A 144179-nucleotide genomic window follows, 5' to 3' on the forward strand; every position below is an offset into this window, starting at 1 on the left:
AGTCATAGCAGCGGAGCTATGGCAAAATTTTTATAAAAATTACGCATAAAATAATCATTCAAAGCATAAAAAGAGGACTTCCTACCATATTCTAAGAATTATCATCCTAGATTAATTGAAAGAATTTCATTATAATCATAGAGAAATTAAATTTTTATATTATGCATAAAGAATAAGTTTTTATATCAAAAGTGTTACTTTTACCATTTTTATTTTCATGCATAGAAGTATGCATAATGGATAAATTTTTATATCAAAAGTGTTACTTTTATTATTTTTATTTTCATGCATAGAAATATGCATAATGGATAAATTTTTATATCAAAAGTGTTACTTTTATCACAATCGAAATTCATGCATAGAAGTATGCATAAAAGTTGATTATTTTATTATAAAAGTGTTACTTTTATCATATTTGAATTTCATGCATAGAGGTATGCATAAAAGTTGATTATTTTATTATAAAAGTGTTACTTTTATCATATTTGAATTTCATGCATAGAGGTATGCATAAAAGATGATTATTTTATCATAAAAGTGTTACTCTTATCATATTTGAATTTCATGCATAGAGGTATGCATAAAAGTTGATTATTTTATCATAAAAGTGTTACTTCTATCATATTTGAATTTCATGCAGAGAGGTATGCATAAAAGTTGATTATTTTATTATAAAAGTGTTACTTTTATCACAATTGAATTTCATGCATAGAAGTATGCATAAAAGTTGATTATTTTATTATAAAAGTGTTACTTTTATCATATTTGGATTTCATTCATAGAGGTATGCATAAAAGATATTCTTTTTATACTAAAAGTGTGATTTTCATCATAAATGGATTTTATGCATAACTTAGATGCATAAGAGAAATTCTTTTATTCTAAAAGTGTAATTCCTACCAAATTGAATTTATGCATAAGAAGATGCATAAAAGATTGATTTTTAATTCAAAAGTGTCATTCTCATCTAAATTGAATTTATGCATAGGAAGATGCATAAAAGATTGAATTTTAATTCAAAAGTGTCATTTTCATTTAAAATGAATTTATGCATAGGAAGATGCATAAAAGATTGATTTTTACTTTGAAAGTATTAATCTCCTTAAATAGAATTTATGCATAAATAAATGTGTAAAGAAATCTTATATCAAATATAAGAAGTCTCTTGTATTCTATAAATAGATATGAGATGTGATAGGATGTGATAAGAGGTGTATAAGATGTGATAAGAGGTGATAAGATGCTTATGAAATAAGTTAGGAGGTGATAAGATGAATTTAGATGTGATAAGATGTGTATGGGATGAGGTAAGAAGTGTATGTGATAGGATAAGATGTATATGGGTTGTGATAGGGCGAGAATGGATGTGATGTAAAAGATTAGATGTGAAGGCATATGGGGTTATATGAATGGGAATGTGGAAATGGATGTATGTATGTGGATGTGTGGATGTGAAGATGGGAGTGTGGATGTATGAATGTGAAAATGGATGTATGCATGAAGATATATATGCATAGATGTGAATGTGGATGTAGATGTGGATGTATAGATGTGAATGGAAATATGGATGTGGATGTATGTGAATGTGGATGTAGATGTGGATGTATAGATATGAATGTGGAATGTGGATGTGGATGTATGTATGTATGTGGATGTAGATGTGGATATAGAGATGTGAATGGGAATGTGGATGTAGAGATGTGAATGGGAATGTGGATGTGGATGTATGTGAATGTGGATGTAGATGTGGATGTATAGATGTGAATGTGGAATGTGGATGTGGATGTATGTATGTATGTGGATGTAGATGTGGATGCATAGATGTGAATGGGAATGTGGATGTGGATGTATGTATGTATGTGGATGTGGATGTATGAATGAGGACGTGATAGTGGATGTATGCATGTGGATGTGGATGTATAGATGTGGATATGAATGTGTATGTATGAATGTGGATATGGGATGTGGATGTATAAATGAGGATGTGAAAATGGAGTATGCATGTAGATGTGGATGTATGGATGTGAATGTGGATGTGGATGTGGATGTATGGATGTGTATGTATGAATGTGGATATGGGATGTGGATGTATAAATGAGGATGTAAAAATGGATGTATGCATGTAGATGTGGATGTATGGATGTGAATGTGAATGTGTATGTGAATTAATGTGTCCTCGATATGAGGAAATGGATGAGAATGAGTACACATATAAATGGAATATGGAATAAGTAATGTGGATTGATGAGGGATAATGTGGAAAAATGAGAGTTAATATAGAAACTGTATTTGTAAACTGTTTGTAAATGGCTGTTTTATGTCAAGAATGCTGGGGAAGCATTTTGACCGTCTTGTGATTAAGTCGTGGAGACCTAACTGATAAAGTTGCAACTGCTGACGGAGAGTCAATGGAGGACGTCTCGCGTAGCAAAGTCGGCCGAGGTCTTGACCAACCTCGGTTCGATTAAAATGGTGAGCTTCCGGTACGGTGGATGAGGGACCAAGGAAGCGGCCTATGAGTAAAGCGCTAGGTCACCTGCGAAGGATCCTAGAGGGTGCTGACCATACGGTGCTCAGGCTCTGGGTCGCCTAGGATACCCACACGTGCGTCGAGGAAGATATTGGAACAAGGAGTAAGAGTTGTTTTCTGAAACCGGGCATGGATCTGGTTGATTGACTTTGCTGGTCTTCAATGGATGAGTCCATGGCTCTTTATATGGATCTGTTGGTTAATCTTGCTGATCTTCAACGAGAGTCCATCTTGATTTTTATAAGTAATTATATTGCCGAGTATTATGGGCTAGGAACTATTGAAAAGGCCCCTGAGTGGACAGGTGGTGAGCGTTCTGGTTGCCAATGATGCCATAGATACTCTGATGAAGGAATGATGGGAAATTAAGAATCAACCGGATAATTTGGAAGATTGTGATCAGTGATACTATGGTTGCATTAAAGGATTGTTTTAAAACTGGTTGAATCTATGAAAAAGGCAATTTCATATTGGGTGTGTAAGTGGTGTGACTAGTTTTATTTTTGCATGAACATCCGGCTAGGGGGCCTGGGAACTCTTTTCCCTGGTACCCGGGACAAAGATCAAATTCTAAATTGGATCACATCACTACAGTGGTTGAGCGGTTGGCTAACCCATGGGATCGGATGGGGTTAGGCTGGACTGATGGATCCGTAAATCGAGATTTAATTTCTATTATCACGATAGATGAAGTAAATCCCGGATAGTAATTGTTCTATGGATAGGAATCAATGGATGTGCCTCTTGATGGGGAAAAAAGCGTTGATCCCAATGATCCAAGTGCAAGTTTCTTCCTTGATCTGACCAAGTACCGTTAGAGGTGCAGTCAAATCAGTTTGATCAGTAATGATCTTGACTACGTTAGAGTACAGAGTTATCCTGGTGGAATCGCCCGTGCTTTCCGGTTAAAGGAAGTTTTTCCGGTTTCGGTTTTGGACAAACCGACGGATTAGTCTCTTGTCCGGATATCCGTGGGCGAGGCCCCGAGTGTGAGACCCCTACCCGCGCACGATGTGCTACTTCCGCTGCTAGTATCCTGAATCCGTTGCACGGTGGAGACCGGGATCTCACAGAAGATATATATGAAGTACAAGAAGTGAGTCATATAGACTCTTATTGAACTGCTCTATGTTGAAGTAGCCACTTGTTGGTGAGGATTGAAAGAATTGCAATCGACTTGTGAGACTAATATAGATATCTTCATTAAGGATTGGAGATCATTGATTTGTGAAGATGGTAGCATTGTTTGGAGAGGTTTGTAATTTGAAGAAAAATTCCAAGCGATGGGTTGTACCATTGACTAGGCTTTCGCCCACCATGGCCCCCCATCTAGAGATGTACCTAGAAAGTTATTGATGGTGAGGCTTTGGTGCAAATGTCCTCCTCCAGTGCATGAGTATGGATATGTACTCATGGAGCAGCTGCTACATTAACTTAGTCAAAAGAATAGTAAGCTATAAGCTTAACAAAATATAATGGCTATTGAAGATCTTTGGGAGTTGCTTATGATATTCTACCACTTCTAGGTAGGCCATATGTGTAACTCCCTTATGTTTATATATATATATTTTTTGACTACCACCTTGTGAGCAATAGGTTCTTGTGGCTATTCTCCTTTTTGAGAGAATAAGTTCTTATGTCTGCCACGTAGCTTCTGCACTTATGCTTCACATCCAAAGAGGGGTGAAAAGAGCATTGTGAATTTGTCTTTGATGTGCTCATAAGTCTCCATTACAGACTTGGGAATTGATTCTTGAATTTTTGGCTCGAATGTTGTCGAGGTGGGTAAGACTACTGGTTGGTTACCATTGGGGTTGCTTGAACACACAAAGGCTCTTGTGTAGGTGTTGAATGTATGAGAGTGGTTGAGTGGCTTGCTTGGTGTTGCTTGGATTTCCATTCTTGAAGTTGTTGGGATTGAAGTCGCTGGTAAGGCTTTCTTCATGTTTTTCAATTTTGGCAACCATATGATCATATTATCTTCATAATATCCTTTTTTTTGAAGCATGTGCATAGGCACCCATCTTTCATGAACATTATAAATTGGTGTCTGATGCTTTTTGGTGCTGAGGCTTCCTTCTTCGTGCAAGCTTATTAGGGGACTTTGTGATGGGCTTGGAAATCCAAGCGTTGGTATTTCCTTGGTAGTACCCTTGTGCTTGCAGTAATATTTGAGTACCCACACTTGTTGAGATGTTAGAGTTCGCTGAGGAACTTGCATAGGCTTTTGTGGACGGTGTTGTGGAGTACTTTTCTTTTTCTATGGCCTCTGAGTGCTACATTGAGAAAGAGGCTTTGATATTAAGGCACCCAAATTCGATTGGCACCATCATAGTAGCCTTAAGCTACAAGTAGCTGCTTCTCCACCCACACTCACTATCTCCACCAAAGGGCACTCAAACCTCAAAATGACTTGCTCATTTAAGAATTTAGTAGTGGTATAAGCATCGACCTTCTTGGTAGTCCTGGCTTTTCTACCCACTTCATGAAATAATTCATTCCTACTATATCATCTTTGCCTAACTTATATAATTATCCCACTATCAATTGATATGGTGTAGCTAGCTTGATAAGTTGTCACATCTTATCTTTGTTCAATGGTCAATCTTGTAAAAAATCATATGCATGGTATCGAGATACTTCATCACTCCAATAAAATGCCATTTCTATCTTGAATAAGCACACCTTGCTCCATAGCTCAAATTACACGATGGTTTTTCATATCATGTGGCTCATCATAATAGTCATGATTTAGTTCATACTCTTGAGGATATTCAATTTCTTTGAGTAGGTCCTCATAATAGTCGTGATTCAATTCATACTTATGAGGATATTCACTTCAATCTTCTAGCAACTCTTATTGATCAAGGTGCTCTTTGGTGGAGGTGGTTGTACTAGTAGGATAAGTGGTGGTAAGCACACATCGAGCACCCTATACCTTGTGTTGTCACATGATGTAGGTCCAATGGTACCATCATGGGAGGTTGGTGGCACTAGTTAAGCTAGGGTTGATCTAGCTATCGATATTTATGCCAGCGGATAAGCACCTTCATGGATGCTTCATTGTTTCTAAGCATATACAATGTGTGTAATAAAGTAATGGTGTGGGGGGGTCACAGATGTGGCCATTTCAATGCTTATATGGTTTTTTCTACATATTGAACTTACTAAACTAGCTCTCTTCTTACGTATAAGTGTGCATTGTTGGGAGGATTCCTTACCTCCATTAGCTTAGCCTTTTCAAGGATAGCCGTGGTCAATTCATCGAAATTAATATTTTTTACTTGCCTTTACCTAGTGTTTTAGTCATGACTGAAGACAATGAAGCCAAGGATAGGGTCTCATTTTCCTTAGGCTGGGGTAACTTTAACATGTTATCCTCAAATTCAATGGCCAATTTGTGACATGCCCCCAATGTGGATGGTTTTGACAAAAATAAATAGTCATGCATTCTATGGTCTTGTAGTACATGAACACCTGAGGGAAACAGCCCAAGCGAAAAGATCAGTGGATTGATAGACAGGAGACATCTATGACAAGTAGCAAAACAAAGAAGTCGCAGGATCCTCCAGGGCTGCCAAAGTAATATTTACTTCATTTGAGAATGATGTGAATGACAAGGAAGAATGGCCAAAAAATCGCTCAAAAAGCCAACAAAAAGAGGAAGAACAGGGTGAATGAAGAGACTTTGCTTGACCTGGAATAGGCCAAGAAGAAGAGGACATAAGAAGAAAGGAAAAGGGAAGCGAAAAATAAAAAGGAGGAAGAAGAAAAGAAAAGGAAGGAGGAATAAGAGAAGAATAAGAGAGAAGGGGAACAACAGGATCATACCAGCAGAATTGTAGCCTTGGGTGGAAGCACTCGCGCAGAAGGAACAAGAAGGTCCAATTCACAAAGACAAGTTACCTGAAAAACTAGAGGTGGAACTTTCCACCCAACAGGTGCACATGGACAAAGCACTAATAACTTGGCCCAAAAAATTCTCTCACACTCTCTCTTCAAAAAAGAACCACCTACACCGATAAGGTATACATCTCGGATCATATCCCCCCAGAGATGTTCATAAAATTCAAGAAAAGATTCGTCCAAGGGAACCAGTTCAAGAGAGCAGAATCTCAAACACTGGCGTGCCAGGTGTTGTGCTTGACAGTGCAGTAGCGATGAAAGGATCAATAGCAGGCAGAGCAGAACCCATGATGCACGATGTGAGCACCACCTCGGTAGCACACGTGTGAAGGTGGTGGACTATAACCGCCGTAGAGCCATTGCCAAGATCAAGAAGGCACTGTTTAAAAAGGGTGACCAACTACTGCAAAGATGATGATGTCGAGAGTAGAGGAATGCTGAGTAGTGTGTGCTTAACTTACTGTCGGTGTGATGTCTGATGAAGTATAGTTTTGTAAACCCTCCTTGTTAGTTGATGGTTATTTCATGAAGCTTGTAGCATGTAGAATCTAGCAAGTGTTCATCTATACTAGGTACTAGTTTTGTGTCACTCTGTAATCCATCTCTGAAATGAAATCAAGAATACTCTTGAAATTTCTTCTCTTTTCTGAGTCACATGTTATTCAGGGATGTTTGAGTGTGTTGTGTTTCTGTGATGTGTAATAGAGAAAGTATGAGTGCGACATGCAGAGGTGTGATGCAGAATAAGAGTTGGGAAACACTGTGCATAAGCCTGTCCAGTTGAGTGGAGTCTGTAATGTTCCTCATGACCACGTAAGGGTTGGTGCTTTGAATCCAAAATTTTTGGCGGGAGTCTACGCATCTCCCACGGCATTCCCTGACTAATACACCAGACTGCATTCCGCTATTAGGAAAATAGTGAGAAATAGCATCCCATTGCTCATGTTGATAAAGTTCCATTGTCTATACAGGATGGCAAAATAATGTAATTGCTGTATGTACTTAATGTTCCAAATATTACAAAGAACCTGGTTTTTGTTAGATAGATGGTTGACCAAGGTCTACAAGTGAGGTTTAATCCTCAAGGATGTTTTGTGGAAGACTTCAAAAATCAGTGTCGCTTGGTTGTAAAGGGTAACAGAAATGGCCGGATGTTTACTTTGGATGTGAACATGCCTAAAGTAAAGACAGCCATGTTTGCGTATGAAACAAGTCTCATTGTAGATATTGACGTATGGCACAAGCGTATTGGTCATGTGAATGTACACCAAATGAAGTCTATGCAGGCTGAAAATATTGTTGTAGGTTTGCCAAAGTTTAAGGTTGATGGTATGCACAAAGTATGTGAAGCATGCCATCTTGGTAAGCAGGCCAAACATGCTTTCCGACATGAAAAGCATGTGAGTGAAAGACCATTAGATGTCATACATTCAGATGTATGGAGACCGACCAAGACTGCAACAGTTACAAGTTGCAGGTATTATGTTACATTCATTGATGAGACCACACTAGGAAAGTATGGGTTTACTTCATGAAGGAAAAAAGTTAGGTGTTTGCTCACTTTCAGAGATTTAAAGCCTTGGTTGAGAAAGAAAAAGGCATGCAAATAAAATTCCTGAGATTAGATGGTGGGGGAGAATATTTCTCCAATGAGTTTAGCAATTTCCTAAGGAAGCAGGGAATCAAGAGATAGTTTAGACGTAGGTACACATGTATCATGCAGAAGGAAGGAAAAGGTAGATCAAACTTTTGTGCCTGATCTATCAACAGGTCACTCATATGTAGATGGTGACTCTATCGACTCTGAGTAGAGCCTTGATGAGGAGCTTAGTATTCTATCTATGGTTACTCCTAGTGTAAGGAGAACGAGGGCTATTTTGAGGACATTGGGTAGTGATCTAAGTTTATGCAAGTGTATGAGGGTTAGGTAACTTATTGACAGGTTGAGATATGATGGATATACAGCCCATCATTATGCTTACATGGTTAAAGCAACATAAGAATTGGAGTGCACTTATTTTGAACAAGCAGTTGGAAATAAGAATTGGAAAAATGCCATGAATGAGGAGATGGCAGTAACATTGGATTCAAATGCAACATGGGAGTTAGTGCCTTTGCCTAGGCAATTGGATGTAAGTGTGGGTGTATAAAGTCAAGCATAACTCTAATGGTTCAGAGTGAGCATGTATAAGGCAAGATTGGTGCCAAAGGCTATGCGCAAACTTATGGCATTGACTATGAAGAGATATTTAGCCCGGTTGCAAGAATGGCAACCGTGAGAGATGTCATTGCTATGGCTGCAGCGAAGGGTTGGTCTTTACATGAAATGGATGTAAAGAATGCCTTCTTGCATGGTGATTTTCAAGAAGAAGTTTACATGATGTAGCCACCAGGTTATGAGAGTGATGCACACCCAGATTTTGTGTGTAGGTTATGCAAAGCCTTGTATGGCTTGAAGCAGGCACCCAGAGCATGTTCAAACAAGATCGGGGAGTATCTTATACCATTGGATTTTAGATATCCAAGTTGTCCAAGTATGGTATGCTAGGTTGTAAGCCTATTTCAGTGCCATTAGAGTAGAACGCAAAGCTTTCTGTAGATACAAGTCAGCACTACATACCCTTTCCACTAGATCATATGTTGGGATGCTCCACTATCAATAATCCACAAACCATTGGATGTTGAGGAATTTTTTGCTAAATAATATAAATTTCTTCTATTACCATAAATAATTCCAATTCTTCTTGATGATGAGCACTTCTCCCAAACTCCTTCTTCCAAACCTTCAAACTACCATTCTTCTCTCATCGGCTTCCTTTAGTCTACATGTTTTGACCACATCACCATGCTTATCGTAGTAGAAACACTTTCCCTTAGATTTTCTTCTTCTTTTTAGAAGCATTGGAGTTACCAGAGCCCTTTCCTTTGACTTTCTTTGCATTTGTAGAGATTTCGATATAGCGACCATCTCTGGCTTTGAAACGCATCTCCTCCTCCACACCAGCATTGCATCGAACTCCTCAAAATTAAGAGGGGGGTTGTGAATATGCATGTTCAATGAGGTCACCAAACTATCTTACTTTGGGGGTAACACTCTGATGCACCTACGTGCTAGCTCTTTTCTAGTCTTAGTGATCCCCATTGCCTATCATCTAGCCTTGTTGATTCTTTATCTGTGTATGAACTAACTACTCTACTATGCATCCATCATAGTACATTTCTACTATAAGCTTATTCTCAAGGTTTTAAATCCTTGTCTAATTTCTCTTCTCATACTCGTTCTTTAAAACTTGCCATGCTTTAGAAGCTATTGTAGTATATTAAATTAGGGTCATCTTCGAATTAGCGATGTTGGTGACAATTGCATATAGCATATCTTCATTCCTTCACCTCCACACCAAAGTGAGAGCAAGAAGGCTGGTGGTATACTCTATAGTGGATATGTTGGATTTGTAGTAAGACTTGACTTTGCATCAACCCCCATTGTGATTTTCCACAACGCATATGAGTCAAGAATAAACCTAATATTAAACTTCTAAAGAGTGTAATTTATCCCATCCAACTTTCTATCACCAAAAGAGAGGCTACATTATTTGCAAGTTGGGCCATCTCTGTGCAAAAACAATCTTTGCCTAGAGCCTATACTCTATTACATGGTCTAGTTGCACCACTACCAACCCACATAACCCACCCACACACATGATGCTATCCTCACAATAAATAAATTTATCTTTGTAAGATTCTATATGGGAAAATTAACATGCATGCCATGTATTATATGTATATGCATATGTGTGTTTTTTACCTAATAAAATCCAATGGCCTCTTCAAAACTTATTAGAACATTCGGAGGTCATTTGGAGTGCCTTTTAGAAGAGAGAAAATATCCGCCCAACCAATGAGCAAGCAGGCAACGTAACGTTGAAAATTAGCTATATTCATTTAAAAAATCTTAAAAAGTTTCTATGTATATTCCAAAAACAATCGTATTCTTAAATAAATAACTTTTTGGAGAATCTGACAGAAATTGCATTGAAGACGCCTGTCCAAGTACAGATGGAGAATTTTTCATCCTCGATATCTTGTCTTTTCTTGTCGAGGAGGGAAATTTTAAAGTGAACTACCTTTGTATGTATTCTTCTTCTCGTTTTGCTCTCTTCATTCTCCTAGCTATGCACTGCTTTCCTTCATCCTTCTACTCTAATCTTTTAGTTTTGTTATATTTTTTAAATAATGGCTTCAAACCATTAGTTCATATCATGTCGGTCATACCCTGCATCGGAGGACATTAACAAAACACTTCAAAGGCCAAAGAGACCTAGATCATCGGTGTTTTCTGTACTTATCTCCAACACAGTCAATGAATAGAACCAATGGACACAAGTTTAAATAACCAAGGGAACCTGGGTGCTTATGCAACCAAGAAGGCAAAAACATACAAGCAGTAAGAACATTTTCATAACGTCATGGAAGGGTAGAGTCAAAGACTTCAAGATAGAGAGCGGAAGGACAACTATATAGGAGGTGCTTGTGCAACATGTCTACATGCACAACGAGCTTGTACTTAGCAGAGAGAATCAATCATCCTTGCAACCACATAAAATAAATTATAATCCTCTAAACCTCAAAGCAATTCATTATTGTTATCAGTATTAATACCATTAATCATTGAATTATTATTCTCATTATTGGGTTCAATTGTTTGTGTATGCAGATGTGTATCCCTCATCATATGAAGGGTGGCAACCAATTGAGTGCATCATTGGGATCATGATTGTGGTACATGCACACATTGGGCAGCTCTAGTATGAGGGGAGGAGTAAAAGAAGCCTTGCAAATGTAGGTTTTTTTTTGACCACTTTTACTATTTTGCTGGACAAAGAAAATACCCATGGACGCTTGGAAAAGCTGCCTCTCCAAGGAGATTGGAACCACATAGATTGGCCAATTCCTGATTCATGCATTATAGAATCTATTAAGAGTAAGATTTACAAAGACGTGCAGCGATGAGGGAGTAGCCCCACACACGGATAGTGAAAATTTTGCTCTACCTACCAATAACTGTTTTTTTGGAGCTTTTAAATGTCTATCAGGTTAAAATTGCAAAGACTATGCTCATTTGCAAAAATCTAGATTCTACGTTCTTGGCAACTTTACTTGACAAGAGCTAGGGGACAGGAAAGTGCATGAAGAGATCCATTGCCAGATTGCATCAAAGACAGTGATTGTTAAAAGTACATGATAGCAACACAAACATTCATCATGTCATATTGGTACAAACAGTCTCATTACATCAAAGGGGAGCTAGTTCCAATGGATCAGGAAGCGGTCAGTTTAGAGGGCAACAATGTGGTAGATATTGAAGTATATGATGTAGACTCAACCTTGCTCATAGTCATTTCAATGTGGGAGAGCCTACAACATTTGAGGAAAGATATCATAGACGAATGCATACATGAGATGCCATCAGAGTTTTCTTTCTTTCACAATGGAAGAAAGGTACTGCAGAGAGAAGAGAAAAGATAATTATTTTGCAAAGATTTGCAGAACAAAGTAATTATCATTGCTATGTAACTTCAATTACCCATGTACTTTTGATCCAAGACAATGTACTTTTTTATATTATCAACACTTTTGATTGCAAGACAATGTACATCTTTTTTATATTATGAGTACTTTTTTATATCAGCAACAATGAAAGAAAGCTTGTAATGTATATGAGTCATCACTTTGATTTATAAGAAATTACTTCAATTAAATGGAATGTCAACTTCTCCATGGCCTTTGCATTCTTCTGCTTTGTGAGATCCCTATCCCCACCGCGCAATGGATTCAGATGCTAGCAGCGGAAGTAGCACATCTTGCGAGGGACAGGGTCCCACACTCAGGGCCTCGCCCACGGATATTCGGACAAGAGACTAATCCGTCGGTTTATCCAAAACCAAAACCGAAAAAACTTCCTTTACCGGGAAAGCACGGGCGATTCCACCAGGATAACTTTTACTCTAACGTAGTCAAGACCATTTCTAATCAAGCTGATCCAGCTGTATCTATAAAGATACTTGGTCAGATCAAGGAAGAAACTTGCACTTGGATCATTGGGATCAACTCTTTTTTCCCCATCAAGAGGCACAGCCGTTGATTCCTATCCATAGAACAATTACTATCCGGGATTTACTTTATCGATTTACGGATCCATCAATCCAGCCTAACCTCATCCAGTCCCATGGATTAGCCAACCGCCCAACCACTGTAGTGATGGGATCCAATTTAGAATTTGATTTTTGTCCGGGGTACCAGGGAAAAGTGTTCGCAGGCCCCCTAGCCGGATGTTCATTCAAAAATAAAACTAGTCACACCACTTACACACCCAATATGAAATTGCCTTTTTCACAGATTCAACCAGTTTTAAAACAATCCTTTAATGAACCATAGTATCACTGATCACAATCTTCCAAATCATCCGGTTGATTCTTAACTTTCCATCATTCCTTCATCAGAGTATCTATGGCATCATTGGCTACCAGAACGCTCACCACCTGTCCACTCAGGGGCCTTTTCAATAGTTCCTAGCCCATAATACTCGGCAATATAATCACTTATCAAGATGGACTCTCCGTTGAAGATCAGCAAGATCAACCAACAGATCCATATAAAGAGCCATGGACTCATCCATTGAAGACCAGCAAGGTCAATCAATCAGATCCATGCCCGGTTTCAGAAAACAACTCTTACTCCTTGTTTCAATATCTTCCTCGACGCACGTGTGGGTATCCTAGGCGACCCAGAGCCCGAGCACCATATGTTCAGCACCCTCTAGGATCCTTCGCAGGGTGACCTAGCGCTTCACTCATAGGCCGCTTCCTTGGTCCCTCATCCACCGTACCGGAAGCTCACCATTTAAATCGAACCGAGGCTGGTCAAGACCTCGGTCGATCTTGCTACGCGAGACGTCCTCCATTGACTCTCCGTCAGCAGTTGCAACTTTAACAGTTAGGTCTTCATGACCTTAATCCACAAGACGGTCAAAATGCTTCCCCAGCATTCTTGACATAAAACAGTCATTTACAAACAGTCACAAAATACAGTTTCTAAATCGAACTCTCGTCTTTCCACATTATCCCTCCTTAGTCCACATTACTTATTCCACATTCCATTCAATGTGTACTCATTCTCATCCATTTCCTCATATCGACGACACATTAATTCACATACACATTCACATTCACATCCATACATCCACATCTACATGCATACATCCATTTTCCACATCCACATCCATATTCACATTCACATCCATATATCCACATCTACATGTATACATCCATTATCACGTCCTCATTCATATATCCACATCTACATACATACATACATTCCACATCCACATTCCCATTCACATCTATACATTCACATCCGCATTCCCATTCACATCTATACATTCACATCTACATCCACATACATACATACATCCACATCCGCATTCCCATTCACATCTATACATCCACACACATACATACATGATCCACATCTACATCCACATCCACATTCACATCTACGCATATACATCTTCATGCATACATCCATTTTTACATTCATACATCCACACTCCCATCTCCACATTCACACATCCACATACATACATCCATTTCCACATTCCCATTCATATATCCCCATATTCCTTCACATCTAATCTTTTACATCACATCCATTCTTGTCCTATCACGACCCATATACATCTTATCCTATCACATACACTTCTTACCTCATCTCATACACATCTTAATTCATCTTATCACCTGCTAACTTATTTCATAAGCATCTTATCACCTCTTATCACATCTTATACACCTCTTATCACATCCTATCACATCTCATATCTATTTATAGAATACAAGAGAATTTTTATATTTGATATAAGATTTCTTTACACATTTATTTAAGCATAAATTCCATTTAAGAAGGAGATTAATACTTTCGAAGTAAAAATCAATCTTTTATGCATCTTCCTATGCATAATTTCATTTTAAATGAAAATGATACTTTTGAATTAAAATTCAATCTTTTATGCATCTTCCTATGCATAAATTCAATTTGGATGAGAATTGATATTTTTGAATTAAAAATCCATCTTTTATGCATCTTCCTATGCATAAATTCAATTTGGATGAGAATAACGCTTTTGAATTGAAATTTTATTCTTTTATGCATCTTCCTATGCATAAATTTAATTTAGATGAGAATGACACTTTGAATTAAAAATCAAACTTTTATGCATCTTCTTATGCATAAATTCAATTTGGTAGGAATTACACTTTTAGAATAAAAGAATTTCTCTTATGCATCTAAGTTATGCATAAAATCCATTTATGATGAAAATCACACTTTTAGTATAAAAAGAATATCTTTTATGCATACCTCTATGCATGAAATCCAATATGATAAAAGTAACACTTTTACAATAAAATAATCAACTTTTATGCATACATCTATGCATGAAATTCAATTATGATAAAAGTCACACTCTTATAATAAAATAATCAATTTTTATGCATACCTTTATGTATGAAATTCAATTATAATAAAAGTCATACTTTTATAATAAAATAATCAATTTTTATGCATACCTTTATGCATGAAATTCAATTATGATAAAAGTCACACTTTTATAATAAAATAATTAACTTTTATGCATACCTTTATGTATGAAATTCAATTATGATAAAAGACACACTTTTATAATAAAATAATCAACTTTTATGCATACCTTTATGCATGAATTTCAAATATGATAAAAGTAACACTTTTGATATAAAAATTTATCCTTTATGCATACTTCTATGCATGAAAATAAAAATTGATAAAAGTAACACTTTTGATATAAAATTTATCCTTTATGCATAATATAAAAATTCAATTTCTCTATGACTACAATGAATTTATTTCAATTAATCTAGGATGATAATTCCTAGAATATGGTAGGAAGTCCTCTTTTCATGCTTTAATGAATGAAATTATTTTATGTACAAATTTTTACAAAATTTTACCATAGCTCCGCTGCTATGAGTGATAAATCTCAATTATTTTAAAAGATAAAGCTTATCTTTAAGGGAATGATTAGAATGATCCCTAATTGGATCATTAACCCATAATGGATTGAATAAAAAATAATCATGAAATACATAAACTAAAAGCATAGAAAAAAAACCATTAATTTGGTCTCAAGCATAGATTAATCTTGGATTAAGGAAAAGCTTTATGAAAAGCTTGGATTGAGAATGGGTCATGAGTATGACCATTTCTTGAGTGAGAGAGAGAAATTACATAGAAACCATTAGAATTAAGCATAAATGAAAATTTATGTAATTCTTTACTATCATTAATCAATTAACTTCAATAGCATTCATCAAATTATGTAACTCTTCACTACTATTCATTATTCAATTAAGCTTCTCAAGCTTAAGAAGGGTTGAGAAGAGAGAAACATTAAGAAATTATAGAAAAGATCAAAATTCACCATTTATCTTACAAATTGCTTGATTCTTTGTTCACGGTAGAGGCCCCCAACCAATCAATTGGTTTAGTATGTTGATAGAGCCACCAATGGGGATTGAAGAAAGAGGGAAGTGTCAAAAACTACTGAATTATTAATGAATTCACAGTTCTTGGCTTAGGTGGAGTAGAGTAACAATGCATTAAACATTTTTGAGTTTCAACAAAGGGGAAGGCCTCTATTTATAGGAAAAAGTGAGCTCCTAACCAAACAAACTGATTCTAGAATTTTCCAACTCAGTTTGGTCAATTTTTGACCATTTTTAGGTCAGTTGAGGTAACTTTTTGCAACTAGACTTGAATTAGGAGAGAGGAGAGATGAAATATCTCAATTTTTATGAGTTTAAAACTCATTCAAGCATGTGAAATATGCACCTCCTTTAATGGACTCCCCTTCCTTACATATGTGTCAAAATGGAATCATTATACCCAAAATATCTCATATTTTTAATATTGCTCATAGTTTTTTACTAATAAACCTTGTACATTTTCAACTCTTCATCTTATGTGAGCATTTACTCATTTTTGGATATCCAAAATATCTCATATTTTTAATATTACTCATAGTTTTTTACTAATAAACCTTGTACATATTCAACTCTTCATCTTATGTGAGCCTTTACTCATTTTTGGGTATCTTCTTTTACAAAATAGGATTTATCTCCTCCCTACACATGGATTGATGCTATTGGCCCATAGGAACCTTAATTGGACCATAATCCAAAATTTTTGAAAATCTAGACCCTTAGGCTAAGGTCCTTTATACCCATTTCCAATTAATTCCAATTGCACATTGGAAAATTCTTTTTGAATTTCTGTTTCAGGGGAACTTATTTTAATAAGATGAAAAAAAAATTTATCTAAAAATATTCAAAATCTGAATATTCTCTCTCTAGAATATTTTCTCTCTCTAGGTTAAAACAGTTAGAAATAAGATCTTTTATATTTTTGAAGAGGGGATTGATTACAGGGAAAGATGCTAGACATCAAAAAGGGGTTGGGGGAGGAATATTACATGCTTCAATGCTTCCTACTGTAACCTGGCCTCCTGTTCAGCCCTGGCTCTTATATTAACTTCGTATGTCACCTCGGTGATCTTTATGTCATCGCTCTACTTCCTAACAGGGGGTATCAAAAGAATATCTCTCATTTTATGATCAATTATTTCGGCAAGAAATAGAAGCTTCTCAAATCTCCACCTAACTCTCTTCAGAGTCTCAAAATCATTAACCATGATGGTGATTCTATGTGCGTGTGTAGCAACTTTACACATATCATTGAAATATTCTAGAATAAAATCTTCAGCTGCCTCTTGAAGACAAAGCAAGGATGTTCTCTTCCACCTCATCTAAAGAGACCATTGCTCACAAACTGACCTCATTAACCTCTGGAAAGGAGCCTTAGGAATACAGAGCTCAATACATTTTCGAGCTTTCCTAATCTCTCTTAAAATCGTTACCCTTTGAGAGAATCTTCTACGCCTGGCCTGTTTCAAAATGTGCATAGGCTTTCCCTTTCTCCTCTATTTAGCAACAGCCTTCATACCGACCTCGAGACCCTTGCCCTGCCTAGTTTTCTTAGTCCTCGCCACCATACAAAAAACTGCACATTTCAAAACATATCCATAAGCATCTCTCTCTCTCTCTCTCTCTCTCTCTCTATATATATATATATATATATATATATATATATATATATATATGTTTATATATATACATGTATATATATATATATATATATATATATATATGTTTATATATATACATGTATATATATATATATATATACACACATGTATATATATATACATGTATATATATACATGTATATATATATATATATATATATATATATATATATATATATATATATAGCTATTTTGTAATCTATTTTTATAAATTAATCCAATATTTGTTTCTTATAATGCAGGGTTGAAGGGATTCAAAAGAAAGTATTTTGAATTGGATGCAAAGTATAGCATTAGAGGACGGAAAGATGTACTGGATAAGCACCCTGGATAAGCACCCAAGGGAATCAAAGATTTCGAAGAAGAGGTCAATCGATTTTTCTTTAGGTTTAGTGGTTTCTACAACAAGCAATGCTCCTCTTCTAGTGCCGAGTGAAGTACATGAATCTACTCAACCAATTCGAGCAATGTCTTCCGTATTTGTTGATTTGGGCATGTCAAGAGTTCTGCAAGTCTTGTATTTTATACTGAGGCTGCAAAATTTAGCAAGTCTTCCAGTGTTGTTCCTCCAGAGATTTGTGCCTTTAAAGTAGAGGATCCCGATTTCAAGGAACAAATTAAGGCCAGCATGGATTATGACAGTAGTGCCGACAGCTTAGATTCTGTGGTAGAAGCTAATAAGGATATGCCAAACTTGTCCTTGATACTTGTCGTGCCAAGGAAGTCAGTAAAAAGGGATGTTGATTTCTCTATAGGAACTCGTAAAGAACAGGAGGTTGTAACAGGAATTTTGCAAGATCAATTCACTATCATTTGATGAGAAATTTTTTGATTTCGTCTACGCTTCTGGGGCTAGTGAGCAACAGTATCATATATTGACTGATATTTTCAATAGGCCACTTGACATTTCGTTAATTTTGGAGCAGCAGATTTTCTAACAAAGGAGAGGTATGATTTTGAAGCTTCTCTCAGGAATGGGAGAGTCTCTATTTGTGGGATAGCTTATGTACATTTAATGGATTGCTCTCCAAGTTCCAAGTACTGGAATCTTCTCCAAAAAAGGTATCTACAACTTCCATCTGCAAAGTGGCGTGCTCCATCCACCCCAATCACTGTAGGATGCTGGAGGAATCGATCGGATTCCTATGCTTCCTTCACTGTCTATACACTATTATCCCTTCATTAGGGGAAGAGGTGTTCTACGAGGAGACTGTTGATATGAGGATGTGCCTGCAGATGAGACCAGCCAGCCTAATGTGACGAGGACGAGGTTGTTAATGAGGTCCACCAGCTTGAACGAGGTGTTCGACGAGGAGACTGTTGATATGAGGATGTGCCTGCAGATGAGACCAGCCAGCCTAATGACGAAGAGAAAGAGGTTGTTAATGAGGTCTAGCTTGAACGAGAGGCAGAAGATCCTAGACCTGGTAGGACTCAGGAGTCAAGGTTTGAAGATGCCAGATGATCTATAGGAGTTCAATGTAGAAGACAGCGAGCTGATCCTGCCTGTACTCCTCTCGGAGTTCGATATTGGTGGGGGAAGGTGTATCTCCTTTTGAGTGATATACAAAATACATTTAGGATACGTGAAGACTATGCTCTATCTGCCATAGCCAGTTTTTATGATGGAGAGGAGGGATTTGTTTCAAAGGACTCTAGTGAAGATGAGGCCCTCAAGTTGAATTTTGATGGCAAAGACTGTCTAAGGAAGTGTTTCAATAAGGCAAGGCAGTATAGGGAGGATGGATTAGTCCTGGACGATCAGTCTTTCAAAAAGTTTCAGGAGGATCATGATTTTGATAAGCTGGAGGACTCTACACGAGAGACTACTGGGTGGACAAGAGGACGCTGGCAAAAGAGAGCTCAATAGATCTATGGATCAACAACGCGTTTGTATAGCAGATGAAAGCACTCAGGTACTAGAATCTCTCTCTCTCTCTCTCTCTCTCTCTCTCTCTCTCTCTCTCTCTCTCTCTCTCTCTCTCTCTCATATTTTTGTGGTATTCAAATTTCTTGCAGGCCTTTATGGAAGAGCCAAATCAATTTTTACAGAGGCACAATCAGAGCTACCGTGGTAGAGATGCTGCAGTATCTTACTACCTGAAGAGATTATCAACTGCAAAGATTTTGATCTACCATAATTCTATGAGCCAACAGGGTGTCTTAGCAAATTTCTTGTTCAAGACACTCTCTCGCTTTCGTGGCAGTACAATAATACCCAAAACATACGATAAGATAATTCTTGTAGAGAAAGTAAGTGCAGTAGATATTTTTGGATACTACCCTGGCTTAATAAGAGCTTCTAGGAGAGCTCACTGCTGCCAATGCTCTATCCTTAGGTATAGAGAATCCTGAGGAGTTAGATGAGTATGGAAAACATTTTCTACTTAGATTCAAGCAACCAGCCACACCATGTTAGCAATAAATTACTCAGGGATAGAGAATCCTAAGATTGTATTCAAAAATTTCTTGTATCATTACATTCTATTAATCCAGCAGTGATTTACATAAATCTTTTTTTCTCTCCATTTGTTTTGTGCTTGGATAGCACTTGAGTTTTTAAAAGCTTCAGATCTTTTCTGTTTTCTCTTTTCTATATCTCTAAGTGTCTGAAGCATCTTACACAACTTTAAGGTTTCTTTCCTGTGTAGTTGTTGGAGTATTCTACGGTAGAACCGTTGGAATACTTCATGCATGTTGTTTGCTTTTCTCCTTCCTCCACCATGTTGTGTATGCCTGAAATATGCATTTCTTGCCATATAGTGTGACTTTTCCATCCCCCTTGAGTGTTCCAAATACTAGGATTTCCATATTTTTGAATAACAAATGGCATATGGTTATAGAGAATATGCTGCATATCAACAAAGAGAGAATCAGTTGTTCATCAATCGTTTGTGCATATCAACTAAAAGAACATAATCATGAACCTTACCATGTAGTGTGTTATGTTGGAATCTGTCCAAGCTATCTTCATGACTCTTTTGAAAGTTTGCAAGTTGTCTTGAAAGCTCTTTTTATCTTGTTGTGTCCAGTTAACTTTGTCACACATTCTGAAAAGAACATCAATTGATCGCCAAACCTCTGCCTTGGCATGCCTTGATTCACTTTCTTGATCTTTCACTGCATTATGGAGATTTTTCCATTGTTCATACTTGATTTTGCTAATGTAGTTAGATTTATATACTTTTCCCATCTTGGTCCTTTTGTGTTTCTGGCTGTGGAGGGGTTTTGATAGAAATCTTCTTGCTTTAACACCTCCAATTGATGGTGACCTTGCGGAATCCATGCAATAAAGATAGGGTGACCTTGCGTTAGCTCCCTTGCTGCAATTGAATAAGAACTTGAGAGTCTTGAGGTCACTTGCAAGATGCCACTGAACTTGGAAGTCTCCCTTGTTGTCGACGCTAATGATTATGTTTCCCTTCATCTGTTCGCTCATCAATTTAGGAATGGGTGTATGATGAAACACCCAAAACAATGTTTCATGATCTTCTTTCTTGACTTGTTATTACAGATAAATAGATGATGTCAACTTTCTTCCCAAAACAAGAGAAAAACAAGTCTGTAGATAAATGCAATATGATTTACCTCAAATAATCCTAGCCACCATATATTTGTTTCAGATTGCAAGCTGAAATATTACGGATTATTATCCTTCATGCATTTATTGAGTGTTCTATTCATTAGTGTTATTGTCACTCTTTCTACCTTTTTCTCTTTGATAATCTCACATTCATCAAGCTTGATGACAAATTGAAGCACACCCCTTGTCTCCTCGGTAATAAGTGATGTCATAGAACTCTACCATTCTCTTTTGCAAAAGCTCCATATCTAGGAATATATTGTTGAATTAACTATATTGAATGCTGCCACTTTCTCCATTGAACTCCTCTTCAATGTGGTAGGGTTTATCGATGTATTGCAATACCTCTACATTCAGCTTATCCCGAAATCCCCAGACATCAGTAGGAGTTGGAAGTAGTTTCCCTTTGATTCCCTTGGCATCATGAAGATAGTGACTTCTGAATAGCATTGTAACCTCTTCGACTGACTCCATTACTGTCCATAGCTTCCTGTATTTCTATTGTGAAGACTACATTACTACTAACAAATTGTTCTATTATATCTCTCTTAACCACCTTGAACTTCTTTTCCTGCAACATTTCCTTTGCCATTCTTGATGTAAGCAAAGGATTAAATTTCTTTGCTAGATGGATATTCGGATTAATATTTTCCTTGTCAGGACACGCAGTACAACCCTGTAGTTACAACAATGATAATTTTTGACATTAAGAACATAGTCAATGATAATTTCTAACATAGTGATACCTTATTGCTTGGATTCTTTTCTTTAAGCCACCTAATGATAAGTTCTAACATCAAGAACACAAAATAAACAAAGCTTTAAATACATCTCTTACCTTATTGCTTGGATTCTTTTCTTTAGCCCACCCGAGCCAGGCTTCAGGCTCTCAAAGTTCTTGATTTCTCTTCCTTTGTCGTAGTCCAACGCTTGTTTCCTTTTGCCTGAACTATTTCCGTAGTCTTGCAAGTTCAATATCATTTTCCTCCATTCTCAATTTTAGTGCCTTGCATTCTTCTGTTGAACGAAGAAGTTGAGCTGCTTAGTATTGAGAGTATTGCCTTTCACTATTTGCATAGGCAGGAATGGATTGACAGTATCCTAGCAATCCATTGACTCCATCTCCTGTAAAACGTAATAGAGTTGTGGGATTAGAGAAGGGAGGATGGGAAGCAGTTGTAGGGTTGATAGGATAGATTGATCCATCACACCAAAGATCTATGTGCTGCAAACCAGACTCTCTCATGTTTGCCTTATCACTTGATGAGAGCGTTGCAGATTTTTTTTGCGCTTTTGAACGGGCTCATACTCACTATCAAGATCAATGTGGAGATAATATTTTCTCTTATTATCTACTTCGTTAAGCTCATTAGTAGAATGGTGCTTGCATTGTTGCTCTCCATGGACTACGTGTAAGGGTGAAGAGAGGGTGATAATATCTTGCTTATACTGAATTCTAGAATTTTCCAAATTTAGTTTGGTTGAATTTGGACTAGATTTGGACCTAGTTTGGTTACTTTTTGATTCGGTTTGGTTACTTTTTGATTCAGTTTGGTTCCCTTTTGATTTGGTTTGGTTCAAGAGAGAGGAGAGATAAAAATATCACATTATTTTTGAGTTTAAAACTCATTCAAGCATGTGAAATATGCACCTCCTTTAAAGAACTCCCCTTCCTTACATATGTGTCAAAATGGAATCATTATACCCAAAATATCTCATATTTTTAATATTGCTCATAGTTTTTTACTAATAAACACTTGTACATTTTCAACTCTTCATCTTATGTGAGCATTTACTCATTTTTGGATACTCAATTTATCTCATTTTTTTGATATTACTCATAGTTTTTTATTAATAAACCTTGTACATTTTCAACTCTTCATCTTATGTGAGCATTTACTCATTTTTGGGTATCTTCTTTTACAAATAGGATTTATCTCCTCCCTACACATGGATTGATGCTATTGGCCCATAGGAACCTTAATTGCATCAAATTCTATGTGCGAAATGCTTCATTAAAGAGCCTTATCTTGGTGTATAAGATTCAAAAATAACTACTTTATGACAAGCTAACAAGAATTACATTAAAATAATGTTATATGAGGATTCGAATTTATGACAAGCTTGCAGCTATTCATAAATGCAAGAATAGAATAATCACATCTTAAAATTCAATTGTTTTATATTTGTACATTTTTTCTAGAGAGAGAAAATAGGAATTCGTGAATTTCTTAGAAGGCCCTATAAATGATCTCCAAAATGTTCTAATATGGTTATGAGACTAGGAGGAGATAATATGTGGACACTCAAATCTCTCACACTCTCAAACCATGGCCTCTGATTCTAGATCTTGCTGCCAATCCATTTCCTCATGATAATTTCATTAACGTTTCTACCAAATGATTAGATTCCATAGTCAATATATATCCCAAGCACAAAAGCTATTAATCAAATAGAGACAGTAGTAAAGAAGCCAACTTATGTAGAGAAAATGTAGTATGGAAGTGGAATAGTGATCCCAATGCTTAAGAAGTTCATGTCCCTGGAGTGTCCACTTACCATCTCCGCGTAGTCTCATAGAAGCACATATTTGACATTGTTCTCATAACTTTTGAAGAGGCCATTGGATTTTATTAGGTATAAAACACATACATATGCATATACCAATAATACATGACATGCATGATTATTGTCCTGTATAGAACCTTATAAAGATAAATTTATTTATTGTGAGGATAGAATCATTTGTGTTGGCGGGTTATGTGGGATGGTAGTGGTGCAACTAGACCATGTGTGTGTGTGTGTGTGTGTGTGTGCGCGCGCGCGCGCGCGCACGCGTGTGCTTATGTGCATGTGTGTGTGTGTGCACATGCATGCATGCGTGCGTGCGTGCGTGTGTGTGTGTGTGCGTGTGTGTGTGTGTGTGAGAGAGAGAGAGAGAGAGAGAATGAAGTTAATGGTGCCATGCCTCAACTTGCTACAGTGTACATAATATTTCTACTATCCATAGCCCTCAAAATGGACATTACTATTTGTACTTTGGAGAGTACTATTTAATCATTTGTATTTAATCATTTGATATCCTCATAGGCTGATAAAAGTTGTGCCATCCAAAGTCCTCAAAATGCAAATTTCTATTTATACTTTGAGAGTACTATCTAATCATTTGATATCCTCATATGCTCCTATTTTTTTATAGATGTACCTATTTGTGCTCATCTTTACCAACTTGAAAATGGTTAGAAACAAAAACTTAGAAAACTAGTTATAGCAATTGGGGATAGTATAGTATAGAATTCGCCCCAATAGTACATTAAGAGGCATTTAGACTCTAAAGAGGCCCTCTTAATTAACATTTCATTAGGGATGGACCAATAGGAAAAGAGGAATGTGCATATTCTATCCACTTGAAAAGTAGGGGGGCTAGGCTTGTCACGCTAATTACTATTCTTGTCTCCTCCCAACTTTTGGGGACCATCAACTGCTAGCCCCCAAACTACTCTCTTAATAATCTCCCCTTCCATAACCCCTAATCTTCTCCCTTCCCCATCTCTCTCACTCTCTTCCTCTCTTTCTCTCTCTACATCTCCATAGCCACTAGTCTTCTTTCTCCCCAAGCTCTCTTCCACCCTCTCTCTCTCTCTCTCTCTCTCTCTCTCTCTCTCTCTCTCTCTCTCTCTCTCTCTCTCTCTCTCTCTACATTATTTTCCATCTGCAAATCTTTCCTAGCTAATCTTCTATATCCCCTTATCTTGTCTTCCTCATTAAACCTTTTTTTCTCTCTATCTCTTCATCCAGAAGATTATGGATTCATCAAGCACTTTAAGAAGATTTAAGAGCTTCTATTACACAACACAAAGGATGAAATGGGGGGAATGGGTGGAAAGAAGCTTTCGTAAAGGTGCTTGGGTTTTTATGCAACCAACTGCATGTCATCCACACCGTATTTGTGAGGGAGGGGTTTTAGAACATCATTGGAAGGGTAAGTTTTTTGAGTTCAAGCAAAAGAAAGAGAAAGGTTTGGTGGCTATTGTCCAACAAGTGTATGGGCTCGCTCACATCCCTATTCAACCCCAGCATGGAGGAACCAAGTTATCTTGCAATTTAAAGCACCCTGCATTCCTATTTGTCCTAATGTGCTAGCTTTTGTTCCATATTTGGGTTTATCATTTGATGCATTTTTGTGTTTCCACACCGTATTTGTGAGGGAGGGATTTTAGAACATCATTGGAAGGGTAAGTTTTTTGAGTTCAAGCAAAAGAAAGAGAAAGGTTTGGTGCCTATTGTCCAAGTGTATGGACTCGCTGACATCCATATTCAACCCCAGCATGGAGGAACCAAGTTATCTTGCAATTTTAAGCACCCCGCATTCCTATTTGTCCTAATGTGCTAGCTTTTGTTCCATATTTGGAGGAAATAAAGAGAAAAGCTTCAAATTGAAAAGAAGAAAGGTGATTTCCTTCACTTGTTGTGCATTAACTTTGTTGATTGCTCACTCATTTCTAATATTGGGTTCCTTTTCTATTTTTGTAGATTGGAAAGTGGATGGAGCCAACCACTATGATGACTCATGGATTCTTGATGACCTGTAATGGTCTCTGAATTGTAGGACTGCTCCCCATACTATTTGAGTTTAGATATTTTGTTTAGCCTCACAAAGTATATTTTTTATCCTTTTTTTTAGCCCCCAAATTTTGATACAATGATGTAATTTGTTGATGTTGAATAAAAGTTCCATCTTGCTTAGTTTTAGCTTTTTGTGCGCTATTTTGAAATGATGTTACTTGTTGTTAATTAAATTTAATTGCTAATCTTACTTCCCTTTTTAAATTTAATTGCTAATCTTACTTCCCTTTTTAATTGCTTGAGTGTTGAAAGTATTATTGGCGATGTGTGCACCTTCAAAATTGACAGTAGAAACTCCATTATTATCGACAAGTCACTGCTCTCAAGGTCGAGACATTTTTGTTAATAATATTGAAGTAATTTCTTGAAGAGTTGAATTCACTTTGCAAATGTTTGTAACGAAAGTGGGGAATCAAAAAATCCACCATCTTGAACTCAATCATCTTGATTGTAAGTGGGGTCGAATTTGGTGATTCTACTAAAATCAAAAGCTTAAAAGCATGTATTTTCCAATAAAAAAATTTCCAGTAGTCGTGAGCCATTGGAGCATGGAGACAAAGAAATCGTGATGATTTTCCACTCAAAAAATGGTTTTGGAGCCTCCTTCCTTAACTATTCATATCTATGAAGCCTAATTTTGAAGAGGGAAAGAGATCCCCATTTTGGGAAAGCCCCATTTTGGAAAAATCTCTTCTAAGACCATATTAGGGAGTTTGGAAAAATTCCAATTCCCATTTTGGAAGATCAAAAAATGGGGGGTACGATGAACTCTTTTAAGATTTTGTCAAGACCCCCTCATGTGACATATCATTTGAAAGCTCGGTTCTAAATCCACATTCTCTGACAATTGTAAAATTAGTATACTTAATATATACCAAAAATTAGATTAAAAAATAAATTTTCAAAGTAATGGAATGATCCCAAACTCCCTAATATGGTCTTAGAAGAGAAATTGGTTTTTGTGGAGAAAGGTGGTACTTGCAAGCCCTAGTTTCATTTCCTCTTTGGTCTTTGCCTGAATAGACCAAAAACCCTTTAAAAGTCTTCAATTTATTCAACTTGCCTTCGATTTCTTCTACTTGTACTTCTTATCGTCCCAAGCTCTGATACTACTATTAGAAGATAAAATACCCAATAATATTAAATCACAAAATAGGCTTGCAAAAGTATAGAGTAATAAAAACCAATACATCATATCATATCCAATGTGCCCCTACACAAGTGTGAGCACACACTTCCTCTTGATGTATTTTAATTCATATTACCTGAAATAACTTGTGAGGCTCAAAATAGCTTTTGCCACAAAGCTACTCTAGCAATCATTGAACCCATTCCCTATCTTGTTGGTACATACAAAGATGGGCTCTTAACGCAATTCACCTCGGGTAGGCAATTTTAGTCGACGATTCCTATACGATTCCTATCCATCCAAGCTGAGTTCAGCAACATCAACAATCAAGAGGGAATTCATTTAGATATTGGAAGGTAGAAGAGAGAAATCAATAGCCATTATGAAAAAAAGTAAGAAAATTATAAGGAAATTTGAAGGTAGAAAAGAGAAACTAGAATTCTTTTTGAGAAAAAGAACAAATTAAGAAGAAAATTATATGGAAGAAGAAATCAAGGAGCTTGCAAAATCAAATGATGAAAATTTGGAAATATAAATTCCATAAATTACTCCTTATATCCTTGAACCCATTCCCTATCAAATGATGAAAACATGGGAATATAAATTCCATAAATTACTCCTCATAGGAGGTACTCCTAGATGATAGGCAACAAGCTACCTAGCAATCCTTGAACCCATTCCATATCTTGTTGGTGAGTAAGAAGGTGGACTCTTAATCCAATTAACCTCGGATAGGCACTGTTAGTCTTTGATCCCTACACGTACAAGCCGAGTTTAGCAACATCGACATGCTCACAAGTGGCTTACTCCCAATTGAGCTGATCAAAGTTTTTAATATCTTGCCACATTAGTGAGAAAAATCTCACAATCAAGAGGGAATTCATTTAGTTATTAGAATATAGACGACAAAAATTGTATTGCCTTTATGACAAAAATCAAGAAAACAACAAGGAAATTCGAAGGTAGAAAAGAGAAACTAGAATTATTTAAGAGAAAAAAGAACAAATCAAGAAGGAAATTATATGGAAGAAAACAAGGAGCTTGCAAAATCAAAAGAACTTGGATAGCAACTAGATGAAACTAGAGAAAAATTGACAAAAAATTGTGAAATTTGAAAGGAAGAAGAGATAAATTGGAAGAGGAAAGAAGAAGCTTACAATGAAGGGAGAAATTAGCCCATCTTAAGGAGAGAAAAAAGAAGGAAGAAAGAAGAATTAAAGAGGAGCTTGCAACAAAGAGACATATTGGATACTAAATAAGGAGAACTAAGGACATGTCATGTGAGATCCACCGACCCAGTTCATTCACATAATCATAATGACTTCGTCCAAGCTCTTAAACTTCTTAAGCTTCAAATATCATAGACATGCACATAATTTCTCCACTTGACTCCAAGCATGATAACAAGTACTTATTCCTAGAGCTTGACATCAACATCATCTGTAGGAGCTCCTAGAGTTACCAATTACTATACAAAATTACTTCTTTATATTGCTAATATGTCATGATGATGCTTTGTTTGTTTTTTTTGCTAGTATGCCCTACATATGCTTATGCTTTGTAAGTAATTCAATTTTTGGACTAATTCAGTGAAGTGTTTTTTCTCAAATTCCCCAAACATTCTTTTGTCTTAAGTGAGGTATTTATTTGCAATGTATTGAATGAATCTCACTAAGCCCCAATGCTATTGTTGAATATGCATTTCATTGCTCGTTTTTCAAATTTCACATGCATTGGCTGGAAGAGTATAGGAGACTCGTGCATCTGAGCAATTTAGTGCAATTGAATGATGATTTGAGTCCATTTCATCTCGTCGATTCACCTTGGTATTTGATATCAAGATGAAATAATAAGAGATATCCAACGGCTACTAACATTGTGGGATCTCTCTCTCTCTCTCTCTCTCTCTCTCTCTCACACACACACACACACACACACACACACACAACACTTCATCAAGAACCCACAACCCATTTATTAAAACAATAAGCACATGCATGAATATTTGTAAGTTGAGGTGACTAAAACAGTATCTGCAACACGAGTTCATACAAAGCATCTATTGAATGGAAAAAGTTCTTAAGCATCAAGGATGATGAGCCCAATTAGCTATTTGTAGTACTGGTTTATTATTCGAGAATGAGTTACCATAATTATAATTATAATTAATTGCCTAAATTTTTTGCTTTTCAATCAAAATGAAGATGAAGATAAAATCACAGAAAACACACACGTCAATACAAATGGTTGAGCTCCATCCAAGAGTTCATATTTGTAGGAGAAAAACATATTTGGATTCATAGCATAATTATGACCTCTCATGTTTACATGTACATTTCATATTTGTAGGAGAGAAACATATGTATATTCATAGCATAGTTATGACCCCTTATATTTATATGCATAGCAGTGTCTTGACTAGTGGAGCAGGCAACTAAGGAGCAAGATTAGAAGTAGATCGATAAACCACTTAAAAGGTAGCCCACAAAGCAGCAAGCCTTATATAGCACCATGGGGTTGGTCTTTCCTGGAAGGTACTCGATCATACCACCAAATTGCTGGAAGATTTGGCTCCTACATAGAGGAGAAAGCAAGCAATTTGAAAAAGTTTTTCCCCTTGTGAAAGGGGAGCTAAAAGGACTGAATATGAATATGGCCACACAATAAATGAAAGATGAAGTTGGGAATGATAATCAAAGGTAACATAAGTTAAACATCAATATATATTCAGGCATGAAAGCTTGCAAGAACTGAATGATTTTTGTGTAATTAGTCTAATTTCAATCATTTGTCCTGTGGCACCTGTAAAAATCCGTATTGGGTGTATGAGCTGTAAGACCTGTATGTGAATACTCGGGTGCCAAATTATAGCACCAATCCAAACAGAGTTGAGCTGTGTTGTGAAGCGCATGACCACCCCAACTTCAGTTTATACTCGGGACGAAAACGATTATCACGTGAACAAATTGGAAAATTCTCCAAAAAAAAATGTGTGGTTTTGTTTTTGGAATGGTGGGCTGAGGAGAGCTGTTATCCACCCTCACGACACTTTGAGCACTATTTTCATGCACTCGTAGACGAAATAGCTGATAGAAGCAGAAGGTAAGACCTGCACAATACAAATTTACAAGTTAAGAGGTTGATTCTACTTCTTCCCAGTTCCCATAATTCAGAAGAAAAGAACAAATAATCATCTGTGAGACACCAAGGGAGGTGTTCTCACCCTGAACAGTAAGAGAGAGCCATTGGCAGACAGCCAACCAACCCTTGACACTGTGACACTGGTGCAGCTTTGTTTCACACACTTAGACATTAATACCACCTTAATATCGGCCTGCAGTCCATGAGCAAGAGCCGGCTGCCAGTTTTCTCTTAATTAAGGACTGTGCATCATGTGATGGACATAATTAAGAAGGAACAGTGCATCACAATCACAGGGAACGGTCATTTTCGGATTCAGAAACGCCGGGAATGGTAGCTTCTTTCCGTTCCAGTTCCTGTTCCATGTGGCTATATAGTCACAAAGAATGGCAGTTCCTGGCCTTTCCCGTTCCCGTTCCCATGTTGCGTTCCATGTGACTATGGAGTGCATGTATATGTGCATGCATGACCCTACAGCCCGTGCATGTTGTGGGAGTTGCATGCAAGCATATGTATGTGCAACCGATACAATCAAAGGTCATATTAGAATCCTGCTCTTAATCCACAAGTATTCTTTGAAGATTAGTAGCCAGAAAATGTAGCCAGTGGGATGCACATTTCTCCATAACCAACTATCCAAAGTACCAGTAGGTAGCTCCTTTGGAGATGTACCCAAAGATGGCTTACTCAAAATTTGTTGCAGCATTTAGAGAGATTGATTCCACCGGGTGAGGTCTTGGGTTCAATCCCCGCTTCCTGCAAACCTTGGATGCCAAAATATACAAGAAAAAAAATTCTAGATGATTTCTCTCTGGATTGAGAGTTTGAAAAAAAAGGAATATAAAAGTACAAACGGAGTCCAAGGACAGATATCTACCAGAAGTTGAGAAGATTACTTGGGAGCCAAATGAGTATAAGCAGCAGAGACCACATCCTCACCATTGCCTTAACCATCTCACCTGAGTGGTCAACTTCAATTCTTCCCCCAACGGTGGATCAAGGTCTTCTTTCGCTGGGACATAGCTCTATGGATCTTCGGCCTCCAAATAACCTTGCTCCCTTGGTCTTCTCAATAAGACATGATTGCACCTTTCTATCTCCCACAATCAACCATGGAAGCGAAGGGAACCTCAGGTCCCCACTGCAGCATATTGTGATCGGCATCCATAGTCACACCTAACCAACAAATCCTTGATGGTAATTGCAGATCCACCTTGCCAATGGGCGTGTAAGCCCACGGTGTGAGTTTACAACTTGGACAGGGGAGGTCCTGAGTTCAATCATCCAATATCGCGACTACAAGAAACTTTGAATTTGAAAGTGTGATTAATGGGATTTAACTACCAAGACCCTCCCACCACCACCACCCCACCTGCATACCCCTTGTTCACCTAACCAGTGTTCCTTGCGTTCAATCCAGCTTCAACAGTAAGGCCACATTCCCTGCACTCAGCACCAATGGTTAGCAGTGAGCACAAGCATAGTTCTAGGGATGCCTTTGGAGCAGTTTCTTCTCTGCAAGGTCTCTTTTCTTCTTGCAATACATGGCCAGCCATGATGGGCAGACAGTCCAGTTGTCTGTGCTGAGATGCAGCATGGAGATCCCAATGTCACTGCCTTTTGGACTTCCCAACAGCAGGTACCACAAAGGATCCCACATCTTTTCACGCAGGACCCCCTGATGCCTCACCTTATCTCATGAGAATAACCATTGCCTGGGCAATGGAGATGTTCGCAGCACTTCTCTAAAAGGAAGACACCACATGCCCTGCACTCCGCTTAAGAAATCCTGTTGGACCTCACAACCTTGCAGGTTAGGAAGGCATGCTGCTGTGAGACCATTGAGACAGCCACTCCTAAAGAGTCCGTCAGCACCATCCACACATCTTTTCTTTTTTTCCAAGAAAAGATCATTAGTCAAAGAAAACATCTGCATAGTGCATGACTACACCCTCCAAAATGGCTGATCCGATACAAAGAATTCTTGTGTAAGGTCTATAAATTAAAAAAACATTAAGACGGAGATATCCCTCTCTGGCTGGCCACTCTCCGAGGGAGGCTTCAATGGTGGAGGGGGTGATTCGTGAAAGAAGCCACACTGAGGCCTGTACTCCCAGATCCCCCACGCCCCCCCCCCAACTCTGCCAGTGAAGAAAGGGCCTGAACTCCAGGTGTGCAAGAAAGCTACGGGCCACTGCTGCATTCAATCCGGATCATCTGTGAGGCAATCCCATCTCCCTCGAAGGGTGTGTATGATGATGTCTGTCCAAATGAAGGGGATAGTCTCTGGAGCCAACTGTGGCCCACCAGATGTGCCAGGCAGCCACACCTGGATCCCACTAAAGCCCGGCCAGGAGGCTGTTCTCCCAGAGCCATAGTCACCATGCCAGGTTGTTTGCAACCCTCCAGTGAGGAGGGATCGAGGTGCCACATGTGGTCGTGGAACCTCTCTTGCAAAACCACCCAAGAGCGGGACCGGGAAACGTGGGGTTTTTTTTTTTTGGGGGGGGGGGGGGGTATAGCCCACGAAAGCACAGCCAGGAATCCCACTGCCTGGGCTGGGCCAGAGTTAAAATGGCCCCATGAGATGTGAGAATGGGCCAAGAGGAAGTGGCCTGAGGGAAGACAAATAAGACATCAAGGGTGGTGGTGATGCTCCTCATTGCAAGAGGGCCTCCCAGGCATGGAAAGGGGGGCCATAAACATATCCTCAAAAGAGGTACTAAGTTTGCAGGTCCGGGCTGCCAAAAAGATCCATCAGGTGCCAAGTGGCCATGGCCACCAAGGGTGGGGGTGCAGACAAAGATGCCGGAAAGTAAGAAAAGAAATCCTTCCATGGCTCTCCCCACGCTGGAGGCCGCATACAATCAGCTTGCCTATAAGGGCTATGCAGAGTTGTTAGATCAATGATGCCCAGCCCCCCTTTGTGGAGGGGGTGGACAATCACTCTCCAAGCCACCTTGGCCCTGGCAGCGCTGTCATCGTTGTTGGACCATAAGAAGTTGCAGATAAATTGCTGGACCTGGCCGATGCACAAACAAGAAAGAAAGAAAGTTATATTAAACATCTCCAAGAGACACAATGTGTCTAAGAACCAAAGGTGGCACAAGAGTTCCATGTGTTACTGGGCCATGGAAAAAGACTAACAAAGCCTTACAAAAAGATAGACTAGCTGTATGTGTATCTCATCATCAGCATCAGCATGGTGTGCACTATGGTAAGCATGTGAGTACATGTGAAAATACAGGTGGAGAATGCATCTCCAAGTCAGTATGGCTCATGTGGGTGTGATATCAAACCAAGTCGGAGAGGGAAGGAGTCCCACCCAAAAACCATGCAACTTGTGCCAGTTGATCTAGGTGCCAGATGCAAGGCAAAACACTCTATGGCTCAGCAAAAACTGAAGATTCCCTTCCGAACCGGAGTAGACTGCAGCTAACTCTGCATCCAAAAGCTCCTCCAGGATGCAGATGGGCAGTGTAAGGCCCTGAGGACCTATATCTTGCGCACATAAGAAACCGCTCATGGCCCCTGCAACAAAGAGGAAGAGGAAGGAAGCCAGGGGGCAGCCCTGGTAAACCAAGTGGGATATACGAAAGTGATCCCCTCATTCTCCCTAAATGAGGGCTTGGCTATATGCAGACGAGTAGAGGACCGAGAATCCCATCCACAGCATGGTGCCCTCCAAGAAAGCCCAGCCAGCTCAATCATAGGCTTCCTAAGGAGAAACACCAGATCCTCTTGTCACATCTGCGCCAAGGCAGTTGCCACTCAAGAGTGAAGATGTTATCCAAGATGCTCCTATCCTATATAAAACCTCTCTAGGTGCCATCAATAAGATTGGGGAGGTAAGGCTCCAGCTGAAGACTGATCACTTTGGTGAGGATTTTGTAAGCGGAGGGTGATGGGGCACCAGTATCACACCTCAAGTCTGTCGGCTCCCTCCTTGGGGATCCAAGAGGCCCTTGATAAGCCTCTCTGGAAGCACACTTCTCCACGTAACCTCGTTGAAGGCCACTTGTGGACCAACCTTCATGCGATCTCAGTGCTGCTGGAGGAGGAAGACCAGAAGCCCATCGTCCCCTAGCCATTTTCGGCAAGGAAGAGCTTGAAGAGCCCACTCCAGCTTTCCCTCGAAGAAAGGCAAGTCCAAAGATCTCTGTAGGTTGGGAGCCACAATGGCTCTTGCTGCCAAACCTCTGTCGGGCCCAATCCTGAAGAGCTGAGGGTGGGTTAGCCAAGAGAAGCTGGGAGTAAACGTAAGTGATGATGGCGCCATAGTTGCATGAAACAAAAATGGCAATGGCAACGGCCGGCCTCTAGGAAACAACAACGGCTCAAAACTAGGAAACAGTGGATGTATGCTACATAATATAAAAATAATGAGAAAATCAATAACTAGGAAAAGTTTGAGGAGTACATAATTTGAAATGAACAGTGAGCAAAATTTGTAGAAAATCACTAAGCAAGCACTAGATGAGACAAATCAATGGGTGATTTTTTATTGGAGATAAGGAAACGGAGAAACGGAAACAGAAACGGCGACTCTCAGGAAACGGCGTTTCCACGTTTCCAGGCTAGGAAACGGCCGTTTCCTGTTACTATGGATGGCGGAGACCCAAGGGGGTCTGATGACACCACCGCATCTCACCTGTGAAGGCAGTACAAGCCATCCCTGCAGTGGTGTGGACCCATGGAGACAAAGATGTCCCTTTGCACCTTGTCCCCAGCCTATGTCCAATAGGACACTCATGCGTGGTATCAGTACTTCACTCTCTTCGTCACTATGGTCTCCAAAATGGTGTGGGCAGAGCCTCCATTTGTGCGCCCACATGGGCATTGTCTAATTTTTGCTCTTTAAGGCATTGTAAGGAGGCAAGGCTGCGGCGTAGGTGTGTGAAAATGGTATTTTTCCCAGCCCTAAAAGGGGTTTTTATTTGATTTTATTTGGGGTTTTGGTCTTGTGCTGCTGGCCGACAGCCCCTGCTCTGGGCCAAGCAGCAGCCCAACCCCATATATATATATATATGCATCGTTTCATATTCAACACAAGACATCATATCATCAACCTCTCCATTGCCGGTGCTACCTCTGCAACAGCAAAAGCATCGTTTATCATCTGCAGCATCCATTGGCTCCATCCCGTGCTCACAGCAGCCACCTACGTTTCTGTCCATATCTGTGTGTTGTCCACTCTACCCTCTACAGCAGCAACACTCCCTGATCTGTGATATCTGCAATGCTCAGCCCTTGATACCTGCAGCAAATCTCATCTACATCAGGACAGCAGCCCTCTCTGCTCATCATCACTTAACGACATCGGGATAGCAGCCCTCTCTGCTCTTCACCACCTACTTCGTGACGGCAGCACACCATCTACCCGGGACAGCAGCCCTCTCTGCGTTTCTCCTGCAAACCACTCATCTGCAGGTTTGCGTTTGTCTGCATCCCCTCACCTTCGGAGAGCCGTCGCCTCACATCGACGCGTGTCTCTCTCATTTCTGTGTGTGAGCTTCTCTACCCTGCACCTAACCCTAATGTGCAGATTTGTGTGTGTGAGTGTATGAGTCCAACACCCAACAATCACCCCTAGATCTATTCTTCCTTGTCTGCTCCTCATGGAGAAGTAATCCAACCAGCTCCTCGAAGGATATAGGATTGCCTCCTCCCCTCATAGAGAGATTCAAAGAAGTATGAAAACTTTGATAGAAATCACGTAAGAATTTAAGAATGGTGGTGACAAATTTTATGTTATCAACTACCTCATCTATATTCAACAGTTGTTCTTTTAGGTTTGTTACCTTGCTCAAGTGATCTATGATGGAATCACTCTCATTCATGGTCAAGTTGTCTAGCTCTCACATCAGGTACATGACTCATGCTTTATTGCGGAACTAGAACATGGTCTCGAGGACCACCCATGCAACCCTTGCAGTGCTCCAAGATCAAATGTGAGGCATGATGGACCTCTTGACTGAGAGAGAGATCATGGACATCGCCTGGGCATCTCAAGAATCCACCTACAATGTTCTTCACTGGAGGAGGAGGACCCTCTAGAATTCCACCAACCACCTGAGCAACTATTCTAGCCCCACTTGTTGTCGATACTACTGCCGAGGGAGGATGGGGTCTATCCCCAATCACAATTTCCCATAATCCCCTGGCTATCAACAAAGTTTTCATCATAAAGCTCCATAGTGAATAATTAGAGCCGTGAAGTCTATCCTTAGTGGCCATATACCAAAAATTATTAGATCCTCAGTGCCATCTCTCCGCACAATGCTGGATTTCTCACTGCAAACGCACTCAAAACAAGAAAGCCCCCCTAGAAGAGAACCCTTGATGCACACCAAAATCCAAGTGTCATTCCGTTCAATAGTATCCAGCTCTGCCTGCATAGCATGACGCCAAGGCCCATGTGAAAGAGCCTTGTCCACAGAAGTGGGATCAGAAGGACCATGAATGATAGAGGACATAAGAGCATAGTTAACAAACATGTTGCCCTCATGTATACTTGAGTGAACAAGAACTAGGCCCCAGAAACATGCACAAGAACAGGAATGCCTAGAGTGCACTTGTACTGGAGTGCCCAAGGATGCTTCCACTTCACAGATTTTCACCCCTTGGAAACAAGAATCCCCAAAATTCATAGCACAAAAGACCTTGTTTTTTTCCCAAAACTAATGTATGCAAGCTACATCTCCTAGAGGGAGATTGAGGAGATGTAGTATGGAGGAGATCATCCCAGATACTAGGCTTAGTCAAGTCAGGATTGTTGGTCGTTCGGGAAAGCATTGGTTCATTGACCCTTCTCCTCAAATAGTGACTCATGGCTCTTGGTGTTTGTGGTTATATGGTGGCAGTCCCATCAGATATCTTCAGTGGGATCCAGGAGAGTGGGAGTGGATTGATGCCTTCGATCCTTTGAAAAGCCTTCCTTTTTTCAGTTTCACCGTCCGGAATGCTAGGCTTCTCCTCACTCGACAGATGCATAGGACCCCTACTCTCAAGCCTCATTGGGAGAGCTATGATATTTCTCCAGTGATACAGCGCAGATATTGGCATAGACTTTGGCACTCGTACAGAAGGAGCCAAATCTCTCATTTCTTTTACATGGTGGTCTCACCAATCAATGGAGATCGGTTTTCAGTGTAGCACCTTCCTGCCCTAGGTGTGCGGCAGACTCTGAGGCTGTACAACATTGTTTATGGGGATGCACCACTACACAGCAGATTTGGGATTTTGTAGCCCAACTTATGGGCAAATTGAGTGGCCGAGCCATGCATGTGACTTGGGAGGCAGTTGCTTGGCTCTCCAATCCGCAGCTTTTTTATGAGGGCAGTGATACAAATTTTGCTATTTTCATTCGTAGAGGTATTGCACAGCATGGTTTCTTGAAAGATGTCCCTCACTCTGATTAGACACACCCCAGACAGAGGATTGACACCAATTGGGAGATTGTTGTCAGTATTATAGCATGGCAAATCTGGAGGGCTAGATGCACGGAGGCTATTGAGGGTGTCCAGATTTTTGGGTCTCAGTGCATTAGTACTATATGGGGTGATATCATCCATACTCTTATGGCTACTTGGGCTCATATTCAAGGGTCCTCTCGTTCTACGCAGGCAAAGCGTGTAATATTTATGCGAGAGTGGGACCATGGCATCTTCTTTTCCTCTAGTCCCACGGGTCTTTCATGGCATCATGATGCTCCTCAGTGGTTGAAATCACCTTACATATTGGGGTGATTTTATTCTTTTCTGGCTTATAGCTATGATTGTTGTATGTCTTTTTCATACTTAATAGAAGTCCCTTTCTGAAAAAAAAAAAAAGCCCAAATCTGTTTACCTCTTGATAGGATGCTGAACTGAATTTGGCTGGATGGTAATGCCCCTTTCTCCTTTCTCCTAGTGAACTGGTTGTGCCTTGCTAAGAAGACTCTCCAAAGTATGGCCAAACAGGGGCTGTTATGCCTTGCTTGGTTCTGTTGGGAGGCTGAGTCGCCGGAAGATTAGGCAGAGGAGGCTGCTGCACCGACGGACGGGGCTCAGCGCTGGACGAGCAGGCGAAGTGGCGGCGGTCTCAAAGCTGAGGCGGAGCAGCTGAGGTGGCCAAAACTAGCTGATGAGCCTAGGAGACAGGCAGCTGAGGTAGACTACTCCAGCACATGACTAGGAGTATAGACCGAATGAATCACATGTATTGGGCAGGGGTTCATCACTTGAGGGGGAGTGTTACAGAGACGACGTTGACCTCGCCTGCGAGCTCCGCTTCTCCCCCCCCCCCCCCCCCCCCCCCCCCCCCCCCCCCCCCCGCTGCTTCTCGCCATCGCGCCCCCCTCTCCCCCCCGCCAGTCCACCGCTTTCTCCGCCGTCCTCTCCCCCGCCTCCTTCATTGCGCCCCTCTTCGCCATCTCTCCCCCGCCTTCTGCCTAGCGTCCTCCCCCGCCTTCGCTCCCCTGCCTCCCTCCTCGTTTCCGCCTTCTTTCCCCCCGCCTTCTCTTCCCTCGCCACCTTCCACGCTGCCTTCCCCGCCACTCCCCCCGCCACTTGCTTCCTTCCCCCCGTCATCTTTTCCTCCGCCTCTCTATCCCCTTCGCCTCCTTCTACCCCGCCTCTCCTCTCTCCCCCGCCACCTCTCCCCCCTCCGCCTTCTCTCTCCTCCCTATCGTCTCGCCCCTCCGCCCACCGCTAACTCCTCCCCGCCTCAGCTCCCCCCCCCCCCCCCCCCCCCCCCCCCCCGCCCCGCCCCCGCTATCCTGTAGCCCTCCGCCTCTCTTTTTTCCTCGCAGGGCTGTGTCCCTCCCGTTGGTGACCCCGGTTTCTGGCCTTTTCCCTCTGGAGGACTCCATGGAAGCCGCTCCGACTAACCCTGCCGATTCCGGTCTCCGTCTGGAGTTCACAGCTGAAGATCTTCAGTTGTTTGTTTCCACAGTTTCCGCTCTTGAGGCCTCCTCCTTGGTCTGCAAGATAGTGGGTAGCTGTCCGATGCGGAGAGAGCTTCGCGACCTTCTGCAAGGCAGCCTTGTTGGCGTGCCCGCCAAGATCGTCAGCGTAGATTTTTTGGGACGTGGCTACTACCAGGTGGATTTCGAGTCCCCACAGGCAGCTCAGATGGTGCTAGCTCGGAGCCCCATTGCCCTCCGCTCATCCCGGGCGTTCCTGGCGCGATGGACTCATGGTTTCGACCCCGCTTCTGACCCGCTAGCAGGCGTGACAGGTTTCCCCGTCACTATCTGCTTTCCTGGACTCCGTAGGGAGTACTTGCCCCTCTTGTCATCCATTGGCAAGGCGTTCGGGCAGGTGGTGGAGACGCCTCATACAGCGGCTTCAGTGATTGCTCGGGCAGCAGGACTCCCGGCCATTCGGGTTGTGGTTCCGTCACCGGAGTCCCTCCCGAAGACGATCCTTCTCCCTTGTCTTTCTGGAGGACATATGATACAGCGCGTGGAGTATTCGGGCCTCCCCGGCCAGTGCTACGCATGTCGGGAGATGGGCCATCTCGCACGCGCTTGTCCCCGCAAGGGGGCTCATCCTTCACGCTATGCCGCCTCTGGACCCCCTGCAGGAGACCCGAGGGGTGGCCATCCACCTCAGAGACCGGACATCCCTGGCTCGCCACAGCAGGCGCCATCATCTGACGAGCAGGCCCCGGCGGAGGATGCCGCGCAGTCCCAGGAGGCTGGCGGGTGGCAGGAGGTTCGCCGGCAGAAACGCTCGGCCCGCAGGGTCCGTCGCAGACGCCAGCAGGCAGCACAGGCTGGCGGACAGGCGACCCCGGTTGGCGTACAGGCACCTACCCGCACTTATGCTCCTGTCAGGGATAGGCGGCCAGCAGGTCCCACCCCGATGGACGAGGATTCAGACTCAGTGCCCGTTGAGGCCGCTGGTGGAGCCTCCCACGTGGAGACCCCGCTCCCGCCTCCCCCCGCGGGGGGCCCCGCCCCCTCCTTGGAGCAGATTCCTGAGGATCCTGGGCCGCACTCTTCGACCCCCGGCTCCCCTTCCCCTCACCCGGAGAGCACTCCTTCCACCCTCCCCTCCCCCCCCCCAGCCCCCCCCTCCCGCCTCCCCCGGCGGCCCCCCCTGACACCTATCCTCTGGCAGATGCCTCTCCATCCTCTCCTCGCTCTCCCCCCTCCTCGCCGCGAGCCCCCATCCCTCCCTCGGCCTCTCCAGGTTACTTCGCCAGACCACCCACTGCCCCGGGGCAGCGCAGTTGGGTAGGCCAGAGCTCAGTCCAGCGGCTGTTCCACCGCCACTCCGGGCCGGTGGAGATGGCGATCCTTGCTTCGCCCGCCACAAAGTTCTCTCCTCCCCTGGGGGGCCCCCGCGAGTGATGGGGCTACCAGTGGATTACGGTTTTTTCAAGTGCCTCCAGCTGGACGCTGGCCCATTCGAGACACTGGTCGCGCCCTTGCGAGTTTGCGTGGTGTGCCATCCCTCTCGTTCTCCCTCAGTGGTGAGCAGCATGGTGGCTTTCTCCTTTCCTCTCAGTGTTGCCCCAGACACAGCATGGGATAGCAACTCTGTAGAGGAAGTTTTGCGTGATCAGATACTGGAGTTTTCTCACCACTTCAGTGACCTGGGGCTCACGGACCTATTGCAGACCCGATTACACTCAGCCCGCATGAGCTTGTTTGGTATAGGAGACTGGCGGGCGGATCCGGTCCACACCTCAGTTGAGGCGGTGCTTCTGATTCTCCTCCATGCCGCCCCGAGGGTGCAGCCTACCTTTAGATACATATATGCAGAGGATTGGTCTCACGCCTATGCCCTGGACAGGGCGAAGGCGGAGTGGGGCTGGACACAGAGACAGGTCACCCTCTTTTTGGAGAGACTCCGCACCCGGACAGACAGTGATTATTCTCCCTCCAAGCCGGCGCCCAAGACTCACAGAGTGGAGGGCAGATCATCCGGGCCGGCTGAGAGGGGTGAGCCAGTGGAGGCTGCTTCACTTGCCATAGCTCATCCATGAGGATCCTCTCATGGAACATCCAGGGTCTCGGTGGACATCACTGCTACATTGGTCGGGGCAGACTTCGCCAAGAGATCCAGAGGGCTCTCGTTGGAGGACCCATAGATATCCTTTTCATCCAGGAGCACCACCTTTCTGCCGGGCGTACCCGCACCTGCGGGAAGATCTTGCCAGGCAGGAGTCACACTTTTTGGTCACCGGCATATGGCTCCCAGGGGAACCAGGGTGGAGTATGCATCTCAGTCAGCGAGCAACTTCTATCCGAGGTTGTGGACTCTGGCATTCTGGTCCAGGGTCGTGCGCAGTGGATCATCCTTCGGGTTGGGGAAGACCGCATTGGCTTCCTCAACTTCTACGCCCCTAATGGGGCGACCGGGAGAGCCGAGTTCTGGAGCACCATTAGGCAGTCCCTCCCCTTGGCAGACCACTGGTGCCTCGGAGGGGATTGCAACATGCTGGAGGATGCAGAGGATAGGATGGGGGGCAGCCAGGAGACCATTCATGGGCCGGAGCTCGCTGCCTGGGAGGAACTAGTGCTACAGGTGAGAGGCCAGGATCCGTGGACTCTCCCGGAGTTTGGCAGGTTGCAGGGGAGTCTTTCTTTCTCGCGCTCGGATAGACGGGCCACAAGAGTTAACCTTTCCCGCATCGACAGGTTTTACATTGATGAGTGTGCCTGTGATAGAGGTGGCACAGTGGGCATACTCGCACGCTCCTCGTTTTCAGACCACTTTCCAGTGCTTCTCCAGATCGAGGACCCCACGAGAGGAGAGCAGGGCCAGAGCGTCCGGATTCCAGATTGTCTCATAGAGGAGCCCGAGATTGCGATCAGAGTTGAGCAGGTCTGGCAGGAGCTACAGTTCAGGAGAGGATCGGCAGCCAGCGATCTTGCCAGTGGCTTGCAGGAGATCAGCCAGATGCTCAGACAGGCTGCCTTGGACCGGCTGGAGGCCTTCAGAGAGCAGGAGAGGAGCCTACGGAGGAGTCTAGCGTCCCTCCAGCGACTCCAGGAGAGGGATCCTACGAGCCCTTGGATCTCAGAGCAGATGGAGTCAGCTCGCACTGAGATCAGATCCATCGAGGAGAGGAGGGTGGAGTTCCGATTCCATGCTCGGGCTTCTTTTTGGACACAGGCTGGAGACAGAGTGACTCGAGATTTCTTTGAGGCGACAGGGCCTCGCTTCAGACGAGAGGGTCTCAGGCGTCTTCGGCAGGCTGATGGCCAGGTTGTGGTGGATCCCCCAGGGTTCGGGCTATAGCCACAGATTTTTACAAGGATCTTCTCTCTGCTGAGCCAGCAGATGACAGGGTGAGAGAGGCTCGGGAGGCAGTCTGGAGCTTCACGAGACCGGTTGTGCCGGCCCATTTGCAGCACTCCCTTCTCTCCCCCTTCTTGGATACGGAACTGGAGGAGGCTCTTCAGGCATTACCTCGGGGCAAATGCCCAGGAGAGGACGGTCTTTCGGTGGCTTTCTTCCAGAGGTACTGGGGCCTCTTACATAGGGGCTTCAGATTGGCATTCCAGGAGATTATGGAGTCAGGAGTCATGCCGGACAGCATGGCAGAGGGGTTGATCCACTTGATCCCCAAAGAGGGAGGAGACAGACTGGAGATTAGACAGTGGAGACCGATCACCTTGCTAGGCATGGCCTACAAGGTCCTAGCTAAGGCGGCTTCAGCCTCACCTTCCGGACATCATCCACTCCACGCAGACAGGCTTCCTCCAGGATAGGAGCATTCTGGATAACATTTTCTCTTTCTGGGAGGCTACGGCTCTGGCTAGATTTCGACAAGAGGATCTGGCAGTGCTCCTCCTCGACTTCGAGAAGGCATATGATCGGGTGGACTGGGCCTTCTTGGAAGGCACTATGGAGAGGATGGGCTTCCCCCCTCAGTGGATCCGTGGGGTCTCTGCACTCTACACATCGGCTCATAGCCAGGTGCTGATACAGGGCGTGCGCGGAGAGAGGTTCCAGCTCTCGCGCTCGGTGCGGCAGGGGTGCCCCTTGGCGCCCTTTCTTTTTCTTTTTGTGGCGGAGGCCATGAGCACTTTTTTGACGGCACAGGATACAGGTTTGCGGGGCCTCCAGCTTCCCATCCGCACCTCGGAGGAGCTCCTAGACTCGGAGTTTGCGGATGACACTGCTGTCTATCTTCAGGGAGGTGAGGAGAACCTCCGCCGCTTCGCCTTAGCCATGGACAGGTTTTGCAGAGCTTCGGGCGCCTTGATCAACTGGCACAAGTCGTGTGGGTTGTGGGTCAGCTCTATGCCCCCCCCCGACTTGGAGGCCAGTTGACAGTTTTCAGTGGCTGCCCCCCGGCACTAGTGCGTTATTTGGGATGCTATGTGGGCATTGACATATCTCCGGAGCAGCACATAGCCCCCCTTCTTCTGAGCATTCGGAAGAAGCTTCTGTATTGGAGTACCGCTCGTTTATCTCTGGCTGGCCGAGTAGTTGTGGCCAACCAGGTTCTGCTTGCTACTATGTGGTACATCACTTCTTGCTGGGCCTTCTCTCGGGCGTGCATTGGCCAGGTGCAGAGGCTCATCAGGAACTTTCTTTGGTCCGGTGGCGACGGGCGGCCCGCCAGGGCCAAGGTGGCATTCAGCTCTGGCCCAGCCCAGTCCCTAGACGACTGGATAGGTTTTCAGCAGCTGCCTCTAGAGGCTCAGGAGAGGAGACTCAGTGGGATGAGGGGCAGAGAGTTGATGAGACAGGACATTGAGGCGGCCATCCCCCGGGAGTGGCGGACCCCAGTACAGGACCCTCCACCTCCACAGTGGATGGGTGTCTTCACTCGGCATGAGATCCTTCTAGCGGTCTGCGGCACAGCGGAGAGAGTCGCCCCACTCACTTTCGAGGTGGGAGAGGGTGGCCAGCTTCAGAGGACACGACTAGATTTGGATGGGCTCCAGGGATGTATTCTTCAGAGGGTGCGGGTGGTCGGCTTTCATCAGAGACAGTGGCATGTAGACCCCTCACCGGCCTCGATAGGGGAGGACTGTTCTTGGAGATTATGGGCTTGGGACAGCAGGCCTCTTATTCGCCTTCAGTGGGATCCAGGTGAGTGGTTTTGGCGAGATCCCTACTTGGCCCCTACCAGCCCAGGCATCCCCTTTTTTCAGTACACAGCGAGGCTGGGGCGGAGGATTCAGAGACACAGGATAGCGAGCACCCCGGCGGCGGCCGAGCATTGGCGGCGACAGGGGCTCTCCCCTGCCTTTCTTAGGGACTTCTGGCAGCGCCTTTGGGCTAGCTTCCGGCCCCGGAAGGTGACGCTGTTTCTCTGGCTCACAGCGCATAGAGGACTGGCTGTGGGGGCTTGGCTAGCTTTCGGCAGTCACCCAGCGTCCTGCCCTCGGTGCGGCCATGCACAGGAGTCGCAGCGGCACTGCTTATGGGATTGCCCACAGGCACAGCAGGTCTGGCAGCGCGCTCTCAGGATGGTTTTTGCAGGCTCACCAAGTGAGATGCTGGTGACGTGGGGTGCGGTGGCTTGGGCCACGGACAGCGGCCCGGCCCTTGGATATGAGGACGTCCCTGGCAGTGCGACCATCCAGGTCTCTGACAGGGCGATGGCGGTGGTTCCGACGCCAGACTTCTCTTCGGCAGCCCCTTAGGAGGGGGTCGGGCACAGATGGGAGTTGATCAGCAGCATGACGGCTTGGCACATTTGGAGAGCCCGATGCAGGGAGGCCATTGACCGCCAGGCGACTCCACCGGCGGAGGTCATACAGGCCCTCTGGGTGGACATCATTCACACCTTGAGAGGTCACTGGGGGAAACTCCAGGGCGACTCGGATCGCATGAGAGGGCGCCGCAAGGCTTTCCTCCGCACTTGGCAGCCTCGCCCTTTCCTCACCACGAGGGGCGAGGATGTCACTTGGCACTACAGGCCTCCAGTTTGGCTTTTCTCACCTCCCACATGTACTACTAGGTAGCCCCCCCCAGAGAGCGGCCAGCCCCACGGGGGTGGAGCTCAGGAGTTCACTGTGTTTTTTTATCCCTCCTTGCGAGGTGAGCTTTGTAGCCTTATGGCGTTTTCTCATTAACTAATAGAAGGATCTTTTTTCCGGGAAAAAAAAAAAAAAAGAGGGGGAGTGTTAGAAATACAAGTGATGAAGGAGTACAAGCATAGAGCAAGGGGAAAGTGTGCACCTTAAAGAGAAATTGAATCAAACGTTAGATGGTCAAAGGTTAAAGAGAATTCGTGATTGTAAGTGGCGAATGTAAAAGGTGGAAAGGGTAGTTCCCATATGATGTAAGCAATGATGTGTAAAGGTCTCTTGGAGAGAAGAAAAGGGTAAGTATCCCTTGGAAGGTGGAAAAGGCAAAGATGAATCTGGACTCATTGGATGTACTTCTCATGGCTATTTAAGAGCCCCAAAGCAATGCAATTGTGAGTGAATTTTGATTCATGCAATGAGATGATTATTGTTACTTTGTGAGCTCATTAATCTTGCCTAGAATTATGTTACTCAAGTTTTAAATACCTTTACTCTCAATCATGTTGTGCATTACTTGCTATGAGCCGCCCTAAGCACCATGAATCTTAACAGGTCCCCTGGTACGACACATCCATCACAGCAGTAGTAAAGACTGATTCACGTGACCACATTATTTGAAACATTTGCAAAAGCTTAACTTTACACTCATAGAAAACAGGGATTATTGAGCAGCAGAAGCACTTCAACAACGAATAAATGTCTCTACCTGAAGAGCGCTTGGAAGCAAGCCTGAATACAAAGCACCAACACCTCCTCTTTGCAATAACCCTCGGCAAGTGGCCAATGCTCCCATTTTGGTAGCAGCATCTTGCATTTGAAGCTGTCTCCGAACAACTTCAAATGGGTAAGTGGCTGTCTCTGCACATATTCCCGCTATTGCCCCGTACACAAGGGTCCGTATGGGCCCAAGTTCCAGCTGCCCAAGTTTCCCAGCCTCTTCCTTTAAATCAACTTGTGCCTTTGTCTCAAAACCTTCTTCACAGCCATCACCTTGTACCTTCCTCTCACTTCTGCGTCTCCTTCTCTCCATCTCAATCCTTTTCCTAAGGTCTTCCTGACCATCAGGAGACTGAAGATATGATGTCTTTAGGATGTCATAAACTCCATAGAAAACCGCTCCTGAGGGAGCCATGCTGATCACTGCTGGCAACAAACCCTTGTATAAAGAGAAGAAGCCTTCTGTGCGCAGCATATGCTGGAAGCAGCCAATAACACCTCCCAAAGCCTCCCCACCTGGAGCAACCATCCTAGTTCTGATCTGCAAGCAAAAAATAAAGTGGTAAGGAGGAAGTAGCAGTGAAAGCATGTTGTGTAACTAATCCCAACAAAACTAGTTCATGTAAACAAAGAGAAGGGAGAGAATGATGAACCAAATAATCTATAGAGCACCTAGGGTTCCTGTAGTAGCCAACTAACTCCCCATCAAAACCAGACATACCCTGTCCTGCCTGCACAGCTTTATTCACCATTTAATCGACGACCTGTCCTTCCTGCACAGCCCTTCCTGCTTAGACATACCCTGTCCTTCCTGCACAGTTCTATTCGCCATTTAATTGACAACCTCAAAAACATTAAAGCGAAAAATCCACGTACTGACTCATGGCTCCGGCTCTCGCTTTCCCTAACCTTCCCCGTGCGCCAACCACTGCCACCTCACCCTCACCGGAGATTCCCAGGTTGGCTCCCAAGTGCTACATCATTAGGCTTCTTGGCGCATCTGAAACCGATCCCGTCAAGTGGGAATAGACTCCGTTGGACACCCACACGCGTAATAGCACAACTTAAATATCACAATTTGAATGGACAACTTTAAAAAAAAACTGAAAACTGAAATGAAATGAAATGTTGATCTATGGACACCAGCACTGGGGCCGGAACGGGCCGACCCCCCCCTCAATATATGATATATTATTGGGAGTATTTAAAAGATACAATGCTCCATGGGTTCAATGAACCAGATGATGTCCATGTACAACTGAGATGAATACAGTTACCAAACAAGAGACTCGAAGTAGACGTTCGAAGAAGAGCAACCCACTTGAGTGGTCAAGTCTCTATGGTCCTGTGCCTTCACTGGAATCCGAGGAGAGTGCCCCACTCACGCACAAACAGGCGCTCCCGTACTAACGCCTGGCTCTCCCGATCTCGGCACCCATGGACCATGGTTCTCCAGAAGCTTAGACTACCCGGCACCGAACGGGTGTTAGCGGTAGAGTATATCCCTTATTAGATTTACTTCAAGATCCTTTACTAAAATCTCAATCCACTTACTTGTAGCTCGCTAGTGGAAGACAAATACCCGAGGCGTTTAAGTGCAGCCGTCTGGAGATCTGAGCACAGCCGCCTGTTGAATGGGGAGGAGGCCTGGGCGTAGCCACCTGTGGAGGTCTGGGGGCGCAGCCGCCTGTAGAGCCACTTGTAGAGGAGAGCGCAACCGTCTGAGGAAGAGGGCGCTGCCGCCTGCAAGGGAGGAACGCAGCCACCACTAGCTGCCTGCAAAGGGAGCGCAGCCTGCTTTACCAATAAAGGCAGCTTCTGCTTCAATTTGAGGTCCCATGTTCTCAACCTCAATACCCAAGGCAGCTGCCGTTTGTATAGAGATGAAGTTATCGGTTGCACAATCATCAAACATGAATAAGGCGGGCTGATCCTTGATTTGACCCCATGCTTTGCATACCATCCGCTCTTTTGCATCATGTTTTGTGTTTCCCTGCACATCGGGAACTGCATGCACATTAGCCTTGGTTTGCTTGTCCTCATGCTTTGGTTTGCGGTCAGGGCATTGTCGAAACATGTGCTCTTTGCTGCCACAAGAAAAACATTTTCCCTCCTTGGCATATTGCTCCCTTTGCTCGGGGGTCAAGCCAAATTTGTTCTTCTTTGGGGCCTGATCTTTAGATGAGGTATTTGCAGCTTTACCTCCCTTCTGGATCTCCCGGAAGTTTCTTTTTAGGTGGCTGTCCACCTTTTTGCAGATTTGGGACAGCCTTGTCTTTGCCTTTTGAACCGCCTTGATCTTGCTTAATTTTGAGCACCAATTGCTCCGTAGCAAGAGCAGAGGCTGTAAGCTGTTGCAAAGTATGTTTCAGGTGCAATTCAATGCCCGAACGATAAGCTATTTGCAATCCGGAGCGAAACTTCCTCTTTCTTTCATCCTCAGTGATTTGCATAAAAGGAGTTACCTCAAGCAACACTTTCCAAAACTTGTTGACATACTGTTGCACACTTTCATTATCTCTTTGCTCAAGTCTATCCCACTTTTGGGTGGGAGTTTGCTCCGCATTAGGTGGCAAGAACTGAGGATAAAATCTGTCCTTAAACTCTTTCCAGGTGCAAATGGGGTCTTTGGTGATCTTTTCAGTGATACACCAATGAGCAGTGGTCCCCTTCAAGAATATGCTAGCATGGCGTACTTTAGACTTCTCAGTGAAGTCCTCATCGCTAAAAGCAATGTCAAACTGTGCCATAAATGCTAACATTTTGGAAGCATCATGCTCTCCATGAAAAACATCAAACTTAACGGACTTGTCACCTGCTTTAAATTCCTTGAGCTTTCTGGTATGAGACTCATGGTCCTCTCTTTTTCTTTTCCCTTTATCCAATGGGGCAACCCTATCTACATGGGCTCCATGGGCCATCATGGAAGTTTCATGAAGCACGGTGGCATGTGCTCCACGAACTTGAGAATCAGATACATGTGACCTTCCTGCTGCATAAGGCAATGTCTCTCCATGAGACAACTTAGCAGGCAAAGCTCTTCTAGTGGCAGACCTGTCACTCCTACCATGGGATACATGTCTTGAATGCATGTCACCATCATGCCCTCCATGAGCACTAGCATACATATACCTGTCAGGCTTTGTGCCTTGTGGAGAAGATGCATGACGAGAGGTGATTGTCACCTCTTCCCTTTGCATAAATGACCTCAACCTTTGAGATGCGGGATCTCCATGCTTCAAGCGAGGTGGATTTCTGAATTTCAGCTCTCCATCTTCCCCCTCTTTGATGTCACCTTTGCGGAGGAGGTAGGAAAGTGCCAACTCCCTTCGCTTGCCCACTTCCCGTGCCATGGACTCAAAAGTCACGTCTACCATTGCATCGGCTTTCCTTGCTTCAATGGCACTTTGCACATAGAGATCTTCATGCAAAAATTTCAGCTCTTGCTCTTGTGCCTGCAAAAGCTCTCTCATATGCTCCAATTCAGCCTTCATTGCATCAGGCTCTTCTTTTTGCATGACTGTCTTTCCTCGAGACAGTTGTCCCCTTGAATCACTATCATTTACCCTCTCAAGAGGCTTGTGCCTTCCTTGTAAAGCATCACAGCCACGCGAGGCACTTGATGGGCCCCTCAAATTGGGCACTTCCAAAGGGTTGCCTTGGCTGTCCATTGTGTTAAGTGTGCTAGAAGTGGGGTGTCCAATACACAGGTTCATTTCCCCACTAAGAAGAGGGAAATAACCGTGCTCTGATACCAATGAAACCGAGCCCGTCAAGTGGGAATAGACTCCGTTGGACACCCACACGCGTAGATATCACAATTTGAATGGACAACTTAAAAACAACTGAAAACTTAAATGAAATGAAATGTTGATCTATGGACACCAGCACTGGGGCCGACCCCCCCCTCAATATATGATATATTATTGGGAGTATTTAAAAGATACAATGCTCCATGGGTTCAATGAACCAGATGATGTCCATGTACAACTGAGATGAATACAGTTACCAAACAAGAGACTCGAATTAGACGTTCAAAGAAGAGCAACCCACTTGAGTGGTCAAGTCTCTACAGTCCTGTGCCTTCACTGGAATCCGCGGAGAGCGCCCCACTCGTGTTCCAGGACCACGCAAAAACAGGCGCTCCCGTACTAACGCCTGGCTCTCCCGATCTCGGCACCCATGGACCCTGGTTCTCCAGAAGCTTGGACTACCCGGCACCGAACGGGTGTTAGCGGTAGAGAGTATCCCTTATTAGATTTACTTCAAAATCCTTTACTTAAATCTCAATCCACTTACTTGTAGCTCGCTAGTGGATTGAGATTTACTTAAATCTATATCCACTTACTTGTAGCTCGCTAGTGGAAGACAAATACCCGAGGCGTCTAAGTGCAGCCGTTTGGAGATCTGAGCACAGCCGCCTGTTGAATGGGGAGGAGGCCTGGGCGTAGCCACATGTGGAGGTCTGGGGGCGCAGCCGCCTAAAGAGCCACTTGTAGAGGAGAGTGCAGCCGTCTGAGGAAGAGGGCGCTGCCGCCTGCAAGGGGAGGAACGCAGCCACCAATAGCTGCCTGCAAAGGGAGCGCAGCCACCTATAGCCGCTTGTGGAAGGCATGCGCAGTCGCTTGAAGGAGGCGCAGCCGCCTGAGGAGAGCAGCAGAAGCCTGGCTGCAACCGCCTGTGGGGTGGCGCAGCCGCCTGCAGAGGGTAGAGAGAGCAGCCGCCTATGGAGAGGAGTGCAGCCGCCTATGGAGGGGAGGAGAGCAGCCTGCTGTGGAAAGCACAGCCGCCTGATGGAGAGGAAGCGCGCCACCCCTACAACCTGTGGAAGGGCAGTGCAGCCCCACGCAGCTGCTTGTGTGTAGAGAGTGCAGCTGTCTGGAGAGGAGAGGCGCAGCACCCTGCAGAGTGGAGGTGCAGCCACCTGAGAGGAAACGGAGAAGAGATGATCGTCTATTGTGTTCTCCAAGCGGGTGAGGTGGTCGCTTTTTTGTAGGTGTTGGAGAGAGAGCACACGACCACAGCTGGCCGGCTCCCCTAGCTTGCATGGGGGCGGCCAGTTTCAAGGTGGGGTGTGGGTAGGTGGCCATGCACCCACCCCCACACATCAAGGGTTAAGAGTGGGGTTTCCCTCCCCATCTTGGCCCATACGTGGGTGCCCATAATGGGTGCCCACTCTTAAATGAATGTGAACTTACAACCTTATAAAAATAAAGATTAGAAAGAAAGCTATTAAACAAACAAGTGCAATACACTTACCACCTGTTCACACGCAACAAAACTCGTCAGAAGACAGAGCAAACTTCACGACTCACTGGCAGGCGTCCCTGCTCAGTAAGTGGCACGTCAAACAGGCAAACACAAGAATACAAGTCATGCGAAAACAGTTCCAAACATGCAAAACATGAATGCATGTGCAAATAGTATCATGGACATATCTCCCGTTCATGGAACAAGTACAAAACATCTGTCGAGCACAATGATGGCATGACAGAGAAACATAAATCCCGGTCATCCTATGGAGTGACAGTCCCATAGGTAAGACACAGATCCAAGCACGAGCCTCCCTATGGAGTGACAGTCCCATAGGCAAGACACGGCACAAATACTGGCTCTTCCATGGCGTGACAATCCCATGGATAGAACACAGTCCAGGTCATACACGGGTGGCACCAGTCTGGCTCCGGTCCATACGACACCATCCTGCTAACACATGGGTGGCACCAGTCTGGCTCCCGTCCATGTTATGCAAAAATACTGGTCCCTTCACATGAGACACCGTCCTGGCCTCAAGTGAACGAGACACAAATCTAGAGATGGACCAAATGGATGGTCAATTGGTGACATCCCCCCGGGCTTCTAAAGAGTTGTCCTCAACTGAAAAGCCTCAAGATATGCCTGCAACAACTGTGGGTAGTCAATAAAATAATCCTCATTTACCCACTTTGCATCAATGGGCAAATAATTTTTGAATTTCACAAGCTATCTCTTGGAAAGCTTTCCTGCAGGTAGCTTTCGCTCCTTGTGAAAGACAAACTGTTCTGGCTAGAGGATCTCCTCAAGCTCATCAATCTCTGGCGGATCTTCTGTGACATGCTCGTCAGGATCTGGCCCCACATATTTCCGGAAAAGACTCACATGAAATGCATTGTGAATCTTCCAATGACTAGGTAAAGCAAGCCTGTATGACACTTCATTGATCTTTTGAATCACCTTGAAGGGTCCATAATAGTGAGGAGAAAGCTTAGGATATGATCCTTCTCGTCCTGGCCTCTTCCGAAGCCTAGCTTTCTCAAATTTCAGCAAAACCCAATCAGCTTCTTTGACTTGCATGTCCCTTCTATGCTTGTCAGTAGCCATTTTATGTTTATCTTGTGACCTTGCAATGGCTGTCCGTACCTGAGCAAAGGCTACATCCAAGTCACGAACATATTCATCAGCTGCAAAAAGCTCATCCTTTGTACGAAGGATGGGTGGCAATACCACTCTGCCATAAATAATCTCAAACGGGGCCTTTCCCGTGGAGGCATGGATTGTATTGTTGTAGGCAAACTCAACAAGTGGGAGATACTTCTCCCATGCAGTCTTTTGATCTGCCACATAACACTTCAACAAATCCAACACGGCTGAATTTGCAGTTTCACTTTGGCCATCCGTTTGGGGATGATAAGCTAATGAAAACTCAAGTTTAGTGCCCATGTTATCAAATAAAGCCCTCCAAAAGAGGCTCGTAGTCCTGGGATCTCTATCCCCGACAATGGATTTAGGCATACCATGATGTTTGAAAATATTAGCAAGAAAAAGCTTGACCATATGATCAACTTTAATGGTTTTCTTGACGGGCAAGAAATGAGCTTGCTTGCTAAACTTGTCCACAATGGTCCAAATAGCATCATTCCCATGCTGGGGTCTAGGCAAGTCCATAATAAAATCCATGGTAATACTTTCCCAAGGTTGCGAGGAAATAGGCAATGGCTGAAGGAAACCTGGAGGTTTGTGCCTGTCAAATTTCACCTTTTGGCAAGTAATACATGCATGTACATATGCCTCAATGTCTTTACGCATGCTTGGCCAAAAGAAATATCTCTCAATGTCTTTACGCATGCTTGGCCGAAAGAAATCTCTCTCAATCATGTGTGTAGTGGGCATGATACCTCTATGACCAGCATAAGGTGGAGCGTGACATTCCTCCATAACCTTTGGACGCAAATCCTTCACCACACATAGGCAGTTATCCTTCATAAGATAACCCTCGTTGATAACATAAGAGACATGTGACTGACCAGCCATCAAATCAATCCATATATGGCAAAAATCAGCATCCAAATGATACAAATCTCGCATAGCAGATAAGTCCCCATGAGAGGCCACTGAAACTGCAGCCACATAAGGCCTCCTGGATAATGCATCTGCCACCACATTTTTCTTTCCCGGAGTATGCACAATCTGAAAATGAAACTTGGAAAGAAAGTTTGCCATTCTCATCTGCTTTTCCGAAAGCTTTGTTTGAGATAGAAAGTATCTCAAGCTTTGATGATCTGTCTTGACTACAAATTCAGCCCCAAGAAGATAATGTTTCCATATCTTTAAGGCATGAATTACAGCCAAGAGCTCTTTCTCATAGATATCCATATGAAGCTCAGCATCATGCAAACGACGGCTCTCATATGCAACTGCATGCCCTTCTTGATTTAGGGCAGCCCCTATACAATCGCCACAAGCATGACATTCTACTACGAATGACCTTTGCAAGTCAGGAACAATTAATACGGATCTACATATGATAGCATGCTTGAGCTACAAGAAGGCATCCTGTTCTTTTGAAGTTCATTTGAAAGTGGTTTTCTTCTTTGTGAGATCATGTAGAGGGGTGGCTATCATAGCAAAATGCCTTATGAAACGCCTATAATATGAACATAATCCCAGAAAACTACGTACTTGATGTACGTTTTGCAACTCTGGCCAATTCCGAATGGTTTCTATGTTTGCAGGATCCATTGTTACTCCATCCTTGGATACAATGTGACCCAAATAATGTATCTCTGAAAGGAAAAACTCACTGCCCATGAAATAGTAGCCAGAGAATGTCTAAGACGATGTGTTGTATGTCTGGGAGTTAGCTTGCTAGATGTTTTGCCCAAGGGATAGGCTTGCTAGAGGATCATGCTTTCCTTCTCGTTTCCAGCATTCACCGGGACGGTGAATGGAGTTGTGGTGGGCGACCTATAGATGGCTAGCTGGGTCCTCCACGCTCCGTCGCTCATCTCCACCATCACCTCCATTCCATCTTCACCTCACTGACTCCTCCAATGGCCACTGCAACCTCCATCTGTAATATGCGGAAGCTTACAGACAGGATTATACTCTCATAATGAATATTCAGCACCTTGGTTCTTGACGATAGCACAATGTAGTGAAGATAAGAGTGAGAGAGAGAGAGAGAGAGAGAGAGAGAGAGAGATATTAAGCGTCTACTAAAGACCCAATGGGCCTATGAGACCAAAGTGGTACAATAATGTCCATGGCATATCTCATCATGGAATGGAAAATAAAACAGAATGAAAACATAAATATAGCTATCTCACTGGGGTGATACAAAACTGTCCATGGAAACTCGTCATGGAAAACTAAGAACATAAAAACATGGGAGCAACATCAACTCCGAGTAGATGGTATACCACTCTCCAAAATGTCAAGCATGGGGTTGACGAGTATGGCCGAGAGGTCTCCCTCAGCTACGTCACGTGGAAAGGTAGCTCGATGGCGGTGGAGCATGTCCTGGATCTGGAGCTGATGAGGAAGAAAGAAAGAAAGAAAGATATATTAAGCGTCTACTAAAGACCCAATGGGCCTATGAGACCAAAGTGATACAAGAAAGAAAGAAAGAAAGAAAGATATATTAAGCGTCTACTAAAGACCCAATGGGCCTATGAGACCAAAGTGATAGAATAATGTCCATGGCATATCTCATCATGGAATGGAAAATAAAACAGATATCTCACTTGGGTGATAAAAAACTGTCCATGGAAACCCATCATGGAAATACAAAGAACATAGAAATATGAGAGCAGCATCAGCTCCGAGTAGATGGTATACAAGTACACAAGACAGCGTCCCAAATACCCTCTGAAGGGCCCCCACCACGGATGGTGTATTTGCTTTATTAGAATGCTGAATCTTGGGAGACCTTCCTTGACAGCCTGAAGATGCCCTTCTTGACCTTTAAGTTCACCCTGCATTAGCCTTCCCTTTGGCTGTCCTAGCCCTTGGAGTGCTTCAGCTCTTTGTGAATAATGAGATAAGAAAGCCTTAAGGCTGCCTTTTGCTTATATAGTACACCACTATGCTGGTCGGTCTTCTTCAATCCTGTCGAGCGAACTGGCGGCAGGAACCGCGAGCTCCCTGAACTGCGCCCCTCCTTCCTCCATCGCCTGAATCGTTCCCTTCCGCCTTTGCCTTCGCTTCCCTCCCTCATCGCTGCCCCCTCCTTCTTCCTCGTTTTTTCCTTCGCTGCGCCATTTCGCTTCTCTTCCTGCTTCGCCGCCCCTCCTCCACCTCCCCTCCTTGCCTTTGCCCGCCCTAGCCCTCTTGTTCATCGTTTCGCCTCCCCTCCTCTAATCGCCTCCCATCCTTCCTCAGCGCAGCGCTGTTGTGCTGCCCTTCCCCCGCCCCTCTTCGCCTTTAAAATTTCAGCCTCTCCCCTTGCTTCCCTTTTCCTTTTTGTTATTCCCTTTTCCACCCTCCTTTCCTTTCCTCCGCCTTAACGCCTTCCTCTTCCCCTTGGTTCAGATTGCTCCTCATCCGGGTTCAAGTCGGCCTTTTTCTTCGATTAGCATCATGGCTAATCATTCTCCCTCGGCCGGGCGGGGGAACCATTGTTTTCTCCGAAGCCGAGCTCGCGGTCCTCTACGCCGAAATAGAGAAAGACTCCAAAACGACCCTCATTGCCAGGATCTTTGGATCTCACCCGTCTCGTCTCCAAGCTCGGGATTGGGTCCTGGCGGCTCTTCCCTCTGACCTCGCTGTACACTTTCGAGATGTCAGGTTGCTTGGAAGAGGTTTCTTCCAAGTGGATTTTGATTCTGAGGACTCAGCCTTAGAGGTTTTGAAGGGCAGTCCTTTGCCATTGGGCCCGAGGAAGATATTTTTTATTCCCTACTCCAGCTATTTTGACCCTGTTGAGGAAGACTGGAACCGTTTCCCGATTACTCTTAGATTTCTAGGTCTTCCGCGCGCATATTGGCCTATGTTAGAGGCCATCGGGTCTGCCTTTGGGCTTGTTCTTCAAGTGCCCCCCCCTTCACGCCTTGCCGACATCTTTTGCCCAGGTGTCACTACCTCGGCGGATGTTGTCCCCAGGGTCATGGTTCTTGCCCGTGAAATTGAGCTCTTTGAGGACTGTGTTTTGCTTCCAGGCCCTTGTGGCCCTTTGAAGCAACGTATGGAGATTGCAAGTAAACCCGATCAGTGCCGGGTTTGTCACCAACAGGGTCACTTTGCTCGAGATTGTCCTCGGGCTCGAGGTCGCAGGAGGCCTTGCAAGCGTGCCTCTCAGGCGCCACCTCCCTTGGTTCCTTCCCGTCGTTCAGTCCGCCAGGTATGGCGTGCTGTCTCTCACGCCCGCCCCCCTGGTGCGATTGATGGGAAGGCTTCCTCGGATCATGTATAGATAGATGATGTTTCTGGTCAGAGGGATGTGTCAGCTAATGCATCTTTGCAGAGAGATGATATTTCTGATCAGGATGACTTTGTGGAGTCCTCTCTACTTGGAGGGGCCGATATGCAGGATGTTCAGCAGAGTGCGGATCATGCATTGCAAGATTTTCAGCATGATGCCATTGCCCTTGATGCCCCGCAGGGCGAACAAGTTTCTCGTACATATGCAGGCACGGTGCAGGGCCTCGGACAAGGGCATGTCAGTGGACTTTGCCCTGTGGATTTTCCCGTCCTCCAGCATTATGAGAGACGTCCTCAGGCTGCCCATTGTCTTCTTAGTTCGGGGGTTAAACCCTCTTCTCTTCCATGAGAATCGTCTCATGGAATGTTCAGGGCCTTGGAGGGCTTTCCACCCGTGGTAGGAAGCGCCTTCTGAAGGACCAGCTTCACCCTGCTGTTTCAGGAGGGTCTATGGATGTGCTTTTGTTGCAGGAACACAAATTGGATAGATCTCACTGTGGCAAAACTGGTAAGATGCTTTTTGGCCACACCTTCTGGTCCTCGGCAGTTGGGACTAGAGGGGGTGTTTGTATTTCAGTGGCAGCATCTATTATACCTCATGTTATTGGGCACGGTGTTATCATCCTTGCTAGAGCGCAGTGGATCTTGATCATGCATGAGGGTCAGAAATTGGGAATTTTGAATATCTATGCACCTAACGTGAGAGGTGAAAGGGTGGCCTTTTGGGACACCGTTACAAATGTCATTCCCTAGGTTGATCATTGGATAGTGGGAGGAGATTTTAATATGGTTGAGCAATCTTCTGACAAGAAGGGTGGACGCGAAAGGGGTTTACACCCTTTGGAGCGAGCCTCATGGGAGAGGTTCACGCTTTCCTTTTTTGACAGGGATTGCTGGACTGAGGATGACTTCCAGAGAAGGCCAAATTCCTTATCTTTCTCTTGGCATAACCGCAGGAGCGGGGATGAGAGCATCTTTGCACGTCTAGACAGGTTCACGCTTTCCTTTTTTGACAGGGATTGCTGGACTGAGGATGACTTCCAGAGAAGGCCAAATTCCTTATCTTTCTCTTGGCATAACCGCAGGAGCGGGGATGAGAGCATCTTTGCACGTCTGGACAGGTTTTATGTGGATGATTGGTCCTTGGACAGAGGAGGCACCATTGCTATTATGCCTGGCACCACCAAATCCGATCATTGCCCCGTCGTTTTGTGTCTCGGGGAGCCTGGGGCTCGCTCGGCCTCTCCCCGTATCCGTATCCCTGACTCTCTTTATCTAGATGCTGACATCTCCCTTGAGATCAGAGAGAGATGGAGATCTTGTAACGGTCTTGATCCTCGTCATAATATTGCGCTAGCTCTTGAGAGGACCAGCCATCATTATCATAGCATTGCCTTGTCTAAGAAGCACGAGGCTCTGGACAAGGAGAGAGCTATTAGGCATACGATTGCTGCTCTTCAGAGGGAACATGAAAAGCATCCACATGCGACTTGGATTACAGACCTCTTGACCACAGTTAGAGCAGAGCTGCAGTTGGCCATGGACAGGAGGGCTGAGTTCGCCTTTCATGTGAACGAGGCCTTTTGGACTCAAATGGGTGGCAGATGCAACAAAGTTTTTTTCAGCACACAGGCCTTCCCATAGCAGGGACTCTGTGAGGTACTTGCAGGATTCACAGGGTGAGGTTCACATTGAGCCTGATAAGGTGAGGGATATTGCTTCAGAATTTTATCGGTCTTTGTTGACTGCAGAGGTGCCCTCCCCTCAGAGAGATGTGGCACGGCAGAAAGTTTGGGAGTGCATGCCCAGGCTCATTATAGATGCTGTGTTCTTCCCTGGATGCCCCTTTCTCGAAGGATGAATTCCTTCACGCACTGCATGCTCTTTCCAGTGGTTCATGCCCGGGGATGATGGTCTTTCTCTCGCCTTCTTTATTCTTTTTTGATATTGGAGATGCTTTCACTGTTGCCCTTCAGGAAATGTGGTTGCCATGTATGATGCCTCCATACCTCACGGAGGGGCTGATTCACCTTATCCCCAAGAGTGGGGACAAGACTGACATCAAGCAATGGAGGCCCATCACCCTCCTTGGATCTGCATATAAAATCTTAGCTAAACCCTTGAGTATAAGGTTGCAGCCGATTCTCCAAAGGACTATCCATGATACCCAGAATGGGTTCCTCCAAGGAAGGAGTATATTTGATAACATCTTTTCTTTCTGGGAAGCTGTCGAGTGGGCAAAGGCTAGTCAGCAGCCTCTTGCCATTCTTTTGCTGGATTTTGAAAAAGCTTATGACAGAGTGGATTGGGATTTTTTGGAGGGCACTATGGCACACATGGGGTTTTCCCAAAACTGGATCAGAGGTGTGTCTTGCCTATACAGGGAGGCTCATAGCACTGTTTTAGCCTATGGGGGGCGTGGTGAGCATTTTCAGATTTCCCGTTCAGTGAGGCAGGGCTGTCCCCTCGCCCCTTTACTGTACCTCATTGTAGCTGAGGCTATGAGCAGGTTTCTTTGGGCTGCCCCTGGTGTTGTGGGTCTCAGGCTGCCTTTATGTACGGAGGAAGAGTTTTTGAACTCTGAGTTAGTAGATGATACGGCATTGTTCCTTGAGGCTTCAAATGCTTGTTTATGTGCTTTACGGACAGCCTTGGAGGCCTTTTGTTTGGCAGCAGGAGCTACTATCAATTGGCATAAGTCACTTGGTTTTTGGATCAGTGATTCTCCTCTTGCAGATTGGGGTACAGATGTTGGTTTTACTTGGATTGAGAGAGGATGTTCTGCTAGCTACCTTGGTTGTCAGGTGGGCGTTGACATCTCCCCTGCACAACAGTTTGCTCCTGTGATCTTAAGCATTAAAAGCAAACTCCATCACTGGAGTAGGAGGAAGCTCGACTTGGCCTCTAGAGCTTTGGTGGTTAACCAAGTTTTGCTAGCCACGACTTGGTTTATTGCTTCTTGCTGGATTTTTCATAAGGGCTGCATTGGACAGCTTCATCGCCTTATTCGGAACTTTCCTTGGTCAGGGCTTGATGGAAATGCACACACCAGGGCTAGAGTTGCTTGGGAAACCATTATCAGGCCCAAGCAGGAAGGAGGATTGAATATCATTGACCCTGAGGTGCAATGTAAGGCTTTGCTGTGTAAGCTGGTTGTTAGGGGCTTTCTTCCAGGCTCTGAGCCGTGGAAGGACTTTCTCATGCAGCAAATCATGAAGTGTGTCCCTGTTCGCGGAGGTGACTGGACTCTCAGCTCACGCTTTATTTTTTCGGATGCAGTTCACCGCTCCCCTTCATCCCCCTGGTTAGGTCCCTCCTACGAGCCTGGGACTCCATGAGGAGTTTTTTGGTACACATCCCCCCGCATTCAGCAGAGGAAGTTAACCGGCAGCCCATTCTGTGGAATGATTTGATCTTAGATGTGCATGGTAGGCCTCTTGGGGCAACTATGCATATTCTTTGGGCTGGCTGGGAGACGCTTTGCCCCACAATGTTGGCTTGGAAGAGGTTTCAGAGCCTCACCGAGGTACAGAGATTGGATTTCACGCAGCATTTGAGAGGCTCTAGTCGGAGGATTGCACAGATTGACGCAGCCTTTCCCAACCACTGGATTACTGGATCTTTCTTGGAAGACCGTCATCATTCTTGGTTTGGGGTTTTTTCTGGGATAGGTGTTCCTTTTTTATGGGTCTCCCCTTGCCTAGGGAGGATGATGTACCGGTCTTCTTTTCTGTACACGATGGATGGCAGTTGGAGACATGTGACGTGCAGGACCTTATTGAGGGCCCCCAGATTCGTCCAGTCAGAGTTGTTGGTAGGTTAGGGAAGCACGTTTTTGTTGACCACCCCCCCGGGATGATCACAGAGAGTGTTAGCCTTTGGTTGTATGGTGGCTGCCCTATCAGACATTTGCATTGGGACCCCGGTGAGTGGGTGTGGAAGGATGCTTGTAACCCCTTGAAAAGCATGCCTTTTTTCAGTTATACGGTGCGAAATGCCTGACATCTTATCTTGGGACACATTCAGAGTGTCCCTACTCTTAGACCCCAGTGGGAATCTTACGGCATTTCGACTAACATTCAGAGGATTTTTTGGCGGAGATTGTGGCATTCTTATAGGAAGCCACAGATTTCCTCCTTTATCTGGGTTTCTCTTCATGGTGGTCTGGCCACCAATCAGTGGAGGTCAGTTACTGTCACCAATTGGCCGACCATTTGGCCCATCTCCAGTTTTTGCGTCTCGTTCACTTGAGGCCAGGCCAGTGTCTCATGTGAAGAGACCAGTATTTTGCGGACATGGACGGGAGCCAGACTAGTGCCACCCGTGTGTTAGCAGGATGGTGTCGTATGGACGGGAGCCAGACTGGTGCCACCCGTGTATGACCTGGACTGTGTTCCACCCATGGGATTGTCACGCCATGGAAGAGCCAGTATTCGTGCCGTGTTTTGCCTATGGGACTGTCACACCATAGGGAGACTCGTGCCTGGAACTGTGTCTTACCTATGGGACTGTCACTCCATAGGAAGACCAGGTTTTTATGTTTTACGTCGTGCCAGTTTTGTGCCGACAGATATTTTGTACTTGTTCCATGAACGGGAGATATGTCCATGTTACTTTTTGCACATGCACACATGATTTGCATGTTTGAAACTGTTTTCGCATTTTGTGTTTGCCTGCTTGACGTGTTACTTACTGAGCGGGGACGCCTGCCAGTGAGTCGTGAAGTCTGCTCTGTCTTCTGACGAGTTTTGGTGCATGTGAACAGGTGGTAAGTATATCGCACATGTTGTTTTAATACTTCATTTCTAACCTTTTGTTTTATAAGGTTAAATGTTCACACACACTTGTGGGCACCCACTTAGAGGCCAAGGTGGGGAGCCCCACTTAAGTGAGTGTGTGGGGGTGGGTGCATGGTCACCTACCCACACCCCCTTAGAGCTGGCTGCCCACATGCAAGCGTGGGGAGCCAGCCAGCACTTATTGTTTACTCCCTCTCCATCCTTAATAAGAAAAGCTTTATGACCACCTTAAAGGAGGATTATTTACGTGCGCCTCCATCACCCGCTTCCACCATCTTCGTGAAGATCAAGAACCGGCGTCTTACGCTTCTGCTCCCAGGCGGCTGAAACTTGTTGCGCATGCTTTTCTACTGGCGACTGTTTATGCTACTGCTGGCTCCGCATGCTTTTCTACTGGCCGCTGTTTATGCTTCTGCTGGCTGCGCATGCTCTTCTACAGGCGGCTGTACCTCCAGAGACTGCAGGTGACCCCTAGCCAACAGCTGCACCTCTCCAGGCTACGCATGCCCTTACAGGCGGCTGTGGCTGTAAGCCTGTTTACCAGTCAGCAGAACACTGCCCTCAGGCGACTGTGCTTGAGCTCTCCCATGCCTTATTTCCTCCACGCTGCAGCCAATCATCTCCTCCTTTGCAAGAGGGTACTCCTTCTCTCACAGCAGGCGGCTGTGGTCTTTGCGATCGTACTTATCTTGGTGGCTGCACTAAGTTCTCTACAAGGGGTTGTGCCACCCCAACAAGGTGGCTGCTTCTTCAACAAGGTGTTATCTCTCCCAAGGCTGCCCCTCTATTTCCTACTTTGAAAGAGGTTGCACATCTTCTCCACGGGCGACTACAAGAGGAATTCACCTCTCCTAGGTGGCTACATCTTCTACAAGAATACCTCGGGTATTGGACTTCCTCTGCCAACCACAAGTAAGTGAATTTCAGATTTAAGTAAAGTATTTTGTGTTTAAATCTGATAAGGGATTCCCGACTCCCTATACGGCCAACACCCGTTCGGTGCCGGGTAGTCCAAGCTCTATTGGCGAACCTCGATCCAAAGGTGCTGAGATCGGGAGAGCTAGGCGTTAGTACGAGAGCGCCTGTTTGTGCGTGGTCTCGGAACACCAGTGAGGCGCTCTCCGCGGAGTCCAGTGAAAGCACAGGACCGTAGAGACTGGACCACGCTAGTGGTCATTCTGCTTCGAGCGTCTACTTCAAACGTCGACTTCGAATCTATTTGTTTGGTACTGTTTTCATATGTACATGGACATCATCTGGTTCTTGGAACCCATGGAGCATTGTATTTGTTAAACACTCCCAATAAATATATCATATATTGAGGGGGGGGGTCGGCCCGTTCCGGCCCCAGTGCTGGTGTCCATCTTTCCATTTCATTTCACTTCAATTTCAAGTTGTATTAAGTTGTCCATTTCAAATTTGTGGTTTTAAAGTTGTGCTATTAAGCGTGTGGGTGTCCAACGGAGTCTTCCCACTTGACGGGATCGGTTTCATTGGTATCAGAGCACGGTTGTTTCCCTCTTTCTAGTGGGGAAACGAACTTGTGTACTGGACATCCCGCTTTTAGCACACTTTAAACACAATGGACAGCCAAGGCAACCCTTTGGAAGTGCCTAATTCGAGGGGTCCATCTAGTGCCTCTCGTGGGTCTGATGCCCTGCGAGGAAGACACAAGCCCCTTGAAAGGGTTAATGATAGTGAATCAAAGGGTCAACTGTCTCCAGGAAAGACAGTTATGCTTGAACAAGAGCCTGACGCTATGAGGGCTGAAATGGAACATATGAGAAAACTTTTGTAGGCACAGGAGCAAGAGTTAAAGTTTTTGCATGAAGATCCCGATGTGCAAAGTGCTATTGAAGCCAGGAAGGCTGATGCAATGGTAGATGTAACTTTTGAGTCTATGGCTCGGGAAGTGGGCAAGAAACCAAGGCAGTTGGCACTTGCCTACCTTCTCCGCAAAGGTGATATTAAAGAGGGGGACGACAAAGAGCTGAAATTCAGAAATCCACCTCGTTTGAAGCATGGAGATCCCGCATCTCAAAGGCTGAAATCTTTTATGCAAAAGGAAGAGGTGACAGTCACCTCTCGACATGCATCTTCTCCACAAGGCACTAAGCCTGACAGATATATGTATGCCAGTGCTCATGGAGGGCATGAAAGTCACATGCATTCAAGACATGTATCTCTTGGTAAGGGTGACAGGTCTGCTGCTAGAAAAATTTTGCCTTCTGAGTTGTCTCATGGAGAGACACTGCCTTATGCAGGTAAGTCACATGCATCTGAGTTTCAAGTTCGTGGAGCACATGCCACCGTGCCTCATGAAACTTCTATGACGGCCCATGGAGCCCATGCAGATAGGGCTGCCCCGTTGGACAAGGGGAAAAGAAAAAGAGAAGACCATGAGCCTCATGCCAGAAAGCTCAAGGAATTCAAAGCAGGTGACAAATCTGTTAAGTTTGATGTCTTTCATGGTGAACATGATGCTTCTAAAGTGTTAGCATTTGTGGCACAGTTCGACATTGCTTTTAGCGATGAGGACTTTACTGAAAAGTCAAAGGTACGCCATGCTAGCATGTTTTTGAAAGGGACTGCTGCTCATTGGTGGATCACTGAAAAGATCACCAAGGATCCCATTTCCACTTGGAAGGAATTTAAAGACAGATTCTATGCTCAGTTTTTGCCACCAAATGCGGAACAAACTCTCACTCAAAAGTGGGACAGGCTGGAACAAAGAGATAATGAAAGCGTGCAACAGTATGTTAACAAGTTCTGGAAAGTGTTGCTGGAAGTGACTCCCTTTATGCAAATCACTGAGGATGAAAGAAAGAGGAAGTTTCGTTCTGGACTGCAACCAGCATATCGTTCGGGCATTGAATTGCACCCGAAACATACTTTGCAACAGCTCACAGCTTCTGCTCTTGCTACGGAGCAATTGGTGCTCAAGATTAAACAGGATCAAGGAGGTTCAAAGGGGAAGGACAAGGCTGTCCCAAATCTGCAAAAGGGTGGACAGCCACCTAAAAAGAACTTCCAGGAGACCTACAAGGGTGGTAAAGCTGAAAATAACACATCTAAAGATCAGGGCCCAAGGAAGAACAAATTCGGCTTAACCCCGGAGCAAAGAGAGCAATATGCCAAGGATGGAAAATGCTTTTCTTGTGGTAGCAAAGACCACATGTTCCGACAATGCCCACATCACAAACCAAAGCACGAGGACAAGTACACCAAGGCTAATGTACATGCAGTTCCTGATGTGCAAGGCAATACAAGTCATGATGCAAAAGAGCGAATGGTTTGCAAGGCTTGGGAGCAAATCAAGGATCAGCCCGCCTTATTCATGTTTGATGACTGTGCACCTGACAACTTCATCTCTATGCAAACGGCAACTGCATTGGGTATTGAGGTTGAGAACATGGGACCTCAGATTGAAGCCAAAGCTGCATTTATTGGTAAAAAGGTGCAGGTTACCCCTTTGATAGGGAAGTTGCGCATCCATATCCAGGGCTACCTTGATAATGAGCATTTCCTAGTTGCTCCACTGAATAGATGTGATGTATTGTTGGGCAAGCCGTGGCACCATAGGCTTGAGCCCCGCAAAGACTACAAGTCCAATATGATTTCTTTTATGCATAAAGGCCGCATGCATTTTATTGATGCTGGCAAAGAAGGGGATTCCATCCCACTAGTATCACACATCCAAATTAATAAAGCAATGAAAAAGAGTCTTTCAGAGTACTTGGTTTTTGTTCGTGATGATAGCCTTGTGCCAAATCATCAAAATGTGGATGCTATGTCTAATGATAGGCTGAATTTTCTTTATGCATTCAATGACTGTTTTGCTGATACTTTGCCAGGAGAATTACCTCCCCAAAGGCCCGAAGATCATCGCATAGATCTTGTGCCAGGTAGTTCTCCACCCAACAAACCCGCATACCGAGTGAGTGTTGCACAACAAGAAGAAATCATGAAGCAGGTAAATGAGCTTTTAGAGAAAGGTTTGATTCAGCCCAGTTCCTCACCTTACTGCTCTCCTGTACTTCTTGTTCAAAAGAAGGACGGATCATTCCGTATGTGTGTGGACTATAGAGCTTTGAACAAGCTTACCATCAAGAACAGATTTCCAATTCCGCAAATTGATGATATCTTGGATAAGCTTGATGGCTCAGCTTGCTTTAGCAGACTTGATTTGAAGAGTGGTTATCACCAAATACGAGTGGTTCCACAAGATGTCCATAAGACTTACAACCTTCGGATTATATGAATTTTTGGTAATGCCTTTTGGTCTCACCAATGCTCCTGCTACTTTTAATCGTATGATGGATAGGATATTCTGATCCCATCGCAAGTTCACAGGAGTCTTCTTTGATGATATCTTGGTTTTCTCCAAGAATGAGCAGGAACACAAAACTCATTTGGTCACAGTGTTCGAAGAGTTGCGGAAGCATAAACTTTTCATCAATGCCAAGAAAAGTGAGTTTTTCCTTTTAGAGATTCATTATTTGAGACACATTGTATCCAAGCATGGAGTTACAATGGATCCTGCAAAGATAGAGACCATTCGCAACAACTGGCCTGAATTGCAAAACGTACATCAAGTACGTAGTTTTCTCGGATTATGTTCGTATTACAGGCGTTTCATAAGGCATTTTGCTATGATTGCAACTCCTCTACATGATCTCACAAAGAAGAAAACTGCTTTCAAATGGACTTCAAAGCAACAGGATGCTTTCTTGCAGCTCAAGCATGCTATCATATGTGGACCCGTTTTGATTGTTCCTGACTTGCACAAGTCATTCGTGGTTGAATGTGATGCTTGTGGTGATTGCATAGGAGCTGTCCTAAATCAAGAAGGGCATGCAGTTGCATACGAGAGCCGTCGTTTGCATGATGCCAAGCTTCATATGGATATCTATGAGAAAGAGCTCTTAGCTGTAATTCACGCCTTAAAGATATGGAAACATTATCTTCTTGGGGCTGAATTTGTAGTCAAGACAGATCATCAAAGCTTGAGATACTTTCTATCTCAAACAAAGCTTTCAGAGAAGCAGATGAGAATGGCAAACTTTCTTTCCATGTTTCATTTTCAGATTGTGCATACTCCAGGAAAGAAAAATGTCGCCGCTGATGCACTATCTAGGAGGCCTTATGTAGCTGCAGTCTCAGTGGCCTCTCATGGAGACCTATCTGCTATGTGTGATTTGTATCATTTGGATGCTGATTTTTGCCATATATGTGATGGCTGGTCATTCACATGCCTCTTATGTTATCAACGAGGGTTATCTCATGAAGGATAATTGCCTATGTGTGGTGAAGGATTTACGTCCAAAGGTTATGGACGAATGTCACGCTCCACCATATGCTGGTCATAGAGGTATTATGCCCACTACTCGCATGATTCAGAGATATTTCTTTTGGCCAAGCATGCGTAAAGACATTGAGGCTTATGTACGTGCATGTATCACTTGCCAAAAGGTGAAATTTGATAGGCAAAAACCTCCAGGTTTGCTTCAGCCATTGCCTATTCCCTCGCAACCTTGGGAAAGCATTACTATGGATTTTATTATGGACTTGCCTAGATCCCAGCATGGGAATGATGCTATTTGGACCATTGTGGACAGGTTTAGTAAGCAAGCTCATTTCTTGCCCGTCAAGAAAACCATCAAAGCTGATCATATGGTAAAGCTTTTTCTTGCTAATATTTTCAAGCATCATGGTATGCCTAAACCCATTGTTAGGGATAGAGATCCCAGGACTACAAGCCTCTTTTGGAGGGCTTTATTTGATAATATGGGTACTAAACTTGAGTTTTCATCAGCTTATCATCCCCAAACGGATGGCCAAAGTGAAGCTGCAAATTCCGCTGTGTTGGATTTATTGAAGTGTTAAGTGGCAGATCAAAAGAGTGCATGGGAGAAGTATCTTCCACTTGTTGAGTTTGCCTACAACAATACGATCCATGCTTCCACGGGAAAGGCTCCGTTTGAGATTATCTATGGCAGAGTGGTATTGCCACCCATCCTTCGTACCAAGGATGAGATTTTTGCAGCTGATGAATATGTTCGTGACTTGGATGTTGCCTTTGGTCAGGTCCGGACAGCCATTGCAAGATCTCAGGATAAGCATAAAATGGCTGCTGACATGGAAGTCAAAGAAGGTGATTGGGTTTTGCTGAAATTTGAGAAGGCTAGGCTTCGGAAGAGGCCAGGACGAGAAGGATCATATCCTAAGCTTTCTCCTCGCTATTATGGACCCTTCAAGGTGATTCACAAGATCAAAGAAGTGTCATACAGGCTTGCTTTACCTAGTCACTGGAAGATTCACAATGCTTTTCATGTGAGTCTATTTCGGAAATATGTGGGGCCAGATCCTGATGAGCCTGTCACACAGAAGATCCGCCACAGATTGAAGAGCTTGAGGAGATCCTCCAGCCAGAACAGATTGTTTTTCACAAGGAGCGAAAGCTACCTGCCAGAAAGCTTTCCAGGAGATACCTTGTGAAGTTTAAGAATTATTTGCCTATTGATGCCAAGTGGGTAAATGAGGATTATTTTATTGATTACCTGCAGTTGTTGCAGGCATATCTTGAGGCTTTTCAGTTGAGGACAACTCTTTAGAAGCCCGGGGGGATGTCACCAATTGGCCGACCATTTGGTCCATCTCCAGTTTTTGCGTCTCGTTCACTTGAGGCCAGGCCGTTGTCTCATGTGAAGAGACCAGTATTTTGCGGACATGGACGGGAGCCAGACTGGTGCCACCCGTGTGTTAGCAGGATGGTGTCGTATGGGCGGGAGCCAGACTGGTGCCACCCGTGTATGACCTGGACTGTGTTCCACCCATGGGATTGTCACGCCATGGAAGAGCCAGTATTCATGTCATGTTTTGCCTATGGGACTGTCACACCATAGGGAGACTCGTGCCTGGAACTGTGTCTTACCTATGGAACTGTCACTCCATAGGAAGACCAGGTTTTTATGTTTTACGTCGTGCCAGTTTTGTGCCGACAGATATTTTGTACTTGTTCCATGAACGGGAGATATGTCCATGTTACTTTTTGCACATGCACACATGATTTGCATGTTTGAAACTGTTTTCGCATGACATGTATTTTTGTGTTTGCCTGCTTGACGTGTTACTTACTGAGCGGGAACGCCTGCCAGTGAGTCGTGAAGTCTGCTCTGTCTTCTGACGAGTTTTGGTGCATGTGAACAGGTGGTAAGTATATCGCACATGTTGTTTTAATACTTCATTTCTAACCTTTTGTTTTATAAGGTTAAATGTTTACACACACTTAAAAGTGGGCACCCACTTAGAGGCCAAGGTGGGGAGCCCCACTTAAGTGAGTGTGTGGGGGTGGGTGCATGGTCACCTACCCACACCCCCTTAGAGCTGGCTACCCACATGCAAGCGTGGGGAGCCAACCAGCACTTATTGTTTACTCCCTCTCCATCCTTAATAAGAAAAGCTTTACGACCACCTTAAAGGAGGATTATTTACGTGCGCCTCCATCACCCGCTTCCACCATCTTCGTGAAGATCAAGAACCGGCGTCTTACGCTTCTGCTCCCAGGCGGCTGAAACTTGTTGCGCATGCTTTTCTACTGGCGACTGTTTATGCTACTGCTGGCTCCGCATGCTTTTCTACTGGCGGCTGTTTATGCTTCTGCTGGCTGCGCATGCTCTTCTACAGGCGGCTGTACCTCCAGAGACTGCAGGCGACCCCTAGCCAACAGCTGCACCTCTCCAGGCTACGCATGCCCTTACAGGCAGCTGTGGCTGTAAGCCTGTTTACCAGTCAGCAGAACACTGCCCTCAGGCGACTGTGCTTGAGCTCTCCCACGCCTTATTTCCTCCACGCTACAGCCAGTCATCTCCTCCTTTGCAAGAGGGTACTCCTCCTCTCACAGCAGGCGGCTGTGGTCTTTGCGATCGTACTTATCTTGGTGGCTGCACTAAGTTCTCTACGAGGGGCTGTGCCACCCCAACAAGGTGGCTGCTTCTTCAACAAGGTGTTATCTCTCCCAAGGCTGCCTCTCTATTTCCTACTTTGAAAGAGGTTGCACATCTTCTCCACGGGCGACTACAAGAGGAATTCACCTCTCCTGGGTGGCTACATCTTCTACACGAATACCTCGGGTATTGGACTTCCTCTGCCAACCACAAGTAAGTGAATTTCAGATTTAAGTAAAGTATTTTGTGTTTAAATCTGATAAGGGATTCCCGACTCCCTATACGGCCAACACCCGTTCGGTGCCGGGTAGTCCAAGCTCTATTGGCGAACCTCGGTCCAAAGGTGCTGAGATCGGGAGAGCTAGGCGTTAGTACGAGAGCGCCTGTTTGTGCGTGGTCTCGGAACACCAGTGAGGCGCTCTCCGCGGACTCCAGTGAAAGCACAGGACCGTAGAGACTGGACCACGCTAGTGGTCATTCTGCTTCGAGCGTCTACTTCAAACGTCAACTTCGAATCTATTTGTTTGGTACTGTTTTCATATGTACATGGACATCATCTAGTTCTTGGAACCCATGGAGCATTGTATTTGTTAAATACTCCCAATAAATATATCATATATTGAGGGGGGGGTCGGCCCGTTCCGGCCCCAATGCTAGTGTCCATCTTTCCATTTCATTTCATTTCAATTTCAAGTTGTATTAAGTTGTCCATTTCAAATTTGTGGTTTTAAAGTTGTGCTATTAAGCGTGTAAACTCCTGCACATCTAGGGCATGTTGGGCAAGCTCCAGTAACTGAAACCGATCCCGTCAAGTGGGAAGACTCCGTTGGACACCCCGGAGTCAGTTTACCATTGTTTATGGGAATGCAAGGAAGCACAGAGGGTTTGGTCTGCGATTGCTCACCTCTGTGGTAGGATTAAGAGGGATGCAATCATTTCTTTTGGTTCTATCATTTGGTTGACAGTCTGGGCCACAGCTGAGATTCGAGGGGACTGACAGGAGCTTGGCCATTATGGTTACGCAAGGAGTTGCTCGGCAGTGTTGTCTTCAGGATTTGCCACTTTCACACTTTGTCCCTCCGGCACAGAGGTTAGACAGTTCTTGGGAGATTATTGCTAGCATCTCAGCCTGGAATATGTGGAAGGCTAGATGCACCGAGGCTATTGAGGGTACTCCCGTTTTTGTTTCTCAGTGTCTTTGCAGGATTTGGAGTGATATTATTCACACCATCATGGCTACTTGGGCCAGAATCCAGGGATCTTCGAGGGCTGCGAAGAGGAAGCGCGGCCAGTTTATGAGAGAGTGGGACATTGGTATCTTTTTCACGTCCTCTCATTCGGGACCCTATTGGCAGCACAGGGCTCCTGATTAGTTGAGATCTCCACCTTTCTTGGTGTGAAATCTCCATTTTGTAAAAAAAAAAAATCATACTTAATAGAAGTTTCCTTTCTGAAAAAAAAAAAATACCTGTCGAGCTTTTTCTGAATGTCCACGACCTAGATAAACACCCATTAATAGGCGCCTTGCACACTTGTGGTCCACAAACTGCCGACTTGCTGCCCAGCCCTTCTATGGGCTGGTTGCTTGGGCATGGGGCCCCCATGGCCCCTAGGGTGGCCCATAAGGGCTTCCCTTCATCTAGACCATGTGCACAGAGCCTTATGGGGCAGTCCAGAGGGCTGCCCCCTAGCCTACAGCCCTACATACCAAAGGTATGCTTGCAACAAGGATTCTTGTCACGTGCACCCTGCACTAGGGTACACAACAGTGACACTGGCATCATCATCTCTGCAACATTTGTACAGAAACAAGCACCTTTTTTAGGAATATATGTCCTACGCCGTGACCCCATTGTGAACCCTCAGTCCAGGGACAGTTAGGCATGAGCTATGTAGGTCAGTCTCTAAGCCATAGAGGTGAGTATGGAGTCAGTCCTCTTAACCCACTTGGAGACCACTTGGAGAATTCATCAGATAAGTGCATGTAGTTGTCAGCCATAGCTTAGGTTTTTGCACCACAAGCATTAACATATGTAGAGGCTAGAGAGGCATGCCTATGGGCCAGCCAGAGGCCAGCCCATGGCTAGTGGCCTCAGTTGGCAGCCTTGTTGTGGCTGTTTACAGCCCTGAGCCACCATAAGAGGCAGCCAACAGAAACAGGGAGCTTTTATGCTCCTGTCGGCCAGCATAATGGGCTTACAGCAGCAGGTCGTGGTCATTGGGCAGTCAACTAGCACAGATTAGGCAGCAGCATTAGGTTGTGCTAGCATTAAATGCTTTATATAGCATTTTTTTCCAATAAGGACCTGGCCGACAGCATGAACTGGCTGACCAGTGGCAGGTATGCATATATAAGAATCAGGACAGCATTCAGCATCCCACCTCTCGAAGCAATCATTGAAGGTTCTCTTCAGCATTCAGCCAACATATGTGCAATCCAACAGCTATCCTAAACTTGCATAAGTGGCCCAGAAGAGTCTTCTACAGTGCCCTTGGATTGGTGGATTCTCAGCTGCTGATGTACGGTCTTCCTCATCCTTGCGTTGGGCAGACTTAGATCTTGTTCTAAAGCATTGTACAACAATTCTCCAAAGAAGTAATATAAGCAAATACTCCTAATTGCAAAGGGAAGGCCCTTGAATGGGTATTTGGGACCCAATATTGTGTCATCTACTTTCTCTTCTATATTCTCTCTCTCTCTCAGCCGCACAGAGCGGAACAAGGTTATCAGGAAGGACATTGTCAAACTGGATACTCAGAGGACATGGAGTTCACCTAGTCGTCCACTGGGGACAAAGATGGCCTTCTACAGAGATCACCTCCTATGCCTGACAGAGGATGGGTTCATCATCCATCCACGCTACATGGACATACACCTATCATTTGGGGTGAGATGTGCGATCGGCCAGATCCACACCTCGTCCCACCAGCTGAGAGTGGAGACTGCCAGATATGGGCCTAGGGCGGCCGCACCAGAGGACAGGATATGCCAGCTCTGTCACGCAGAGCCCGAGACAGAGGACCATTACATATGCCGATGCCCCGTGTACTATGAGATTCGGGGGAGGTTCCACTGCCTCTTCCGAGCTGGGTTCGGACCACTTTCCAAGATCATGGACTTCCCGGATCAGAGATGCCTGGGACTTTTTCTTCTAGAGCTCCGTAGACATAGGGAATCTTTAGTGAGATCCAGATCAGCTGTACTTGCTCAAGGACTAGCACAGAGAGCTCTCACTAACTTCTTCCATACCAGCACTCTGAGGGCCAATCCACCCATCATACCCAGACCACTAGCTAGCGTAGGAGCTCGTCCGAGAGGTGTGACACTCGACAGAGCCGCTGAGTTATGCAGAGCTCAATGCCCCAGACCCCATGGCCCTCGCCCACGGCCACGCCACCACAGGAAGATCCGGGCCATCATCTCCCATCATCGCAGGACCTCGCACCAGCTCAGTTTTACCACCTTGAGCACCATGTCACAGCGGCCCATGAGGGATGTATTAGGGCGATATGAGAGCTCTCTGCTCATGTACCTAGATCAGATTTTAAAGTTCTAGATTTTTGTTATCTTTCTTTATTACTATTTTGTACCCAGGATTATGTACCTCATGGATATGATGTAACCTTTTGGTCTCATAGGTCATTTTGGCCTTTTGAAGACGTTAATACAACTTTCTTTCTTCTTTCTTTCTACTCAGTGAATGGATGTTAAAGGTCTCACCAAAGTAAAGGTTTAAAGAAGGCTTGTTGTGCGTTACTACGATCAACCTCAGTGCATGTAACATTGGTATCAGAGCATCAGGTTGTTGACCCAACTCAACTACGTAAAGAAGTGAGAGCATCCAATGGATGGTAATACTGCAGTCCGGAAAAACCGCCCAGGCCTCCACCATGTCGAGAGAGACATCTAATCAAGAAGAAAGCCAACGCAAAGTTATGGAGGCACAAAGCCTCCAAAGCGACACACCCAAAGAAAGTACGCTTCCGCCATGCAGAGGAGCTCCTGAGAACAATGATAGAAAATAAATTCATTGAAGATGCAACTTGCAGTAGAAAAAGAGAAGCCCAAATAAGGCCTCTCAAATCTAGCAAAAATGTTATTCGGTTTGGACGAATAAAGAAGAAAAGACAACGAAAGACGTGAAGAAGCAAAAGAAAAGCTGAAGAAGAAAAAAATAAATAAGAATAGAGACGTGCGTAGAAACAAAGGGATAAGGAAGCCACACGCAAGTATGAGGAAGCCAACGTCGTCGAGAAGAAGCCGACCAAGAGTTCTAGCAAAGACGCAATTGGAAGGCTATGCAAATCGAGCATCAGCAGACGATGGCACAGATTCTGGCATCCCTCACCAAGATGGCTCCAAATCCTTCATCCTCCACCACCCCAACCACCACCGTCATCCGAACTTCACCAAATTTTAGTAAGTATGATAGTAAGTGCAATCATGCTGCTGTTATTCAATTTATTCATCAATTTGGCGCACATTTTCCTTTAGCAAAAATCACAGATCCACAAGACAAAGTCCATGTGGCAGCACCTCAACTCACTGGGGAAGCTATTACTTGGTGGCAGCATTGGTCTCAGCTTCACACATACATCTTAACAGGCCAATTTCAATTTGCTTGGGCTACGCCTACGAAGACTCCCGAGGAAAAAGCTAAGGAGGGCATCACTAGAGGTTACCTCCAGCCGGATGAACAAACACGGTACAAAGCAAAGAACCGTTGTTTCTTCTGCCACACTATGGGACATGGGCAGAAGGATTGCACTAAGTGGCAAGCTGAAAAGTATGCCAAGGCACCCACTTCCATAGTAGCAACCGTAGCATCCACATCCACACCTCCACCATCAGCCTCTAATAATGCCATTCAGCTATTGCCCGCTTTGAATTCGGTGCCACCACTGGTATTTGATGATAAGCAGGAGGGTGAGGCTGAGGGACAGAAGAAGACTCTCATCCATGCCTATGGCACTACGAGGGGATAGCAATTAATTGTCCTCTTCGACATGCATAGTTCTAAGGATGCCATCTCTCCGCAATTAGCAAACCGAATGAGTTGTACCTTGTTTCCTTGTCATTTAGATGTGGATGGGGGTTTACACTTGCTCTACGTACACATATCTTTCAGAAAGCTCAGCAGTTTGAGTTTTAGGTTCAGAAGGTAACATTCCAACGGGATTTCATTGTCTCCCCTCTTTTAGGATGTGACATGATCCTAGGGATCCAGTGGTTCAGACAATATGCACCCATTCCTGATTGGAGGCAGGACACTTTCACTATTGTTGAAGATTTTCCTCAGCCTATCATGAAAACGAGCCATTCTTGGAATACCACTCATTCAGGCCCAATGAGCCATAAGAAAAAGAGCAAAGTGTGTATTGATTTATGTCCGCTCTTAGTCTAATGCAGGTCAGACAGCACCCGCATTGGAGCAAAGGATAGCTGGTCTCCTGTCTCAATACAACAACATTATGTTGCGAGACGACCTCCCATCCAATCTACCACCCAGTAGAACTGTGGACCATCGGATAGCAGAGCCTCCCAGCAAGTTCCCCTACCGCCTTTCTAAGCCATTGGAGAGCGAGCTAAAGCAGTAGTTATTCCAACTACTCTGGGCTAGATTTATCCGGCCTCCCTCCTCCCCATTTTTTGCTCCCATTCTATTTGTCCAAAAGAAGGATAAGACCACATGGTTATGTGTGGATTACAGGCGCTAAATAAGCTAACAATTAAGAATAGACTCCCCATGCCCACAATAGAGTACATCCTAGAGCGACTCAATGGTGCCAAAATTTTCTCTAAGCTAGATCTTAAGAGTGGCTACCATCAGGTTCAAATCTTTGAGGCCGACATTCCAAAAAACGCCTTCAAAATCAAGCACGACCACTATGAGTTTGTGGTGATGCCTTTTGGACTCACCAATGCACCAACCACGTTCACCAAGATGATGTCTCGCGTTTTTCGGGATCTCACTGGCGAATGCATGTTCATCTTTCTAGATGATATCCTTATCTTCTCAGGTAGCTGCTCGTGAGCTATGTAACAACAAGGTTTATATTACGCCTTGTCAAAAACAATATAAGCTTATTAGGTTAATGAACTCCACAATGAGTTGGGTGTATTTTTTGTTGTGGAGCAGCGTGAACGAGATGTGGCAAAAGTTTTGCAACTCTTGCAAGACAATGAGTTGTTTATCAATGCCAAGAAGAGTGAGTTTGGAGTACTGGAAATACATTACCTGGGTACATCACTAGCTCATCAGGTATTAGCCTCGACCTTGAAAAGGTACACACCGTACTCACTTGGGATATTCCCAAGATAGCCCAAGAAATCCACTCATTTGTGGGTCTTTGTCAGGCCTACAGTACGCATATGGAAAAGTTTTCTGATTTTGCAGCACCTCTCACCGACTTGCTCAAGGGCATGAAGACTCCTAGCCAGAAAGTGTCCGTTATGGGCAAGGCTTTAGAGGCATTCCAGGCATTGAAGAAAGTTGCCTCCGAGTCACCAGTCTTAAAGTTGGCATCATGGGATGATCCTTTCCAGGTGATTACCGATGCCAACAACTTAGCCATTGGGGCTATTCTACAACAAGATGGTAGGCCAATGGCTTATTATAGCCGCAAGTTGAATACCACCGAAAGAATTATTCGGCCTATGACGAAGTGCTTTTGGGGGTGATAACAGCGCTTAAACATTGAAAACATTTCCTTTACAGGAGAGATTTCACAAATAAATAGATCACCAAGCACTTAAATGGTTTCAAACCATGCCTAGTGCCCAATGGAGTGACAGGCAATCCAAATGGAGTCAATTGTTCCAACAGTATGATTGAATATGTCCCTTGTAAGAATAACCCAGTTGCCAATGCTCTCAGTCGTAAACAATTCAAACATTGCAGGAGTCCACTATGCTGGAAATTCAAGGAAAAGACTTGAAAAGCATGAAGGCACAATATCTAGATTCGGAAGAATTCGGACTCAGTATCAGTTGGCCCTCAGTTCAGAACCACGCCACTATGGTATACATTATGGCTCGTTGTTTCTCAAGAACAGCCTATGTGTACTCAAAGAAAAGCACCAAGTCCTTCTCCATGATGCCCATGATTCTCTTGTCAGAGGTCATAGAGGTATCAACAGTACCCTAGAGAAGTTAGAGAGGTCATTTTATTGGCCTAAAATGTGATGGGATGTCTACCAACACGTCCAAGAATGCCAAATATGTCAAAAAGTGCATACGAAACAGACACGGTTACTTCAACCTTTGTATATTCCAAAGGAACCTTTTCACGACATCTGTATGGACTTCGTAGGCCCTCTTCCCGCATCATCTGGATCTAGAAACACACAGTGCATGACTATTGTGGACAGATTCAGTAAGTTCTACATGCTCATTTCATGTAAGCAAACAGCCACAGCCAAGGATAAAGCTCACTTGTCCCCATTAGTGGCTTGCCACAGACAATCACATCAGATAGAGATCCTAAGTTCACATCCGACTTTGGGACTAAGTTGCAACTGTCCACTGCATTCCATCCACAGACAGATGGCCAAACAAAGATATATAATCAATTGGCCTTTGACGTTCTCAAATCATACTGCCATGACCAGCAGTTGAAATGGGAACAATATCTTCCATTGGTACAGGCAATCCTAAATGATACTCACTCATCAAGTATTGGCCGAACACCGTATGAGGCAACATTTGGTCGCTTGTTCTCATCTCTTTTGACGAGACAGGTACCACCATCCCTAGAGACCAAAAGACGACCGAAACATTTTCGAAAATCATTTGAGTCGGTTAAGGAGCGCCTTGCCAAAGTTCTGGAAGCTTATAGCCGGCAAGCCAACAAATCTAGGAGAGATGTCACCTTTAAGGAAGGGGATTGGGTATATCTCCAGATCATGAAGCAACAGCTAAAGCAAGTGGACAAAGCTTTCATTCCATAGTTTTGACCCTTTTCCAATCATTCAGAAGTTAAGTGATGTCTCTTTGAAGTTAAAGTTGCTGGAAAGTTGGACTATGCACAATGTCTTTCATGTTTCTTGGTTGAAGCAATGTGTAGGTCCAGCATTGCAAGATGTATCAGAAGAACAACCACCATATATATGATCAACGAGGCAAAAATCAAGAGCCAAAACAAATTCTCCTCCAAAGATGGAAGCATGGTTCCGATCAAAGAATCACACAGTTTTATACCAAGTTTGAGGACCGAAGAACCCATGAAGCAGTATGGCTGGATGAAGAGCTCCCTCTTGCTGTCATGGTGGTTTAGGACTGTAAACAGTCCCAACCAGGCTGCCCACTGAGGCCGATAGTCATGGCCGCCTTTGGCTGGCCCATAGGCATGCCTTTCTAGCCTCTACATATGTTAATGCTTGTGATGCAAAAACATAAGCTATGGTTGACTGCTACATGTACTTATTTGATGAATTCTCCAAGTGGGTTAAGAGGAATGACTCCAAATTGACATCTATGGCTTGGAGACTGAGCTACGTAGCTCATGCCTAACCCTCCCTGGATTGAGGGCTCACAATGGGGTCACGACATACGACAAACATTCTTAGAAAAGGTACTTATTTCTGTACAAAGTTGCATTGATGATGATGCTAGTGTTTCACTGTGTATCCCAATGCAGTTTATGCTCCTGTCGGCCAGCATAATGGGCTTACGACAGCAGCAGGTCGTGGTCATTGGGCAGTCGGCCAGCAAAGATTGGGCAACAGCATTACGTTGCGCTAGCATTAAATGTTTTATATAGTTTTTTTTTGTCCAATAAGGACGTGTTCGATAGCATGAACTGGCCGACCAGTAGCAGGTATGCATATAAAAGCATACGCCTAGTATTCAACATAAATCATTCATCATAACTCAAGTGATCAAGTAGATTTCAATCATCAGTGTTAAACCCATAGTCACCAAAAACGAGAAACGGGAACGGAAACGTTTGAGGAATGGAAATGGGGAAACAAGTTTTTAGGGGTGGAAACGGCCGTTTCCTGTGACAAGATTGCTTTGGAAACAAAAAACGGCCATGGAAACGGATGGGGTCCTGAAACGGAGAAACGCGTTTCTAGGGGCTGAAACGGCCGTTTCTTGTGACTATGGTTAAACCGCTCCCAGAGACATCCACAACTTCAATGCCAGACACCTTACCATCTTCAACAATTTTGGCCAAAGTCGCTAGAAATGCCGGATTTCGTTGAAATGTGCTTATTTTACATGCTCGGGGCCAACGATCTCCATGGTGGTAGCCCACTCCGCCGCAAGCACATCCGCGCTCTTCCCGGTGCCGGATGCATTATGAGATGAGATGAAGTACATCTCTCCGCGGGAATATGCAACCACGCCGTGAATACTCCTCGTGCGGGTGTCACTCCATCCATCCACAATGAGGGAGACTCCGTTCTCTCCCATTGCTGCTTTGTGTTGTCGGCCGCTTACTCTACAATGCGCTTCTCCTTCTCGAGCAATGTAGTGCGCAAGCTCTCGGATGAGGGGGGCGTATAGGTTGAGCCATTGTAACACGCGGAAGCTCTGGGGGTCTTCTTTCAGCCCTAAACACCACCTAGAACATGTTGATGCATAACGCAAACAGAAGAGAGAGTAGAGAGAGAGAGATATGCTGGAAATTCAGTATATTCTTATGGTACAAAAAGGTACCTACAATCTACAGCCAAAGGTTGCCTTCTTGAGAAGGTATAAATCACCAAAACAGTCCTAATCTAAGACCCATTCCACGAGGGAATGAATGCTTACAACAATGAGCAAACTGCCTATTTATAGGCTTCTTGGACTTCATGGAGTGCTGGCCGACCAGCAATCGGCCAGCCGATTGGACAAATTTTCTACAAAAGTGATGCGCATGTAGCCGCCTTGGTTCTGATTCAACCGACAGCCCCTTTTGTCTCAGCCGACAGCTCCTGCTCTGCTCTGGTACAGCCGACAGGGATCCAAGTCCTTCTCCAAGTCCAACACTGGCTCCAAACTGTAGCTTGCTCCTAACTCTGGTCTTCTTCTGATCTTTTTCTGGCTGCCCCTTCTGGACTAGCTCCAGAGAATGTCCATGGCATTTTCATGCACATGACATCCCCCTCTGGTAAACTTGATGACGGGATTCCAACCTATTCTTGGATGACCGTCATCATCCCACTCTATTCCCGGAGTCCCTCTGTCATCCATCCATCTCTGGCAACCCTTTTCACTGAAAACCCGGCCCGGTCTCCAAAACCACTCTCACTCTAAATAAGATCTATGCATCTGTTCCTTCCAGTCCCCAATCCGTTCCTGCCCTAACTCTGAACACTGTCTTGGTCTTCATTCCTGAGAAATGAGTCTGGCACTCTCACATCACCCCTTGGAGGATAATCCTCCCTTGGGACCGTTGCCCGAGAACCTATCTAGCTCACAGGACTGCCATCCCCTCTGGCTTTGTGGAACACCACCAACAAACCTCCTAGGAGCTCTTCCCGATCTTGTGTTCCTTGCCTTGGGCTTCGTACCCGTGTACTTTCCTGTACCTTGGACCTATACACCATCATATGGGACTGAATCAGAGTTTAGCTTTGCTGAGCCTGATGCTCTGATACCAATGTAACACGCGGAAGCTCTGGGGGTCTTGTTTCAGCCCTAAACACTACCTAGAACATGCTGATGCATAACGCAAACAAAAGGGAGAGTAGAGAGATTCTTATGGTACAAAAAGGTACCTACAATCTACAGCCAAAGGCTGAATTCTTGAAAAGGTGTAAATCACCAAAACAAGCCTAATCTAAGACCCATTCCATGAGGGAATGAATGCTTACAACAATGAGCAAACAGCCTATTTATAGGCTTCTTGGACTTCATGGAGTGGTCGGCCAGCCGACCGGACAAATCTTCTACAAAAGTGATGTGCTTGTAGCCGCCTTGGTTCTGATTCAGCTCTGCTCTGGTGCAGCCGACAAGGATCCAAGTCCAACATTGGCTCCAAACTGTAGCTTGCTCCTAGCTCTAGTCTTCTTCTGATCTTTTTCTAGCTGCCCCTTCTGGACTAGCTCCAGAGAATGTCCACGGCATTTTCATGCACATGACATCCATACTCCCCAATCTTCTTAACCATGACCTTGAAGCATTCCGACCTATTCAAGAAAGTAATTTACTAATGAGAAGGGGACTAGGATGATGAAAACATGAATGATGAATTGGCAATGATCGATTGCACTTACCTAGCCGCTTGAAAGGCAATGTGGTCGTGGAAGAAGAAGCGGGCCACCACCATATCCACCTCCTCCTTCAACTTGGGGTTCCAATTCTCCCCAAGTGTAGATTGTCGTCGTGGGCCACGTAATGGTTGAGAGGCCGTGGAGATGGAGGGTGCCGGCGTCGTGGATGGAGTAACATTCCGACTTGATGGTGAAGGTGATGGTGTGCATGATCCCGATCCACCACATGACTCCATTGTAGAGGCTTGAGTTCCTCTCCCCATCGTCGCAGGATCCACGGCCACTCGTGGTGTCCTTCTTGCCGCTTTGACCACCTCGTAGACGCTAAGCTTGTCAAGAAGTTCCCGTCTCTTCTCGGGCGTGACATTCGTGCAAAACCTCACCTCATGCCCACTCTCATGCAAGAGGTGGGCTCGCACTTTGTTGGCGCCACCCGTTCGCCGGTACGGGCAAAGCTTGCATGCCCATGGCCGAGAACCGCCTCCATGAGTGGATGGGGTGTAGTTAACCTCCTCCCACCATGTCCATCCCGTTGTCCTTCTACAGGAAGCCCCGGCACGTGAGGAGGATGCCATGGTTGAAGATGGCTCGACTCTCGAGCCTTGAGGAATGAGAGAGAGAGAGAGAGAGAGAGAGAGAGAGAGAGAGATGAAATGAAATGAAATGATATATTAACGTCTCTAAGAGGCCATAGTGGCCTATGAGACCAAAACTGAGAGTACATCTGAAGTTGGTGTCTCATCAAAGAGAACAACTAAATGAGACTAAAAAGTACAATAAACTGATTGTCCTACAGTTATAAGAACTGAACTGTAAGACTCGGAGATGATACTGAGTACAAAATACTGAAAAATACTGAGAAATGTATATCAGGTAGATCCATGTATGCTGATCAGTTGAAGTGTTGCCCTCTCCTTAGATCAAGTATCTCCGCCATGGGGCTGTCTAGAATGGAGAGGTCGTAAAAGCGAGGTAGGCGCCTTCGATGCCGAGCAATAATGGCTCTGATCTGGCGATAGTGAGGATGTCGTGGTCAGGATCCTGATGGGCGTGGCCGACGAGCACGACATAAGATAACTGCTCTATCAGTGGTGACTCCCTGGGAGCGTGGTCGGTGCCCTGATGGCCCAATGGAGGATATCATGAGGTGTGTGGGCTGGGTTGTTGGTACTGGTGCCGAAGAAATCTGTCAGGGTCCTCTGTCTAGATACATCATGGCTCGGCCTCTTGTCTACCAAGAGGGTCTCTCTGTGTCTCCTGAGCTCAAGTAGAAACAATCCCAGGCATCTCTGATCCTCAAACTCCATGACCCTACGTAACGGCCCAAAACCCTCTCGGAAGAGGCAGTGATATCTCCCTCGGATCTCATAATAGACTATACATCGGCAAATGTAGTGTTCCTCTGTCTCTACCTCCTAGTAGCATAGCTCACAAATGCGGTCATCCAAGATCTGATGCACATATCGCCCAGTCTCAATCCGCAGCTGGTGTGATGAGGTCGGGATCTGTCCAATGGCACAACGTATCCCATGTGATAGGTGTACATCCATGTACGCCGGGCGGGTGATAAACTCATCCGGTGAGAGGTGTAGAAAATGGCTCTTGTAATGAGCCATTTTCGTGCCCAAGGGCTCAAGGGGGCTAGTCCATGTCCTCTCTATGTCCACTCTGATGATATCCATCCTGATCACGCGGTTTTGCTCTGAGCGGGTGAGATCCAAAAATGGACAATCCAGACTGTACTGAAAGGGTGGTAGTGCCTCTATCCGCAAACCATGTAGGTCAAACCATGATCTCATCTGAGCGTACCAACAATGAGTATCTCCATCCTCTGCCAACTGTATGGATGAGGTCAACGCCAATCCGGAGTACCTCTGCTGAGGGAGCTCCCGTAGCCGCTGTAAAAAGGTAACTACCTAGAATAGGGCCTCGGTTACTACTGGTGGGGCACCCAGCTCAGCCCGAACAATCTCATGTGGTACTGATGATTTGCTCCGAATCATGCGAGCAATCATCATAATCAGTGGTCTCTCCATTTGCCTTCATCCCTCATCTGTCCCTCTCTGAGATCTGTGATGTATACTGGGCCCCCAAATTGGAGCTCCATACAGGAGGGTTGGTGTGACAAGCGTATCAAATAGCCACAATTTGGTGCGTGGCTCCTGAAACTGTATGTGTGCACACTGCCTCTCAAGTGCCCCCAAGGCTGCATGCTCTCGAGCTAATCTAGCTGCTGCTGCCTCCTTCAGGGAGAAACGTGGTCCTTTGAAAGTAACTCCCAAGTAGACATATGACCTGGCGTACTCTACCGGCTCCCCTCGGAAAGTGAACTGAGGCTCTGATCTCGACACCCATACCTGTGTGGTGTTAAACACCATAACCTTGGTTTTCCCAAGGTTCACTGTCAGATCTCTATCCGCACAGAAAGCCTGTAATGCACCCAGGTGTCTCTGTAATCCCTCCGAAGAGTCTGAGATTAGAACAATATCATCAGCATATAACAAGATGGGTATCAACACCCCTGCCAGGCATGCCCTTGGGCCTCCCAATCTGTCTACATAATCAGAGACCGCATCAATGTACAGTCCAAAGAGGGTGGGCGATAGCGGGCATCCCTGCTTCACCCCTATCGTGCTGGTCACCCTATCAGATAATCTGCCTAGAGCTGGGACTCTGCCTGTCACAGACTCATACAAAGCATATATCCCCCACTGCATATCCTCGAGTACCTCAATGTCATGCAATCTGTGCATAAGCCTGGCACGTGGTACAGTATCGAAGAAGGCTTTGCGAAAGTCCACAAAGCAGCAGTATATCCTTCTCTTCTGTGCCCTGCCCTCTTCAATAAGTGCCCGAAGTGTCAGTATGTGATCCAAGGTAGTAAATCCTCTCCTGAAGCTAGCCTGTCCATGTGCTCGATGACCATGCCTCTCTGCCCATCGGCTCAGCTCCGACTCCAATATAGAGCCATATAATTTGGCCAAGTAATGACCAATCATGATCGTCCTGTAGTTGCCTGGACCCCATGATTGGCAGTGAGTTCAAAGGCCCCAGGTCATGATGTTCTCGCATTCAAAGGCCCCAGGTCATGATGATCCCCAGCAAACCATCAGTCCCACACTAGATTATCCACGCAGAGTTTGCTGCAGCCCCAATGATAGTGGATGCACTCTTCCATACAGTCACATACCTCCATTGCATTAGTTACATGGATCCCGCAGGTACCTAAGGCTTGCCCTGGAGTCCTCGAGACAGCTAGCACTCGAGGGCCATTCTGGAGTATGGTATGCCTTAGTTTCCACTTGGTTCTCAGTATATGGGCTCCTCATGGACCGCCTACCACCCCTTCAGTACAGTCTAAACTCCCCTCTTCTCCAGCAACCAGGTTATCCAACTAGATCTTCTCAGCCTCTACACCCACTGCACATGGATCACACCTTTGGAGCTCCCAACCAAGATACACTTCTACAGATATCACTTCCTCACGCTCACTGAGGATGGATTCATCTAGCGGCCGGGCTACCTGAGTGTTGACATGTCCCATGCCATGCGGATTGCGATTGGCTATATACATGTCTCATCCCACTGCCTTAGAGTGGAGACGGGTAGAGCTGCGCACGTCTTCATAGCCAGGGAGCTCATACGGAGACCCTGAGAGGAAAGAATCTTTCGATTATGCCACACAGAGGTTGAGATAGAGGAGCAATTACATATGCCGTTGCCCAGTATACTATGAGATCCATGGGAGGTTTCACTGTCTGTTTCGTGAGAGATTTGGTCCACTCTCCAAGATCATTGACTTCCCGGACCTATGTTGCCTAGGCCTCTTCTTGCTTGAGCTCTGCAGACACAGGGACACTTTCTTGAGAGAGCTTCGGCCCCAACCACCCCGACCCCTCCCTCGCCAGCCAGCCATCACCAGTTTCTTCCGAACCCAAGAGGTGGAGGACACCCATACAGTGGATCTTGTGGACCTACCTCGGGTTGCTCTAGACCCACCTCGCCCGGAGGAGTTACCTGGGACCGGGCCTCCGCATTCCAGCGTGCCCGACGCCCCCGCCCCCCGGACATCGGCCATGATCCCCTCATGAGCTCCAGATCCAAGACATGCTCCATTGCCATATCGAGCTACCTTTCCACGTGACGTAGCTGAGGGAGACCTCTTGGCCATCCCATGCTTGATATTTGGAAAGTGGTATACCATTTATAGGGGACTGAAGCTCCTCTCATGTTCCATGTTCTTGTTATTCCATGATGAGTTTCCATGGACAGTTTTGTATCACCCCAAGGAGATGGCTATGTTTTGTTTTTGTTTTTCCATGATGAGATATGCTATGGACATTATTGTATCACTTTTGTCTCATAGGCCCATTGGGTCTTTAGTAGACGCTTAATCTCTCTCTCTCTCTCTCTCTCTCTCTCTCTCTCTCTCTCTCTCTCTCGTACTCTTATCTTCACTACATTGTGCTATCGTCAAGAACCAACGTGCTGAATATTCATTATCAAAGTATAATCATGTCTGTAAGCTTCTGCATTTTAAAGTGGTATCAAAGCTTTGTCTTTTGGTGAAGAAATTCAGCCAAGAAAAAAAAAAAAATCCTCGTGTGGTTGGTTTACAGATGCCAATAGCACTAGGACGGTTAGTTTATAGCCTCCGAAAGCAACTAGAAACAGCTCCCACCCACATAGGGATGGTTTATTTGCGATCACGGAAAAACTTGACCAGTCCCCCTATGGCAAAATCTGAACACCAGACCATTGAAGAAACTACCGCATCAAGAAGCCAAGTTGCTAGTGGTGATATGAACGCCATGTTCTAGGAATTTACGCACACACCAAGGGGAACAAATGCTTGACTACAAGGCTGCGATACCTCGTCACCCTTTCCCACCCCTAGTTGTTACGGAGATCCCTTCCCAGATCTCTGCCTTGGCTAGCTCCATTGCAGAGTTAACGCGGCAGTCTAGTTGGAAAGAGGCCTCCTGGGCCTGTCCAACCAAGATCTCCTAAACACAATCCAACACAAGATTAAAGACAACCAAATAAAAGGGGTGCAAGCAAGCTCACCACTAATGATGTACTGGTTCTGAGTACATACCCCCAAAGAATGCTTTCCTCCAACTTTGCCTCTTGCAGACCACTCCATATGCTACCTTGGTTGCATTCTTCGGATGGATCTATGCACCTCCTTGGGACTTGTTAGACATCATCCCCTTGTTGTTGGCTTCCAGTGTGGTCCTATTTTAGCCTTTAGGGCTCACCCTGTTAGCTAGAGAGGCTGGTCACCCCTCACATCATTTACCAACCTATTTTCCCATTTTATGGAGTCATGGGCATTTATCCCTAGTCGTTTTTTCATTGCTTGCTTTGTGCCTCTTGCATGCCTTAGTGCCTCTACATATTGGCTTGCAGCAATCCCTCACATACGAGGTCTTTTTCCCCTCTTGCTCGGGACTTGTATTCTTGTTTGGTGATATTGAGAGCAGGTATACACCTGTGTTTCCTCTCCGTCTCTCTCTTTCTCTCTCACTCTCTCTCCTGTGTTTCCACTTTCCATCTTCTGTTGTGCATTCTATCATGGTATCAGAGCGCCGGTGTCTAGCATTGTTGGATGCTCCCTCCTACCATTTTTTTTTCTCAGTTTTGCTGTCGGACAGTCTGCCTCTTCCAGGTGCTTCTCCACTACAACTTGTGGTCATCCATTATCGGTTTTGACCCCTGAGACTCCCTGTCCAGCTGTTGGCCTGCTCTGTTTCAGGGCAGCAACACTGTTGGTGCTACGTTTCTTCATCTACAGGTGGTTTGCAGCAGTCGGTTTGCCGATTGGTTTATGTGAGGCTTGGTTTCACTTCTGCGTTTCCAGAATCTGCCCTATCTACTGCCCCTTTTACCCCTGCGTTTTCAGATTTCCAGCCCTGTTTTGCTGCGTTTTCTGGACTGATCTTGCTGGTAGCTCTACCTTCACCTGGGCTTCATCAGTTGGACCCGAAGGTACCTTCTCTTCAGCTACAGGTGGTTTGCGGCAATCGGTTTGCCGATTGGTTGATCTGAGGCTTGGTTTCACTTCTGCATTTCCAGAATCTGCCCTATCTTCCCCTTTTACCCCTGCGTTTTCAGATTTCCAGCCCTGTTTTGCTGCGTTTTCTGGACTAATCTTGCTGGTAGCTCTACCTTCACCTGGGCTTCATCAGTTGGACCCGAAGGTACCTTCTCTTCAGCGTTTTTTCCTCATATGAGGTGTGGAAGCTGGTCAGCCTGAATTTTCAGGTTTGCAGCCCTCTGGTAGGCTGCATTTTCTTCTCCAGTGTGGACACATATCACATGCAGAGGGGTTTTTTGTGTGGATTGTGGCTTTGGTGGCAATTTGGTACCTGAGGAGGACACTGAATTTCTGATTTCAGTCAGTGCTTTGCTGTTTTTTTGGAGCATCTATACTTACGTTTTGTTCCTAACCTACACAGTTACCCGGTTTCTTCATGTTCCTTGCCTTATGTTGGCGGTGGAGTGCTGCTTTTTGCTTTGGGGAAGAGATCCGGACACGAGGAGATCTACTTCAGGCCCAGGAGCAGTTTTACGGAGCAGTAAGAGGCAGTCATCTTTTGCCTTGTCGAGGACACAGGCAGAGTACCAGGCTGCTTGTGATGCTGCTTGTGAGGTGGTGAGGATGCAGAAGTTGCATTGCAGGTTTGGGCTTCCACTGGAGGAACCCATGGTCATCCAGAGGCACTTTGTTCGTGAACAGATTGTTGCTGATGACATCTTGCTAGAGTTCTGTTCGACGGAGGACAGTACGGTGGACCTCTTCACGAAGTCGCTATCTCAGGATTTGCTCAGGCGGCACCCCAGCTCCCTGTGGTTGGTTTCACAGCCAGGAGCTGAGAGGGGGTGTTAGAAGTCATCTCCTGTCTATTTTTATACACCAGGGCCTTTGTTGTGGGTGTGCCCGCCCTTATGAGGTGTTTTCTCATTTTTCCCCACTCTCCGTATTTTTTCCCCATTTTTCCATGGTGCGGATGGATGCCACATGTTGGCAGGAGCTCCTGGTGGCTGACCGACTGCCTATGATGCAGTCGTGGAGGTTTTGATGCTGGCCGACCTGTTTTGTACAGTCGTGGAGATATTTTCTGCTAGCCGACTTGCTTTATGCAGTCGTGGAGAGCCCTCAAGCGCTGGCCGACTGCATCCATGGGGCATATAAATAGGCCCCATGTTCCTCACCATTTTCTCATTCAGTTTTGTACGGGATCTTGTGTATAGAGAAGAGTTTACACGCCTATCTCTCAGTGTTTCTTGTGCTGTCTATTTTCTGCACTCTACTTGCTCTTGTGGACCCAAGTTTGGTTATCATTTCCGCTGTGTATTTTGACATCAGCCTGTTGCTGAAGGTCCGCCGACTGGCCGACCTAGTGTGAAGCTGGCCGACTTGGGTTGTGTGCCCCTTAGGCCTGCTGACTTGCTGCCCAGCCTCCTATGGGCTGATTGCTTGCACATGGGGGCCTCCATGGCCTCTAGGGTAGCCCATAAGGGCTGCCCTTCATGTAGATCATGCTCACAGAGCCTTATGGGGTGGCCCAAAGGGCTGCCCCCTAGCCTACAACCCTACATACCAAAGGTATGCTTGCAACAAGGATTCTAGCTCCCTAAGATGGTGTCCCAAGAAAAGCCCAGTACACCTCTACCTCTGGCTACACTATCTCTCAGGCAAAGCATCCGGCAAGGTAGTCCAGGCATAAAAGAAACTAGCACCATATACAATAGAAGCAAGCCAAAGGCCACGACCAGGCTAGTGTATGAAAATGAAATCCATATGGAGCAACACAAAAAATAGAAAATGGCCTCACTTGGAAGCAATGCAACTCCCGTCAACAAGCTAAGCAGCGAGGGATGTCATGGGGGTCACAGTTATATGTCTGTACCAAGAAGTGCAAGTCTTGGGTTAGTGATGTGATCCGAGCATTTTGTGAGCCCTAGCACAAGGGCAAGACACCAATTGCCATTAGCGTAGGCTGGGGTAAGTCCAGGTAGTCAATCGTGCGAAGTCCTGCACAATCACTTAACATAGTATTGTTTGTACAAATGTCCACGCAGCTTAGTAGGCCAAGTGTCCAGCATTGGACATGCAGATAGTTGATCAGCAGGCAAGATGTCCCAACTAGACATCCAGAGTCCAGACAGCCCATCTGGACAGATCCGGACAAGTCTAGACAGGCTGAGCAAAGCTGGGGAGCAAGTTGGGTAAGGGCAGGCCAGGCAGGTAGCAGGCTGACCAGGCTGACCAGCAGAAGGGGGCACACTTAATAGGCCCTTTCTCCTCTAACTTCGATCATCTAACCCCAGATCCAGATGAGGTCCATCAGTGTATCGGGCAAAGTATAAATCCAAGACACTTCAGGACTCCTCTTCACTAGATGAAGAAAGGCATAGCATTTTTCCGTAAACCTGCAAAACAATGCTTCCCAGGATCCCAACTCAGAAGACATCTATTCCAGCACAGACCCCGTTCCATAAGAATTCAAGATCCCACTATAATTAGAAACTGAGGAGGGAACCTCCTAAGGTCACCCCCAAAGGAATGATGCTTACTGTGTCCATGGGGAAACAAAGTAAAGTTGCAGAGATGCCAGCAGCTGCTCCTGCAACAAGTCTTTCAAAGTTCGTGGCTTCCTCCCTTCCTGTGATCTCCAACAGCGTCTTTCTGTAGACATCGTAGCAGAAAAAATTCACTGATTTGAACGGAGCAGTCCGAAGCAGGTTTACTACATTTCCTTTCCAAAATCCTCCAAATCCTTCACTAGCCACAATGAGCCGTATAATTTGTAGCACATTTTGTTGTGCACCCCGGACCATGTACTCCAGCTTCAGCCTCTCTAGTGGAGCTACAATTGTCCTGCAGAAATTGAATGTCATTCCGAAATTTGAGCTTGCAGGATTAAAGCAGCCAAGCATTGACAGCAAGAATGCAACACTTTCTCTGTGTGTGTGTGCAGGCGTTTACACGTACACAAACACATAGATATAATTATGTTTATAATAACTAAATATATATGTGTGTATCACACACACACACACACATGCACATATACATGCAAACCTCTCTCTCTCTCTCTCTCTCGGGTGGTTGGGGGGGGCGGGGGGGGCATGGGCGGGCAACATCCTTTTAAATCAAAAGCTTCATGTTTCCACATCAATAAGGTATGTGCTGCCCTCATAGTAACAAATCTTCTCAGCTGTTGAGAAATACACACCTGGACACCATTGCAGATATGGCACCAGCTGAAAGATGCTTCACAGTGTTGAATGCTGGGTTTCCTACAGCAACCTTCTTGCCTTTGTCTCTATCCAATTCATTAAGCTTCCTGGATGCCTCTCCACTGCTTACAGATTGAATGTCTATTGAGTTGCTGCCTTTCTCATTGCTGCTGTTATCTGAGACTAAACTTGCCTCAGACTGAGATAAATTCAACTTTTCCACACCTCCGATCTCTCTTCCTGCTAACCCAACAGAACAAAATAGCAGCTGTTGCTTTCGCCTCTCTAAAAGTGGCAGTCCTTTGCTCGAAATGCGATTCTTGTTTTGGTCCCCATCTTGCGTAAACATGGCTTGCAAAGAGTTTGCCCATATTGCCAGTTGAGTGAAGCCATGCAGCAATGGGTGTGTACGAGTATTCGTCCTCCATGATGCTGACATGGTTGAAGAGCCCCTTTGCAGATTGGGAACAGAAGTTTGCAACATAACTGAAGAGTGAAGATGAGGGGGATCCCCACGATAGCTTACCATGGGAGGGTGGTCATCAAGTGACAAAGATGGGACCCACATAGAATTTGAGGTTAGTTCCATGGTGCATAAGGGAACAGTTGAAACATCAAAGAGGCTCTGAGTGCCTAGTTGTGGAAGAAGCGCGAAACTGATGTGCACGGGAGACTGGGCATTTGAAGATGTGGAGAAGCCATGGTATTCTGTCTGCTCATGCCCTGGTGCATGATGACGACGGCGATGACGATGACAATGAGCATTGGATTGGCTCAGGGAGGCGGAAGACCCTCGGGAGTGCATGGTCCAAGAGATGACGCCAATTACAGCTACCGAGGGCTATATTGAGAGATAAACTAAGCAGCATGATGAAACCCACTGCAAACGAAGATCAAGGACTCCATATAGAGAAAAATGCATGGACGCCCACAAACGCAATTGAGAGCTGTCATGTGATCAAAACTCGCTCTATCGATGAGAGAGTAAACTGGCCATGAGACCTTATATGGAAGAAAAATATAGCCTGTTGAAGCAAATTTCTACGCTCTGAAAACCCCGACTCCACATCCGACAAAGGAATAACTGCGCACCAGCTGGTGTGTCAGGTGACTTGAGGTTGTTGCTTCGGAATCCAAAAAGAAACTCAAATCGCCCTAATTTTTGTTCAGCCTAACAGCAGAAAAGGGATCACCTACATCGGCCAAGCTCTCCAAAGCAAGGCGCCCGACAGCGGCAAAAGCTCCAATTAGCTCAAATTTTAGCGACCAGCGGCGGCAAAAGCTCCAACTAGCTCAAATTTTATCGCCCACTAACAGACAACAACAATACAACACACTGATCTTCAAAAGAATACCCATTCACCCGTTGCTCTGGATCAATGCCACCTTTGAGAAGGAGAACCATGTGCAGTAACCTACATAGGTAGAGACGCAAAAATTGCAACAAACCAACACTTTTCCCAAAACCCGCTTTTTGAAGAGTGACAGGGTAAAGAAAAAATTGCACTTTTCCCACAACCGGCTTTTTGTCTCCCATATTCACTTTTTTGAGTGGTGCATATCCACTTTTTTGAGTGGTGCCATTAATTAATTAATGCCTAGGTTTCACCTAAGGCGCATATCCACTTTTTTGAGTGGTGCCATTAATTAATTAATGCCTAGGTTTCACCTAAGGCGTCAATCCCATCCCAACTGCCTCCCGTCGCTTCCCTCACGCTCGACTGCTCACACCCCTCGCTCAAAGTTACTTGCTGCCCTCACCTCCCATCGCCTGCATGCCTCCCCTCAGTTGGATCAGCGTGAAGAGGCAGAAGAGCCCAAAGAGCAAGTGTTTCTACCAACGCATCAATCTCAACAATCAGTTATGCAATGATCTTGAGGTGTGTTGAAGGCGAGCTCGCCCACGAGCTGGAAGAGATGGTGAAGGCGAGCTCGCCCACCACGGGCTGGAGGCAATGGAAAAGGTGTTTGATATTTTGCACCAGCATCGCCTTCTCCACCAGAACCAAAATCCGAGCTAGAGGCAAAGGAGAAGGGCGAGCTCGCCCACAAGCTGGAGGCGAAGGGGAAGGGCGAGGAGCTCTCTGTTGTTTTGCACTGAGGTCGCCTTCAGCAAGCAGAATCATTTACCTCCATGCAGCGCTAGCAGCTTGCCATGTATAAGTACACTAAAAAAGAAACAACCAAAATTGACTCCTTCTAATTATGTCTTAAAAGAAAAGCTCATAAGACCTTAGCAAATGCACCTTAGGCAATGACTAACTCGATTCGCGACTTAATTAATTATTGAAAACAAGAAAAAGATTTTGGGTGCATATTGTCTCCCATTTTTAAATATCTATGAAATTCAAATCTAGTGGATTTGCCTTGATCTCAAGGGTTTTTCTAGCCCAATATTGAGGGTATTTGAATTTGCAAAATGCGCGTACAGAATTTTATATTGAAATGGGTGGTCCTCACGATGCAAGACCAGCATAGGGCTAGTGGAAGAACACTCAATTTAGATGAATTCAGCCAACCAAATCTCCTGAAGAAGCATGGTTCCCTAAATATTTCATTTTTGCATTTTAAATGGTCAAAAAATGGGCTTAATTTGGGGGTGAGTTTGGGATTCAGTACCCGCAAGCTTACTCGCCCCTTTACCCTAGTAACCATGTTAAGAGACAAGGGAACCATCTAAGTATGAAAAGTAAAGAGACAAGATAACCATCTAAGTATAAAAAGTGGCCTCTTATTCAAATCATGAATATAAGGTACCACTTGTAGTATAATCACTGTGCAAGGTAGCCTCATATAGACTCTCCCTATAGAGGTCCTTATTTATCTCTAGAGGATCTCATGAATCCACTTGGTGACTAGGGTGATACCACCTTTGTGTGATGTTCAGTCCGTCAAGGGGCTGCTTGAAATCTACTAGACCACAAGACCACAAGGCCTTCACCTACTAGTGTTACTCTCCTATACTATCCTATACCACCAAGAGCATGCTTGCACCAATGACCATAGTCCTTAAATCATACATATGAATGGGGAGGAAAATTAGGAACTTTTCATGCATTCATAAAACATAAACTTATAACTTATACATTCGAGGGACTTAGCTTCTTTGCTTAATACTTTTCTACTAAAAGATAGCTAAGTAGAACAAACGAACTATTAGCCTTAAAAATTGTATATAAGGCTTAGGCTAGGTACAAAAAACAATCATGAGATGGAGTTGGAAGGGCAAGATTACCCATCCTTGATGGGTTAGCCAGATGGAGCCATGGTGATGGTGGTCGAGAATTATTTTGTAATCGTTCGGTAAATTGCACACTTGAAGTTAAGCCCTTCATTAAAAGATGTTTTTCAATTGCATGGACATTGAGCTTAAACATTTTACGCTCTATTAAGAGCTATTATTTACAATTTCCAAAATCTTAGGACAATGAACAAATATACTATATATATATATATATATATATATATATATATATTATATATATATATATAAAGATAGGAATTACTCTTGTTTGCGATGAAATGAAACATGACATTTCTTATTTGAATCCAAATAATGCTTCAACTTGTGTTACTTTTGCATATCAAGTTTAATACACAAAGGTTTAAGCTTTAGGAATAAGAACACCCACGTAATAAGACACTATAAAAGATAAAGGGCGGAAGCTCCTAGGAGGTTAGGAGCATGTGTTCACACCAAAGGCATAGTGGGTTCCCTTGGCTTGTGGAGCATAATAAAGATCAAGTATGTCTTTTCTGTCTTATGTCAAACCTTCAATGACCTCATATATGTGTTTTAAATAAGTATAGCTTGATTGTCTTTTTAAATCTATTTGTTAGGATGAATGAAAACTCTATGTTCCAGAAAGTCCTTGCATAAAAGTTTCATTTTGCTTATCTCTTTACAAGATTCAAGCTAGGTGAAAATGGTACATTCCCAACCATTGCAAAAAGGTGATTATGGCATGCATAAACATGTCTTTTCCAGCATCTCTAAAAGGTAAAAAGGTAGTAATCTAACAAACCTCAAAGCACAAGATGTAAATTTGGATATGCTTTTGAAATTTGGATATGCTTTTGAAATAGTGATATACTTAATATCATATCGATGTTTGCTAGCCATTCAATTACTTGAGATAAGAGAGAGAAGATGAGATGGAAGGAAAATTTATTAAACCTAACAACTTTGTGATCAAAGGATGAAGTTTTTTGCACAATTAAGATAGTCAATGTACTTAATTTTGGATTTATAAAATGACTCAACAATTAGTAATATCATGAGATATTTTTTGCATTTCCTCTTTCTCTTCTTTCCATACATAGACCAGCATCATGTAATTCTTTTTTAATGATCATTTCATTTTTTCTAATGGGGACTATCTTCTAGAAGGTTAAACGATAAACAAGCTTCCAAGTACTCACATTTGAGATGCTAACAAAAAAGAAATAGTGGATTTGTGTTAAAGTGCCATGTAGTCGAAAATGTAAAGAAAATTGAGGATAAAGCAAGTAATTCAAATGAAATTTTTTGTAAAAATACTAAAAGCCATTTGATTTCACTATACTAATAACCTAACATAATAGAGCACATAGATTCTTAATAACATTAAAATAAAAAAATGATAAATAATCATTTATAAACAAAGAATTAAATAAAAATTAACCATTTCATCATATTAAAGAGGTCGAAGCAACTTCATTTGAGTATAAATATGGGCATGACACATGAGAAACTTATGGGGCTCATTTTGAAACACTTATAGGAAAACCCTAGATCAACCCATGCTCAAGGCTTTAAGCCTTAGGTTGGGAGGGAACTATCGTGTGGGCCTTATGGTAAAAGAATATGCTTAAGAACATTACAAGAAACCACCGATGATTAAAATAAACAGTTTTAAGATCTAAAAAATTTGAGTTGACAATGCCATGTAGGCCTTGTACCAAAAGACAATTCTTGAGAACATTACGAGAAGCCATAAGAGCATACTTTTAGACAACATTTTCAAACTTGATCACAGTGATGGATTCAGAGTTTATGAGCCATTTGATTTGAGTATGTCAAATAACTCATACACAAGGCCACAAATATTATTAAGAGCATGAAAAGAAATAAAAGAAAATGTAAGATTTCAAAATAGGATATCTCCAAAAATTAATCATTTATCAAATTTAAAGAGCCCAAAAGATTTGATTTAAGAATTAAGAATGAAGAAATTATCTTTCAAATTCACATGAGAAAGTTATGATCCTTTCTCTACGCACATGCTAACATACAAGGCTCTGTAAGCCTTGTATGTTGTCCCTAGGTTGTCTGCCAAAACAATAATCCAAAAGTCTCACACTAACTCCTCTTGAAGGTGGGTTGGTGCTACTAAATACCCATGGGCTCATTGAGGTCCTTTGCCAAGAGACCAACCCATTATCTTCTCTTATGCAAAATCAAAATAAAATTTTCATAGTAACTCCTCTTGAGGGTGGGTTGGTGCTACTAACTTAACATGGACTCATTGAGTCTCTTTGTCAAGAGAACAACCCAATCTCCTCTCACACAAAATCAAAATAAAATCATATTTATACTCTAATCAAATAGACTCAATCCATTAGTGTAGGTTTATGTTTTGCAATTTCTTCATGTGAAAGAAACATTATACATTTTACCTTCTAGCAATGAGGTCATGCTAGTGTACTTATTAGAGCTAAAGGCTTAAAACATTATAGAGTTTTCTATTTTGTGAAGGTACTTTTAATCAAAGGTCACATCACCCTTTACAATTGTTTTTTCCCTCAAAATTATTTTCTTATTATCATTTTTCAAAAATAGAGTATCTTTTAAGAAATGGCTTTGGAAAATTCACCACGAGAACATTTGATTCTCCCAAAAAAGACCATGACAATGTTTAAGGCAAAAACTTGTCACATAATATGTCTTACTCTCAAATAATATCTAATGCTTGTGACATGCTACAAAAAATTGCTTAATTTTTACGTTTAAAACTAGGGTACATATAGGCGAAATATAAATAAGAGGCATTGAACTTTCCATTGAACTAGGATTTATAGAACAATCATCATAGCGCAAACTTGGCTGATTGTTTGGGATCATATTCTTGTTAGAAGGACCTAACATATTATTTCTATTTTGGAGTGCCACATTGTCATTGTTTCTTGGCTCTATGTCCACCATGTCGCTAGAGTTTTATGGCTCCATGTCTATCCCATTGCCAAAGTTTTTGGGTCTTGCACACATTTGTTTGGATGTTTTTGTTTAGGGCTGATGGTGTCTATTATATATAGGAAAGAACAAATTTGTCGGTCACCAATTCAAGACCAAATTTTAAATGTCAAGCGCAGAAAACCAAAAGGTAAAGGTTCAAATTATGAATTTGAGTTTTCAAGAAAATGATAGGTGCACTGGTATATGTGCCGGTACAATATAGGAACTGGTATATACTTATCGTGGCACACATACCAGAGCGTAGACTATACCGACATGTATATTGATGTCCATATCGGGCGTGCCTATAGCGACGTGCATACCAATTACCAAATTGAGTTTCTCAAACTCACAAACCATTTTTGTGTTTGTGTGTGTTTGTAGGGTATAGGGGGGAGGTATACCCTTCTTTCTCCAATCCTTTTTGCTTCTTTTTCTTGCCTCTACCATGGATTTTCTAATATGTGTGTGTGTGTGTGTGTTTGTTTGTTTGTTTTGCGAGCTCATATCTTCTTGCCTTTCTCTCATGTTGCCCATGGCGTAGCTTGCTCATGTTTCCTTTGACCTAAAATTTATCCCTTATCTATTGATTTTTCCTTATTGGTTTGCTCCTTTTATGTGTATTTGCAGGAGGGCAGGTTCTCTATACTGGTGCCTTTACTTTAAGGTAAGGACCCTAAACCCTCGCTTTGGGTTTTGATCTTTCTTGCAAGAGTTAAAGGCTCTGTGGCCCATGCATTGTCATAGCTACTCCATAGCTGCATTGTTAGATCTAAGCCTAGGCACTTGCTTTGCCTTGGCTATACATATGCATGCCCATGTGTAGGCTTGGCTTAGGCATGGGTATGCATAGCCATAGCCCCTTAAACACCTCTACCCAGCCTTCTCCAGAGTTTGCTTTCACGTATATACCACAAACTATAAGCCCTCAGTAGTTTTGTTAGTTCGTTTCACAAGAAACCCCTTAGTAGAGATCCATGACAATTAATTAATTTGGGGGGAATGGGCCCTCCCATCCCTCTACCCACGAGAGTCACACCGATCCTCAATCCCTCGAATACACCAGTGCGCATCCCACCTACTCATCGCTCATCTACGCGTACATGTGGTAGTAGTGGAGGTGGTTGTAGTGGTGGGAGTGGTGGCATAGATGGATTGAACCCTACACGATGTTAGACCCACCCATCTCCTCCATATCTAATAAACCACGCACACCTAGGAGTCCTTACACTCCTTGCACAACATCCGTAGAGAAAGTTTATCGTTTGTGCAATAGAGAAGTGGTGTAATATGAGACAAGGGAAAGAGATGAAAGTGCATATTGGCCAACTGCTTAAGATTCAATTTGTGCACACGAGGTTATGAAGAAGTGGGAAGCCTTAGAGCAGGACAAAAAGAACATCATCTCGCAAAAATTAAGAGTGAGTACACTCCCATAAAGTAGGTGAAGTAGTGCCTAATCAATGGATCAACCATGTCATGGCATCACGAAGATCCGAGTTAAGGGATGATTTGAGGGAGGGGAAGCCAAAACCTATTTGGTTGGATGAGGAGGAGTGGCGGGATGATCCAACCAGAGTATATGGACACATTTGATAGATAAAATCTATAGCACGGTCTTGGATGGAGAGTGTAGGCACATCGCATCTTGGTAGTGAAGGATATGAGCCCTTCCGCTATTTGCCATATTGGTAGTACATGCATCATAAAGAGAAATCTTGAGTCTATATCCTTCCCTTGCAAACCAACAACAATGCTTGCTTTCTATTTGGTTGGTTCTTAGGTTATTTGGAGCATCATTACTTCTCTCTATTGTTATGAAGATTGAACCCCAATGTGCTATGAGCACCTCCCACTAGCTCAACCAAGAGTCCATTGTTGACATACTCCTATCCATCACATGACCATTGTGCCACCATTGACATATCTATCAAGCCTCTACTAATGCAGCTTCACTGGTAGGGGCCATGTGCCACTTCTTGCACATTGCTTTGTGCTCTCCTTGATATGTAACACACACATACTTTGTTGTGTGGGCAACCATGCTCTGCTCCGAATAAAATAGGCAAGACCTATCATCAAGATGTTATTTTTCCCACCATTGAACACATGTCGAATTGCATTCTAGTTAGCATGAGCCTCATCTGCCACATGAAACCAAAGATATCTACCCTTTCACAGCCATGGTTTGCCATCACCTCATTAATGTATTCTCAGAACATACATTGGGCCTCCATATCTTTCATTTCACATGTCGCATTTGTTAAAGCCTGCATGTTGCAGGAAACCTCTAGCCATTTACGATGTAACACACTTGACCACCTCTGACTACTTTTATACTTTACATTCATAATATGCTACCTTGGATCATACACATAACAAGCCATGGTCACCCAATCTGATGTTTGTTAGGTGTGGTCAAATTGTATCCATGCATGTCGTAGGTCCCTAGAGTCGGTTCGTGACATTCGATTCACTAAATCCAACCCTGAAAAGCGACTCCAATGGTGGAAATCTTGAAAACAAAGCACTTCTCACTTCAGGACCCTTGTCTCGGGAACCTGCTTCCTTGATGAAAAAAGTCATAAGTGCACTCTCGTTTCAGCTTTAGAAGTGCATCCCAAGCCAAAGCTCTCCTTAGAAGGCCCGTGTTGTTGGGCTGTAGTGACTGACCTCCAAAACCTAAAAATCAAATTGCTTAAGTTTCACACTTTACTTATCTAGATTTTAATAACTCTTTTACAAAAACATAATTGCCCAACTAAATTAGCTTACCAGTTGTCTTCCACCAGTGGTCCCATCTCCTTTATAATGTTGATGAACTCTTGTTTCCCAATGAAATGTGAGGAACCACCTTCTTGCACTAGCGCTGCCATCATGGTTTCTTTTTCCACACACATTTGTACCTTTCTTTCCCGGCATTGCGATCTACTCCTAACACCCCTGGACACCATTTGCTTTATCCTAGCAGTTAGTGCCTTTGATGTGTCTGCCCGTACATTATGTTGATGGAAACTGATGTGTAATTATCTTAAAAGGGGCTCCATAAATCTATCATATTAGACTAAGTTGGAAGTCCTCTGGGCAGGCTATCGAAGATGGCTATTGGTTGTGGGTTTGAGTTTAACGAAGCATCAAATATTGCAAAGTAATTGGCCAAAATAGAGTCTGCAAAAGTATATAGAACTCCTCCCTCTCATGAATAAAGGTTGGCTCTAGAGGGACATGCAACTCTTGGGACCCAATATTTACTATTGCTTGCAATCCATAGAATGATAAGGGAGCTACTTGTTCTTGTAAGAACTTTATACTCACGAGAACTCAACCATTTGCTGAAACATAGATTCTTTTGAGAAGATGTGAAGGAGATTGTGTACGTCATTGTAAGAGAAACAAAAAGAAGTACACAAGAACAAAACAGAATGTCACAATTGGTATCAAGTACACACAAAATGAATGTTGATTAATACCCTTAAATAAGTTGGCTGTTTTTATTTGACCATTTTAATGTAATTATTATTTTTAAATAATATTAATTAAAAAATCAAATTTAGTGGATATATATATATATATATATATATATATATATATATATATATATAGTGCACTTTTATCAAATTTGATGAACCAAACCATACTCATAAAGAGAAGCCTAGTACAAATCTGAAGATGATAAACATGCATGATAAGCTTGTTCTTGCAATAAAATTTCCAAGCCCTATATTATATATACTCAATGGATGTTGATTTTAGATACACATTTGGATAAGAAAGACCTTATAAACATGTGTGTGCTCATGGACCAGTTCACCATTTTTTTTGAACATTTGAAGAAAACCAATCACAACATGGAGGATCCTTATTCAATGAAAACAATTTGCATCATTATCCCAAATAAATTGACATTCTTGAGGAAAAAATGATTAAAGCTCCTAGTTTGGATGGGATCCTTGAACATGGAGTTAAATTAGGGGTAAAAAATCTTAAAGAGATATAAATTTTTGATAATCTAAAAGAGACATTTAAACACTTGTAAACGACAAGAATATCTAGGCTGTCTAGAGATTGTACTACCTTAGAATGAATAGCGATTATTTTAAAAGCTTCCATTAGAATCTACAATGTACATGTACACCACTCTTTGATAGATAATGGACATCTTGATGGTAAATGCTTGACCATCTAGCAAAGTTAGTAGGTGGGTTCTACAAAATAGGAATGATGTTTAAAGTCATTAGGTTATGAAATTTAACCTCTTTCTATTTAATTCTTTACATGCATGACAAAAGTCAGCTAAGTAATTTAAGGTTTCAAGAATATCATGGCCTATGAAAGCCCTCCTTTGCATCATGGCCTATGAAAGCCCTCCTTTGCATCATGGAATTCTTGCAACTCACTTCACTTTACCATACTACATTCGTACAATAATGTGGAAATATGGTTATAAAAAAAGTGTTCGAGAAGACCCTTGTAAATGAAAAGCTTGAGCCTCTTTATTGGTTGCTGTCAATGTATATGGTTATAAAAAAAGTGTTTGAGAAGACCCTTGTACAATAATGTGGAAATATGGTTATAAAAAAAGTGTTTGAGAAGACCCTTGTAAATGAAAAGCTTGAGCCTCTTTATTGGTTGCTGTCAATGTATATATGTACATATATATACATAAATATGTATGTATGTGTATATATATATAAAAGTACATGTGAATTACCCTCGTGGACTGGATTGTACATGTGGGAATGCCACGTGTAATGTCCGAGCTATCACGTGTAAATGCCCGAGCTCGGGCATTACACGTGGCATGGCTACATGTACAATGCAATCCACGTCGTGGGCATGCCACATGTAATGCTCGAGCTGCCATGTGTAATACCCAAGCTTGGGCATTAAACGTGGCATGCCTGTGTGATTGATTGGTGCCATGTGTAATGCTTAAGTTTGGGCATTACACATGGCATGCCATCATGGATTGCGCTCCACGGTGGCCGCCACATGTGTAATGCTCGAACTTGGGTATTATATGTGGCAGTGCCATGTGTCATGCACATGTTATGCATACGATGCCCGCTCAAAATGGCATGCACTGTCTAATGGCTTACTAAGCCACTAGATAGCAACATGCCCCCTCACAAGCACACCCTCTCCCTCACACACTTCTCACACACCCTCTCAATGGCACTCTCTCTCACTCACATGCCTCTCGACAGCGCAACGTCTCACACGCCCTCTCTCCCTCCCATGCTCTAACACGCCCCTCACAAATCCCTCATTTGCCCTCTCTCTCTCTCTCACATGCCCTCTCTCTCTCTCCCCCTCAAATCTCTCTCACATGCCCCTAACAAATTCCTCACACACTATTTTATGTCCCATATTTGAATTAATCAAAATGCTTCCATCATCATCACTCTTGTCATCCCTAACCTCCATGTCTCCAAAGAAAATGACTCCCCTAGATGCATTTACAATCTAAGGGCTTCACTGAAAATCCAGACGAGATCACAATATCGCAGGAAGGGCATATCACAAGTTGCCACATCAAGCGAGGTAACCAATACATCTGGATTGCAGTTGGGTGCGAGGCCTGCTCTTGCAACGCCCACCAACAATTGTGTTTCCAACAGTAGTGCCATGATTGCTGAAGAAGAGGAGTTCATAAAAGAGAGTTTTGGCCAAGTGGTTGATCGACATATCTCTACGAATTGGGTGGAGTATCACTTGGTTGATAATCATCACCTTCCAAGAGTGCCTCTTTGTTGCCTCCTTGCAAACTTGGCAATCCATATGAATGATGATAGCATTGAAGGGTTAATTAAAATCATGGACGAGAGCATATACCAGTCAACAATGGATGTGTTCATTGTCTCTGAGGGTTTCCCTGGACAAGAGCCCCTTCCATTTGACCATCAAAGTGCAATCGGTCATGACCTATCATTGCCAATAGAGTTTGACATGATACTAGAGCATACAGAAGGATGGCAACACATGGTTGGGAAGATGTTTGTTGTCTAGGATGGCAACCATCAACTCAAAGCATGGTAGGAATGGGAAAAAACCACTGGAGTTGAAAGAGAGAAGGTTCCAAAGGTGATTTGTAGAGTGGTCTGATTCCTTGAGGAGGAGAAGGCTGAGTTCCTGTTAGTGCTGCATATGATAAAAAAGTAAGTGGATTGTATCTTATTTTTTTGTGATTGAAATGAAAAAACATCTTATATGTTATCATATCCCTTATCATGCATGCTAAATTGCCAGGGTCACTACCATTCATGTGCCGAAAATAATGGCACATGATATATTTATGATGCAGCGTGTGGGCCTTGCTGATCCACAATCGTTGTTGTCAAAGTTTAGTGATGCAGATTGTGCATGGGCCGAGAAAGCTCTTAGGCATTGGGGGCTTAATAGATCAAAGTGTGGATGAAGCTTCCCATGACACACTCTTCTCTCAATCAATTGGTGTTCAAGGTATGTGCATGCCTTGTACACAGACTACAATAAAGCCATGTTTTGATTTCAAAACATAAATCATTACAGTATAAGTTTGATGCCACATACCAAGCCAAGGTTAGTGGATTGCCTGAGGTGAGGGAGTAGAGAATACATTCTAAATGTAGAAATGTTCAATAAGAATTATATAGATGCTATGGAGGAGAGCTACTTATAAAGAGGGGACATGAGCTTGCACAAACTTCCAAACTCGACTATGGCAAAGAGTTTTTCAAAGAAAGTAATCTCTTGCCAGGGCGGCTAGGGTGAAAAGGCTAGCAGATTCAGGACTCCCAAGCTAGCAGAGATCGCTCAAGCACACATTACATATGCAGAGTAAGATCTCTAACTCCCTCAATGCATTAATGTTTCTTTCATACGTAGGTAGGCACATAACGTTGGTTCACAATGTAGGAAATATAGGCTCGTTGATGTATAGGTGGCGAGTTTGCAACGAGGGACACCCAGATTCTTCCATCTGACAGAGCGTTCTTTATGTGGACACATCGGCATGTGTAATAGTTCCAATTGACCAAGTACACACTACAACTGTACCACAAAGCTGGAGACGAGCTCACTCGTTGTAATTAGCATACATGAGAGAGCCACACTGGACTCTAGGGTAGGTATCATATGTTTTTAAAGCTTTCAAGAAGGCTCACTTTGAAAAGGTGTTCGTAAGGTGGAAAGGACAAATGCACCCTAGATTTGACGAGCAACCACACTTGCCATGCACGGCACGTCACCCCTTGTACAGGTAGGTAGTAGTATGCCACAATACTATTATTGTTATTTTATCATATTAGGTGGTGGAGAAGTTATTGTTATTTTATCATTTTGTTATAGAAATGCACTTTCAGAGTACATTTCATTATGTAAGGTAGCACGTTTGTGTGAACTATGAAGTTTTTTGGGAGTTTGAAGTTGCTATGTTGGTTGAATGAAGGAGAAAATAAGGGCAATAAGCCTCTCACCGAGCAGCAATCGGCCCTTGAGGAGAAGAAGGGCAAGTAATTAACGATGAGCGACCCAAGGACAAGGGAAAGAAGCCAAATGAACATGCACCTCCATCATTCACAACTATGACAACAACGCTCAAAAAGAGGTCACGGCCAAAGTGGGAAGGGGATGACATTGATGAGGATGCTGAGGATAGAGACTCTGAGGATGGTGAGAATGAGTCCCATGCATGGGGTGATGTAGGTGAGCCCAAATGGTGACAGCAAAGAGCAGGGATCGAAGAGTTCAAAAGAAGTCGACGTAGACTTGTTGGGATCCAGTAAGTGAACTTAACATGTTTGGGTTTTAACATAAGCTCATTATTTGAACAATAGTAATAACATGTGATTGGTCTTGTCTAAATGAAGGCTTCCATTCACAAGTCGTGGACCCTCTCCGCTTAGTTCTCAACTCCAACATTGATTACCTCTATCTCACACTTTTGGGAAAGTAAAAACATGGGTATGATCTCTAACCTGTGCCAATGACTCTCTCCATCCATCGTCGTTATATAGTTTGCAGTCTAGTTATATGCTTTGTTGTTCCAAGAATCTTGTAATATTGCAAACAAATCATGGGATCATTGATGAGGTTGGGAAGCATGGACGCATTTGATAGCCTTGGAGGCCTGCGCTTGGTGTGGGCTGATTTTCCAACAAATCTTGCACTCTCCAAATACCAAGGTTGTGGTTTCTTGATGGAATTTATTTAGGGAGGTACTTGTGGAGTTAGCTTTTGTACTTGCTGCTCTGCAGAGATCCTACATGCTGATGGCACTATGGTTTGTACTCTACATGCGGAGCACTTGGGGATTGTTGTGCGTGAGGTAGAGACTTGGAACTTTACATTATGCAAGACTTTGTTCTTGCACTTCCCGCCGCGATTCTTGTATGTCATGTCAGAAGATGGAAAAGAAGAGGTGAGTGATGGAGTGGTTTTTATAAATTAAACAACCATGATTTCCCTAACGTACTTACAAGTGTGTGCACGTAGGTCACTATTTGGTCGCCATCTTTATGCACCCCAATTAGAGTTTGTCCAGTCGCCCAAAGTATGACATGCGGGGAGGTCAGGTACCTGTAGATTGTCCAAGTTTGGAGGCGGATGACGATATCTTCCTAGAGCCTAAACTGCAAGAGGAAAAATTGTTGTACATGTTGGATGTGGGCAGGAATCCCATCCGAAATGTTGTTGAGTGTAGTGAGCCTTTGGCAAGGTAATTAGAGCACTCACTTCATTACAATTTGTTTCAAGTAATGTAATTGTTATATAATCATTGTCTTTTATATTGTTGTCCATTTATACATGCTAATGGAAGGTGGTTACTCAGGACGCTCGATTGAGGGGATGCAATCCTAGATTGTTTTGCCGATACTCGGACCCTTGCTAGAGTATGTAGGATACCACATTGGCATTGCATCTGCGTGGAGAGCGATGAGGTGTGATTTAATTTGTGTCCATGATCACTTTTGTACATTCTCAAAGATTTGGGTCAATATATTATTTCAAGGGTGATCACTTTTGTACATTCTCAAAGATTTGGGTCAATATATTATTTCAAGGGTGATCACTTTTGTACATTCTCAAAGATTTGGGTCCATGATCACTTTTGTACATTCTCAAAGATTTGGGTCAATATATTATTTCAAGGGTGATGTCAGCGAGTACGCTCGACGAGAGCAACAGAGGGACGTGGGGACATCGTCTCCACACGTTCCTCACCCATATCCTCCACACGCCCTAGTACCATGAGCCCAATAAGGTCAAGTGCCTTGTCACAGCCACCCGATGTTCCAAGGGAGCCCCCATATCGACATGTCATGCCACAGATGTCCCCCGTGGGTTCTTTTGCGATACCCTCATCATGGGCACCATGTCTAGAACTTGCAAGACCACTATTCCTACTTGCACCTACACCATTTGGTAGAGCTCTCTACATGCAGTCGCCTTCCTTCTTACATAAGTAGCCACGACGCTCTTATTGATGTATTTAATTGCTTATAATGATATAAATATATTGATTTACACATTATTGTGATGCACTTTTGCACACTCATATTGTATCTATGGCATTGTTTTTATCTTTTTCTGTAACCGTTTAGGTAATTAAATTAACAGAAATATATTGATTTACACATTATGGTAATGCACATTTGTACACTCATATTATATCTATGCCATTGTTTTATCTTTTTTTGTAACCATTTAGGTAATTAAATTGACAATAGAGAGAGATGGGGCAAGATGGATAGAGATTGAGAGGCCACGAGAGAGAGTGTGAGTGAAAGAGAGAAAGTTTGAGTGAGACCTTAAAATAGTTATTGTTATGCTTAGAATGGTTATTTCTATGCTCAAAATAGTTATTTTTATTTCTGAGACCTTATAAATAGAGTAGAGATTGCCATGTTCCACTACTCTTATTCTAGGGATACATCCCACCCCACCCACTCCTTATATCTTCATATTGTAATAGGATGGCATTAACTCTATTATCATGGCTTCATCCACCAATCCCTCTAATAATACACTACAACGTTTGCAAGCATCTTAAGTAAATCTCTTCAATCTTTCATGCACCTCAAAGAAAAAGAACCTAAATCAGAGGCCCTTATGGAAGCATGGACAACAACGTCTTAAGTGCAGGAGCTATACAAGAAGCTCACCACCAACAGAGAAAGTGGTAGACCTTGCTAACAAGAACATGCTAGAGGTGAAAGTAGCAATAGCCATTGGGATATGGAGAGATTTTGGCATCATTGAAGAGGAAAAATTGGATCTTCTTCGAGGAGAAGCTGCCACCTTTATTGAAAATTTAGGGTAGATGGAGAAGGCCAAGATGATAGTTGAGTCCAAAATGCTTTCATGTATTGTTGCTTGTGTGCAACATCTTGTAGGTGTTTGTTATAATATGCTACACTATTGTAATTTTTCTTTGAAATATAATGGAAGTTGCATCTCTCTATGGTGTCTTTGTGAGACGAAGTAGCAATGATAGTGGCCCATGGAAGTAAACAACATTGTGTACACACATGCTTTCATGTATTGTTGCGTGTGTTCAACATCTTGTAGGTGTTTGTCATAATATGCTATAGTCTTGTAAATTTGCTTTGGAATATAATGGAAGTTTTAGATCATAATACGGTGTCCTTGTAAAGGAGTTGCAATGATAGTGGCCCATGGTGTCTAGTGCTCAATATCTCGTAGGTGTGCAGAAGTCTTGGAATGTATTAGGCAATATTGAAAGTTTCAACGTTGCCCGCTATCTTTTTTGAGGAGTGAGATAGTAGATACAATAGAAAGAGAAAGAGGGTGTGCGTGAGGGAGAGAAGAGCGAGACAGTAGAGATAGAAAGAGTAGACAAAGAATAAGAGTAGAGAGAGAAACTACTCGCCTCAAAATAAAAAAGTTCTTGCTAAAAAATGCTCACAAAAAAAACACTCGTATATGTGCCGGTAACCTATAATTTCTTGTAGTGATGGTTCAATATATCTCTACAAGTGCAAAAAAGCATGGACCTTATTGCAAGCCATTACGAGACCTCAAATCCCTTAAGCATTATCTTAAAAATCAGCTTCAATAAGAGAAGCCAAATGAAGGTGAAACATTGAGGGCGTTTCTCACCAGAATAAGAAATCTCCATGACCAGATGCCTGCCATCATAAGTGTCTCCGGATCTCGCTCATCCACCACTGGCTAATGGTATTGTCATCTAAGTATGATAGTTTTGTTACATCTTTAATTGTTGGTGTCAGGTTTACTTCTCTCACATTCATTGCTTCGGGATGCTTTTAGTGGGGAAGGCATAACTTGAGCATATTAACTCCAAATTTGTTGGAGGTGGAAGAAGCTACTTTTCAAGGGCTTTCCAATGATATGTGACATATAGGGATTTTGACCTAAGATACATAAGGTTCACTACATGACACCCTTTTTTCTAGCTAAGTGATGACATGGCTTTTCTTAGAGGATTCTTTTTTAGTCTAAATTTTTCATAATATTTTCTTTGAGTGCTCTATTCCTTCCTTGCATGCTTAAAAATGTTTATTTTCACTTGTGTTGAGGTTTTGGGTGAAGTTGTAAATGGATAAGGTTATTGTGTGAGAATGAAGAAAAGTGAGATAGATGTTTGATTTTTTGTTGTTTTTGGTGGAACGATTGGTGTATTAGTACTTGGATAATCTAAAGGGAAGCATTTCAATGAACTTTTATTTAATTTTTTGAGTTTTTCAATATTATGCTTTTTCACATGAAACCTAGTATGTTGGGGTTTTTAAAAAAATATATATATATATAAAATCTTATTATTTTTATAGACATCTTTCGAGGACGGAATCTGTATATCAGGAAGGGGGCATGTTCAACAGCTACCAGAGACATCCACAACGTCGATGCCGACCACCTTACCATCTTCAACAATTTTGGCTGAAGTTGCTGGAAATGTTGGATTTCATTGAATTGTGCTTATATTGTATTATTTTGTGTGTGTGATCACCACTTGTCTATTAAAGGCGATCTTAGGTATAGAGTACTAGTTGTGGATTAAGTGTTTGCATAAGCTAAAGTGGTTGAATGAGCCCTAGGACCTAGTTTTTAAATTTGGCTACCCAACAGTGTAAACCCTAGAACCTACACATAAAAGGCAAAATGTAACTCTCACCACTCATTCTCTTATGCATAATCTAAGTGAGTGCTCTTTTCCTCTCCTCCCTTATATATCTCTTGTGTGTGTTGAGCACTTGTGTGTGCTCCATTGTGTGAGTGAGTGAGTGAGTGAGTGAGAGAGAGAGAGAGAGTGAGAGTGAGGGTCGAGTGTCTATTAGAATGCGATGGCAACAATGGTAGTAGCAAAGTGGAGCGTTTGGGTGTGGCAGTATGGAAACAACTCTATCTACGAGAATCCCATGTAACCTACGTTTATGAGGTGAGTGACACACTCCGAACGTACATTTGTGTGCTAGACTTAGACTTGATGGTTTCTTGGTTGAGCTATTGTACTCATGAGTGTAGAAGGCAAAGCCCCATGACATGTGGTTGCACCTTGCACCCATCCCATGATGGTACTAGGGCTTCCCACAAGTGGCACCGTTGCTGGAATAGCCTCGTTGCATAGCCACATTGCATTTTGAATGGTTTAATTTCATGAGATTTCTATTTTTGATTCAAGAAGAAGTAGAAAGGAAAACAAATGGTACATTTTGCTACATTATGGTTACTTTCTGTTACAATTTCTTGTAAATTTTTGTTGTAATTTTTTATTAGCCTAGGGAATTGATGTTTACCTTTTGCTTCTTTTAAATTGGGGTGTATTTTAATTTTTGCATTTCTATGATTTCTATTGCAATTTTTGTTTAGATTAGGGAATGAATGTTTTTTATTTAGGGTGTTTTTTAATTTCTGCCACAAGTCCAAGGAGACAAATTGAAAAAAGGGACAAATTTAGAAATCCTGGCAACACTTCTTTTTGGGTAATTGTGGTGAAATTAAAAATCACAATCGTAAAACCAAAAAGTAAAAAATAAAAACCAAAAAAGAAAAGTAAAAAAAGGAAAATGTAAAAGGAGAAAGGAAAAAGGAAAAGGTAGGTAGGGGGAAAAAATATGGAAAATTTTTAAAAAGTGCATGCACAAACTTGCCTATTATAGGTTTTAGCTCGTGTTACGGTCATTTTGGTGTAACATATACAAGACCCAAAAAATTTATAATTTTCATAGTTTTGAGGGACCCACACCTATAGGAAATCCTCTAGTCAGCCAAAAAAATGCGCATGCACAACCCTTCCCAACGTGTTTAAAACTGTTTGAAATCCACTTTGGACAAGTTTCTAACACCCATTTTTTTTAACCATTCAATTCCTTTGCTCCTTACCAGCCTTAAGTCATGCATTTATGGTCTGGACATGTATTAGAGGCCTATTTAGATGATAGTGCATTTATTAAGCTAGGTGTGTATTAGCCTATACTAGGTTCTGAACCTTCTGTTGGAACCTAGTTTAGCATTGTACAAGGACCTACAAGATGGGCTAGTGATACTTCGTACGACTTCGAGTCAATGGAAGGATCTCCACAGTCCCAAGAAGTGAGAGCCCTAAGCAGGCCTTACCAGCCCCTTTGAGCCAAACCTTAGTACATACCGACCACATGATGGAGGAGTTGAGATAAACTCTAGAGAGACACTTGGTGTAGTCTCATAATTTACAAGCAGGGAGTGTTCACATTGATATCCCTATCCATGCACTTTCAACAACTTTAACCATTGACCCACCCCCTACACAAGTGCTTATGCTTAACGACAAAATAGTGGAAGAAGTGTAGGAAGTGTTGAAATATACAAGTGAATAGGGTGTGTGCGGGAACAAGCCCTTGGCAGGAGGCTGTAAAAGAGAATCTGTAAATGTGAGAGAACCCGTGAAAAGGTGAGAAGAATCTACTGGGAGAGAATAAAGGGTAGCATGAGAAGATTTAGGAAGTGTGGAGATATTCTGGGAGAGGTGGAGAGGTGGAGAGAATCAAGCAAAAGAGGTGGAGTGAATCAAGGAGAAATCAGTGGGATTAGATGCTTGGATGTAAACTCTATAAATTGAGGCATTGGCCTAATGAGAATTTGCTGGTTTTTGATTATCCATGCCTACATTAAGCTATTAGTTAATTGCTAATTATGTCTTAATTATCATCTAATCACTTTGTTAATGATGTTGATTCTAGCATTTGATCCACCATAGCTCATCACATTGCTGTAATTTTAACATGGTATTAGAGCCAAGCCTAGAATCCATCAATTTGTGAGCCCATTATCTTGCTTATCACTTTGCTAATTAGGATTAGTAGCTAATTATAAAATTTCCCTCTTTTTCAATTATTCTCTGCACCCCCAGCTGGTGGAGGGGCTTGATCTCCCTCCATGCTCAACATTAGGCCCATTGCTTCTAGCCACATACAGCCACATGATCCCCACGATTCAGCCCATCAAGACAGAACGTCAAACCGCCGCGTAGAACTCCGAAAATTTGCTGATTAGTGGGCACCGTTTTCTGTAGCACAGCAAATCAAAGATCTCTACTTCATCAATTCAAATCAGCCTAATTCCACTTAGCCCCGAGGGTTTTCAAGCATGCTCTACAAACTGGTGAAGTCAGAATTCAATTTGATCTAGTCTACAGTGAGATCCAAGCTCTTCATCAAATCTACAGGTGACTTTGGTAAAACAGAGATTAAGCATTCAATGTTTGGTCAAATCTTGTGTTTCTTGGCTTAATCCTCTACTAGACTAATTGCTATTGATGGCCTTGAAAGCATTTGAGCTCATTTGAACTCTAAGGCCTCAGATCTGGGCTCCCCGCATACTCTGTTTTTTGCACACAAAACAGAGGATTAATTTGCTAATCAATGATTAATCAGTGCTAATCACTGTATATTGGTGCAATTGAGGGTTCAAATTAACCATTAGGTATGTGATACAGACCCCTATACTTTTAGATTGCAATTCGGAGTTGGTTTGATACTCCAACCATTCCGTACAAATTGGTTACCCTTGATTTAATGTAATTTCTGGTGATTTTATGCTGATAAATTTGTTTGTAATCATCTCTTAAACACCAGATTGAGTTATAAGAGGGTAGACACTGCCCTTGAATCTTGAAATTGGATCAAGAGGTAAGACCCCCTTCACATTATCATGAGTACAGCACAAGAAATAGCCAAATTTAATGGGGAGCAGTTTTACACATGGCAGACAAAAACCATGTATTTGCCCATGAGGAAAAATCTGTGGGGGCTAGTTGAGAGAAGAGATGAATACCCAGAGGTGAGAGGGAAAAATGAGTGGAAGTGCAGGAATGAAAAAGCATTGGGACTTATTGCACTCAGTTTAAATGATGCAATCATTCATCACATCATAAGGATACAATGGGCAAAAAAAGATGCATGGGATGAACTCAATAAATTATTTGGCACACAAGCAAAAAATTCAAAGATAAATCTGTTAATGCACATTGCTGTAATTTTAATAGGAAGTAGAGGCACTAAAAGAAGAGAATTTGCAATTGGCACAACAACGATTAGTAGTAGCTCAAAACAGCTCAGTATACCCAAAGCCAATTCCAATCTAGGACCACACAATTAGTGCCTGATAGCCTAGATGCATGTAATAACATTACATCTACCTTTGAGGAAAGAACTAGGTGTGTAAGTTTTGGACCAACGTCTTCTTATAGAAGACTGGGAGTATGATGCTGTGCAACAAAAACCTTTGTGGATTTAGGCACAACTTAAATCTATGATGTTAGTTGGGAAGAGATTGTTTAAGCAATCTCTGGGGGCACAACATATGAGGAATGATTGCAGGGCATCTATGATTGCATACATGATTGCAGGGCATCTATGATTGCATACATGTGATCATCGAACATGAAACAATCCAAAGAACTATGATGCAACTTGGGACATTGAAAGTAAGAGCACCCACAATGAGAGAAATAGTGACATCCCCTGTGAGCATGGTGGATCCTACATTTCTATGATCACCCGCCTATACCATGGACCCACCCACATCTTTTATCACATGTCACATAGAGACTTAAGAGCATGTTAGCACTAGCTTCACATTTTTAGATCCTAGAGCTATCCAACCCTACCCAAGACACTACTATTGCACGGTATGATCGAGTGGTAAAACTGACTCATCATTATTACCTCCGAGCCATAGGCCCACCACCATGGTAGAAGCCACCCCCACTTTCCACATAGTCCTCCCTGCACACTTGGCACATCTACTATGCCCATTCTGAGAGGATCATCAACTTCACATCCACCATTTGTCACATCTCATTCTAGTGCACCCATGACACATCCATTTCCTAGAGGGAGTGTGCTACCAACTCTTGCTGTGTGACCGATTGCACTTAATGCCCACATGAGTGCAGTACCTATTACCTATTGGGGAACCGGTAGGACACACGCCTTATGTTGCACATCCAGCTCCACCTGGATTTAGACCAATGTATCCTCATGCAGTGTTGCACATTGCACTTGTCATGCCAGCACTAGCTTCGCCCATAGACCCATTTGATTTTGCACAAGCCATGGTAGAGCGGTAGTTGAGAGCATATCGCTTGTTATGAGAGATTGGGGTCGATATAGCTATTGAAAGGCTGCCCAAATAGTGAAGTTAACTCAGAGATTCACTGGAAATGGTGATCCTAGGAGACATCTTGAGGTATTTGATCAAGTGTGTGAGGCCCTAGGAGAACAAAATGAGGTTGCTAAGACCAATGTCTTTGGTCTAATATTAGATAGTAAGGCTCGGGATTGGTACATAACTCTCAGGGTTGAGGAATGCTTGAACTTCACTACTCTTAGCAGATTGTTCTAGCAGATTGTTCTTGAAGAGCGATTTGTGTGTGAAGGAGTCTTACGGGGTGTAGCTTCATAACTACACAAAGCAAAGAGAGAAGAAGAGGAGTCAGCATGAGATTTAATTAACTGGCTTAAGCATTTGAACTCTTGTTGCCTTTTGCATGAACGCTATTCAAATAATCAACTACTTGATAGATTCATCCATGAGATTAAATGTGAAGTGATCTATAATGGCTTAGTCATTAGAGGGATCACCACATGGGATGAAGTCACAATAAATGCCATCCAGTTAGAAGATAATCTAATGGTCAAGGGATTGGATTCAAATTCCATTGCTTCCAGAGTCACTGGACATAGTATTTCTAGTGTTAAACCCATTAGTAAAGGTAACACTTTAGTGGAGATAAATTTCACAGACTTCATGAAAGCACTCAAGAGGGGATGAAGGTAAATAAAGCTCCTAAAAATGTACATGTATAGCTGAGGAGAGAGATTCAATGGTGCTCAATCTACTGATGACAAGGGCATGTGATCAGTGAGTGTCTAGTCCTAAGGGCACGCTATAATGGGAATTGTACTTTTCGTGGATGTTATGGTCATGAGGCTTCATAGTGCCGCACGTGTTTACAAACCCTTGCTAATGCTTCCACACCTTAGCAATTGGCTTTACCAGCTCCATCTCACAACACCACAAGCCATAATGCATACTGTAACCCCTCAACCCAATTTGAGCCAAATGGCATAACAATCTATTGCAAAGGGGATTTACAAAATGTAGAAAATGTTTCATTACCTCCACCAACTTTGGACATCAAGCTCCACCGTCGAGGATTACACCATTGAACCAAATAGATTTCAAGGAATATTTTGAGTATCGAGAATACGAGGTTGACTTGGAAAGTGCATCACATGTCGTTGAGGACTTTAGAGAACTTTATCCTGACTACGATGTAGCTGATGTAAGAGGAAGAGTTAAACCAATATACCAGCTAGCCATGGTAGAACAAGGTTGAGACATCAACAACTCTACTATCAAGAGAATGCCTCTTCAATGCTATCATTGTCAAGGACCACACCAAGTATCTAAGTGTCCCATCAAAAACCAACCAATCACCCAAGCTGAATCATCTAACATGCCACGTGTAACCTGTAATCGTTGTGGCATAGATCATTAGATCAAAGATTTCCTAATGAAAGTTGTAGTTGCAAATTAGTAGAATGGTCCTACCATCACACCTCTCAAAATTATTGGATTGGGTCGTTAAACTCAGAGATTAATTTAAGAAACCCTAATCCACCTGTGAATGCAATAATGAGACTCATGGCTCAAAACACACCTATCATGGTGGAAAATGAAATAGAAGATGAGGCTACTTCAGTAGCCTTGTAGTAGGATCCAAAAAGAAAAGGGGCCATAGAAGAAAGAAATCCATAAAAGGGGCCAAAATTGAGAAAATGGAATAGGTGAACTTGGGAGCACTTGACAAACCACTCTACAAGAATGATATTGATGAGGATTCTGATTCAGTTGGACACACAGGCTAGTTTTGAGCAAACCAAAGACACTTAAACAAAACCAAGGAGACCTAAAAGGAAAGGATGCAAGCTATCAAGAAACTAAATAAATAGAAACTTGGTTCATACCTTTATCCTGTAAAAGAATTGGAACAACTTCATAAGCTCAAGGATATGGTCACACATACTCATGAGGAGTTAAAACTAAGACCAAAACAAGTAGGTTGTTCATCCAAAACAACCTAAAGTCTATCACAACCCACAAACCATTGGATATACCTAATGTCATCCTTGCGGTCAATGAGAATTCACCTGTCCCCAAGTATAGATTCTGAAATCTTTAGGAGAATATTTGAGTATGAGAACCTTGAACCCATTAAAGAGGTGGAGAATCCAATCTCACTAGCACCCTCATATAGTAGAGAGGTGATGGCTACTCCATTGAACATCCCTAAGTTGATAGATTATAGCATAAATGACATCCTTCATATGAGACTACACTTGTTAACCCAATTCTAGGGTTAACAAGATCTAGCACCATTATCTTACATCAAGGAGTCATGATAATTACACCAAAGGGTCATACATTCAAGATATGAAATAATAGTGTCCAAAGTTACAACTTGGATGGGCGCCCGTAATGGTGTGATGGAGCATTTATGGCGATTCCCACCTTCAAGAGTGTGTGGTAGCAAGATAGGATGAAGTCCTAAGTGATGTACTTACTTCATGGATATATTATGAGAGTAGTCATTGTAATAGCATTAGGCCTCTTATGAGCCCAAAGTGCCCAGTCGGCCACAAATTAAGTGAGTGTGAACACTTATGGCCATGTATATAAGTGAATATCTCTCATAATACAACATACTCTCCCATTGTGCAATTAAGTCTTTCTCTTGCTAATCTCTCTCCCTAATGTATGCTAGTGAGTGTGTGTGAGTGAAGTGAGGTGAGAGGAGGGACAAGTATCCATAGTGCAACGCGGCGGTGTGACAATGTTCGCGTGGGAGGCGCGGTGGAATTGCTTCTCAAGGAGTTGTAGAGCTTGGAAACCTCAAGGGTTACAAGCTTAGCCATTGGAAAGATCCTCACGACAGTTGCGGTTCACCAGGCAACCTCTTGTTGGATGTGTTTCAACAAGGAGGGTTAGGGTGAGCCATAACATTTTTGGCGCTGCTGCTGCTGTCGGGGAGCCATCCCTTGGCTTTTCCATTGTTTTTCCTCTAATCTACGCATTACCCATTGCCCATTATCTTGAATAATGGTTTCCCATGAAAAAGATGTGGATTTGTGTGTGATTTGGTATAGAATAGCTCTCTTTTTTGTTTTTGAAAAGAATGCCTTTTGCTTAAATTTTAGCTTAATTTGTTGTTATTGTGGTTTTTCATGTTTTTAGGGCTTGCACATAGTTTATATTAGGCTTAGTTTGCATCCATTGCATCAAATAATGCAATAGAATGTAATTTTTTAGTGAATGTTACTCTCTTTAGTGTTAAACATGGAACTAAAATCATTAATTTTAGCTTAATTGTGTGTTTGTTGTTGAAATTGTTTGCATTAGAGTGTTAGCAAGCATTAGGAGTAGCTTAATCTTTCAAAAAATATCTTAAAACCATCAAAAAACCCTTAAATTTGACTAATTTCTCTTAATGGATTGGTTTTTGTCATTAAGGGTGATTAATCTTATTTCAAGAGGCAAAAAAATTAGAAAATGTGTTAATTGGAGTCTAAATTGATCATATGAGTAGTCAAAATTGGTGTTTTTGAGTGTTTTGAGAGTATTTAGATGCATCAAAATACCTAATTACATCAATTTTTTCATTAATTGGAGAAATTTGACTCTCTGCTTAATTTTATCTTAAAAGAGGAGACCACAATTAAGAGTCTAATTAATCTCCTATTTTAGATTAATTTACACATTTGTTGATGCACAAAGATTAGCATTCCCTTGCTCTATCCAATGATGTGCTCACTTGTGTGAATTAATTAGAGATTAGTGGTTAATTAGAGTCCTTGATTAGTGTAAAAGAGGGAAAGATTAGTGAAAGGATTAATCTTCGATTAATTCTTAATCACTTTTTTATATTACTCATTTAGGCTAATGAGCATTCAATGAGTAGATGCTCATGCGTTGTCAAATTGTCCATTTTGGGAGTCATTTATGAAGGGTGTAAGGGGTGTCATAAAAAGGTTGACTTTTCTGATTCCCACTTACCTTTTTGGAAAAATGCCCATATCTCCTTAATTTTAAATTAAAAAAATATCCTCCCAAAAATAAAATTCGTATTTTCCACTAGACTCAAAAAAAATAATAATCAAAAAATGGTTCACGTCGTGAACTATTTCTGCAACTTCACAGCCTAAGGGTTAATGCCCTAGGAGCCCACGCAAAAAAAAAATTGAATTTAACTTTTTCGTGAAGTTTGGTTCACAGTGTGAACGGTTAAGGGTTCATGGTGTGAACTGTTAAGGCTTTTCGGCGTGAGACTCTTTATTCACGTAGAAAAAAAAATCGAATTTAACTTTTTCGTGAAGTACGCTTCACGGTGTGAATCGTTAAGGGTTCACGGCGTGAGATTTTTCGTTCACACGGGAAAAAAAATTAAATTTAACTTTTTCGTGAAGTTCTCTTCACACGATGTAAACTGTTGAGGGTTCATGACGTGAGACCCTTCGTCTCACAGGGCAACAAAAAAAAAATGAATTTAACTTTTTTGTGAAGTCCGATTCACGGCGTGAACTGTTAAGGGTTCATAGCGTGAGACCTTTCGTTCACGCAAAAAAAAAAATTTGAATTCAACTTTTTCATGAAGTCCACTTCATGATGTGAACCATTAAGGGTTCATGGCGTGAGACCCTTCGTTCACATGACCAAAAAAATCAAAATTTATAAAATTCATTAATTTCACTTCACGGTGTGAATTTCACCCTGCTAGTTCACGATGTGAAAGGGGGTCCATCGGCAAAAAAAAAAAAACAAAAAAAACTGCTAGTTCACGATGTGAAAGAGGGTCCGTCAGCCAAAAAAAAAGGACTCTGAAAAACACCCTTGTTTGGAGGCATTATCTCCTAAACTGTGTATCCGATGAAGGTGCTCTAGGACTCCTCGAAAAACTAACATCGAGCTCTTCGACTTTGGACCCGCCTGTCTGAAGTCAAAATTGATCATTTTGGCCTCCGACTCTAGCAGCCTCAAAAATCGAGGCAAAAAACAACCCAAAAACTACGAAAAACATAAAAATAGTGTGAAAACGATGACAAACTATATTTGGGCTACTTTTTGAGAGTCTAAACGATAAAATCACGGACGACTCAGGAAAACAAAGTCCCTCATATAGAGTTTCTCAAAATTCATTTTGGAACACCCTAAAAAACGTGCTGCAAAACAGGGAAACAATTCCCAGGATTTTTTTTTGTCTTGAGACAATGATGGAAAATAGGTTTTAGGATCTTCTATTCCATCTGGGATGTTACTAGCATACGCTTTTTCCAAAAAATTATCTCTAAGAGGTCGTTCACTTGCGTATAGCACCTAAGCTAATTAGGGCGAATGGACACCCGTTTGACCCAACAAAGAGAATGCTAAGCCTCTTGAGGCTGTAAACGGGTTGTGACAAAATATAAATAGAGAAAAGAAAAAAGGAAAAAAAACGTATGCTTGCTCATTAAGGAGCAATATCGCAATCAGACATGGCAGCGATAGAGTTATTGCAAGGACCACATAAGGATTAAACCCAATGGCTGACATCTTACCTAACATTACCTAACATTCCCACAAATCCTATAGGTATACATAACATTCCCACAAATCCTATAGGTACCAAACCTAATGGCTTTGGTCCCTTACCTAACATTCCCACAAATCCTATAGGTACCAACCCTTTCCTGGATGCCCACACCTTGGACATTTTGACTAGTCTAGGAAGGGGGGTAGCCTAAGGACTCAGTGAGTCTCTCCCAACAAGAGCACTCACATATGGCCTCATTGACTCATATAGAAATACGGCCGTACAAATTTCTAAAATCATGGGCAAATACGACGGAACAATAGACCCTGTTCAATTCATTCAAATATTTGAACAGAGATGTGAAGCCTTTGGAAATCCCAACTATCCCACCAAGGTACATGCGTCGAACCTATAAGCATGCTTAGAGGAAAAAGCTAGTCGATGGTTCATCACATTGGAGCCGACGACCAAGACCAACTTCAGAACCTTGAAAACAGTCTTCATCCATGGTTTTTCAAGACAAGGTGATTAGTGGAGTGCAACAAAAGAACTCTATTCAATTGAGCATCAACCAAATGAAACCATTAGAGATTTTATCCTTTGGATAAAACTCTTGGACTCACGATGTGAGTCATGGGAAAAATTAAACGATATTCAATTGAAGAGATGTTTCATGATGGACTTAAAGAATAACACCTTACATAACCTGATCATTGTATCCAATCCTGAAACATTTGAGTTGTAAAGAAGCAGTACATTTAGATGACAACATATTGGAAGATGATCATGCTACGAGATGTTCCTCATCTAAACCAAGTGAAGCAATGGCAAAAGAAAGAATGATCTCGGAATTGTCATTCCCTGAATTCTATATAGCCTTGCTTAAAAGCTTACAACCAACATCTCTAAGAGAGGATGAGATCCTTCAAAATCAACCATCCTTAATGCCTCTACAAGTGAGGAGCGAAATGCCTTATGTTCAGTGCAATCACTATGACCATCCCAATCCCCATTGTTATGCATACAAGGCACCTATTTTTCCATACTGTATATATTGTAAAACCTTTGATCATGATACCAAAAAGTGTCCCACTTCATCCACAATTGACTCAAAACCTCCATCTCCCGTGCACCAAATAGAAATATTCCAAAGAGTAGAAACTGCTCAGGAAGTAGTTAATCAAACACTTCAGTGTTTCTATTGTCATGGACCTCACAAGGTGGCAGATTGCACAGTTTGGAATACTTTCATGCCCATAGTCATTGACACTTTGCGACCCATGTGTGAACGATGTGGCATTGATCACATGTTCCAAGATTGCCCAAGACGAGTTGCTTCAATGCAACTTGTCTCACAAAATACAACTCTTAACATCTTAAGTGTACAAAATGGGCAATTGTCCACGGTACCCTTGAATGTGTTTATATGCTTACAATCCAAGGCACGAGAGATAGTAAAAAAGAACGCAAAAGATAATACCTCAACATGGGTAGAAGAACATGCTTTAAAGCAGAACCCAAAAGAAAAAGCAAAATCTTATAAACCCAAGAAAAACAAGGGACAACAAACTATCGAAACCAAGGTTGAATTAAAAGACAGGGAAAAGGAGCTTGTAAAGGACATAAATGCAAAAGAGCCAAAAGCTATACATGATGCAAAACCTCAAAAGACCACCACAAACCTCAAAACCCATATGTGCGACACATGGTACAAAAGCCCAAAAGAAAAATTGATCTCGTCGCCCCAAAGAAAGTTAGAAAATGAAACAAGTTCTAGTACGTCACTAAGTGAGGATGAAACAAGTTCTGAATCTTCACTCAGTGCATCACATAGACCAATCAAGAAACTAGATCCCACCCAACCACCCCAAATTGATAATAATGATCACATGACATATGCGGAACGCAAAAAGCAAGCTCAGGAGAGCATGCTTAGCTTGGTTGAGTGTCTTATAGGGTCACCGGTTGTGATCGAGCCTTATAATGCCAATCCTAACAAAGTAACCAAAATACAAAGCCTAGAGGAGTAATGCTTCCCTTTCAAGAGGAAGACATACTCTCTACAGAAGAGCCATTTGAGACAGATTACACGAATTATACCCTTAAGAAAGCACGTGAGGAATTCGATAATTCCCTTACAAAATTAAAGCAATCTCTCAAAACCTCATTTGGAGGAAGGCTGTTCTCTCATGGGGTGAAGCCAACATCACATCAGCACTTGCACCTTTAAGGGCTCAACATGAGTTATACCAAGACATAAAGAACTCCATACAACAGGACTGTGAGGATTCACAAGTTTCCAAATAGACTTCATTAAGAATTGTTAGAGGGCCAAGTATGCTAGTGTACACGTTCGATACTCTTGAAAATGATGAGAGCCAAAATGACGATGAAAGTGAATGGGAATATGAAACATAAACAGGATCTAAAGTTGAAATAAAAACTAAAACATCCATGGTTTCTTTGAAAGATTCTATCATGGTATGGTTGGATTTCCCTAAAGGCAATGATGTTAAGTGCAAACGCACATTGATTGACCTCGAGCTAGTCATAACATCATGACAATGGCACTTGGGTGTCATTGGGACAACCTAAACTCATCCCTATAGACAATAGTCTTGCAAGGGGAGCCAATGGACAAAACATTGAAGTTCTAGGTTACTTTAGCTACACTACTCAAACAATCGGTGAAAATATGGAATTTTCATTCCATGTTACCCTAGATTCCCTTGAGTATGATGTCGTCCTTTTGGTGGTGGAACTTGGATAGGTGAATCGTTGTATTAAATAGATGAATCCATGCAAACAGTCACCTTGAACACTCTTGTAGACATTGTACAATTGCATTTATGGGAGAGAGAGACCTTGGAGGAGCTAGAACTTCCAACATATCTTATTGAAAAGATCCCTAGGATTCTGGTTGGATCAAAAATTTCAAATAAAATCACCCTGGCTCAAGCATAGCTTTATCCAACATGAGAACATAATCTCATGACCCTCGAGTTATGGGATTTTTTAGGTCAACAAACACTCACGGCACATCTTGAAAGAATTCCCTTTACACCAGACTTGAACATGCCATGTTTGGGATACTGTTAAAACCCTAAGATCTCTCTAGGTAACTGTTATGCATAAATCAGGCATAAACTCATCCACCCAACCACCCCCGAGCCCAAGGGTTGCACACATGAATTATAAATGAAATACATCATACCTTGATGTCCCATACCATCAAGAGGTATAACTCCAATCCATTAGCATCATGTAGCTATAGTGTGAAATGGTAGGTGAGTAGTTATGATTCTCTACACAAGAGAGCATAACATAACCAAGCCTCAAGCCCTCAAGCCTCCCTTGAGTGTGCCCCATGCCCCTATTATAGAGGAGGGCCCTCAAGTGATTCTTGACTCTCAATTTTCCATGTGTGACCCTTGGATGCGTGACCCTAACCTTAACCCTTAAGGTTAGTCCTAACCCATGCTCCACTAGAGCTTGTTCCCATGATCCCATGCTCACAAGCCTAATGTGGGTTAGCCTCCTAGTATATGCACACATAATGTGCATATGACATACTTCACCTCTCTCAAAACATTGCACTCTTGTAATGAAAAGAAGAAGAACTGCATTGAACAATATCAATCGACTCCCAAGTCGAATCCTCTATTTCCCTATCTTTCCACCTAAATTTAACCTTAGGGATTAGTCAACTACAAAGTTTCCTTTCCCTGAATTCAAGTACCTTATCAAGTTCATGTGGAACATAGGACAAATCTTCGACTTCAATGAGTTCTTGAGGAGTAACTGTGTCATCCTCACTTCCTAGTTTCCCTTTTAATCTATTGATATGAAAGACTGGCTAAACTCTAACATGTGGAGGTAGTTTTAAGTTCAAACGCAAGCGTGCCAATGTGATAAATAACTCGAAAATGGACCACAATATCTAGGAGATAAATTTGAGCATTTTTCTATTGACAAAGTCTGAGAATCTTTAGGAACATTAAAATAAACAAACACTCTTGGTTCAAAAGACCGACATGAGTGTCCCCTACTAGTATAAAATCGTACTCTATCCTGTACACTCCTGATAGAATCCCAAGATTTGGTCAGCATTTCCTACATATCTCGTAAGAAATCCCTCGATGCATCAAGCTCGATGTCCTTAAGATCGATATCAATAGGTGCCTTGGGTTAATACCCATACATAAGCATGAACGGTCTAAAACCAATAGTCGTATGTTTAAAACTGTTATAGGCAAATTCCATCATTGGAAGATATTTTTTCCAAATTTGATGCTTTTCCTGAGACATATGCACGAAGCATATCCTCTATAATCTGATTCATACACTCTGTTTGCCCAACAAACTGCGGATGATCAGAGCAATTCACATTCAAAGTAACTTCCTCGTTGTAAACCATTCAAAGTAACTTCCTCGTTGTAAACCATTTAAAATAAAGTAGGAAAACATGGCATTATAACAAAAAAACCAGGGATTCATCGGTGCCCCGACATACCCACATCTGCATATGAAATAATCGACGTCCCGAGTTACCCATATCAACATAGAGAGTTATCAACGTCTCGATGAGTCACATATGTCCATCCTTAAACCATCAGGTTGATTATATAAATCACGTAAAGTACGGAACTAGAGAAAGAACTGTCAACAAAGGAAGAATCCAAATTTCCTTATCCGAACACAACAAGATAAACTTGTTTGAACTCTAAAGAAAGAGATTTCAACAAGTGAATATGCCGACAAGATTACTCTCATCAAAACATGCAAGCTATAGATAAAAGAAGTTTATCTAGAGAATGCCCACACTATTACTTCTAGTGAATTTAGAAAATGAGATTGTCTTTAAATGTTGAGGTCAACATGCTAAGTGATGTAAGCAAAGCAACAATCTTGAGCCCAAATTATCCCATAAGATAATATATGTGAGGGATCACTAGCGTCCCATACCACCATGACACCACCCATACATACCTTAACAATTTGAAAACTTCCTAGTATGCCACCCATATGTGAGGGATCACTAGCGTCCCATACCACCATGACACCCATACATACCTTAACAATTTGAAAACTCCCTAGTATGCCAACTAGGAAAATATGAACAAAATCTTGTATAAAAGGAATAAAATGGCCTTATCCAGACTTTCACATACTAAAACTTGTCTCTATATACCTGAGACTACATCAAAGAATAACCCTTATCGAGTACATCATTATAAAAGAATTTTGAATTATTGGCGCCTTTCTAATGATAACTACCCAAAACACAATAAAGTTAGGGTAGAAAAATAACTCACCTAGATACATAAGCAACTAGGTATTCGAGTTGGAATATGTACAAGAGTACAAGGAACATAGTCCAAAATTAAGCGCAAAAAACAAAGGCAAATGCTACCTTCAAAGCACATGAAATTATCCAAAAGATTAAAAGATCCTTATAAAACCATGGATAAAAGCATAGAAGCTCCTCGAATCCATGAAAACCATAGTTGATCATAAAAATCAATGCATACCATCTAATGGACATTAATCATGCCAAAAGAAGCATTAAAATTGGTGGCCAACTCATCAATCCCTGGAGTATATGAACGTGGTGTTGTTCAAGCAAAACTCCAAAGTAAGCAAGTGAAACACATGTGTGTAGCACTCAATAAGAAAACCCTAAACACAAGTCATCTAAGCAGAACCTGATGAGTCCATATAAAACTTGGAAAACATCCAATAAAATCCACCAAAACAAACAGATCAACTAACCCATGATAGAATTTGTCTTAGGCTTAAGAAATTAAACACAAACCACACTTAAATAAGTGCAAAATAAATCATCATGGAAAAGTGTCAAAGGTGAAACACACTTTGAATGGAGATTCTAGCTATCATTGAAGAAATTAAAGAACATGTCCAAAAAGAATGGTTAAACAAAGGTAAAAAATCATGAAACCATCGTTTAGAATTAACCTAAACAGAAATATCTACTAATAGGAGGTATAATCGTATTAATAATATACGAATAACCCGCATCTATCTAATGTCAGCACGTGAAAACGTACTTCAACATTAAATAACCCTAAAAAATATTAAATTCTTGAGAAAAAGAATTATCATGATTTTTTCCTTATTCTCCCTAATTTTCTAGGGCCTCAAAATATACTAATTTTGAATTCCACCAAACCTACCTTATGGCATTCCAAACCTATATTTTTCTATAAATTTTTTAGCAATTTAATTTGCCAAAATATCATTGATATTTTAAAAATACTAATTTTTAGGATTTCTAAAAATAATTTCTAGAATATTTCTAATTTTTCCTGGGAATCCCATCGTTCACGAAATGTAAGGTTTCCCCCTTCCAAAATAGGGGAAACACTTAAGATAGTCCACTAAGTCTTATCTTGGAGAAAATTTTCTACTCATCGATACCTTGACCATGCAGAGATTCAAGGATACGATTCATAGGTAAGACCTAATTCTATCCCGCAGGTGGAGCGTGGTCTTCTACTAATCAAATCACCCATAGGGTAATTTATCATAATTTGGGTTACTAGTCTTGATTCCTAGAGACAACGCTTTTTTTACCTCATCCATGCAAGGCATAGCCGCCACTGGCCTAGTCTTCTAAAATAGAATTGCCCAAGAACCTAATTATCTTGCGTAGGGCTTTCACTTAATATGTTGGAAAGCTACCACCTGACCAATCGGGTCCACCCGTCCGCAGGATGGTGCCGTCGGGGCATTCCATCCTCCCACTTTCCACCCTACTCACGTGTCAATTTGTTTTCTAATTAATCCTACCACACTGTTTGACATAAATAAACATATTCCTTAATTAAGGTCCTTTTCACACAAGGTTTATTAAAACAGCCTTTTTCCATAGCCTTTTTCCACAGTACAATAATGCCAAGACAAGATTTAAAAGAAAAGTTTATACATGAATCAATTTCATATAAGCCAAACCGGCTCTCTTATTCTTTTCCTTTATACCGCCGATGATCTAGAATTCGGCCTTCCAGCCTCTACATGCTGGGCAAAACCCTACGGGACCATACACCTCATCGTCAGCCGCTGGTGAGGACTCAAGCAGGCCTGTCGCCCTCTCAGGTTCCATCGCTCGATCCTCCCGACCCTCAGAGGGATGTCTGCGCACTAGGGTGGGCTAAGTCACCGCACTAGCCTGGGCCCTCAGAACTAGGCAGCATCACAATCACTCGCCTCAATCGGCAAACCTCATTCTCCCAATGGTATGAGGGATACCATGGGCCAACTCCGGGCCTTACTAACGTCTCCGTCGTCTGGCTATACAAGCACAAGAATGGGGCAGCGTTAAGGTAGGGAGAAGTTGTACCTGTACCTTAATTTAACCAAGATAACAATCCATTTACTCAACTAAACCATAGGACTAGAATCCATGTTACCTTCTTAAGAAAACAATCCTTTTCACAAAGATTTTAGCATTTCAACTTGAGATTGCAATAAGACATTCTTTATTAAGGCATATGTTATTGTTTAAAAGAATACAAACTTTAAATAGTAAATCAATCAAATAGATCACTAATTAACAATTAATAGAGAAGCTGGGGCCATACCTCAACCCCTAAGAATGCTATATAATTGAAAAACAAAATATGTATATACCTTATAGAAATTTATCGTTTATCGTTGCCTTTGCTCGTTTTAACAAGAGCTTTAGAACTTGACATATGAGAATAGAGTCTTCTAATACCTTGTCTTTTGATTGAAATCATTCAATAATCTTCAAGCTTTATCTCCTCTTACTCACACTGTGACTCTTCTCTCTTTCTAAGGTCTATGGCAAAATAGCCTTCTTCTCTTACAGGGCTACGAGATACTATTCTTTCTCTAAAAGAAAAGCTATGGAGTTTTGGTCTCTTCCTCCGAAAGACCATAGTAATCTAAGCTTCTTTTCTAAGATACTAGATAAGAATGAAGGGATATATACATCTCAAACTCTAGGATTACCTTGAGGCTACTTGCTGCTGCCTTCTCACAGTTTTCTCTGTGTAGAGACCCTGACAGAAACAGCAAATTGTTTCGACCATAACTCTCTGATAAAAACTCAGAATATGGTTGTATAACCAGTCAAAAGAACAGGAAGACATTTGGTCTACAAGCTCACGCGGGTAGAATAGGCAAAAACGTTTGTATATAGCCACAAACGCGCTATCTTTAGAAACGCGTTGTTTTTCCACATTTTTAGTATGCATGGACTCTAAATGTGTAAAAGTACTCTAAATATGACCTCTTATCACCTAAATTCGAAGTTCTATTTTTGGGGATACTTATCTCTTATTAATAGAACTATTCTTATGTTCTTATTTCTTTTAGGATTTTTTGGAGCTAATATTTTTATTCTAACACTTTTCTAATGTTTCTAGCCTTGTTGTCTCACTCTTCTCTAATTACACTCTCTTTCCTTATTGAATTCTATATTAAAAGAGACACATACATACATGGCTTGGGAGGGACCTTACACGAAATTTCCATTTCCGTCCAACAATTCTCAAATCCAATGAAAATTTATAATTTTAATGGATTTTCTAAATTTTTTGGGTCAAAAAATATATTTTTAAAGAAATTTGAATGGTCACGGGCGCCCAAATGGACACACCACATGCCAAACACCAATCCCACATTTTCCCGAAATTTAACATAACCTTTGTCTAATTTTCCACTAATTTTTGAGAATTTTTTAAAATTTTTAATTAACCCGAATGCATTAGAATACGAATGGTCAAAAAATTTCGGAATCCCAATGGTTTTCCCAGAATACGGAAAGCCAAAAGTTTTGGGAAAATGAAAAGACAAAAAAAATTGGAATGTGAAAGGTCAAAAGTTTCCGGAATCCGAAAGATCAAAAGATTTTCTAGAATTTGAAAAGCCAAAAGGTTTCCCAGGAATGCGGAAATCCAAGAGTTTTCAAGAAAATAAATTCTAAAAATTTTCAAAGAAATTTTTTTCTCAAAATTCAGATTTTCCTCTCTTTTTTGGGCTTTTTTCCAAGCTTTTTTGAAAAGCTTTTCAAAAGTTTTTTTTAAAAAAATAAAAAACTCATTTTTAAAAAATAATTTTAATAAGCTTTAGCTTAAGCTTATATAATTTTTTTTGGGGGGGGGGATTTTCACCCGGCGCGGGCCCCCCGCCCGCGTTGTGCTTGTTGAAGATGAGGGAGAGGGAGTCCTCTCTCCTCTCCTTCTCCATCCAATGCACCTTCCTCCTCCTCTCCCCTCTTTCCTCTGTTAACAGAGAAGAGCCTTAATTTTTAATTAAAAATTTAATTAAGCATAATTAATATTAATTATGATTAATCTTTAATTAAAAAATCCCTTTTAAAAGGAGTTTACACATGCGGGAGGAAAATAGACGAGAAAAATCAGATTTGAGAGGCGGAGAGGGTCCCACGCACACGGGAGAGCATTTCATGCATCAACATGCTGCCCTCTACTAAATTTCAGCAAAAAATCGGCAGAATTTTGATCGCATACCCGCGGAATTTTGATCGCATACCCGCGGAAAAACCTGCAAAAATGTATAAAAATACATTTTTAACCATAAAAATACTCAAAAAATTCCTTAAAAATTAGAAAAAAATTCCTAAAAATTCTAGAAATTTAGAAAATCCATTATACCAAAAATATTCACAATAAAATATGTGGTATTTTTGTAAAAAATTTCATTAATGCTTATTTTAAACCATAAAAAATAGAAAAAAATAGCATTAAACTCACGAAATTTTCCCGCAACGTCAATTCGTCCATTAAATTATAGTAACACGAGTTCCAATCGCCATATCAACAATCCACATGTCAATCATCAACATAAATTAATAAAATAATATTTTTATTAGTAATTATTAAAATTTACTTCAAAAACATACTAAAAAATTATAATAAAAGAAAAATCAACAACAATTAACTAGAGCTTGCTCTGATAACACTATTAAAACCCTAAGATCTCTCTAGATAATTGTTATGCATAAACATGCATAAATCATGCATAAACGCATCCACCCAACCACCCCCGAGCCCAAGGGATGCACACATGAATTATAAATGAAATACATCATACCTCTGCCTTGATGTCCCATACCATCAAGAGGTATAACTGCAATCCATTAGCATGTAGCTATAGTGTGAAATGGTAGGTGAGTAGTTATGATTCTCTACACAAGAGAGCATAACATAACTAAGCCTCAAGCCCTCAAGTCTCCCTTGAGTGTGCCCCATGCCCCTATTATATAGGAGGGCCCTCAAGTGATTCTTGACTCTCCATTTCCCATGTGTGACACTTGGATGCCTGACCCTAACCTTAACCCTTAAGGTTAGTCCTAACCCATGCTCCACGAGAGCTTGTTCCCATGCTCCCATGCTCACAAGCCTAATGTGGGTTAGCCTCCTAGTATATGCACACATAATGGGCATATAACAGGTACTTTGAACATACAATGTATATTTAAACTAACCCCCTTACTTTGCAAGTTTTTGTGGTTGAGTATGTGTTGGAAACAGATTTGATCTTGGGGCATAAATGGACTATTGCTGTCCAAGCACCACTGTGCTTTGCTAGCGATAGAGTCATCGTGATGGTCAACAACAAAAAGTTGACAATACCATAATGTAAGGAAAAGGATCCAACTTTAATGGATTTCTATGATGCTGAACGCAGAAGGTTACAAGCCTCTTCCACCACCACAGAAGCCCCTTTACACAATGACCTACAATCTGTGTCAACGACGACCGACTCCGATAGAGCATCTACTCCTTCAACCCCATCCTCACCAATGCAGTTCAATGCCAAAACCTTGCAATTCTTGAAGAAGTTCCCACAGCTCAACCATCTATCTCTAACAAGGAACTCAAAGGAAAAGCCCTGGAGCCTATGCATCTTCATCGACAAACCTCACCAAAGGAGACAACCACATGCTCGAAAGCCTCATCATCGACAACCACTTCACAAGAGACCCTAGCCTCATCATCGACAATGCCCATGAGTCTTAAACCTGTAGCCTCCGTGCCAACCAAAGTCAAGGAGGGCCCTAAACCTTCTACATCAACCCAAAAGAAAACTCCACCAAGATAGCCAAGATCAAGGTATCTTAATGGTATCAAAATGTGGGTGGAAAAGCAACTACTTGTAGTCCAAGGCTACTACGAAGGTGCCAATCAAATTTGGGTGCCTCGACAATCAAAGCCTCTTCCTCAACGCAGCACTCAGAGGCCAAAGAAAAAGAAAAGTACTCCACAACACTGTCTACAAAAGCCTATGCAAGATCCTGAAAGAACTCCACCAAGTCAGTAAGTGTGGGTACTAAAAAGATTACTGCAACAAGAACAAGGGTACTACCAAAGTACTAACAAAGCACATCACAACGTCCCCTAAGCTTGCACAAACAAGGAAGCCCCAACACCAAGCACATCTACCACCTCTTTATAATGTTCATCAAAGATGGGTGCCTGTGAATGTGCTTCAACAACAAGGGTACTATGATGGTAATCCCATAATATGGTTGCCAAAATCGAACAATGTGAAGAAAGCCTCACCATCGACTTCAACCTCAATAGCTTCACATAAAGTTCGACAAGAATGGAGGCCCAAGCAATAATAAGAAAATCACTCAACCACTCTCGTGCATTCAGCACACCTACACAAGAGCTTGTGTGTTCAAGCAAACAACCAACAATCTTACCTTACTGCTTCGATAACCTTTGAGCAACAAATTCAAGAATCAATACCCAACGGAGAGTTATGAGCACCTCAAGGGCAAAATAACAATGCTCTTGTCACCCCTCTCTAGATGTGAAAAATAAATGCACAAGAACCTGTTGCTCGCAAGTCATGCCCTAGCTGACCCATAAAATCAATTAAAATAAAAAACCATTGAGGTCAAAACCTGCAACTTCATGGGGTTAAAACCTGCAACTTCACGGAATTCCATCTCATGGAATTACCCTTCACGGAATTCCATCTCACGAAATTCCAATTCAGGGCCTGCACTTTCACGGAAACACCATTTCACGGGATTTACTTTTACAGAATTACCCTTCACGAAATTCTATCTCATGGAACTACACTTCACGAAATTCCATCTCACGGAATTCTAGTTCACGGCCTGCAGTTTCACGGAATTACCATTTCACAGCTTGCACTTTCACGAAAACACCATTTCATGGGGTTAACTTTCACGGGTTTAGGCCATTTCACGGAATATCCCTTCACGGCCAAAAAACCTGCAATCTCACGAGATTAGGGCATTTCACGCAATATCCTTTCATGGCCAAAAAACCTGCAATCTCATGGGATTAGGAAATTTCATGGAATATCCCTTCATGATGACAAAAAAACCTACAATCTCACGAGTTCGGGTTTCTCACAAATTACAATATCACGGCTTAAGAACCTGCCCTTTCACGATTTAAGCCATATCACGAATTGAGCCATCTCACGCATTAACACTTTCCCAACAATCTTCAATAGCCATTATATATTTGTTAAGCTTATTGCTTACTATTCTTTTGGCTAAATTAATGTAGCAGCTATTCCATGAGTACATATCCATACTCATGCACTGGAGAACATTTGTACCAAAGCCTCACCATCGATAACCTCCATGTACATCTCTAGATGGGGGGGCCATGGTGGGCGAAAGCCTGGTCATTGGTACAATCCATCACCTGGAATTTTCCTTCAAATTACAAACCTCTCTAAATGATGCTACCATCTTCACAAATCAGTGATCTTCAATCCTTGGTGAACATATCTATATGAGCCTTGCAAGTCGACGTAATTCTTTTAATCCTCACCAACAAGTGGCTACTTCAACACAAAGAAGTTCAATAAGAATCTATATGACTCAAATCTTGTACTTCATGTATATCTCCTTCATAAGAGTACTTAATATACATAAAAACATAAAAAACACATGGGCAGAAGAAAGGAGGAACATGTCCTACTCAACAACATTTGACAAGAATCCTGCCAAACGAAGGGACATCATCGAAGACCAATTTCTTCAAATGATGAATGTCGCTTCAATATGAATCAAATGAGGAACTGAGAATCACCATCTCGTTCTGATGATTAAGTCTACGTTCCTCCGGATACTCCCCTCTCTTCTCTCCCATTATTAACATCTCTTAGTATCCCCACTAACAAAAATCACATGTAACCTTGTTTATGGTTGCCAAAAACAAATAGAGCAAAAAAGAAAAAAGACACACAAATTAAAAAATGCAATCATTCAAAAAACCCCACGGAGTTGCTTCTCAAGGAGTTGTAGAGCTTGGAGACCTCAAGGGTTATGAGCTCGGCCATTGGAAAGATCCTCAATCATGATAGTTGCGGTTCACCAGGTAATATCTTGTTGGATGTGTTTCAAGGAGGGTTAGGGTGAGCCATAACAACACTAGAGCCCTCAAATGGATAAGGACAACACCAAGTCTATGGTTAAAATACAATTAAACAAACTGAGACAATACTTTGAGAGTGATGAGACTAATGCAACCCTCTCTATCCACTGCCAAGGGAATCATAGTAATGGGAGTCCTAGATGGTGGTGCAGGAGTAAGTTTAATCACAAAGAATTATTGGGAAAAGATGGGTAAACCTTGTCTTGAAGTGTTTGACATTGTTGTCAAGGTGGCGGATGAAACAATTGCTAAACCTATTGTCTTAGGGTCAAGGTGCTGAAGCAAGCAAAAACACAAGCTAACATACATCCAAAAGCTCCAATGAGAGAGAGAGAAAGAGAGAGAGAGAGAGAGAGAGAGAGAGAGAGAGAGAGAGAGAGAGAAGAGGCAAGCTCAAATGAGACCAATGGGATTGTCCCTTTTCATATTCAATAAACATACAAGAGCTCATAGTAACAATGGCTGGCCGCCCATTTACAATTGGGGGCCCAAAATTAGTCTTCCTAGTCTTTCTAGCTCTATGTACAACTATTCCTCATGACCGGCATTACACAAGCTGTAAGCTCGGTCATACCATGTCTCTTATACAATAAGCACATTGTGTGGTTACAAAAGATAGATTACAAAGAGTATAGCCATGCTAAAGGTAATGTTAACCAGAGTGGTTAACATACCCCCTTTCTAATGCAGGTCTCTCCTCGATCTATCTATAGTAGATCGAGTAGGTGCAGATGAAGTCGTGGTGCCAGGTTGGAGTAAGGGGGGCTCGATGGAAGACTTTGTAATTGGTCTAGAAGGTTGTCTCCATCATGTCTTCAAAGGTTTGCAGGTGCTAGGTGGGCATCCACATGATCTACTTGTAATAGCCAAAAATTTGCTTGAGGGTTGGGTCTTTGTTGATGTCGAAGACCAAACCCTGCACGCCTTCATGGTAGTGGTCCCAATCCGTAAAGAATGATTCTAGCAGCGTGATGCTCAAGTGGAAAAATATTATCATTGCTATCCCGGATGGGTCTGGGACTTGATTGTAGTGATGGATGAATTCATTCAAGCACTGGATCATTGTATCTTCGGTACATGGTTGCTACATTGTTGGAGGAGCAAACCAAGGAAAGTTAAACTGCAGCTTTGGGTTGAACTACAGCTTTGGGTTCTTCTTTTGCTCCTCGTGGAAAACATACCACGCCCACCATCTTTGTATAGGAAGGTAGTATGGGTTGATGCAGAGTGCACGGGGCGCATTGCAAATAGGTGTCCTAGATGAATGGCTTGAGAGGAGGAAGGGCCAACTGCTCGCCCATGAGTTTGAACGTGATGGGGCAAGCAGGGAGGGTGGCTTGAGGTATCCTCCGTGCTCCCTTGGTGGATTTTCCCGCCGCCACATTGGTGGTGATGCTTGGCTTTAAGGTAAGGCTAAAGGACACGGATGTCCATGTGGTCCATTATGCGGGTGATGGGTGCTACCTAGACTTATCGCCCAAGCAGGATGGCAATTTCTTGCTTGGACTCCATGTGATCGAGGGGGTCCCGCGAGTTAAGAGGGTTTAGTGGAGGGTCAACCTCCTCACGCTCAAGTGGTGGTGATGGTAGAATCTCGCCCTCTTCGAGTTGTGGTTGTGAGGGCTGTGGTGTCGGTAGTGGTAGAGGGTTGGTCGAGTTGGAGGCTCCCATGGTGAGGTGTGCATCAAAGAGGGGTGGGGGTTTTGTTGAGGTGGACAGGATGTCACGGAAGGTGGTGTGCATGCCCAACTGTAATGATAAAAAGAGTGGTGAGGGAGGTGGTGTGGGAAAATGAATGGGGGGAGAAGAAGGTTGGGGATGGAAGAGTGGAAGGGTGTATGTGCCAGAGGGGGGTGGGGATGGTGCGGGTTGGTTGTTGGGATTTGGGGGAGAGGAAATGGGTGGTGGAGAGGGAGGTGGGGGAGATGAGGATCGTGGGGTGGTGGTGGGATGCTTCCTTGGCCGTCGTCACCTTCGTCTTGGTCGTCGGGGGTAGGAGATTTGTCTATTGCATCCGATGGTTCGTGGGATTTGAAAAAAGCTTCGGTGGCTATAGCTTCCTCTAATAAGGAGAATTCCATGGGAAAAGCAATGTGTGAATCATCAAACTGGCTGGCAGATGCCACTGGAGCCATCACTTGCATTTTCTCATAGCACCTATGGTATAAGATGAGTAGGCCTTCGATGGAGTAAGGTGGAAGAGCATCAGTATGGAGGGAGAGGTAAGCACTATTTACTATGTGCCATCCCATATTTTGTAGATAAAGCAAAGTCTCTGTCATCCTCTGGGAGGGGTAGGGGTATGGGCATAGACCGTCTAGAACGGATAGGTCTATAACCTCTACTGGGTCGAAGGGGAAGCCAAAATGGAGAAGGTGACTCCAACTGATCAAAATGGCTTGGAGAGGGTCTTGAGGGAGTTTGTAGAAGTTGTGTGGGTGGGTGAAGGAGATGAGGCCTTGAAAATAGAAGTGGGGATAAGGGTGATGCTGGTGATGGGGAGCTTGGTGAAGAGGTATGAGTAAATTTGGCGGGAGAGGGGCTCATCTAGATATACATTGTGTTGGAGGAGGTTCATCGGATGATCCTGTAATGGAGGTCAAGGAGCTGAAATGGGCTTTAAGGGGGTAGGGAAAGGACAAGAAGCTTCGTGGTTGTATCCAACAAGGCATCCACCTTCTGATCCAGGCGCTAGAGGAGGGAGCAGAGGGGGTGGAAGGTGGCTATGCTGTTCGGGCTTCGGCTTCGCCTAGTTGCTCCTGTAGTTGGTGGATGGTGTTTACTAAAACCTCCCGGTATCACTGAAAATCCAACTTGGTTTGCGTAAGGGTTTGCTCCATAGCTTTAGCTCGATCCTAGGCTTCGTGGGGGGGCAAGGCTCTCCACGGCTGTAAGTTCATGGTGTTCGTGCCGCTAAGCAGCCTCATGGGCTTGTTGGAGTCGCTGCGGGAGGTTAGTGATTCTGGCAAGAGCATGCTTGAGCTACTGTGTCTGTACATCAAACTTGCCTTAGAGCTGCATGTAATGCAAGTTGACGCCCTGGTCTCGTAAGGTTGATGCTTCCACTACAACATGAGTTGTAGCCCTCTGCCTCTTTTGCAGTCTACTTTTACAATGTTGAGTGGGACTGCTCGAATGAAGCCATCTCTAACACTAAGCAAGTTAAGGCTGGTGCTCGGATTAGCTTCACGAGCCTTTCCAGTTGTTCTAGGTCATAGTGGACAATCCTTATACATGTGGTCAATACCACACCCTACACAATGGAGTCAAGGCCGGAGCACGAGCACCTACAGAGGTACTCGCCTTCCCTTTCTTGTTGGGACACTCAGCCTCTTAGTGAGGTCCTGCATAATCATAGCATTGTATATGTGGTCGGTTTACCATCCTATTCATGTCTCTAGTCCCCAGCATTGGGGTTGCTAAGTACACCGGGTACATTTGGTCTTCCTCCATAACGTAGTGACTTAAGATTTGAGAGGACGGGCTTGTTGGCTCTAGGGTTTCATAGGTAGGAACCTCAGGAATTTCTCCCTCTTCCCCTTCTTTCTTCGAAGAGTTCTATCAAGGTTAATTGACAAATTGGTGCAACTCTTGGCACAGTGGGGATTAAGGTGGGAGAATCGGGGGTGGTAAGGGCATTTCAGGTACCTTGAGGATTCCTCTTTGGGCCACTTCTTGGTCTGGTTGAGGTGTGTTATGGAGTACCGGTGCTAGCAAAGCCAGTGGTTGCCTAGGGTTGGCTGGTAAGGCCTAAGGTAGAGCTTGAGCTAGAGAAGCTCTCTAATGATAGTAGTTGGAGACTTCATGGTTCTCCCATTTTACGTAATAGGTGCAGTAGAGGTTAGGACGGGGTCTCATATGTGGACACTCCGTGCCGGTATGGTTAGCTTGACAGACCGGGCGCCATACAAGCTCCCTCTTTGGATAGAGATGGGGTTGACCTCCCCGATCCCGAGCTTGGTTGATTCTCCATTGTTGGGTCATTTGTTGCATTAACACAGCGGCCAACTGCTTGACTTGCTGTCCAGACATGGAATATTTGCCTTTCTCCTCAGACTTAGTGCTGGTGGTCTTAAAAGAAGCTTCCGATGTGCCCTCATGAAGTTCTTGGGAACGTGTTTCCTTGAAATTATCCTCAAAATCCATAGCACTCCTGCAACATTTTGCTCAAAGGAGGTATGGCCCAGGGCATACAATGAGTTGTGTAAGGGCACATCATCAAGACCCTCTAGAAATCTCCCTATTAATCTTTCACCAGAGAACTTGTCTTTGGCATTGTAGCGTGAGTAGAGATATCTAACTCTACTAATGTAGTCTTTGATGGTTTCTCCTTCTCTCTGTCATCTCTGATGTTATGCAATTGTCCACTGGGCTCCATGTGGTGCCTTAGCAAGAATATCCTACCTTGAAGGCATTTTTCAAGGCTTCAAATGTGGCCTTGTCCTCAGCTTTCAAGGACCTAAACCATTGGTCTACTTTGCCACCATCAATGAGGCTGAAGGCACTCACCTTGACTTGATCATCTACGTGGCCAAATGCTTTGCAAATTTGATTAAATATATCCAAATGTGGGATTGGATCTCCAATCCCATCAAACTTAGTGATAAGTTTCGAGATGTTGTGAGGGGTTTATTCTGCTCCAATCTTGGTGTAGGTGTGCAAGTTGTACTCGTGCTGTGGGGGTGTGATGACCGCAGCCCACCCCTCCCTATTTCCATGGCTAATCTCAACATTTCTGAGGAAAGGTTGGTGGAGGAGCAGGGTCAGGAGAATAATATACCATTGGAGGCCCTAGTCTGATAGGTGGGTTAGCATGTACCCACCTATCAGACTAGGGTACCCAATGTGGTACCCCCTTGTGGTCCCATGTGGTACCCAGGGTAAACTCGTTGTGGTCCCATGTGGTAGCCAGGGTAAACTCCTTGTGGTGGGTACTACTAATATACAGGCAGACCGAGCTGATGTGAAGGACCTGGGTAGACCCTTTCTCTTTGGTGTTACATTTCTGGTCCTTGAGATGATGGAACTAGCCCTAGGTTTTGTATAGGTCTTTGGGCCCTATAAGAATCATCCACACCTGAGACATGCACAACTCTCCAAACTCGTGGGTCAGTCTAGGTCTATTGGCTTTCACTGTGCCCTACTTTTGCTCTAGGATCTAAAGATGGTGTGGGCTCACTTTCTTATGGTTGGTCCATACCTCTCACCCTGGGTTGCGGTTCTTCCGACTACTGTGTGTTTCCCATGATAAAATTGTGGAGCCTCAAAGAAAGGTTTCTTTGTGAATGTGTGGGAGAGGTAGGAGCTTGCTCTTGGATAGATGGTCCATCCATGCACTAAAGTTTGAGCTCCCCTGGTCAGGAGTTACTCGTCTCGTGCTAGGGTGGTCTTTGCTTTTGCTGGTGCTATCAAAGACCAGCACCGTTTGACTCCACGTGGTTGACCAATGGATTTGACCTTACAAGCAGAGGAGCTTCAGAAGAGTTTACTTCGTTGAATAGAGGGTTATTTCACACCAATCCACTTGATCGTAGGTGCATGGTAATGTGGAACTACTGTGCAAAACCCCCTTGTAAATGTTTTTTTTGTGGAAAATGGTACGGCCATATGATTCAAAGTGGTACGGGTGTACACTTTCAAAATGAGAAGGGAACGGGCATACGTTTCTTAGGGGGAGATGTCACGGACGTTTGCTTTTAGAAGGACACGGGTGTGCGCTTTTGAAATGAAGAAGGGAACGGGCGCCCGTTGGCAAAGTAGCCACGATCGTTCTTCCAAAAGCTGAAAGGAACTGATGTTCACTTTCTGAAGAAGAAAGGAATGGGCGTTCACTTCTAGAATGAAGTGCAAGAGGGAATGGCATGGGCGTGGCAAAATTGACATAGCCATGGCAAACACAATGAGGCTCTGGAATGGGTGTATCCTTAAGAAGGAACGACCGTGGCACTATCATATTTAGAAAATTTTAAAATTTATGTGGGAATTTCACGGAATTTAAGGTTGCAGGTCTAACAGCCACCCTGTATATTTGTTGAAAATTCAGTTTCACCCACTTGATTAAATGCACTTTATGCTCAATTCAATGCAAATATTCTAACTTTAATGCAATTGCCATATTCAGGTTGAAAATCTTATTAGATTTGGTCAGCTGAGAAGGGAATGGGCATTGGCAAATGTGCCATGGTCGTCGCCTGTAAAGCAAATGGCCATTCACTTCTCAGAGCAGCCAACAAAGTGTAGTTTTTGCCTGGTTTTTTCCTCCAATTCCTACTGATTTAGGTGTTTTTCCACTAATTTTTTATATTTTTGATTCAATAGAGAGCTAGAGCTAGAGCTAGTCTCTAGCTATCTATTGGTGCCTACAATGCATAATTACAACTAACTAATTTAGATTAATTTGAGGATTAAACTAAGATGCAAGGTTGAAGAAAAAAGAACAAAAATTCAAAGTTTTGTATGAATGTCAAGGGCAATGTGAGAGCACTTACTTGCTTCTCCCACCCTTAGTGAAGATTTTAATGCTCTGATGCTCAATTAACCTTCAATGCTTTGGGTAATCACCATCAAAATAAAAAACAAACACAAAATCATGCAACCAACCGCCGCTAGATTTGCACTCCAACTGGGCTAAACAAAGACACTAGCAAATGATTTGCACTCCAACTGGGCTAAACAAGACACTAGCAGTGGAGGACCCTAAGCTAAATGCATCCCCTAGCACTAGCACCAAAGATGTTAAGGATAACATACTACCTTGCACACAAGAAAGAAAGAGAAGAAAGAGAAGAGAAGAGAGATATGCAAGGGTCAAGTCCCAAGAGTTGCACTTAGACAACCCTTCTTGTGTCACCAAAGAAGATATTCAATGTCTAGGTAGTAGTAGAGAGTAAGAAAGAGGAAGCTATGGAGAGCCCAACCTTCACCTCATGCAACAAGCATGCAAAAGGGACTTGGTAGATAGCAAAGAGAGGGTAGAGAAGAAGAGAGATGAGAGCATTACCATCCCTACTTATAATTTACCGACAATCAAGCATGCACGCAAGCAAACACACAAGCTAACATACATCCACATGCTCAAATGAGAGAGAGAGAGAGAGAAGAGGCAAGCTCAAATGAGACTAATGGGATTGTCCCTTTTCATATTCAATAAAATGACTTATATACAAGAGCTCATAGCTACAATGTCCGGCCACCCATTTACAATCGGGGGCCCAAAACTAGTCTTCTTAGTCTTTCTAGCTCTATGTATAACTATTCCTCACATGACCGGCATTACACAAGCCGTAAGCTTGGTCATCCCATGTCTCTTATATAATAAGTGCATTGCGCGGTTGCAAAAGATAGATTACAAAGAGTCTAGCCATGCTAAAGGCAATGTTAACCAAAGTGGTTATTAATTGAACCCACTCGATTGCAATCAATCCCTGGCTCTTCTGTCTCTTTGGTGATAACACGAACCCTCCACGAACCACCTCTGACTGGAGAGTCCCCCAAAAATCTTCACAATTCTCACCCCTTATCCCCGTCATTGCCTTCTCCTTTTCTAGAAGATTATGCCGTCCGGCTTCCCTGTGTCGCCTATATACTTTCTATCTTCATTCATGCACATGCGCCTTATCCATTTTCTCACCATGCATCATTTTTGGCATCGTGGATCCATCACATGCCATCATTTACACATACCACCTATCTATGTATCATGTTTTGGGTGGTTTTGGATTTCTCTACACAACGTTTATCAAAATTTTATAGAAAATTGGGGAGAAGACTTATAAAAAGTCATGTATTGTAGACCACCCCCAATTGATATAGCCTAGGTGGAAGTCTCTAGCCAACCCATACTTAATTGTTTTGCCCAAAGGAACCAAAACTGTGTGATAGCCCAAAAAGAAATGAGAGGCTGGGTGAAGGCTATCAAACTAGCTAAGGAAGAGAAAGAACAAGAACTTGCCTTACGCCCAGTACTAGAGCATTACAAATCATACACCATAGCGGATTGTAAGTTAGTGCTTGTGACAATGCAAAATGAGGACCTCTGAGTGAGGAGAGCAGAGTCTATGATGGACCTGTCAAAGTGAAGGAGCTAGACTTGGTAGATTTTGGTGAAGATTCTAAGCTAGTCTACATTGCTAAAGACCTCAGCAAAAGGAAGAGAAGGTTGAGCTCATTGCTCTCCTCAAGGAGTATAGGGATTGCTTTGCATGGACATACCATGACATGAAAGGAGTTCTTGCAGAGGTGGTACAACACACCATCCCCATGGCACCCGGCTAATCTAGTCCAACAATGACCCTATCCTATGAATCCCAAATACGCAAGCATTATGAAAGATGAGATTGACAAGCTTATTGAATGTGGATTCATCTATGATATTGAACATTTTAAACTAGGTGTCACCCGTTGTGGTTGTGTTGAAAAGAATGGAAAATTATGACTATGTGTTGATGTCAAAAAGGTCAGTGCAGTAACAAGACAAGATCATTACCCCTTTTCGTATTTAGAACATATACTCGAATGAGTAGCTTGCAAGGAAGCATACAGCTTCTTAGATTCAAGATATACACAAATTTCTATTACTTTGGAGTATCAAGCTAAAACTGCTTTTGTTATAGGACATGAACTTTATGCTCATTGAGTTATGCCATTCAGCCTAACCAATGCACCAATCACATTCTAAAGTCTTATGAATACTTCTTTTAAGGACTTCTTAAGAAAGTTTCTTGATATGCTTTACAGAGTTATGCCATTCGGATTTATTCAAATAATGTTATGAATCCTTGTCCCCTTTTTCAGCATGATGAGTGATGTCCTAGATAGCTTAGCTCAAGGTATCTACTTAGCTCACTTACCTATAGTAACCATGCCATATAAGAGTGAGGATGCACTCAGACCATTGCCTAGTATATCAGAGGACACATATATATATATATATATGTGAAGCAAACCCAAGTGAGAGGGAAAATCAACCTAGTGATGAAGAATTGGAGCATGCTTACGAACTAAGGTCATCTGACAATGAGATTGCTAGATGGGTTTGATTTATAGGTTATTGAGGTGCAGTCATATAGACTAGATCTAGATTCACAACATGTAGTGGACGTTCAACCTCGATACGGATAAGATTTTCCTCATTGCCTAGGTGTATTGTAACCCATCCTCACCTTTTGCTATTGTTTTTCAATCTTTTTTATGATTCTTCATTCAGTGTTTGTTTGAGTTCTTGCTTACATACTTATATTACTGATCTATTAATTGTCTAGTTATTACTTGGATAACCATTTAGGCTTTGGTCCTAGTTCAATCCTCTCTCGGGGGGTTTACCTAAAAATATGCAAGTATACCACGTGAGTTTAAATGAAGGGATTTTTTAATTTAAAAATTTAAGGTAAATTTATAGAAATACATTTACAAAAGGGGTTTTTGAAATCGATTAAAAAAAAAACCCATAAGTCCATAAAGAAAAAGGGGTCATTTTATTCATAAACATTTTATAGGTAAGGGGTTTTTTAATTACCCCTTAAACACACGTGATACATATGGTTTCTTAGATGTGCATTCCCTGAGAATCCTCCTTGATATTGAACTTAGAGTATGCTAAGTACTCCACCTTCCTTAGAGTGCTCTCTTTAGTTAGAATAAAGCCTTCTAGGTGAATTGTGAAAGTGAAACTAGTAAAAAAAAACAAAAAGCAAAGGAAAAATACAAAAAAACCACACGAAGATAACCATTACCATGTGCGATCTAGGTAGAACTTTTGGCTCTTAGTGATGGGGTCTTGGGACCATAGCCTTGATCTCCATGGGATGGGACCTTGTGGCTAAAAACCTATCAATAAAGGGCTTTAAAAAAAACTATCACTACCAATGAGGTGATATCCCCTTGGTGCTTCCTCGGTGACATCGCCTACAAGTGGATAAATAAGCACCTACTATTACAGGCGGCTGTCTACGGAAAGTGAAATTTGGTAACTATGGGAGGATAAAGGCCAGTTGAAAAAAAAATGTCGTTGTGGAGGTACTTAGCGGTTCTTAGATACTCTCGTATGAGGTCTTTGGGTCTTTGTAGGGTGGTGCCCTAAGTTTATAATCAAAACAAATGCTTATAATAATCACTTAGTAGTTTCATTTATGAGGCTAGATAATAGTTAGAGATGGTTTCACCAAAGTGATAGTGTGTTGAGACTAAGGTCGTAACCAGAGGCATGTTTTTTGTTCCGTCTTAGTTTAGGTCAAATTTGGACCAACCTTAATATTACCCTTATCTTGATTAGAAAATTTAACTTCTTGCATAAATCTTTCTTCACTGCTTGATTAGTGTTTGCATTATGCTTAAATTTAACTTCTTGCAAAAATCTTTCTTCACTGCTTGATTAGTGTTTGCATTATGCTTAAATTTAATTATTTTCCACAAGAGCACCTTCCTCATGGTACCACATTTCCTTGTTGTAAACCTTCCAAGACCTTTGACATTTCCAATGCCAATATGCATCCAGTAAGCCTCAATGAATCTTCATCGACATATTTCAAGGACAGAATCTACATCAAGAAAAAGGGGGGCATGTTAACCCTTATTGGAAACCTCTCTAGTGTCAACACCATCCATTGGAAACCATGACTTCATTTGGCCATTGCCATTAAAAATGCTAGCTTTGTATATTTTACGTGTGAGATCGTCGCTTGTTTATGAAAGGTATGACATGGGAGTAATTATGGAGATTTCATGCTTAGATTAAGTGTTTGCACAAGCCTAGGCGGCCCTAGATAGCCATGGACCTATATTTTAAGTATGGCCGCCTAAGGTGTGAAGGATGGGGGCCAAGATAAGGGTCAATTTGTATTCTTACTATTCATTCTCTTATGCAACTAATAGAGTGCTCTTATTCTCTACTCTCTTTCTCTCTTGTGTGTCTTGCTTGCTTGCCTAATTTAATTAGAGCTACTATATGCTCATTGTGTATATGTGTATGCATATGATAGACAGAGATTGAGTGAGAGGAGGGTGGAGATTCCATTGGAGTGTGGCAATAGTGCTGATGTGGAACTTTGGAGTGTGGCTATACGCAGAAACTTCATCTCCTATTAGAATCCAAGCACAAGCATTCACGAGGTGAGTGACACACCTCGCCCATGTAATTGTGAGCTAGGTTATGGAAGATTAGCTTCTTGGTTTGAGTTGTTATATGTTCTTCAGTGCAGTTGGGCAAAGCCCCATGACCTTGGTTACTTCCTGCACTCTTTCTATGGTTCAAGGGCTTCCTAAAGATCACTCCAATATGGAAGTAGATGGAAGATGGATAGCAACTTCATTACGGCGGGAAAAAAACTTGGATCCACTTCCCATAGACACTTCATTCCGGGGGTGAACAACTTGGATCCACTTCCCATGCCCTCCTCGAATCACTTGCCTTTAGCACACAAGGAGGTAGGATCCCTAGAAATCTCCCTCACAACTCATGGTTGTTGGGGAGATACTTTTTGTGGCCCTTGTAGACAACCTTCCTCAAAGATGTTGAGTATCGAGCCTCTAATCTAGGCCCACATATAGGGCTTGCATTATAACCAGATATTGAAAGCCTTGCTAGACATTCTAATAATTGTGATGAGACCAATAAATAATGTGATATGTACAACACAAAAATAATAAAATTATATTTAATAAAGAAATTCTAGAATAATTAACTTACTAGAGCACTCTCCATAGCCTGGTCAATCATGCATGGTCCACATAAGTAGTCCTCGCACTATTATAGCCCATTTTCCAAACCACTTGGATGCATCATGAACTTGGATACCATCTCATAACGTGCATAGCTCGTCAACTAATGGAGCCAAGTAGACGTCCATGTTCTTTACCTTGTACTTTACTGGAATAAGGTGCCCCTTCTTTATTGCTAATCATGGTGGCAGGTTATAGTGGACTAGGCAAATGGTCCACGTACTCTATAATGAGCTTTGTAAGCCAAATGGATTGACTCCATCCATTGGTAGTTTGAGGCAGATGTGATGAGACTCTTCCCTAAAGTCCACTCGATATGCCTCTATGCTAGAGAATTAGGGGGGGCACACGTATAATATCATCTGTAGATCTGGTGTTCTGGTGCCAAGTCACTAAAGATGTAATGGATTTGCATTTGAACATTGTTTGAATGTGTAGAATGATGGGGAAGTGTTGTAAGATTTTAGTAGTAAAGGACCCTTTGTCTTTGGACATCTTACCTATATCTTAATGAACCACACTTTGTATACTTATGAAGAGTGGCGTACTCTTGCCAAAAGAGAATACAATTCTTTAGACAAGCATGGTGTGTATTATAGTCCATCCCTATGGAGTGCAACATTGATTTTTCTCGTGCACAATCTGAACGCATCTCATTGTCTTCTGGTAGAATTTGATCCTTTAATAACCTATATGATATAACACAATGAAAAGTAAAGGAGAGAGAAGACATTCATGTGGCATCCACTTTAAATACTAATCATGCAAACATGTGAAACATAGAGAGGGAAAGGGGCACATACCCTATAAGTTTTGAAGCACTCCTATATCAGACCACCCTATAAGTTTTGAAGCACTCCTATATCAGACCACCCATATATTAACAAAAAGTAAGAAATATTTTCTCGATGGATATTTCAACACTTATTTCAACTCGGGATTTTTAATAGTGCGACGCTGGGTCACTTATTTACATTTTTGCGTATTTGTAGGTTGGAAGTGTCTT

General features: G+C 43.0%; 1 protein-coding gene across 3 annotated transcripts; it reads right to left on the reverse strand.

The window, feature by feature from the left end:
• Nucleotides 1–29678: 29678 nt before the first annotated feature.
• Nucleotides 29679–91184, reverse strand: LOC147618650 (putative mitochondrial adenine nucleotide transporter BTL3). Of its 3 annotated transcripts, XM_086773682.1 has the most exons (5): nucleotides 90928–91158; nucleotides 89727–90814; nucleotides 89065–89368; nucleotides 45844–46395; nucleotides 29679–30119 (listed from the first exon to the last, which is right to left on the reverse strand). In XM_086773682.1, exons 2-5 carry the CDS (start codon nucleotides 90533–90535, stop codon nucleotides 30051–30053), a joined length of 1734 nt encoding a protein of 577 aa, XP_086629808.1. In that variant the 5' UTR covers nucleotides 90536–90814; nucleotides 90928–91158; the 3' UTR covers nucleotides 29679–30050. The 3 variants fall into 3 exon arrangements, 2 of the variants coding, with proteins under 2 accessions (XP_086629808.1, XP_086629809.1); XM_086773683.1 differs by having other exon boundaries at nucleotides 89727–91184; XR_015261932.1 differs by lacking the exons at nucleotides 29679–30119; nucleotides 89065–89368; nucleotides 89727–90814; nucleotides 90928–91158 and adding exons at nucleotides 46527–46627; nucleotides 46731–50845 and having other exon boundaries at nucleotides 46378–46395.
• Nucleotides 91185–144179: the final 52995 nt, after the last annotated feature.

The sequence above is a fragment of the Cibotium barometz genome, chromosome 34 (genome assembly GCF_041138505.1).
Source record: "Cibotium barometz isolate CiBa-2024 chromosome 34, ASM4113850v1, whole genome shotgun sequence".
Taxonomy (NCBI): Eukaryota; Viridiplantae; Streptophyta; class Polypodiopsida; order Cyatheales; family Cibotiaceae; genus Cibotium; species Cibotium barometz.

Coding starts and splice junctions, on each gene's coding strand:
- LOC147618650 (XM_086773683.1), bottom strand. CDS start 90,535: ATGCACTCCCGAGGGTCTTCCGCCTCCCTGAGCCAATCCAATGCTCAT. Junction 46,396..89,064: donor TTTGTTTCCCCATGGACACA/GTAAGCATCATT, acceptor TTTTGCTTGCAG/ATCAGAACTAGGATGGTTGC. Junction 30,120..45,843: donor TGCTTCCAAGCGCTCTTCAG/GTAGAGACATTT, acceptor TGTATTGTGCAG/GTCTTACCTTCTGCTTCTAT.